The sequence below is a fragment of the Rhinatrema bivittatum genome, chromosome 2 (genome assembly GCF_901001135.1).
Source record: "Rhinatrema bivittatum chromosome 2, aRhiBiv1.1, whole genome shotgun sequence".
Classification (NCBI taxonomy): domain Eukaryota; kingdom Metazoa; phylum Chordata; class Amphibia; order Gymnophiona; family Rhinatrematidae; genus Rhinatrema; species Rhinatrema bivittatum.
Genome location: NC_042616.1, coordinates 737,264,784 through 737,408,962, shown reverse-complemented (window position 1 = coordinate 737,408,962; position 144,179 = coordinate 737,264,784). Strand labels below are relative to the sequence as shown.

The following is a 144,179-nucleotide window of genomic DNA, read 5'->3' as shown; positions in this document are numbered from 1 at the left end:
AGCTGAAGTATTCGTTTAATATTTCTGCCATTTCTTCGTCTCTCTCCACACATTGATCATTTCCACCTTTCAATTTCACTATACCACTTTGGACTTTTCTCTTTTCGCTGATGTATCTGAAAAATGTTTTGTCACCATCTCAGGTGTAACCACCTCCTCTCACCTATTTATAATTAACCCCACCCTTGTCCTATGCCAACATATTTGTAAGAAAACCGTCAGGCCATTATTTGAAAGAAGATCTTTATTGGATGGATATGGCCGCAGCATAGGTCCTTGCATACAACAATTATATTACAAAACAATTACTAACATTTGTGCAATTTACAAAACATCAATTACTAAAATATTCTCAATCCCCAGGGGTGACTACAACTTCACTTGCTGAATTTCAATTCACTAAATGCTCCATTAGGATCCTGCTACTGCAATGTAGCTCCGTTGTGGATGTAGGGCCGTCAAAGCCGTGCTCCAATTTCACAAAGGCTCTATAGTATCCTACTTCAGCAATGTAGCACCATTGGGGGCAGTTGGAGCCTTGCACTCAGGTTATCCGGCATTTGATCCTGATTACTGACTAAGTTCTCAGCAGTACGCTGAAGTTCTGCTCCGTAAAAGATCTGGTGTCACTCATTAAGCATGTCAATACAATTTTGGGTGATGCACAGGCAAATCCCGGCCGTCAAAGCTGAAGACTTGACAGTCAACTCAACCCGCTGTCACCCACCAATGCAACTTAAGAGCTGGAATACTATGCTGCTTGATTTCTCTAGCCAGCCAGCTTTCAAGAATTTCATGTGCCAGGCACTCTGGGTCATGATCAACCCCTGCCACAAGCCCACTTGGTGGGCTTGTGGCAGGGGCTTGGTGGGATGCCCACAAGCCCCTGCCACAAGCCCACTTGTTGTGGGCATCCCACCAACCCAACTGTGGCCATATCTTGCAACCACTGCTGCTGCCTAGTACTTTAACAACTCTTAATGCTCTTGTTCAATATCTTACACGAAATACATACTACTCCAGGGATAGCACCATCCCTCCAAAATCCACAGCAGGATACTGCATATTGTCACCCACACCATATCTTACAACTTACTGATGCTGCCTAGAGCTTTAATAACTCTTGATGCTCTTGTTCAATATCTTACCAGAAATACATGCTGCTCTGGAGATAGCCACAGCAATTAAGAAAAACTCTCAATAGGTTAGGGCGGTGGTAACAGCCGTATCAATGAGCACAAAAATAAAACTGTTAAACCACACAGAATTTAAAGTAAATATGAACACCAAAGGTGAAAATAATTTTTTATCTCTCATTTAGCAGACCTCATACTTTGGCATGCTATAATGCTAGATAGCATGAGAATAAATGCACCAAATAGTATAATCATAGGTCATGAATGAGTGTTTTTTTTAACTTGCTTAGTGAGACAGTCCAATGCACAACAGGAGTTCCCAAAATGTCAAAGCATCAGAATTCTTTAAGGAAAGTATCCAAATTCCAAATTCCAATAGAATTTTACTTAGCTTCATTAAGCACGAAGAAACGCCATTTGTAAATCTTGTGAGAGGCATTCCTCTGTTGCAGCCCTATAAAAGGGCTGGTTTTGCAATTGCTCATGGCCTTGCATTGGAGTGTCTTCAGTCCTGGAGGCTCCTGCCTGCCAGAGCTCCGTCAGGTCTTCTGTCTTCTTCGTGGAGCTCCTTGTCTTGTCACGTCTGTGTCATGCCATGTCTTCATTGCCTGAGGTCCCCGTCCAGGTGTCCTGGTGTCTCATCTCTTGATGTCTCGCTTCCTGGTGTTCTAGCCCTTTTTGGTGTTCATTCTTGCTCCGGAGCCTTCTGTTCTGCTGGCCGTGGATCTCCGGGTGACGCAGCTTCGTCATGGGAGATGCCGGCAGTGGACTGGTGTCCTGTACTCCTGAGCCGTCTCATCCTGCCAGCCTTTGTGGTGCTTCGGATGACATCTGGCTCTGTCATCAAAGTTCTGCCTCGGCTGGATTCTTCCCTGCACTTGTCCCACTCTCCTCGTGGTCCGTGACCAGCCTCCTTGGGCTGTGTAGGGTGCGTAGTGGGACAGGGTGGGCCGTGACCAGCCCATTGGGTCCGCCCATGAAGGTGGGCTGAGTAGGGCGTCCTGAGAGACAGTGCCAATGTCTACCTGCCCAGCTTCTCGTCTCATCTGGACTTCGTCAAGTTCCTCGACTCGTCTCTGATGCCGTTGCATCAGCCTTGGTGTCATGTCTTTAATAGCCTTGGTGTCATGTCTTCAACAGCCCTGGTGTCATGTCTTCGCTTCAACCCTCGTATGTGATGCCGTCGCATCAAACTTGGTGTCATGTCTTTGTGTCAAGGCCTCCGTCTGCCCTCATCCTCAGGCTGGCCTGCTGCTCCATGCCAATCCAAGCGGCAGGTCCGAAAGGGCTTGGAACGGTCAGAGGATTGTTCTCTAACCAACATCATCATGTTGTTGGCGCTGGGAGCTTGCAGGCTTGGCAGAGGGTAAGACCATGTTCTGCCATGCTGGGACACATCGCCAACCCTCGGTTCAGTCCTGGATCCATCTGGGGTCGGGCTGAGGCCCAAGGGCACACTAAAACACCTCCATTGTAACAGCTACCCTAAACTCAGAAGTGCTCAGCTTCTTGAAACAGTATTTGGCAATTGGGTCTTTTCCCCATTCTTCCTCGAAATATTGTAACAAAACATCATAGTTTTGAACTATAGCTTGCACAGCAAAATGCCTTAACAGCCATCGCACTTCATTTAAAGGTCGGAATGCCTCTGAATCATGCTCTGAGGTGTCAACGATTTCTTGAAATTTAACTGTTTTCGAAATAGATCTACTAAACATTGAGTACACAGTTCTGATAAGAGTTTCAATGTCTTGCATCAGTTTGACTTCTTTCCATGAATCAGTTATTCCTAAATCTTCATGATGTGGTACATAGTGTTGCTGAGTTAGGTGTGGGATTTCTTTTTCAATTGTGCTGCTACTCCATTTTTTCTTCCTAACATAACAGAGGCTCTGTCCGAAGTAAACATAACCATCTTCCTTAAATCAAGCTTGTTTGCTGTATAAAAGAGTTTGATGGCAGATACAATTAAAGCAGCATTGCAATGTTCTAATCGCAAAATGCCACCAAACGATACTTTGTAATCCAAAGCATTGCTAGGCCGATACTTAAAGTAAAGTATTATGCATTTGGTCAAAGATATGTCAGTGCTTTCATCAACGGTTAAAGTGTGGAACAATGCCGAAGAAATTTCTTGCATTATCATTTTGAACAACGCTGTGTGATGACTTCAAGAAATTCAAATGCATAATTTTTACTTCTCCAACTATCTGGCAGCTTTACAAATTTGGCCATGTGTTCATTTATATCTGTAACAGCCAGCACAGAGGAGTTCAATTTGATGGCTAGCAAGATGCTGTCAATCAGGACCTTTATCTCATCTGGATTTGAATGCTTCCCTTCTACAATGATTTGCCTCCTTTGCTTTTCTTCTGGAGTCTCTAGTAACAGGTTCTTCAACCCACCGCAAAATAGTGGATTCATATTTTTCAATTTTGTTACACTGGCAATGTGAGATTTACTTACTAGATCTAGTTTCCAGACCTCGTTCCAACTTTTACCCATAGAAAACACTCCTACAGCTTTCACTTCAGGCAGATCAGACAAATGACTCCTTTATCTTCATCATGCAAAGAAATTTCGCACAGGGCTACACGAGTTTGGCCGTGCGACTTCGTGTTATTAGTTTCAATAGTCTCATCTAGCCATTCGGATTTAAATGATGTAGCTGTTCTCTTGCGTTTAACACCTTTACTCATTTCGGTTTTTATGCGTTCAAATCTGACCCACTACGGCCATTTATTGCGTCCTGTTCATGGAGCGGGTAGAGATCGGCAGGGGCTGCGGGGGATCATCGCGGGCCTAGGAGACTATCTGGGGAATGGAAAAGGAAGAGCCGGGGGTGGTGACGCATGTGTGCGTATGCCCAAGAGAACGGATTGGCGCCGGGTTTTCGTGCTCGTGCCGGACCGGTCGGGCTACGGAGTGGGACCCGGGACCGGGCGGGGTACGCATATGTATTGTGTAGCCTAGCAATGCTAGCATCCCATCCACTTTGGAGCAAGTGTTTAAACCAATACTATGGACTGTATAGAGATGAGTCAGAGATCTCTTAACCCACAGAGTGACACAGACACTGTATAGCGCACGTTAGGTGTCTCCCATCATTGCTGTGTAAGTATAATGATTTTATGCCTAATAATTTGCCTAGTTTTTGGAAAAACTCTAGGATTAAAAACTCTGTGTGCTAAACTTTGTACCATGTGCGCAGCCTTCACGGGCGGGCTCTGTATGCGTGCACAGCTTAGAGGGAACATTGAACCTATGTGATTGTCTCCATTTTGGAATGTGTTGAATATCGCCATGTGCTTGTCGAGTCCTCTATCCTGAAAATAATGGAGTTTATTATGTGGGATGTTCTGTTTGCCATAATAATTGAATTGGGAATATGATAGTCCTGCATCACCCCACTGCCAGGGGTCCACTAAGCTCATTTCACAGCATAGATGAATAGCGCTAAATTGCCCAGTATTTGGCCTGGAGACCTTTCCGTAAGAGATGTAAACTATTGTAAGAGGCTGGGGATGGACCAGTTCACCTTTAAATTAATTAATTATTTATTTATTTCTGTGTGCTGGCCCAACCCACCAACACCCCAGCCCCTGCCCCTCCCTTGCTCCAAAGGCAGGGCACCTCATCGGTTGTGGCCTCCCTACCTTAGTTGGGGGCAGGTTAACCCCTATATGCATCACCTTGCTCTTGTCCACATTATATTTCATCTGCCATATAGACACAAATATTCCAGTCTCACAGGGTCCTCCTACAATTTATCACAATCCACTTGTGATTTAACTATTCTGAATAATTTTTTGTCATCTGCAAATTTGATCACCTCTCTCATGATAGCTCTTTCCAGATCATTTATAAATATATTAAAAAGCACCGGTCCAAGTATAGATCCCTGAGGCACTCCACTGTACCTTTTTTTCACTGTGAAACAAGACCATTTAATCCTACTCTCTGTTTCCTGTCTTTTAGCCAGTTTGCAATCCACAAAAGGACATCGCCTCCTATCGCATGATTTTTTTTAGTTTTCTTAGAAGCCTGTCATGAGGGACTTTGTCAAACACCTTCTGAAAATCCAAATACACCACATCTACCAGTTCACCTTTATCCACATACTTATTCACCCCTTCAAAAAATATAGCAGATTTGTGAGGCAAGACTTCTCTTGGATATATCCATGCTGGCTGTGTTCCATTAAATCATGTCTATCTATATGTTCTGTGATTTTATTCTTTAAAATATTTTCCACAATATTTCCCAGCACTGAAGTCAGGCTCACTGGTCTATAGTTTCCCGGATCACTTCTGGTTCCCTTTTTATATATCATGGTTACATTAGCCACCTTCTAGTCTTCAAGTACAACAGATGATTTAAATGATAGGTTACAAATTACTTGCAATAGGTCTGAAATTTCATTTTTGAGTTCTTTCAGAACTCTGGGATCTATACAATCCAGACCAGGTACTCTCTTCAATTTGTCAATTTGGACTACTATATCTTCCAGGTTCACCATGATTTGGGTCAGTTCATTTGAATCATCATCCTTGAAAACTGTCTCTGCAACAGGTATCTCCCCAACATCCTCCTCAGTAAACACAAAAGCAAAGAATTCATTTACAGGGTCATTCATCAAAATGTGTTATGGCATTATTGCAGGTGCTAGGGCCCTAACATTCGCAATAATGCCATAATGCATGTGTTATTTTTCGCATCATGAGATGCATGTGCAAATTTTGAAAATATAGTCAAAGGGGAGGAGTTTGGATGGTGTTTATGAAAATGAGGTGTGGTTAACATTGCGTGCAATAGAGTAACATGTTTTAACATTGGAAATAACTACACCTTTTTTCCTAGCATTAAGCTGTGCGATATGCTTGAACTGGGATTTGTGATAAATATAGCAAATCCCATTTTGGGCAGGAGAAGGGTAGATTAGCGAGAGGGAGAGCAAGAACACCTCTTTATAAGGCTCTTATATTAGTCAATTATTTATATCACTGTAGGAGGGTCAACTAGTAACTCGAGGTGAGGTTTTGGTGGTGGTCTAAAGTTTGGAGGCCAGTTTTACAAGTAGAGCCAGAGGTATGAACAGCATAGTACACATCAGTGAACATTTGATGGGGTTTGGAATGAGGAAAGGAATGAGGACCTAGGTGCTATCAAGCTAGGATGAGAGTACATTGTAGAAATCTCATCTTTGAGTACCTTTCCTCATTCCAAATCCCATCAAATGTTCACTGATGTGTACTGTGCTGTTCGTACCTCTGACTATGCATGTAAAACGGGCCCCCAAACCCTAGATCACCACCAAAACCTCACCTTGAGTTACTAGTTGACCCTCCTACAGTGATATAAATAGTTGACTAATATGAGAGCCTTATAAAGAGGTTCTCTCTCTCTCATCCCCCCCCCCATTTGGGCACTTCTGCAAAGCACTAAAAATAGTTCACAATGTGGTAACTCAAAAATTACCCTAACCATGCCCCCCCCTTTTTTTTTATCGCAGGCACCATTTATGCGAAAATTATAGCAAAATGATGAATCTAGGTCTTAGTCTTTTTGCAATGGCCTTATCCTCCCTAAGATCCCCTTTAACCACTTGATCAACTAATGGTCCAACCGACTCCCTTGCAGGCTTCCTGCTTCAGATATTTTTTAAAATGTTTTTCTTATGTGTTTTTGACTCTACGGCCAATTCTTTTCAAATTCTGTATTAGCCTGTCTTATCAATGTTTTACATGTAATTTGCCAAAGCTTATGCTTTTTCCTGTTTTCTAACTATTTTTGAACAAAGATCTTTTGGTTAAAATAGCCTCTTTTACTTCCCCTATTAACCATACCGACAATCATTTGGCCTGCCTTCCACCTTTCTTAATGCGTTTAATACATCTGGACTGTGCTTCTAAGATGTTATTTTTTAACAAGGTCCACACCTGTTGTACACTCTTAACCTTTGTAGCTGATTTAGCAAAATCAGAGAATGGATTTTTTTACATTGCCATAGAAGGTTTGGACCTCGAGATGCAGAAAAAGTGTCATGCTTGACAGTGATTCTTTTTTTAATTTTAGCTTCTTTTGTTTTATTGCTGTGTTAGGCACGGTATCCCCACAGTAAGAATAACCCTGTTTGTGTGCATATGTTTATTTACTGTGTACACACATCACATTGTATGTTGTTTCTTGTAGCGTGAGTAGTATAGCTCTGTTTCCTTGATGTAACACAATGCTAGAAACACAGCAATGTATATTCAATAATTTACAACAGACAAAAAAAGAAAATCTTTTTAGGGTACTTGGGATTCGGTCACCTTCATTGCAGGCACTGTGCATTCACAACTATTTTCCCATTTAAACATCCTACTTACACAGAAACATTCCCAAATCCATTTAAATTGTGTGCCCTTCTTGATCAAAAGGATTCAGGCTGAAAAACAAAAACCACATTCACGAACAGCTGTATATATGCTCCATAAGTGAATCTCTCTCAGAGACACCTGCATGTTTCTGAGCATGGGTGACTGGAGTAGATGGGTGAATGAAGGCTCATCCACAACAGTATGAAATAAATGCTGCTTTTATTACAGTTTCCAAGCTTTCTTCTTCCTCAGTGCAAAGACAAACAGGCAAAAAGAAAGAGAATATTTTCCCTTTCCCGGGAACAGGTGTCTAGGGAGAATGGTAGCAGTGAAACTGTCCTCATCGGTGTTTCTCTATTGGGGTCCCTCCCAGACAGCAAGCAGAGGTGGATCCTTCCTAATTAGGGAATTGTCTATTCCTGTGCACAGCTAGAGACAGTTGAGAACTGGCTCTCAAGTATATGCCATCTCTGTATAGACAAGGGGAAAGTTCTAATCCCTTCTTACCCTGAGCTTCTTTTCTTTTATAATGCTTGGAAATTTTGTATATCAGTCAGGAACTATATATATATATATATATATATACACACACACAATGAGGTCAATATTCAAAGCACGTTCAGCGCTATTTAGCTGGATAGATGTAACTGATGTGAATAAGTAGCGGCCGCTGAATTTGCACCTACATTAAGGGGCTGCCATTTAGCCATATAACTAATTTATGCCCATTGAATATACTTTGTAACTTAGCTGGATAAGTTATTATAATTCTACAATGCTGCTGACTTTTCTTTTTGTAGTAAGCATAATACATCCATTTAATTTGATGTCTTCCATTCGGTTTTGCCGTTATGTTTGCCTTTCCTTTCTATATGCTTTATTTTCTACATATTTTCTGCACATATTCTTTTCAATTTTTTTTTTTTTTTTTTTTAAATAAAATGAATTAAATGTCTCACAGTGAGGAATCTTAAGAACAGATCAGGTTTAAATTCTTCTAACTCCATGTTACCATGGTGTGTGTTGCAATATCATTGGTATTCATACTATGGAAGACGTAGGATCTTCAGTCATTAAAAGTAAATCTCAGTTTCCAGAGAAATTGCATTTCATATTTTACATAATACTAGACTTTTTTTTTTTTTCCCTGAGAATGAACATCTCTTATAAACATATCAGGAAATGTTCCAAATAGGTCAGTAGATGATCCTTTCATAATGTGATGTGGAAAAAGAAAAATGATATCCAACCATTATACACACAATAAAGATAAAACAATGTAAGGCTCACTTGCAGATTTTTCTTTTTCTGGTATAATCTTATTCATAGCCTGTAAGAAACTTGTTATATATAATTTCTCTTCAGCATTTTGCATGTATATATTTTTAATGATTCACTTGAAACCAAAAAGACTCGCGTTTATGTTTCTGAGAATTTAACAGCACCATGATTTCTCTGTAATTGATGTTCATTTAGGTAAAACTTTATAACTTAGAATAAAATGTATAGAGAAAAGGAATAATGGTTGCTCAATAGGCAAGGATTGTATTCTCACGGCTCCTGATTCAAGAGAAGCATTTTGATAACTCACGAGAGGCAACTGCTTAAGATGGTGTGGATTTGTTGTCTGGCATGTCGGCCCTCATCGTTGCTCCTGCTGATCTGGAAAGTATTGAGTGCCTTTTATTCAAATTAACTGAGCAGCCCTGGGTTTTCTGCAGGTGCCTGAGGCAAGCTGCCTAATTTCCCAAGGCTGTCCACATAGGATTGCCAACTTTCAACTGTGAAAATTCCAAACACTTGGACGTGCGGAGTAAAATTTTCACCTTGTTCTTCCACATGAATATTTATTAAAAAAAAACAACCAACTTTTATTACTTGCCTTATTACTAGAAGACTATGCACAAAGCAAAGTACACTCAAAATATCCCAAATATAAAAATACCAACAACATCCCATTAGAACAGTTAGGAAAATTATTATTACTTAATAAGTGCCACCCCTCCACCATTAGGAAAACTTGACTTTTTTTTTTTTTACCTTATTTCACACCCTTTTACCCACCACCCCCATCCCAGGACTGGTGCAGGAATATTAGATGCCCAAACACTTAGCCAATGAGACCTCATTTTACCACTTGAAAATCTATATGACCCCAGAGGATGACCCTAAAAAAATCAGCAAAAGTACACAAGTACAAACTTCCTTAAAAAGTACTTTGGGACTTTTGCCCAATAGTTAAAAATTTAAGAATTGGGCAAAAGTCCCACTGAACCTTATGTATGAGTTTTGGTTTGCAGATAGTTTCCTATTCCTCAATTACCAATAAATTAAATTCTTGGACAAAAGATGCACTATTTCAGAACAGCACAGGCAAATGAACTTGCAGGTTTTAATGTACCTTTGCCCTGCATTTAATGGGAACTTTAGTCTGATCTTTGACTCCGATTTAACTGCAAAGCTTAATTTTAAGGGTAAAGTTTGCTAACAAAAATAGTCAAAAAACAGATCATGTGCCCTGGGGAAAATGTCAGCTCAAGAATTTGAGTAATATCTAAAATGTTTTAATCTCTTTCTTAGATTTCAGAAATGTGTGTTTACAGTGTCACAAAATATCTTCCTGGGATTTCAAATGATGTATTTTCTCTACAATGTCCCACTTTATAGAGGTCAGTGGTTGGCATCATTATCACTGTATTAATGGCCTAAAGTACTGGCCTACAATAGTTAAGCAGAAGATGTATTTTTGCATTCAGAAGAATCCAGCATAAATGAATGGGAAAGCAATGTTTTCTTAGAATAACATTATTTAAAGTGCAATTCAAAAGGAAATATCAAATCATTCATATAGCAAAAAGAATGCAAGGATGGGAATCTGTAAGTACACAGCTAAATCAAGAAGAAACATCTAATGTCGTTTTACTATAAAAGTAATGCAATGCTTAAAAATGAAGGCAAAATGTTTACTAAGAAAAGCACTGCCATTTGTCTCAGTAGCATTTTGGTAATGATGCAATATATTTTACTGGATATTAGGTAAACAAGTCAATCAACATTGCCATACCTTTAGGGGAGGCATTAATCACTGTAAGTGAATGCCCCTAGTAAAAGCATAACATGCTGTGCACAGATTCTCCATCTATATGTGTTATGTCACTAATAAGAGTCCGATTCAGAGCTGAACAATTTAGACTGCTGTACTCTTACAGTTGAGTAATCTTGCATTGTAGGTTAATTTACACTACCTAAAGAGTAAAGTTCCTGTCACAGATGTGATTAGGAACAGAGAAATATAATGGCAGAAAAAGACTATATGGTCTTACTAGTCTGCTCATCCACATCAACTATACATCTTTACAATTCCTACCACTCCCTCAGAGATCCTTTGTGTTTATCCCATACTTTTTTTGAATTCAGATATTGTCGTTTTCTTCTCTTCTTCCACTGGGAGGCTGTTCCACGCATCTTCTACCTTCTCTGTAAAGAAATATTTCTGTGGATTACTCCTGAGTTTATCCCCTTTCATTCTCATCCTTCATTCTAAAACCTTTTTGTTGAAAGAGGTCTGCGTCCTCTGCATAGAGAACTTGGAGGTATTTAAATGTCTCTTTCATATATCTCCTATCCTGCCTTTCCTCTAAGATATACGTGTTTTATATCATTAAGTCTGTTCCCATATGCTTTAGAAAAAAGACCATAGGCTATTTTAGTAGCCACCCTCTGGACGGACTCTAGCTGGTTTATATCCAATTGAAGGTGCAGACTCTAAACCTGAACACAGCATTCCAAATGAGGGCTCATCAGGAACCTATATATTGGCCATAACATTTCCATTTTCTCTTTGCCATTCCTCTCCCTATGCACTCAAGTTTCTTTCTGGCTTCTGGCTTTTGCCATTGCCTTTTCCACCTGTTTAGATGCTTTACGATTAGTCTTGGTGCTGTCCCAAAAATGCCCATGCCCTGCCCCTTTTCTTCCTCCTTAATCTCGATGCGCGCACAGGTATGTATGCGGGTACTACCCGGCTTCTTAAAATTTGCGTTGCTCGGGTACGTGAGTATATGGGTGTTGCTCGGCATACGTGAGTATATGGGTGTTTTTATGAAAGCAACGCTTTTAAAATCGACCTGTATGTGTGTGTGTGAGAGGGAGGCCTGTCTGAGTGAATGAGGGCCTTTCTATGTGTGGGAGAGAGGGTGTGAGCGAGAGAGCATATGTATGAGTGTGTGTTTGTGTTTGGAAGAGTGTGCATGTGTGGGAGATTCTATACGTGTTTATGAGTGAAAGAGGACAAACGTGTATAATTAAGTGTGTGTATATGAGAGAGAAAGTAGAAAGTTTGTATGCAACAACCCCCACTTCCCACTCCCCACCACATCAGCTAATCCATGATAATCTCAAGACCTCCGGAAATCCAAAATTCCCAGGTATGGTGAGTGGTTTATTGTATATCTTTGTTAATTTTAATCATTGGGTGTTAATATTTGATGTGTATGCTGTTTTTCAATTTTTGTTTTGGAATTGGAACTTTATTTTTCAAATTTTTAATTATCGTATGCCATTTGCTATTTTGAAATATTCCTTTTACTAGTATGGTTTTACTATTATTGATATTTTATATTACTTCATTTTATTTTTTGATATTTTATGAAGAATGGCAGTGTTTCTATTTCTGAACAAGGAAACTCCATGGATATCCAAGTTTGTCATAAGGAATAAGGTCACAAATCAATATAAAATGAAATAAACCACCTTACCTCAAAAATATCATGGAAAATTGAAGACATCATTTTAAAACGACCATCATACTAGGCAACATAGATAGTGAAAAACACTTTACTGCTCTGCCTTATTTATAATCTTGGGTCATTTTAGAATGTCTTCACCAAAATCATACAGGGGTAGATTTTAAAAAAACGCGAATAGGCGTACTTTTGCTGGCGCATCAGGCGCCAGCAAAAGTACGCTGGATTTTAGTAGATACGCGCGGAGCCGCGCGTATCCACTAAAATCCTGGATCGGCGCGCGCAAGGCTATGAATTCTGTATAGCCGGCGCGCGCCGAGCCGCGCTGCCTACCCCCGTTCCCTCCAAGGCCGCTCCGAAATCAGAGCGGCCTTGGAGGGAATCCTCTAACGCCCTCCCCTCATCTTCCCCTCCCTTCCTCTATCTAACTCACCCGCCTGGCCCTGTCTACACCCCCCCCTTACCTTTCTCCGGGGATTTACGCCTCCCGGAGGGAGAAGTAAATCCCCGCGCGCCAGCGGGCCTCCTGCGCGCCAGGCCGCGACCTGGGGGCGGGTTCGGAGGGCGTGGCCACGCCCCCGGACCGCCCCGGGCCGTAGCCACGCCCCCGTAGCCACCCCCAAAACGCTGCCGACACGCCCCCGAAACGCCACGACGACCGGGCCCGCCCCCAACACGCCCCCGACACACCCCCCTCGGAGTACCCCGGGACTTACGCGAGTCCCGGGGCTCTGCGCGCGCAGGTAGGCCTATGTAAAATAGGCTCACCGGCGAGCAGGGCTCTGAAAATCCGCCCCACAGTGAATATGTTCCTCCAAAACCAATGTACTCAAGTACAGATATTTTTTGAAATTTTTCTATGCAAGTAAAAACAGAAGTTTTTCTTAATTGCAGAATTAATGTGTTGCATCAATAATAGTAGAGAATCAACTTATCCTATCGCTTGGAACTTGTCTGGAAATGCACAAAAATGTAGCAGATTCTCTTCTGCGAAATAGGTACTCTTTAAGTCAGAGCAATTGGATGTTGCAAATATCGCCGCCGCAGTCCATTAATACCGCCGATAGTGATGCCTGATATGGGTCAGTGTTTCAGACATAAATCCTTCTTCATAGGGCTCAAAAGATGCATCTGAAAGATAACATGATAGATGAAACTAATATAAAAAATATATATCAATAAAAATAAAGGAGTAAGGAGCCATACTTCAATGTGTCAGCCTGATCTTGTGTCAACGGCGTTTATTTCCGTCAATGCAAACCAGAACTAAGCGGAACCCACTCAGCTTTTAAACTGACCCATATGTCAATCAAAAATGAAGAAGGACTTCTGTCCAAAACATGGACCCGTGTGGGGCATCACTATTGGCAGTATTAATGGACAGCGGCGGGGATATTTGCAACAGTTTTGGCATGGGAGGTTTACTATATTGTAATTGCAATTCACTTTACTCATGGTTTTGAGTACCAAGCCTACACCCAACATGCATTACAATAGGTCTGACACCATAAGGGATCCTAGTGTTTTTTGTGCCTAATAGGGTTTTCTGGTTGATATACAATACATATATTATATTTACATGCACTGCTGTAAGTGATACTTTTATCACAGAATGTCCATTTTTATGTAAAACCTATTATTATAAATGCATAATTTTTACTTGTGTTTTTGGGCTGGGACTGGATCTGGGAGCAGGGTAGGTGCAAGGTGGAAACTTCTCCTAGGCCACCTAATATTCTTGCACTGGCCCTGCTTTGACCAGTTCTTTTGAACATTTTTGTAAGCAAAATTGCAGACAGATTGTCAGAAAAGTTTGTCTTTTTGCTAATGATACCAAAATCTGCAACAGATTAGACACCCAAGAATGTGTGAAAACCATGAAGTGAGGTCTAGCAAAGCTCAAGGAATGGCTTAAAGCAGTGTTCCCTCTAAGGATTGGGTTAATGTGTGCAAAATGTTTTGGCTCTCACCCTGTGAGTACTACTTTCTTTGATGCAAAAAGTCTATCAATTTTATGCTCACAGCAACCCAATCTTTAGAGGAGACATTGGCTAAATCCATCCCTTAAAATAATCTCCTAATCTCACAACAGTTGCAATAAAATATGTGAATGAAAAAGTATTGTCTGCAAGAACATTCAAAACTGCTTTCAGCATGCAAGTGAAATTAATAAATAGCCAACTTCTGTTTAAAATAAAAATGCTATAAAAGCCAGCGATAAGTACCATCTTTTTCACAGCAAGAATTAAAGTTACATAAGAACTGGACCTTTAAAATACAGACATTTCTTCACTAAATACAGAATAGAAAGACCATAAAGTATAAATAGAAATATGCCAACAAAAACTGTCCTGGGAAACCACAAGCCCGATGACATTATGCAGTATAAAATGGAAAAACAGAATCATCATCATTCCTCACAAAACATCAAGCAATAAAACAAGAGATATAAAACATCATTCATAATATTTATTTAGCATTTTTATATACCGCAATTCATGTAGCAGAGTTACATATCATTTCGGTTTACATTAGAACATTGAACAGGCATGTAAGAATGCAATTACATAGAACAAGCGAGATAAACTAGGATCAAAGTAACTGGGGAATAACGTGCAACGAATAAATAGACAAGTAATAGAAGTCTGTTGTAGAGATTAAATTAATCTGGTTAAAGATTAATTTAATATTAAAAACATACTAATAAAAAAATGTCAAAACAGTTGATGACCATCCAATAATTGAAAAAACTTGCATAAATTTGTTCTCTTTCCCAAATACCAATAAAATATTTCAAAACATCTGTTGAGTAAAACATCCAATATTAAAAAATGCTCTAAATTTCCCCCCCCAAAAATAAAATATTTCAAAACAGTAGCATCAACTTACACACAATAATTAAACAAAATAAGGATGAAAAAGCTCCTGCTCTCCATACCTGGGATCTTTTGATTTGCAGTCATGCTGAGATTGTCACAAACTTTATCTTCTGTCTCTCTCTCACACACACAATAACACATTCATTCTCTCACACACTCCTGCTCTTATATACATGCCAATGCTCTCTCACATACTCTCTCCCTCTTACAAACACTGGCCCGGATTTTAAGTGGTACGCGCGGGTGTAGATTTGTCCGCGCAACCCGGCGCGCACAAATCTATGCCGATTTTATAACATGTGCACGCAGCCGTGCGCATGTTATAAAATCCGGGGTCAGCGTGCGCAAGGGGGTGCACACTTGTGCACCTTGCACGCGTCGAGCCCTAGGGGAGCCCCAATGGCTTTCCCTGTTCCTTCCAAAAGTTCCCTCCTTCGCTCCAAAATTGGAGCGGCCTCGGAGGGAACTTTCCTTCTGCCCCTCCCACCTTCCCCTCCCTTCCCCTACCTAAACCCCCCCCCCCGACCTTTGTTTTTAAAGTTGCACAATCCCCCGGCCTAGAGGCCCTACGGAGGCCTCTGGCCAAGTCCTGCCCCACCCATACCCCGCCCCTTTTTTCAAGCCCCGGGACATACGAGTGTCCCAGGGCTTGTACGCGTTGCTGGACCTATGCAAAATAGGCTCGACACGCATAACCCCCCTGCGCGCGTAAATCCAGCTGGATTTACGCACGCAGGGCTTTTAAAATCTGCCCCATTATGAGTGTGTGCATGCCTCTGAGAGCCTATATGTGACACATAGCTTCTCACAGGTATGCTTACATACAAGCTTTTATAGTCACACAACACACTCAGGCTCACACACACACACACACACACACATTCACACATATACACACAGGCTGTCATGCAGACATATACACAGATATGCATACAGGCTCTCACTTGAAGCATGCACACAAACAGACTGACATACACATATGAGCACAGGCACTCACACACAGGCACACAAACTCTCACACATATGCACACAGGCACTCACACAGATATAGTCAAAGAAGCTCTCACACAGGCTCTCATACAGACATCTATACAAGCTTTCACATAGACACATAGACTCTTACACATACACGTCTTGCTCTTTTCTTCGAGCCACAATGGGACGAGCTCCACCACAGCTCCAATGACCTCTTTTTTTGTTTTGCGCTATGGTGGGATGAGTTCCAACATGGCCCCACTGGACTTCTTGCCCTGGGAAGGAAAAGCTGTGCACACCCACAGGAAAAATTGTGTGCACACTTGCAGGTTAGTGGAAACACTGGTATAGAGTTTGGCAGCTAAAATTTAATGATAAAAAATGCAGAGACATGAATTTGGGCTGAAACCCCCCAGGGATCAATATAGTATAGGGGGTGAAATTCTTCTAAGCACAAAAGAAAAGTGAGATCTACCAGACACACACACACACACACACACACACATATGCTCTCTCGCTCACACCCTCTCTCCCTAACAAACACAGGCCCTCATTCATTCAGACAGGCCCCCCTCTCACACACATACATACAGGTCAATTTTAAAAGTGTTGCTCGCGTAAAAATGGCCACATACACACGTATGCAGGCAGTGCTTGAGTAATGCGCATTTTAAGAAGCTGAGGAAGTACACATGAATATACCTGGGCGTGTGTCAAGAATAAAGAGGCAGAAAAGGGGCAGGCCATGCACGTAACCCTGAAGTTTGCAAAGGCTGATCATGGCACGTTAGCATCTTACCTGCATAACTTTACTGCTTGTCCTCATGAGGCGCAAGTCTGGAGATTTTGCGTTTTGAGACCGGGGGTGGGAAGAGAGAGGCTGTTATGATCCTGCCCGCGGACCCTATCCCACGGACAGGACCTCACCTTCTCCCATGCTGGCCTGACGCTGCTGCCTCTCCTCCATGGCCTGGGCCGACCTTGAGCTGTGCTGCCTCCTTCCTCTGTGATGCTTCGCCGCTGGAGTCCCTCCATGCGACCTTGGAGCAGCCGCCGACGTTCCTCCATCTTCGCGGCCTTTGCCGCTCCGGACTGCTGCCACTCCTACGTGGCCCTCAGCCGCCGCTGACGTGCCTCCATCCTGCGGCCCGGGAGTCGCCACTACCAGAACCTCCTTCATGGCTGTGAGCCACGCTGCTGACTCCGCCTCTTCCTCCCATTTAAAGGGCCAGCAGCAGGAATCACTCCATGGCCCCTCCGGATGATGTCATCTCAGTACTTCCTGGGTTAGTCCTATATAAAGGCCCTGCTTCAGTTTCTCGGGGCATTCGAATCGGATTCCATGGTCATCCATGTCTCCTCTTCTCTGGTCAAAGTCCTTTGAGGTCTGCTCCTGTCCAGATGGCTTCATGTTCCATGTTCTTCTTATTCCTGATGTTCTCCATCTGATGTTCCGGGTCTCATCCCTCGTTGGACCTTCTTCGCGGTATGTTCCAGTCCTTGACTCCCTCTTCCTGAAGCCCTGGTGTTCCTTGTCTGTGTCCAGATGTCCAGATGTCCTTGTGTCCAGAGGTACCAGTCTATTTGCCTGAGTCACTCCATGGGCCAAGGGCTCACTCTCTCCCAGGAGCAGGCGATCGTGCCTTTGCGTCCCTCCTCAGGACCCGCTGGGTGAGTTCGCAACAGAGACACACAGAATATGATGCTCTATATATCTCCCACTGTAAGAGGGACACTTTTTTTGGGGGGTGAGGGGGGGGGGGGGGTGGTGGCGGCAGTGTAACATCGGTCTGCCTAGGGCGCAAGAGTCTATAGACCCTTGTATCACCACCCCCCCAAAACTCACCCTTAGTTTAAGTGCTTCTCTTACAATGGGATTATATATAAAGTTCAAAATCTTGGTAAACCCAGTGTTTTTATGTAAACTATAAGGGAATAGCTACGCACTATGTTTGTAGGACCATGCCTCACGGGGTCTAGGTATTTTAACCTGACTCTTTCTTGTGGGTTTTGGTCCGTTTTACTTTAAATTTTTTCACATTTTTTTCTTTTTTCTTTTTGCAATTTCAATTATCACGCTCACTTTCAGCACATTTTTTCAATCTTTTGTTGGATTAGTGTCAAGCTGATAGAAACTCCAAACATAGTCACATATCAAAGTACTTCAAACGTCACTTTTTTTCTTAGCCAGAAAACAATTCATTTAACAACAGTACTTATCCTGTATAACCCCGACACGATCGCGTTTCGGACCCACGCTCTAACGGTCCTGCTTCAGGGGGACAACAATTTTCATTTTCTTCTGTGACAAACAGGCTGAGAGGAAGTCTTCAATAGCTGTCTCCAATCATTTATTTATAGCTGCGATCCCCGCTTGGAATCGCCTCACCTTTGAAACATGGCTCATACCGGATGGCTTTTAAAGAACAAGAAGCGGAAATCCCTCCCCTTTCTTCATTCCCTGATTGTTTACATCTCAACACCAACTAAAGTGAATACACCCATCCATTTTGACGAGACAGACTCGTTTTGGAAAATGCCGACGTGATAGAGAACTGTGAGTTTCAAAATGTCCAAGGGTTGTGGTTGCAGAACCTGTGGATATTTCCTTAAGAGATGTATGGCGTATAGTGGCTCATACAGAATCTACTTGGGCCCTCACAGTTTCTTAACAGTGCAATTTCTCTGCTGGTGTTTCCTTATAATCGTTGGACTATGAGGATAGAATTTAGTCTCTTGAAACTCAAGTGATATGTGATTTCTCCACTCTTTAATCAACTACCACTGCTAATATTAAAGACATTCTGGATTTGCATTATAAATGTGAATTATGGAAAAATAGGGTGAGAACTAAAAATCTTAGATTTCTGAATTTCCCACAAACTAGGTTATTATCTGTTCTTGAGCTTTTTAAAAAGTATGTAATAGAAATCCTGCAGTTTTTTAAAGATACATTTTTCTTATTATCTAATTGTTACTATATACCAGCTAAGATGAAAGTTCCTAGTCAAGGAGATGATGTTTCTGATATAATGGCTCCTATAAATAGTTCTGATTTCTCTTTATGGTTGCAGAATTCTCAGGATTCTATACCTACTAGATCTACACTTATTGTTACATTTGCCTTAGAATCAGATAAAACCTTGTATTTTGTCAGTATAAGAATATTTTTGTGGGTAGAAAGTTTAAATTTTTCCTGATGTGTTCCAACAAACCCATGCACATAGTAAGTGTTTTCTTGTTTTAAAACCTCATGTTCTTTCCTTGGGGGCCTCATTTTTCTTAAAATGTACTTGTAAGTGTGACGTTATCCACCAAGGAACACATTCATTTTTGTAGACCCTCTCCACTTAGAAAATTTCTGTTGCGACCGTTGCTGCCCGACGTCTCCACTCCTCCCTCCTTACCTCCTTGTTAACTTCCTCTTGCTCAAGTGGAAGGTTGGCTGCCGCAGTGTCTTTCTGCCGACTCTCTCTGGCATCCCTGGAACAGCTTGACACTGCAATCTGCCATGATTTACATGAGCTTAAGGGCACACGCACTGCGTGGCCCCGACTGATGTACCAGCAGTGGCGTGAACCTCAGGGACGTCCGCCTGAGATGACGTCATCCGTACCGGATATATAAGGTCTCTGGAACCGCTATCTAATCGAATTAGCAAGGGTTACGCTACCTAAGCTACTCTGCCTCCTCTGACTTACCAGGGGTACCCGCTCCACGGGGGCCTCGCTTTCTCTTTGTTTTTCAGGTCAGTCAGGAACAGGTACTCGCTCCTCGAGGGCCCATGTTCCCGGACTGGTTACTGAATACCTCTTCTGCCTGGAAGTCATTGCTGCCTACAACACCAGTGAGTCACCATCTCTCTCTCTCAGAGCTTTCCCTGGAACCAGGTACTCGCTCCTCGAGGGCCTACTTCATTCCAGCTCCTGGGCTGCTTCATGAGACTACTGTGTGAGTGTTACCATCAAGGTTCTGATCCTGAACTCTGCATACCCTGCCTACTCACTATATTCAGTTTCTCTACAGCTCAGTATCCAGGATCACGGTTCCATTATCTGAGGGACTACTGCCCAGCCGGGCACTTCCAGCTCACTACTGCCACCTCTGGTGGTTCAATATACTGTTTAATAAAAGAACTAGTGTGTGTCTGTCTCTATACTCTGAGCCTGACTGGTGGTCCCTCTCGGGGTATCCTCCTGGGGGCATGGTCATCTGCCACTGGCCCAAGGATCCACCCACAATTACACCAACAGAGTGCTGACTCCCACCACAGATACTACACTTTCCTGATGGATAAATCAACAAACCAGTAGAATATGGGTGCCAGACTTTTTTTATATGGTCAGGAACAGAACATTAATATTCCATTTGTTTCTTCTGAGTTTCCCCTTTTTTCGATTCCTAATAAATGTGGACTTTTTGAGAATTTAATGTGATTAATTTTTCTTATATGTCCTGGATATTCTTCTTTTGCCTGGTATTATTTCATGTTTGCTATATGATTTAAAATGTAATAAAGAAAAATTGCATGTCTCAGTAAATAGGGTTCATTGGCACATGGCGAACCCCTCCCCCCCGTTTTTTTTATACATCTTGTAGAGGCAGAAGGGGTAGCTAATGAGGTCTTTGTAGATTCAGGAAGTTGCCAGATCCTGATTCACCCCAGGCGATCCGCCTTAATTACTGAGAATGGAATAACCATAATCTGGAGACAATAAAGTGTATCCATGGAGACCCGAGAACACCCTATCACTTGTGGCTATGAAGGAGGGTGAAAAATATACAAAATGTAAGCAAGAGCTCCCCTTCCCCTAGGAACCCTCTTTAAAATTTATTTGAGAGTGCTAAACTCAACATAAATTAGCCCAGCTGTCGAACAACAAGGGAAGGCCTGGCTCAGGATGACACTGGCAGACCTGAGAATCTCCATTCACTTCCTTGAAGGGCTTTATGACCTGGGCCACCTATGCTATGCATTCAGGTCAGATGAGTGGTGCCTGCACCTCTATGTCACAGATATTGGCTACTTCATGGAATATATGAAGCTGCTGTACCAACATGTATTATATTCATGTTGTGGAATATAAGACTTTCAAATAAATAAATAAATGCATAAATACATAAACCTGGCCAGCAACTGGTTAATGGAGGTTTACCTTGTGCCCATGTCCTGCAGTGGCAAGCCCATCTCTGCTTGTTACTACATCTACCATATAAATGGGCTTGGACCGATGTGCCGCAAATGCGCAGTAGAGAGCATGCGCAAGAGCACGTCGGTCAGAGGGCAGCAGCATGGTGCTGGGCAGGAATGAAACGGCGGGGAGGAGCAGCGGCGACGGCGGCAGCACAGAAGGTCTCCGGGGGGGGGGGGGGGGGGTGTGTGTCTCTCTCTCGCGCGGGGAGAAGCGGCGGCACAGACATAGAAATGGGAGGTCTCCAGGGGTCTCTCTCTCACGTGCACGCCTCATCACCAAGCGTCGGGCGGGCCAGCAACGAGCCCGGGGGAGAGGCGCGCAAGAGAGAGAGACCCCTGGAGACCTCCCATGGAGCAGCGGCGGTATCTAAGCGTCAGGCGCGCGTTCTGGATAAGAGAAGAGGGAGTGGAGGAGGGCTGAGGGAGAGGGATGGGGTTGTGGAGGAGGTGGGAGGGGAAGGAAGAGGATGTGAGTAAGTGGGGAGGGTAAAGTTGTGGAGTACAGAAAAAGGGAGTGGAGGAGGACTGAGGGAGAGGGAAGGGGTTGAGGAGGTGGGAGGGGAAGGAAAGGGAAAATGAGAAGGGATGGAAGGAAGAGGATGTAAGTGGGAAGGATAAAGTGGAGTAGAGAAAAAGAGGGAGTGGAGGAGGGCTGAGGGAGAGGGGAGAAGGGGAAGGAAAGGGAAGGTGAGAGGGAAAGGAAAAGGGAAGAGGATATGACTGAACAAGTGGGAAGGGTAAGAAGTTCTGGAGAAGAGAAAAAAGAGTGGAGGAGGGCTGGGAGAGGGAAGGGGTTGTAGATGAGGTGAGAGGGGAAGGAAAGGAAAGATGAGAGGGGATGGCAGGAAAAGGGAAGTTGTGGAGAACAGAGCGGCTCTAACCGGGCCGGTCTGACCGATGGAATCTTGTCCATTTTAACGGGCTTAACGGCTAGTAACAGCATAAAAAATGCCTGCTGAAGGTGCAGGATTACCCCACCCCCATCTCCAGCACAGTATGCTGGCACAGAGCAGAGAAGATACCAATCAACAGGGCTGTCATGGACAGGTTGATATCGTTGGCTGGGATCTGGGCCATAATATCAGAGGAGGATACCCTTCCCCTCCCGCCTGCTTTGCTCAGAGTTGATCCTGCAAATCAAGATAGTTTCCTCCTATTCCTAATGGCAACTGAAATCTCCATTGGACTGCTAGGGATATCCATCCTTTTTCATACTCTTCTCCTTCACTCTGCTGAACTTTGCAACTTTCAGCCAGACATTCTGGTACGTTTTATTTTTCCCCTCAGACAAGCAGCTCCAATTGATTTCCACTAATGGAACATTATCTTAAAAAAATTAACTAAAAAATGTGCATTTGTAGTTAATTCCATTTGGTTAATTAATGCAATTAATGAGTAACTAAAGGAGTATTTTAGTTTATGTTTCTCATTAACTGCTCAACTAATACACATCTGTTAATCATTGCCTTATCCCTGATAATGTTCTAACTTTAGGTTGTATGTTATTGTCCTGTTCTTTGTTTGTAATATATTTAGAGGGCAATTAAAAAAACTATTTACCCAGATAAATTGGCCTATTTGCACATCACCCTCCTCTGCTCACAGAGGCTTCCACAGCTTGTGTACTTATAACCAGATTGAGGAAAAGTTTTCCCAGGGGTAGGGAGAAGGCAGGCTAGGGAAACAATATACATAGATCTAATTGTCAAATCTACCCAGAGATGGTAATTTTAAAATGAATATGCATGTCCCCATACATGCATGTATTGGCATGTATGCTAAAATTTTAAATTGTGCACATACTTTCACACATGTCTTAAAATACACCAACCGTGTGTAGGTAAGCTCCTAATTTTAAGAGGTTACTCAAAGCTAGCGCGAGTGTTTTCCATAGGACTTTTCTGGCTTTTATACGCATATGTAAGCAGATTTTAAAACATGCTCACGTGAGGCACATACATTCCCAGTTTCCCAATTAGTCCACTAATTTGTCCAGTTAATATTGAGATCTTTCAGACCCTTCTGGTTCTTCATCTTGCATGGCCCCTTGTTGATCCAGACCACTCTCCTAGTTGATCTAGCTCTAAACAGTGATTTCTATAGACTTAATCTCATCAGCAGCAACAGTAAATATACATGGCTAACAGGCGGCTGGTTTTAAAATACAGATTTACAGACATAACTGTTGGCCCACCCGGAACGCTCATGTCCTGCTTGTTTTCCACCCCCTTTTCTTAGCTTGTACATGCACCTATACACATGTAATTAGTGGCTTTTAAAATCTATATTGCTCACAAATGGTCCACATAAATGGGCCTTTTATTGTGAGCAGTATACCCAGCTATCCCTGGCTAGCTGTTGCAGAAGTGGACCCTTGGACCGAGGTGAGATTGGCGCAACCCACAGGGAGGAGCCCTGCAGGTCCTCACCATTGGCAGGCGGAGCTGGCTGGAGCAGAGGCCCAACAGGAACTTCACCACTACCAGGCCATGTTCCCCTTAGGTTGATCCCTCATGTGCCAGAGCCAGCTGGACGTAGGTGGGGGCCTCTGAGCTGAGATGAATTCATGGGTGAAGAGACAGTGACCAGTGGGCAGAGAAATGATTCAGTCCAAGCAGAGTCAGGGCCGGCAGCAGACAGCAAAATGAGAAGGAGGCTGAGGTTGGGGCAGGTAGCGTTCCAGAAGAAGAGAAGCAAGCAAATGGTCACAAGGCAGACAGCGGTCATGATGGTCAAGAAGAGGTCCAAAGTCAAGCCAGGAATTCATGAGAAGACGAAGCCAAGGTATGATCCGAAGTCAAGCAGAAGGAAGAAGGTCTGGAACAACAGCAGGAAGGCATGGAAGATGGATATAGGGACTCTGAAGACACAGGAACATGCAGGCAAGGTACAGGAGCAGAGACAGGAACAGGAACCAAGAATGTCATGGCAAACAACAATTCAGCAGAGTCCGACCTATTGCAGAGGCACCTGATGCAGGGCACAGCAGGCCTGTGACATCATCTCAGGATGCCATGGAGGATTTCGCACCATAGGCCCTTTAAAAGTGCATCAGTTGCAAGTTTGAGCGCCTAGGGACACCCTGCTCAGTTGAGCAGTAGCCCTAGCACAGTACATTGGGCCTTTGTGGCGGTCAGCTATATCTTCGTCCCACTAGCATGTGGCCTGGGGCCTGGGAAGGGAGGTAAGAGTGCTAGTCATGGGATGGGCCCACAACCGGCCAAATGCAACGGTACTCCCTCCTCTAAATCCCCTCCCCAAGGGGCTTGGGCTTCTTAGGGTATGATACATGGAATGTCCTCAGGAGGTTGTCTAGGATATTCAAGGCAGGTTCTCATGAATTTTCTTCTGAGCTAAACCTCTCACAGGAGAGCAGATATTCCCATCTCTTGTTCCTCCGTCATACGTCCAGTACTTCATTCACCTGGTTTTCTTCAGCAGAGATGTCTCGAGGTTTTGGCACCCTCCGGGACAGCCATGTGAGGACCAAGGGCTTAAGGAGGGAGATGTGGAAAATGTCGCGGATTCCGAGAGAGGTGGGTAGGGGTAGTTGGTAGGTTATGTGCCCTACCTGGTGTGTAACTGGGAAAGACCCAAAATAGCGAGGTGCAAATCTCATGGAAGGCATTCGGAGCCAGATATGGCAGGTGCTCAACCACGTCTTTTCTCCAGGTCTGAATTGTGGTGCAGATTATTAATGTGCATCTGTTGCTCTCTTGGTCCTTTGTGCAGCCTTCCTAATCATCCAGAGATCCTGGAGTTCTTGCATGGTTAATTGGGCTGCTGGAGAGGGTATGGACAATGGTACTGGCAGTGAAGGGGAGGGCTGCCTCCCATACACAGTCTGGAAGGGCAAGGCTCCTGTGGCAGCATAAACATGGGAATTATTTGAAAACTCTGCCCATAGGAAGAGGGCAGCCCAATCATCTTGGTGGTCATTGGTATAGGCCCTCAAGAAGGTCTTCAAGGTCCGATTAGTTCGTTACGATTGACCATTCACTTGAGGGTGGTAGGCAATGGTATAATTCAGCAAAGGGAGTGCCAATATCTGGCAGTAAACAGAGAGAGAGAGACTGGCCATAATGTCATGGCCCATAGGTAGGTATTTGTATCCCTATGGTAGGCCCACCTAGTAACTCGAGGTGGGGATTAGGTAAGAGTGTAGGGGGTTAGGGGCCACTTTGACATTCTACATGACACCTCCGAACAGAACAGTGGTCTCTTGTGAAGATTTGATGGCCTTCGGAGTGAGGGCCATCAAATCTTCATGAGACCACTGTTCTGTTCGTAAGTGTCATGTACAATGTCAAAGTGGCCCCTAACCCCCTACACTCTTACCTAATCCCCACCTCGAGTTACTAGGTGGGCCTACCATAGGGATACAAATACCTACCTATGGGAATGACATTATGGCCAGGCTCTCTCTCTCACTCTCTCGCTCTCTCTCTCTCTCCCCCCCCTCTGGACCCTTCAATTCACCTGAAATAGGCCTTACAGGAGACATCACAAAGGGCAATGAAACCTTACCGCACAGTCACAGCAGCTATCACACAGCGTAACGCAATTCAAAGAAGTGTTGTTAAAATCAGCATTACAGCTGTGCAATAGCTCTTCGCAGACAGGCTAACCCAGCCCACTCTCCGCCCCTAACTCCTATTTTCTGAATTTGCATCACACCATACGATATGGTGCGATCGCATGCGTTAAACATGTTTTCGCATGCGGTAAGGGCCTATCGCATGCGTTAACGGGGCTTTTCGCATGCAATAAGCCCTTAACGCATGCGAAAACACCTTATCGCATTTTGATAAATGACCCCCTCAGTTTCATGTCCCTGGGCTAGAGAAGGATAGGACAGTTTAAAGAGCAAATCAGATGAAGGAATTTAGTGGATTTACTTATCTAAAATGTATTATAGTTGAATGATTAGCTGGTAACAAGTACATACAAGAAAAACTAGTAAATAATACAATCAATGACAACAAATTAATAAAATATTTTTCTTTTTTTTTTTAGAACCAGTTCTCTTGAAAGAATTAGTGTATTATCAGATAAGTATTTTTCTTTTCTTTTCTATCTCTATAGATATATTTCTGGATTGATCAAATTGTATTAAGAATTGATTCTTTTTGTGTCCTTCTCGCAGGAGTTCCTAATTTCCAGATGGGTTGTCAGAGTTAAGTATTTATCTCTTCATTGTTTTATTTTAGTAATGTTGTTTTTGTATGTTTCTTTTCTGTATTTGAGTGTTTTTGTCCTTTGTCACAGTACTTTTGTTTAATTATCTTTAAAATTTTTGGTGTGCACACTTAGGGCCTGATTTTAAAGAGCATTTACATGTTTAAAAGTGGGTTTTACACAATTGCTACAATATATGCCATTCAGTTGTCCATAGGATATTCATGTGTAAGTTTACTTTATGAGCATAAATGGCTTTTTAAAATTGCTCCAAAAATGTTACATTTGTGCATGTAACTCCTTTTAAAATTACTTCCTATGGGGCGGATTTTAAGAGCCCTGCTCGCCTAAATCCGCCCAAATCCGGGCGGATATAGGCGAGCAGGGCCCTGCGCGCCGGTGAGCCTATTTTACATAGGCTCACCGGCGCGCGCAGACCCCGGGACTCTCGTAAGTCCCGGGGTTCTCCGAGGGGGGCGTGTCAGGGGGGCGGGCCCGGTCGTTCCGGCGTTTAGGGGGCATGCCGGGAGCGTTTCGGGGGCGGGCCCGGGGGCGTGGTTACGGCCCGGGGCGGTCCGCACAAGCCTGCGATAGCCTTGGAAAATAAGGCCCTAATTTTGCAGTTTTAAACAACCACCTGAGGTCCATGTCTAGAACTTTTGATTATAAAATATTACAAATCTTATACTATCAAAGACCCTCTTGACAAGCTAAATGAAGAAAAATAAGGGAAAGATAAGTAATAGATAGAAATGTACACAAACTAGAAATACTCTTTTTTGCCCTTGGCTGCCACACCTCCAACCAGAAATAAAAAAAAAATAAAAGAAAATGCTACTTACTCTTTAGCAGTATTTTTAAGTGTATAAAGCTTAATGTAACAGACACATGGTTCTGTTACCATTAAGACTTGGAAAAAACCTTTCAGGTAAATTTTAAAAGCCCGTTGTATGCGTGAACTGGGAGATATGTGCACAAGTATGGCTGGTGCGGGCCAACCAAATTTTGAAAGCTGCACAGATATGTGCGTATCTCTTGCTCCTCGCACATCTCTAAACTTTTCAGACAAGGGCAGGATGTAGCCTGGGCAGGGCATGGCCAAGAGATGTGCGCGTGTCGAGGTCCAGTGAAGCGTAAGTTTACTTTTGCTATGAAGGAGATGTAAGTTAAAATAAAATATAAAAACTAGCCATAACTGTGGTGATTTAAGGGACTGGAGTAACTAACTGGAGGAAATGCAGGCAATTAAACCAAAGGAGTTTGGAGGACCTAGCTGTTAACTGGGTGAACTGGAGGATGAACTGGTTAAATTGGCAATGACCTGGATGTGCGCCCCTTATAAAATTCCCTGACTTAAGCAGAGGAAAGGGATTTACGCATCTATGCACGTGTCCACTTTAAATTTTGTGCATATGTGGCCAGGCTATCGGGTAGATTTTAAAACCCCTGCGTGTGTAAATCCTGGGGTTTATGCGCGTGGCCGGGCCTTAGAGGCGCCGGGCGAATTTTCAAACAGGCCCGGCCATGCGCGTAAACCCCGGTACCCAAATAAGTTCCAGGGCCTGAAAAGGGGGCAGGCCGGGAGGGGTGTGTTCTGGGCAGGGCGGGACGGAGGCTGGCAGAGACAGCGGCCATTAGCGCTGTCCCGGGGAAGCCGGCGGGCGTATTACTTGTACGCCGGAGGAGCAGCAAGTGACAAAATAAAAAAACAGAGGTAAGGTAGGATAGGTTTAGGGGGTGGGGAGGAGAGAGGAAGGGGAAGGAAGGTTAGGCAGGGGGTTAAGCACGGGGTTAGGGAAGTTCCCTCCCAGTTCACTCCTTAATTGGAGCGGACAGGGAGGGAACTTGGGAAGTGCCGATTGTGTCGCCGTGTGGACTTCGCAAAAGAAACCCCCCCACCCCTTGCGCATGTGCACGCGGCCACCCGATTTTATAACATACGTGCCGGAGTGCGCATGTTATAAAATAGTCGCATCCTTATTAAAATCTACCCCAATGTGCACATTTCAGGATATGCTGGCATGCGTGCATATATATGTGCCCCCGCGCTGATTTGAAAGCTACCATTCCTGTCTAGTGATAAGGGTGCATTTTAGTTAATGGGAGAGGGTTACCATTCAAATGCAGCCCTTCTCTTTGAGGGGTGAGGAATGGCTGTCTCCCTTGAGAAGTGTTTTTTTAAGCAGTCCTGAATAGTTTGCTAACAGATAGGAGGTAGTAAGGAGTTTTTTTGCAATGATTTTTTTCAGGTCCAGTCAGAAGAGCTGGGCAAACCTTGGCTGGAGAGCAGAGATGGATTTTGTATTTTGGCACTCCTAGGCACTGTTGGTGCTGTCACCCTCTCCCAGTCTTCCCTCTCCCCCCAAAATTGGACAACAGGGAGCAGAAGGTCTAAGTTACTGTCTCCTCTTTTCCCTTGGCAGCTCAGGGATAAATTCTGTGGCATTTTTTTTTCTTTTTATTTATTAGGATTTTCAAATATTCAAAGAGGAGAGCTTTGTACAGCAACATTTAGATAGATAAAATAAAGAAAAACATAAAAAGGAAAGATAAACTAGTAACAAAATATATATACTGTCTCGATAATAATCATCAATAATGGGGGGGGGGAATCAGAAACCAAGAAGAAGAGAAAAAAAAGGAAAAATCTAATAACAGGCAGTGTAAATATAATCTCCAACTATAATAAACCGATATATACCCCCTATGATGAGTCAGGGTTGATAGCGGAATTGACCCAATCTAGTACGCAAACATTTTTTCAGTTGGTCAGGATAAAAAAAAAATGAAGGTGTTTGCACCTAGTTTAACCACACATTTTGATGGATATCTTAACAAAAAAGAAGTTCCTATAACTAAAACCTGGGAGTGCATAGAAAGAAACCCCTTACATCGATCCTAGGTCATCTTGGCTAGGTCAGGAAAACGTCTGACTAAGCATCCCAAAAAGAGAAGATTAAAATTCTGGAAATAGGACTTCATAAGAAGTTAAATTCAAAGGGGCAGATTTTCAAAGGGGTACGCGTGTAACCCCCGAAAAGCTGCCCCTTCCACCCCCTGCGCGCGCCGAGCCTATGTTTCATAGGCTCGGCGGCGCGCGCAAGCCCCGGGACGCACATGCATCCCGGGGCTTTCCTGGGGGGCATGTCGGGGGCGTGTCGGGGGCATGTCACGGCTGCTCGTCATAAGGAGTGTTCTGGGGCGGGGCCACGGGCGTGGTTCCGGGCCCAGGGGTGTTCCGGGGCCATGGACGTAGCCTCAGGACCAGCCTCCGGACTGGAACATGGCACGCCGGCGCGCGCAAGTTACGCCTGCCTCGGGCAGGTGTAACTTTTGAAATAAAGGGAGGGGGGAAATTAGTTAGGGCTGGGGGGCGGGTTAGTTAGGGGAAGGAAAGGGAAGGTGGGGGGCACCAGAAAGAAAGTTCCCTCCGAGGCCACTCCGAAATCGGAGGGAACGGAGCCAGGCTGCGCGGCTCTGCGCACGCAGGCTGCCGATTTTGCGCATCCTTCCGCACGCCAACCCTGGATTTTAAAAGATACATGTGGCTACGCGTGTATCTTTTAAAATCTGGCGTACTTTTGTTTGCGCCGGTTGCGCAAACAAAAGTACGTGTGTACGTAGAGATGTGAATCGGAACCGGAATCGGTTCAGATTCCGGTTCCGATTCACATGTGGGTTTTTTTCCATCGGGCCCGATCGCGTTTTGTTTATCGGCTGCGCCCCAGCCGATAAACAAAAAACCCACCCCGACCCTTTAAAAATAACCCCTTAGCTTCCCCCACCCTCCCGACCCCCCCAAAACCTTTTTACAGGTACCTGGTGTTCCAGTGGGGGTCCTGAGAGCGATCTCTCGCTCCGGGCCGTCCTCCGGCTCCCGGGCCGTTGGCTGCCACTAATCAAAATGGCGCCGATGGCCCTTTGCCCTTACCATGTGACAGGGTATCCGTGCCATTGGCCGGATCCTGTCACATGGTAGGAGCACTGGATGGCCGGCACCATCTTGTGCTCCTACCATGTGAGCATGCCTGTGAGAACCTATATTTATTTATTTATTTTATTTAGCATTTTTATATACCGACTTTCCAATAACAGAATTACTGATCAATTCGGTTTACATTTTAACAGAACAATAACATTGACAAGTAAATGTCTTACAAAGAACATTATATTATATTATATGTGACACATAGGCTCTCACAGGCACATAGACACACACACATGCACCCAGGTTCTCACACAGACACATACACGTGAACACAAGTTCTGACAGACTCACACAGATATACACATGCACACAAGCTCTGACTCAGACACACACACATACACATGAACACAAACTCTGACACATATATAAACTCAAGCTCTGACACAAACACATACAAATAAGCACAAGCTCTGACACAGACACACACACAAGCTCTTACACAGACACATGCACACAGGTTCTCGCACACACCCATGGCTTCCTTTCTCCAGGCCATGGTGGGATGAACATAGGCTCCACCATGGCCACCTCTTTACTTCGGGCCATGGTGGGATGAGCTCCACCATGGCCCTGCGGGCTACTCTTTCCTTCGGTTCAGCCATACTGGTCTTTCTGTGAAGGGGTAGGGGAGGAAAGCTGTGAGTGCATGTGAGCAGCTAAAAGGGAAAACTGCCATGGTCTTTCTGCTCTTCTTCTTCCCGCCTTTTTCTGTTTTTGGCCATCAGTGACTTGAGCTCCTCTGGTGGCCCCGTGTCCTCTCCTGCTGCCGTTGCCACCCTCCCAGGTGTGCCTGCCCCTTGCAAATGCACAGTGTGGACACCCAGTCATGCTGAGCCTGGAAACTTTGGGGTTAACTGCTTCTGAAAGGAAAAGGACTTAAGTTTGATGCTTCTTCCGTCTTGCATTTGGAGTGGGTGAACTGCCTGTTTCCAGGGGATCCCTCTCATCAGGGATCCAGCAAGGGTTTGAGAAACCAGAGAAATATCAGAGAGATAACTAACCATGAGTAAGAAGAAAGAAAAGATCTCTGAGGACATCTACCTGATGTCTTCACCCCATGTGGAGAGAGAGGATTTGACTCTCTGTTAACATTTTTACCAGAGTTGGAAGGGGTTTTTCTGCCCACCTGGGAGCTCCACTGGAGGGTGGAAGTTTCCCTGGGCCTTTTTCAGAGATTCCTGCACAGACAGAGGGGAAAAGTATAAGGACAAAGAGAGACCTTGAAGTGCAGAGGATTTATATTATTGCTGTCATTATTTGGACTTGAAAACAGTGACACCAGTGTGGTTATTGGGCTCAATCCTCTCACACAGACGTGCATCAGAGACAACAATCCCCAGGGGCAACTCGTGAGAAGTCCATTCCAGTCCCCCCCAACACCCAGGGTCCTGAAAGAACTCTTTCCTCCCCCCCCCATAGGAAAAATAATCTACACCCTGAGGAAAGAGGCTGAAGGAACAGCTAGCCAGGGTTCCAGCCCCAAAGAGACAATAAACATGTTTATGGCCCCCATCGGAGCGCAGCCTGCCTCCCGGGATAGGGATACAGTAATGTGCTTTCTCCTTCCATAAAGTAGCTAGCCAGCCTGTGCAGTGTATTCTCCACTTCCTTATCTGGTGAGTCAAACTGGGGCAAGTGATGTAAACTGGAACAGGCTGCTACAATTCAGATTTCCAGACGAGCTGGTTTGTCCAGTGCCATTTCGGATACTTTGGTATTAAAGATGTAATATAAGCTGTAAATTAGCCTTAGGGTTTTCAATTTATGTAGTATCCTTTAAAGTCTGAGGACAGTAACTTTCAAACAGCCGTGCGGGCGTAAATGTACGTGCGTATGCTGCTCATGCCCAGAGATGTGGCCATTTTATATCATACGCACGTATACGTGCGTATGATGTAAAATTAGCTGTGTGCGTGTACATGGGTGCACAGTTTTATATGGACACGTGCATGTGTGTGCAAATACCAGCTCTACCGTGTAAGTAGTAGAGCCACAGGGATCAGCTTTATTGGCCACACTATTCAACATATACCTGCTGCCACTATGTCACCTGCTAGCTGGTCTGGGCATCTCACATTACATATACGCTGGCAATATTCAATTAATTTTACCCATTGATGACACAATAGAAAAAACATTAAATATAGCTAACATGTATCTTGATATCATCAAATAGCTACTAAACCAAATGGAACTAGTTATTAATATAGAGAAAACAGAATTCCTACATGTAGAACGTAAAAACATTGAAATCATTCAAAACTCAATCACACTCAAAAACAACCAAAAAATAGAATTAGCAGAGAAAGTAAGAAACCTCGAAGTGATAATTGACACAGAGCTAAGCCTGAAACAACACATATCTTTAAAAGTGAGGGAAGGATACGCCAAACCCATGACTCTTAGAAGGCTAAAACCACTACTAACAACTAATAACTTCCGATCAGTGTTACAAGCTCTGATTTTCGCTAGCACTGACTACTGTAATGCCCTTCTACTGGGTTTACCATACACTACGTTAAGACCACTCCAGATACTACAAAACACAGGCGCTAGAATTCTGACTGGTAAAAGCAAAAGAGACCATATCACCGAAACCCTAGCTGAACTACACTGGTTACCCATTGAGCAAAGAATACAGTACAAAACCCTATGTACCATACATAAATAAATACATAACGAAAAAGCTGAATGGCTGAACACAGCCCTTCGCGTACACGTCCCTCACAGTGCAAATAAAGCACTACTAACTATTCCCTCGGTCAAAACAGCAAGACTAACCCAAGTGAGGGAAAGGGCTCTTTCCTTAGCAGGACCTATACTATGGAACACCATGCCGGTAGAAATCCGTTTACAAAGAGACATTAAAACCTTCAGAAAAAATTTAAAAACATGGCTATTTAAACAAGCGACTCACAGAGAGAATGGAGAGTAGAACCCGAGGAGTATAGGATGCGGTCTGTAGAACACCCACACACATTACCCTAATCTATACGTGTGTGTATTGTAATTTTTTAATTTTTTCGTTCAACAAAAAACCCCCCTGCGCGCGCCGAGCCTATTTTGCATAGGCTCGGCGGCGCGCACAAGCCCTGGGACGTGCGTAAGTCCCGGGGCTTCGCTAGGGGGGCATGTCAGGGCCGACGCGTCATTCGGGGCGTTCCAGGGGCCGTGTCGGAGGCGTGGTGCCAGCCTGGGGGTGTGGCTGAGGCCTCTGAAATGGGTCCCAGGCCGGGGAATCGCGTGCCAGCAGCCTGCTTCTGGCAGGCGTAACTTTTAAAACACAGGTAGGGGGGGTTTAGATAGTGGAAGGGAGGGCAAGGTGCAGGAGGGTGGAGGGAACGGGCAGCGCGCGCAGGGCTCGGCGTGCGCAAGGTGCACAAATGTGCACCCCCTTGCGTGCGCCGACCCCGGATTTTATAAGATATGCGTGGCTACGCGCGTATCTTATAAAATCCTGCGTACTTTTGTTCGCGCCTCGTACGCAAACAAAAGTACGCGCGGGCATAGATTTATAAAATCCACCCCATTATGATTAATCTATTTTAAAGCTGTCACAGATATGAATGGACATGATGTATCACACCCACCAATTAGTATTTATGATGAAACTATGTTACCGTAACTTGATGGCACTTGTTTAATGGATATAAAGACATATATCAACATTAATATTTGTGCCTTGTTGTAAACCATTGTGATGGTACCTAGCTTAACGATGGTATAGAAAAGATTTTAAAATACAAATTTTTTAAAATTAATAAAAAATAGACATTCACACCAATGCAATAGCCTTTTCCCAGTTCGCTCCCAGTTCACTCAGGTAATGGATCGAATTTCCTACCCCACCCCCACCCCCCCGTTAGAGCCTCCCTTTTACCCTTTTAACCCAAATCCTTAAAAGCCTGCTGACTCACCTACTTTTTTTAAATTTTAATACTTACATGACGTTCATAGTAGAAGTAAAAGTTATGCAGTAGGGGATCCCGGCACGCACTCGTGCACGTAAATGCACACACGCACATATCAAGGTAACTTCCTGGAATACCAATTAGGGATGTGAATCGTTTTTTGACGATTTAAAATATCGTCTGATATATTTTAAATCGTCAAAAAATCGTTAGGGCCACGATACAATACCAATTCCCCCGATTTATCGTTAAAAAATCGTAAATCGGGGGAAGGGGGAGGGCAGGAAAACCGGCACACTAAAACCCCCTAAAACCCACCCCCGACCCTTTAAATTAAATCCCCCACCCTCCCGAACCCCCCCCCCCAATGCTTTAAATTACCTGGGGATCCGGCGGTGGTCCAGAACGGCGGCGGTCCGGAACGGCCCCCTCAATAGAATCGTGTTGTCTTCAGCCGGCGCCATTTTTCAAAATGGCCGCCGCAAAATGGCGGCGGCCATAGACAAAAATGATTCGACGGAGGAGGTCGTTCCGGACCCCCGCTGGACTTTTGGCAAGTCTTGTGGGGGTCAGGAGGCCCCCCCAAGCTGGCCAAAAGTTTCCTGGAAGTCCAGCGGGGTTCCGGGAGCGAGTTCTTGCCGTGAATCGTTTTCGTACGGAAAATGGCGCCGGCTATACGCGTATGGCCGGCGCCATTTTCCGTACGGAAAATGGCGCCGGCAGGAGATCGACTGCAGGAGGTCGTTCAGCGGGGGTTTCGGACCGCCGCTGAACGACCTCCTGCACTCGATCTCCTGCCGGCGCCATTTTCCGTACGAAAACGATTCGCGGCAAGAAATCGCTCCCGGAACCCCGCTGGACTCCCAGGAAACTTTTGGCCAGCTTGGGGGGGCCTCCTGACCCCCACAAGACTTGCCAAAAGTCCAGCGGGGGTCCGGAACGACCTCCTCCGTCGAATCATTTTTGTCTATGGCCGCCGCCATTTTGCGGCGGCCATTTTGAAAAATGGCGCCGGCTGAAGACAACACGATTCTATTGAGGGGGCTGTTCCGGACCGCCGCCGTTCTGGACCACCGCCGGATCCCCAGGTAATTTAAAGCATTTGGGAGGGGGTTCGGGAGGGTGGGGGATTTAATTTAAAGGGTCGGGGTGGGTTTTAGGGGGGGTTTAGTGTGCCGGCTCACGATTTTAACGATTTTTCACGATAGTTTACACACCCAAACGGCAACAATACGATTCCCTCCCCCTCCCAGCCGAAATCGATCGTTAAGACGATCGAGGACACGATTCACATCTCTAATACCAATGTCCCGCCCATGCTCCGCCAAGACCATGCCCCTTTTAAAACTTTTCAATTCGTGTGTGTATCAGCGGATATGCGTGTACTCGCACGCTTTTCAAAATCCACGCGGCATGCACTGGCCCGAGACATGCGCGTATCTCCCAGCTATGGCGCGCATACAGCTTTTAAAATCGGTCTATAAATTAGCAGAAAAGAGCAGTGGACAATCTTAAAAAGAAACCACATATTGTTTTAAGTGTTTTTTAAATATCTGCTCGTAAAAGCCAAAATTCAATTCCTTCTTGATTTTGTTTTAATCTGTATTATAGCTATTGCCTGTTTATCACTTTAAAAATGGTTTATTTTATAAAAGGGACATTCTGTCCACCTGATCCATTAGGGAACATAAAAAAAAAGCCTTATTAAATTGTGTTGAGCTGGAAGTAGCCTGGAACATTAAAGTTGTGTTCTTAATTTATCAGACAGTAACAACAACAGAGAGAGAACACAGATTGCAGATAAAAGTAGATCCCACTACAGCAACTTAATGTCTGTTTAAATTATTCTGCTGTATTATTGCAGGCCTCTAATTGCTGGGGCTGGTAGAGATGAGAATGAAACTTCTCTGCTATGGTGGAAGGGCAGACTGGAATATTTTGATCTTTGGCAAAGCAGCGGGCAGTCAGTCGCATCAAAAGCCTGGAAAGATCAGTTAAAAAAAAAAAAATCTGATGATGTTATCTTCAAATAGACCGTATTTTCTGGCGTATAAGATGACCCCCAACTTTTCCAGTTAAAATATAGAGTTTGGGATATACTCGCCGTTTAAGACTACCCCTCTTCCAACGCATTCCAACATTTACAGCAGGAGGGAGTGACTCGAGGAGTGAGGGCGCGCTGCCCGATTGGCCGGTGCTGGGCAAAAGGGGCTTGCCACAGCAAGCCCCTTTTGCCCAGCACCGGCCAATCAGGGAGCAAGGGAGCGGAGAATGAACTTTTTTGTTTTTTTTTTGTAGAAAATGAAATTGCATCTTACTGATTGTTTTCAATTTCATATCTTCAACTACCGGTACATATCTTATACACTCATGTAAGTAGCAAGCATCTTTCTTTTCATACCACTCTTAAAAATGTGAAGCCAGATTACATGAACCAGATGAACTGTTCATTTCACCTTCTTGTCCCATAGTTGTCACACCACTGGTATTGCCAAGTTACTGTGTCTTAAAGCTCTGAAACCGAAGCAAATTTTTTCTTCTAAGGTGCTAAATCCTGAACTTTGCTGCAGTGTAGACTTTTCTTTAGCTTTAATCGCTGGAATGATTGAAAATAAATGCTGGACTATTCACACAAAAAAAAACCAAAACAAAACATTTTTACAGCTTCCGGTGAGGGGAGGGAGTGACTCGAGGAGCGAAGGTGTACTGCCTGATTGGTCGGTGCTGGGCAAAAGGGCTTGCTTTTACAGCATCTGGGGGAGTGACTCGAGGAGCGAGGGCGCGGGGAATGCACAAGACGCTGTAACTTTGGATTACCGGCGACGACTACGGTATACGCCCTATAAGACAATACCCGGCATATAAAACAACCCCCGACTTTTGAGAAGATTTTCAGGGGTTAAAAACTCATCTTATACGCCGGAAAATACGGTATATTACAATTTTATCATTAACATGAAACATATATTAGTAAATCATTTGCTCATAAAATTCAATGGCGGAAAGTTAATAAATTTGTCTCATTCTTCAATGAAAATATTTGCTAATTCAAGCTTCCCAGGTAGGTGGGTTTCAGGCCTTATTAAGGATGTTTTCCTGAAGAAAATCAAACAAGTTCTATTTATTAGAGGATGTGCAGCTGAAATATTTCCATTTCCTTCATTTACAGCACATCACTAATATCTAGTTATGACAGAATGGCAGACTCTAGGGCACATTAATGTGATATATGAGAAGGAACGGATAAGTACGTTTCGCTGAAGAGCTGACTGGTGAAACACAGTCTCTGTAGGAATCCGGTTCTGGTCCATGAAAGCTGACACTGGTTTATATCTAAGATACAAACATATCACTTTTTTATGTTTGAAAGTCCTTTGGGGCATACTTTTCAGAGCCAATTGTGCGCCAATTTGCCATTTTAATATTGACCCGGGCTTTCACATGCAGTGAGGAAAGACATTCCAGGAGGAGAAGGGGGGGGGGAGGGGGTGGAATGTATGTGTTGAAATGTGGTGGAGTTGGGCGCAGAGTTGTGAATTATGTGCACACTTTTTTATTTTATAAAGTGAGCATGCATGTCACTTAGCCCGCACAAATTATTAGTCCTGCTTGGAGCAGATGTAATTCTGTGTGAGGTCATTTGCGTGCATTCACTGCCAATTACCTGAGGATTTTCAAAGCAAACATGCACACACATAAGTTCACTTTGAAAATATTCAATAAAGTCTTATGTATACAATGTGTACCTGGACTTTACCGCTGCCTATAAAATTACTCTCCTTCCATAATTAGAAATCCAAAACTCTCTGCGACATGATTAAATCTCGTCTGGAGCTTCATAGAAACATGACAGCAGAAAAAGACTGCATGGCCCATCTAGTCTGCCCATCCACCCAATTAATTTAGCATTGTAATTCCCATCATTTCCTTAGAGATCCCCTGTATTGATCCCATGCTTTCTTGAATTCAGACACAGTTTTTGTCTCTACCACCTCCACTGGGAGGCTATTCCAAATCTCCACCAACCTCTCTGAAGAGAAATATTTCCTAAGATTACTCTTGAGTCTACCTCATTGCATGATCCCTCATTCTAAAGCCTTCTTTCCATTGAAAGAGGCTCTCCTCTTGTGCATTGAAACCTTTGAGATATTTGAATATGTCTATCATATCTCTGCTAGCAATCCTTTCCTCCAGGATATACAAGTTTAGATATTTAAGTCTATTCTCATATGCTTTAGAACAAAGACCACTGACCATTTTAGTAGCCACCCTCTGGTCTGACTCCATCCTGTTTATATCCTTTTGAAGGTGCAATCTCCAGAATTGTACACAGTATTCCAAGTGACGTGTCACCAGAGACCTATACTGGAGCAATATCACCTCCCTTTTTCTGCTGAGCATTTCTTGCCCTATGCAGCCTTCTCCTGTCACTTTAACCATCTGTTTGACCATCTTAAGATCATCAGACACAATCACCCACAGATCCCGCTCTTCCTTTGTGCTTAAAAAAAATGTTGCCTTCAATACTCCAGCTTTCCCTTGAATTTTTGCACCCTAAATTTTTTATTCTGCATTTTTAGCATTAAGTCATAGCTTCGCTAGATCCCTCCTTATGTTTTCAACATCTTTCTGGCTGTACACCCTGTTATAAATTATAGTATCATCTGCAAAAAGACAAACCTTTCCTAACAATCCTTCTGCTATTTCGCTCACAAAAATGTTGAAAAGAACCTGTCCAAGAACCGATCCTGAGGCATACTGCTAGTAATAGAGAAAACTCCATTTATCACTAAGATTTGTCACCTCCCACTCAGCCAGTTTCTAACCTGCTCAGTCACTCTAGGTTCCATACCAAGAGCATTCAATTTATTTATGTCTTATATGCAGAACTGTGTCAAAGTCCTTTCTGAAATCCAAATACACTATGGGGCAGATTTTAAATACTTGCGCGAGCGCGTACTTTTGTTCGTGCAGCAGGCGCGAACAAAAGTACGCTGGATTTTATAAGATACGCGCGTAGCCGCACGTATCTTATAAAATCTGGGGTTGGCGCGCGCAAGGGGGTGCACATTTGTGCAACCTGCGCGCGCCAAGCCCAGCGTGTGCTGCCTGTTCCCTCCGAGGCCGCTCCGATTTCGGAGCGGCCTCGGAGGGAACAGGCCACCCCCCCGGCCCTATCTAAACCCCTCCCTTATCTTTGTCGGATGCCCCGCTCCATGGTCCGGTCCCGGGGGCTGTTCCGGAGGCCGCGGCCATGCCCCCGGAACGCCCCCGGGCTGAAACCACGCCCCCGAAACGCCGCGCCCCGCCCCCTAAATGCCGCGTCATCCCGCCACGCCCCCCCGCCACGCCCCTCGACAGGAAGCCCCAGGACTTACGCGCGTCCCGGGACTCTGCGCGCGCCAGCGGCTTATGCAAAATAGGTGCGCGTAAATCAGGAAGGATTTACGCGTGCAGGGGTTTTAAAATCCGCCCCTATGTCTAGTACTTTTCCTTGATCTAACTCACTGGTTACCCAATCAAAGAAATAGATCAGATTCATCTGACAAGAATTACCTCCATTAAAACCATGATGCTTTGGATCTTGCAAACCACTGGATTCTAAAAATTGCACTATCCTCTGGTTTAGCAGCAATTCCATTAATTTGCTTACTATAGAGATTAGACTAACCATGTTGTTATTCCAAGCCTTCTCCTTTCTAACAATTTTATTAATAGGAATCATATACACCTGTTTCCAGTCCTCTGGGACTACTCCAGACTCTAAAGAAGCATTGAAAACATTAGCCAGCGGAGCTGCCAGGACATCTTTAAGTTCCCTTAGTACCCTCGAAAGTATCCCATCCGGCCCCATCGCTTTATCTACTTTAAGTTTAGTTAGTGCCTCACAAACACACTTTTCTGAAAATTGAGTTTTACCTCAATTCCAGTCTTATTTATGTTCATTTAAAAACTGGGTGCATGCCAAAATCAAGAGATGTGCTTGCATGTAGGACATTTGCATGTCCACCCAATTTTAAAAGCCCCCTACATGTGCGCGCATCTCCCGATATGTGAACATCTCACTTGGAATAAAAAAAGAGGCGTGGTGTGGGCAGGGCATGGACGTTCTGTGGTGGGACCAAGAGAAGTATGCACAAGTACTTAGGTGCCTGGGTGCCTAAGCCCAGTGTTGCATAACTTTACTTCTGCTATGAAGGAGGTGTAAGTGTAAAAAAATCACAGGCATCTCTGAATGGTTTAAGGAGTCTGGGGTAACTGGAGACAGTGCAGGCGAAAGAACTAAGGGGGTTTCAAGGACCTCTCTCTAGACTGGGTGAACTGGTAGTCATGGCGTTGACACGCACCGGGTACAAAATTCTCCCATTTGCATGGCTCTTACCCAGATGTGCGCAGCTGTGCGTGCCCAGTTGCAAAATATGTGCATGTATGTTGTAAAATTGCCATGCCCCTGGGCGCATAGTGATGCACACACGTCAATGTGTATTCACGCACCCTTTTGAAAGTTATTACCTCCAATGTGGTCCTGCTCAAGGCTCTTCCACAGTGACCAAACAAAAATATTTGTTAAACAATTTTGATTTTTTTCTCATCATCCTCTACATATTCCTCCCTTTCACCTTTAAGTCTCACAATGCCACTTTTACACTTCCTTCTATCACTAACATATCTATAAAAAAAACTCTTGTTTCCCCATTTTACCATATTGCGATTTTTTCTTCTATTAGAATTTTTGCATTCCTGACTACTTTCTCAGCTTTTCTTAATTTTTCCAGATATTGTCGCCTGTCTTCCTCTTTCTACAATCTCTTGTAGTTTATGAATGCTAACCTTTTCTCCCTTACTTTTTCAGCTACTTATTTAGAAAACCATAGTGGCCTCTTTTTCCTCTTCCCTTTATTTACTTTCCAAACAAAAAGATTAGTTGCCTTTATCCTATCTCCTTTTAGTTTTGCCCGTTGTCCTTCCAGTTCCCCTAGATATTCCCAACCAGCAAATGACTCCTTGAGATGCTCTCCCGTTTCAAGAAAGAACACACTTTCCAGTGATCACTAGATCCCAGATGATCATCTACTACAACATCAGAAATACTGTCCCCGTTGTTAAGCATTATCGCCTCCTCCGGTGTGGGTTCTGTTGGCTTTACAGAGAATCCAGGATCGCCCTACATATCTTTTAAGCACCAATTCCAGGCTTGCCCTTCATGTCTTTTAAGTACTACATAAATAAAGTATAAAACATGAGAGTGCCCAGGATATATGAACACACCATAATCAAATGTTTGTGTGTTGATGCTGAGAAGAAAAGAAAAAAAAACCCCGTAAAATAGGGATATTCTAAAAATATGTTTAAGAATTTTCTTGATTTGCAAAAATAATTTCCCAAGATTTTTGGGGTGATTGGCTCATCATTGTTATGTAGTTTGGATTGTTTAGCCAAACCATTTGCCATTTTTTAAATGGGTTTATAACCATAATGAGATATGGTTTCAACAGCTTTGAACATTTGATTTGCATCATATGGGATCAATTCACACAAATTCTTTTTTTTTTCTTTTTAAAAATGTATAATGAAAAAATGCAAATAGTAACTGTCATTAAAACAGAGACTGTATTTGGGACATGTTAGTCACAAAAAGAATATATTTCAATTTTCAAAAAAGCACCAATTAGCAAAGATAACTGGTTAATCTATCTATAGACAATTTTTATTTATTTTATTTTATCTAATCAATTTCTAGACTGTTTACCTGACATAGCCATCAAAACTGTACAAACTGCAAAGAAATACACTAAAAAGTACAAATATCAAATACAAAATTAAAATTAAAAAAATGGGAAAATCTCAAATCTTGGGACAGGCTATCCCATGCACACATGACCACAGAAATCTGCTCCAAGGTCCTTTTCCTGGCTGGTGACTCCTAATATTTGAGATTATTTTTCCCTATGTATATCATTTTGCAATTTTCCACATTCACTTTCATCTGTAATTCAAGTGGCAGTCTCACAAAATCATTCAGTTCCTCAAAATCCACTACGCTTTTAATAATTTTGAATAAATTTATGTCATCTGCCAATTTGATCACTTCACTCATTGTTCCTATTCCCAGATCATTTATGAATGATAAACAGCACAGATCTAGGTACAGACCCCTGTGGTATTCCGCTAATGACCTTTCTCCATTTACAAAACTGACAAATGAGTCCTACCACCCTTTTCCTACCTTTCAACCAGATCCCAGTCCACAATAGGCACTATCTCCTATCCCATGACTTTATAATTTCCCAAGGAATTTTTCATGGAGCATGTTCTAAAATGCCTTCTGAAAATCCAAATAATGGGCTTAAATTTATCTTCATGTTTGTTTATTCCTTCAAAAAAGTCTAATAATTAGTAAGAAAAGACTTCAATTAGCTAAAACTATGTTGACTCTTTCCTATTAAGTCATAGCTATATGACCAGTAATTTTGTTTTTAAGATGACTTCTACCATTTTGCCTGTAACTGACATGAGGCTCACCGGTCTATAATTTGGTCTATAATTTCCTAGATCAACCCGGATCCCTTTTTAAAAACTCAGTGTTACATTGTCCACCCTCCAATCTTCAGGGGTTATGGTTATTTTAAATTATAGGTTACAGGTTAATAGTTATAAGTTTACAATTTCATCTTTAAGTTCCTTCTGGCCTCTGGGGTGGATACTATCCTGTACTCTTGTTATTTTACTCTTAGTGTAACAGTTTGATCTATGACATCCTCCATTATCAAAGAGATTTGTTTTAATTGCTCAGAGTCACCACCATTCCCTCAAATGTTTTTTTTTGCTTTAAATGTACTTGAAACAGTTTTTATTACTAGTTAGAACATAAGAACAAATAGATATGCCATATTGGATCAGACCAAGGGCCCATCAAGCCCAGTATCCTGTCTCTAACAGTGGCCAATATATGATAATACCTAGTTAGTATACACAGAAAAACAAAAACAATGTGTATGATACAAATATAGAAAATAAATATTCTTCACTTACCCATAGTTTGTCTCTCTGGCAATCTTCTCAAATTCTCTTGTTGACCTGTCTTATTACTCTTTTATATCTAACTTGCCAGTACCTATCCTCTTTTATACTTTCTTCATTTGGGACTGTTTTCCATTTTTTTGAAAGATGCCCTTTTGACTTTGACTGCCCCTTTTCAACACCCTTAACCATGCTGGCAGTTGTTTGGTTTTCCTTCAACCTTTTTTTCATGTATGGGATACATTTTATATGGGCTTCTAAGATAGTATTTTTAAACAATGGTCATGCCTTTGCAAACTTTAAACCTTTTCAACCACTTCTTACAGCTTTTTTTCCTATCTAATCTCCTCCTGTTATCATAGTCTCCCTTTTTAAAGTTATATGCTACTGTAGTAGTTTTAATTAATGTCGTCCCTCTGGAGATTGTCATGTTTATTGCATCATGATTGCTATTGCTAAGCAGCCCCGCCACAGTAATCCTTTCACCAGGTTATGCATTCCACTGAAGGCTTGATCTAAAGTAGTTGCCTCTCTTGTCAGTTCTTGCACAAACTGCTCTTTGAAGTATTCATTTATGGCATTTTGAAACTTAATCCCTCTAGCATGTTCTGATTAGATATAGACCCATTCAATACTGGAATAATTGAAATCTCTCATTATTATTGTGTTCCTAAATTTATTTGCCTTTCTAATTTCAGATAGCATTTCACAGTCTGTTTCTTCATTTTGGCAAGGATGATGGTGAATATCTGCACTTTTATACTCTTAAAAGTGAATTTTAAAAGCCGGTCGTGTGCCAAAACCAGGAGATATGCACACAAACTGGGCCGTCGTGTGCCGAGCGGATTTTAAAAGCCACCTGGATACATGCATAATTGCTGCTACATGAACAAATGAAAACTTTCAATAAAGAGATGGGGCTTGGTCTGGGCAGAGCATGGGCATTCCTGGATTTTAACTTGACATCATTGCATAAATACTTATGCACACAGGCGCAGGCTGGGGTCCTGCTATGGATGGCATGCAAGATATAAAATAAAGATAAATAGACAAAACAGCAGGTTTTAAGGGTCGGAGCCAACAGGGAAAAGGGGGGCTATATGGGATATGATAGAGGGCTTTAAGATCATGAGAGGTCGTGAACAAGTAGATGTGAATCAGTAATTTACACTTTCGGATGATAGAAGAACTAGGGGGCATTCCATAAAGTTAGCAAATAGCACATTTAAGACTAATTGGAGAAAATTCATTTTCACTCAAAGCACAATTAAGCTCTGGGATTTGTTCCCTGAGGATGTGGTTAGTGAAGTTAGGGTAGCTGGGTTAAAAAAAAATTTGGATAAGTTCTTGGAGGAGAAGTCCATTAACTGCTATTAATCAAGTTGACTTAGGGAATAGCCACTGCTTTTTAGGGATGTGCAGCAGGGATGGATTTGTCCCATTCAGAATTTGTATTCGTGGGGAGCCAAATCCATTGCATCCATTCTCGGGGGACCCCGATCCGTTCATTAGTTATGTATGTATTTGTTTCCCCCCCAAAAAACCCCCATCCCAACCCTTTAAATTGAATTAACTACAACCCTTCACCGTCCTGATCCCCCAAGACTTACCAAAAGTCCCTGGTAGTCCAGCGGGGGTCCTGGCACGATCTCCTGCACTCGGGCCATCGGCTGCCGGTATTTAAAATGGCACTGATAGCCTTTGCCCTCACTATGACACAGGGGCTACCGGTGCCATTGGTCGGACCCTGTCACATGGAAGCACAAGATGGCGCCGGCCATCCATTGCTCCTACCATGTGACAGGGGCCGACCAATGGCACCGGTAGCACCTGTGACATAGTAAGGTCAAAGGCTATCAGCGTCATTTTGAATACTGGCAGCCGACGGTGTGAGTGCAGGAGATGGCTTCCGGACCCTCCGCTGGACTACCAGGGAGTTTTGGTAAGTCGGGGGGGGGGGGGGGGCAGGAGGGGGGGGGTTGTAGTTAATGAAATTTTAGCCAGGAAACAAATAAGAATGAACGTATCGGGGCCCCCCTTGCTGAATTCAATCTATCTTTCCCTCAACGAATACAAATACCGAATGCAACGTATGTGGTCCTTCTGCACATCCCTAGCCTCCTATAGTAGCATAAATAGCTGCTTACTATGGCACCATCCCCAGAGTCTTTCTCTCTCTCTCTTTCTCTTCCTCCCCTCATCTCAGGCCCTTCCTCAGCCTAAAAATACCCAAAATGGAATTTGCAAAAAAAATCACACAGCTTAATACAATTGAAAAAGGTGTATTTATTTTCAGCAATAACATGCATTATGGCTTCACAAAGCCAGCCCACTTTTACAGAAATCCTACCCCCAACTCCTCCCCTTTTAAAAATTTGCATCACTCCATGCATTATGGTGCTTATTTCATGCTTTATGGCGATTTTGGCATGCGAAAATGCCATAATGCATGTGAAAAAGCCTTTCTGCAATTTGATAAATGACCCTGTATATTTCTATATGATACACCTTTATATTCAGCAGGAGAGACTGGAGGAATTTTATTAGATAGGTGAGATCCCTAATGTGGTTGTGGCTATAAATTATATTGTACTTATGTGATCTTGCTTCCCCTCAGGTCCCAGGAAACTATCTAGGCAACTAGGAAACTTACCACTGTCTGAGCAAGCAGATATGCTGTGATCATTGTGCAGGTGATGCGATGATCATGTTTCTTGGATGCTGTCAAGGTGCCCATATGTGAAGGCCGATTCCCCTTGAATGAGTTATGTGCTTGGGATGCATTTATCCTATGTAGGTGCAGGACTGAATAAGCTGTGGTACAAGTTGATGTGAATTGAGCACTGCTGTGTCCTAATTATGTATTTGAAGATAATGGATATGCTTTTTAGCTCTTGCTGTTAATTCTGTTCCTGAGCATATTGATAAGTGGCTCTGAAGAGCACTACTGTACTGGCCTCCCTCAACACAGTTACTGAGCACATATTCAGCCTCCTGGAATCTTTATTCACTGTTTGAATCACATGGGAGGCTTCCTGTGACTGACTCCTACCAAAGTAAGTATTTGTGATGGTATGTATTTGTGATGGTATGTATTTGTGATGGTATGAATGCTGTGCATTATCGGCCAAGAGGATCTCAGGGAAGCTGAGATGAAGAATCTACAGGCATCAGAAGAGGTTTCTGAACATTTCACTGTTGCTGTGGCCTCACAGAGACTATAGTCAGTAACTCAGTACTTCAGCTGAGACCTTAAAAGTAGATTTAAAGTAATTGTGCATGTCTTTCACATGATCTATATAACAATTTGAATACTGTATTGAAATTTTCCATTGGATTATGTAATTGTTTGGTTGGAAATGAATACAAAGTTTAATTTAAAGTCATTGTGCAACTGTGGTTTAGGTTGTCTGCTTAGTGAGCTGCAGAATTATCCTTGCCAGAGGCAAATTAGCTTATCTCTCCCCGTCCCTCTCCCCTTTCCATGCTAACTTGTTCTATTTAGTTCTGTGTAGAAATGCCAGGGCAAAGATTCTCGGGAGGTGAACAATGAAAAAAGCATGGTATTTGTGAAAGAAATGGTCACGTTTTTTTGAGCTGTTATCTTGAGATGTACATAAAGACAAGGCAAAGTGCTTATTAGGATGAGAAGGTAATTTAATGTTTTTTGCTTCCAAAAATAAAACATTCCAAAACCTAACTAGAGCCTGCTCTGTAAATTGACTTGTAAGCATAGTAGTACTGTGGTAAGCTGATGCCTGTTTTTAACTTTTATTTCCTTTTCTTCCTTTCATGGGCAAAATAGCATTTAAAAAGGCAAAAAAACATTTTTTTTTCCCAAACTGGATTATAAGCAAGCCTTTTCTACTTCTTGTCTTTCTTCTGCGCAAACAGCATATGAGCGTACTCGATGGTGTTTATCTACTGTATTCCAGATGTTGCTTATATCATCAGCGAAAGACTCCTATTGTACAAGAGATACTGAAGTCCATACTTTGTGGAATAAGATGGAGAAGCTACTATCTGCACTATGTAGTATTGTGCTATTCAGGCTTCACTTATGACACACAAAGGGGATTTGTATGACTTTTCCAAGACCAGTGTCAGTTTTACAGTGTTTTGTTTTGTTTCCATTCACTGAAGCTGGTGATTATGTTTCTGGAATGTTGGATGGTTCAAGCCCATTGTGAAAAAAACAAAACAAAACAGCCAAGTTCAGGATAATATTAAGTACAATTAGCATGACTGAACAATCGTTTCTCAAGAAGCAAGGCATTTTGTTCGCTACAGAGATTTTACTCATTTAAAATGCACTTGAAGAAACTGGGATCTTAAGGAACTTTCACAATATCAAAAATGTAATATAATGGATCTCACTAGAGGACACCTGGGTTTCACTCTGTTCTATTGTTTCCTTCATTTTCTGTGTATTCACAAATACAAGTATTCACAAATATCAAGGCAATATAATTAAATTGAACATTTTAAATACATTAAAGCATCTCAGTTGACCTTTTCTATTTTACACTTTATTGCTCACTGTACAAATATTTTAATACAGACAAAAGAGTTCTATGGCAAATAACCTTACCAAATTGCACTTACTGCGCAAAGGTGTTTTCTTCTACTGGAAAGCAATATCTAAATTAGCATATATTTCTAAAATAACAAAAAGAATTCTAGATTTTATTCATAGCTTTCACAAATATTTAGAAGTGACACACTGTAGCAGAATGAGGTAAGAACTATTCTTGGAGAGAGAGTGATATAAACCAAGAAACCGGGTCCGTTTTTGTTTTAGTTATCACAGACATGGCCATGATTAGAAACTCAGATGTTGTTACTTTCTGTGAGTTTTTAATGTAGATATTTTGTCATTGTATCATCAGCATTTCTTTACAATTTTCATTTTTGTAACTAAAAGAAAATAAATACTTTTATCCAGTTTTGGAATTATTTCTCAGATTTTTGGAAAAAAAAAAGTCAATGAGTTGCACTGACTTGACAAAAAGAGCATATCTCTTGAAAACTAGCAAAAAATGTATTCGCTTCATCCAATAAAAGGTATTGCTGGCAATACCTTTTATTGGATGCTGGCAATACGTTTTATTTGGTTCTGTGGGCAAAGATTCTCAGGAGGTGAACAATGAAAAAAGCATAGTATTTGTGAAAGAAATGGTCACGTTTTTTTTTGAGCTGTTATCTTGAGATGTACATAAAGGCAAGACAAAGTGCTTATTAGGATGAGAAGGACTACTTGATTTCTGTGTATCTAAGTGGATTAACATGGCAACCACTCTATATTATTCTCTAGTTTTGGGAGATAAACCCCCCCCCCAATATTTTAGCTTTCAAATAAATAAAATCATAACAAGGTAATTCTATATTCTGATTTCTGGAAGATTTTACAGGGAAACAATTTAAAATTGGGATTAAAACTGAAGTTCTGTATATCCCCCCTGAAAAAAGGTTTGTCCACATGGTTTTTGGAATTTGTATAGAACAATAGCAGTTTGTGTGCAAAATGAAACAGTGATATCATTGTCATAAACAGCCTCAAGAAAGAAAAACAGCACATTTAGAACCAGGATGTTGGGAATCATTACCTGGTCATTTGGGGTTCTCTCCAAAAATAGGTAAAAATCCTTGAAGTAAAAATAATAAAATACAATTTATTAAATCCATTCTTAAGTGCTGTGTTATTTTTAACACATGAGAGTAAAAACCTACTTTCCACTACATCACAGTATAAGCACTAAATTGCACACTTATTTACATATCAAAGAGCAGAATACATTTATATTGGGATACAAGCTCACATGGTTTAAAATGCATGTCAAAATCATTGCCTTTACACACTTCTAAAATAATTTTGTAAAATAATACAAGTTTTACTTATTTATTTTTTCAAACATAGGAATTTTTCTGCTTGTGAATGGTATGAGATTAGTAGCTTAGCACATAGTGTTGATATTTTAGTGGCACCTGGAATTGCTGTGCCATGAAGGTGAATCATCATTCCTGCTTTGCAAGAACCATGGGTATTCTATCTTGAGTGTCTTTAATAAATGCCAACTAAAATTTGTGTCTGGTTTCATGATTAAAATTTTGCAGTGAGTCAGAATTATCAACTTCAACTTAACCTTAGATTGAGTTTACAAATATAAAATGGAGAAATAGACATTTATTTCATTATGGCCATACAGTCCCATTAACCTGCCATCAAAATTTTTTTAAATATATTTTCTATTATAGTTATATCACTTCAGATTCTAGAAATAGTACTATGCAATATGTTTGAATACAAACATAAGAAAAAATCTTTTCCTACATCTTAAGGGTCTTAATTGAAAAAGTGTGCATTACATCACTAAAAATACAAGCATATGTCACAAAACACATGATAATATAAGAAACTAATAACATTTTTCTATACACATCAAAACTGATAATTACAAACAGTAGCCAAGTAAACATACTATGAAAAGAAAGTTCATTGTTAGTAAATACAGGTAGCATACTCCAGTAGTTCATGACTGCCTCATCTCTGGACATGTTGGTAAAAGATTTCAGTAAATCAACATATTAGATGATTACATTCTTAGTAATCAAGAGGCTTTGCCAAGTGTCGGACAACATCATGTGCCTTAGGTTTGTACTCTACATCTATAAGAGAGAAAGTGGACAATTTGGCCTAATTACACAGTCAATGCAGAAAAGAAGCACAAGCACAGAACCAATTCAATAAGTTATTACATTTACCGCTATTAAAGATGACACTTTCTCAAGAGTAAATTTATTAGCACTAACTTGAAAATAAGAACCAATGCATGAGATGAACCTATAAACTTAATTATCTGCTCATTCCTTTGGAATTCCATTTTGTAAAGAATGGGGTAGATTTTAAAAGGTTGTGCGCAGGCGTACATGTGCGAGTACTACCCAGCGCACATGTTATCAAATCCGGGGTTGGCGCGCACAAGGGGGAGCACAATTGTGCGCTTTGCGCGTGCCTAGCCCGCTCCGAGGCGCGCTGTCTTCTCCCATTCCCTCCCAGGCCGCTCTGAAATCGGAGCAGCCTCAGAGGGAACTTCCCTACCCCCCCACCCCACCTTCCCTTCCCTTCCCCTACCTCCCCTGCCCTTTTCCCCCTACCTTTTCCTTTTTTTCTTTCTTGTTTCCAAACTTACTTCAGCCCTGGGGCTGAAGTAAGTTGTGCGCACCAGCTGACTGCCGGCGCGCGATCCCAAGCACATGTGCCTGGAGCTTCTGGCCCCGCCCCCTCCCCTTTTTGCAAGCCCCAGGACTTACACGCGTCCCGGGGCTTTACGCACGTCGCTGGGCCTTTTTAAAATAGGCCCGGCGCGCGTAAAACCAGTTACGTGCATAAATCCTCTGGATTTAAACACATAACTTTTTAAAAATCCGGCCCAATAGGTTTACCTCAATCCTTTTCAAAGACCAGCATGAGGTTTCATTCAGATTATTTTTTTTTTCACTTAAAAAATGTTAAAAAAAATTGATGGTTTTACTCTTTACTGCTTATCATGGGAAGCTAAAAATCACAAAGAAATGCCAACAGATACTCCTTTCATTCACAAAGTAGACAAATGTATCATATCAAAATAACTGTTGCAAAGGAGATTAAAAAAGCATATGGAATTTATGTCAAAATTCAGTTGATAAAATACACTGAAATAAGGAACAGCTTAGAGATGGTTTACAAAATATTCCCTAGACTCAAGCCTCGACCTATGTTTTGCTCCCGTTTCTTGCTTTTGGATGAAATGGAAATGTTACAGTGTGAGAGTGCTGAGGATATTGCTGCTCCTATGGTACTTTTATCAATGTTCATCCAGCCTAATAACCTCCAAGATATCTTATTTTATTTTCATATGTCAAACTTAAATAAAAAGAAAAAAGAGTTACCTGTGATTATACCTCATAACCTCCAATCTGAACACATCTCGGAAGCATATCTGATTTGGCAAACTGTAGTTCATATATATGATGGTCACTTGTCATTTAGACATTCATTTTTTAATTCAATTTGTTACATGTTTAAACCTTCTTGGGTGATCTCATTATTGTGATTGATAGTTTTTCACTTTGAACTTTTGCCTTATCTAATATTGCTAGAAATAGAAGCAAAATATAACATCAGGGCTTGATGTTTTGAACTGGTTTCCTGAATTTAAATACATTGCTCTTAACAGATTTTTATCAACTGAATTCTGAAAATAAGTTCCTTATGCTCTTTTATCCTTCATTGAAATCTTTATTGAGTGCACTTCTAGGTCTCATGGGAAACTAGCCAGGTATTCAATAATTACAAGGAACATGTGGCCCAAACCTCTGCTACTTAACAGTTTAGTTAATGGTACAATTATCTTTAGTCCTGCTTTCCATATCTTAGAAAGTTGGTATTTTTAACCCTTCTTTTCCCATATAGCACAAAAAATCATTTACTCTATTGTATTGGAGAAAAATGTGAGTATTTCCATACCTGCTGATCACAGAGCTCGAAAATACTGAGCAAATTTTCAAAGGGATTAAGCGCAGAAAATTAGCATACACCCATATAAGTAGCCTGTATTCCCATGCATGCTATTTTATATAAACATTGAAAGAATGCATGTATTTTTGGTTTCATGCGCACATTTACCAGTGAAAAAAGGGGTGGAAATTTCTATTTTACAAGAAAAATTTGCGTATAAATTATCTAACCTATTGAGACAATTTTACCTGTTAATTAACTAGCACAATTGATATTGGGCTTCTGTTGTCTAAGATTTTTGGGTGGGAATTCTGGGTGAACTGGAGATGCACTGTGTAAAGAGCTAGTGGGTCTAGATGAACTGGAGATGGACTAGGTGAGCTGACGCAGGGAATTTCAAATACGCAAAAATGTATTTGCATACATGTATGCTATAGAAAACTTGGTTTTACAAATACATGTTCTATTTTTTATAGGAATGAAAAGTAAGTGCTTTCATTGCAGTGGAAATATGTGCACTTTTGAAAAATATGCATATACTTTTGGAGCATAAATGCCCAGTATTTTAGAAACTGCACAGCTTCTGCTACTCAGTTTATGAAATACTAAGATCAATTTCCTTGCACACATGCAGTAATATGAATAAATTTGAAAGTTATTCCCCCTGTTAGAACACGTCAGACCTGATTCCAAAGGATCTGATTGAAATTGAATTGTGGTATTGTAAAAATAATTATTAATCAAATTTAGGAACATTACCTGTGATTTTGTTTCTGTAGAATATGACGATATATGCCAGGCTTTTAAATTACTTTGGCAAAAATTGGCTATGTTTAAAAGAAGCAAGTAATTTCAGGATTCCTCTGGTTTGGATTTTTAAAAAGATATAATTTGTAGATTACAGGCCTGTGAATATAAAGGAGTGGATTTTCAAAGGAGTTAATGTGTGTAAAAGTAGCGGTTATCAAAAGCCCAATTGCTTGCACAAATTCCAGTTTTATGTGCGTAAATCCTTTAGAAAATAATCTTTATGTTTATTTAAAATTTATATACCATCATATATCTAGGCCCAAGGCAGTTTACTGCAAACAAATCACCTCAAAGGTCTTTCCTATTTCTGGCTTTGGGAAAAGTGATTAATATTCCTGGGCTTTAGTGTGTGTGTGTGTGTGTGTTTAAAAATTAAGTGCCATAAACAGGTCTGTTTGTCAGGGGAGTCAAAAAATGCAAAAAACTAATCGAAAAAATTATTTTTCATTCAACGAACAGTTAAACTCTGGAATTTGTTGCCAGGGGATGTGGTTAGTGCAGTTAGTGTAGCTGGGTTCAAAAAAGGTTTGGATAAGTTCTTGGAGAAGTCCATTACCTGCTATTAATCAAGTTAACTTAGAAAACAGCCACTGCTGCTACTAGCATCAGTAGCATGGGATAGACTTAGTTTTTGGGTACTTGCCAGGTTCTTGTAGCCTGGATTGGCCTCTGTTAGGGACAGGATGCTGGGCTTGATGGACCCTTAGACTGACCCAGTATGACAATTTCTTATGTTCTTAAGTTTTTGGATCAAATGTATGCAATACATCTCAAGAATATTCTTAATGGAAATACTGAAAAACAGATTTTTCTGTGACAGTTGACGACCGGAATTCACCATTGCTGCTCTAGGGGAGCTGATTGGAGATCCCCTGCTTATTTATTTCCCTTTGCTCAGTACTTGACCCCATCTAAACTTATTTATAGCACAGACATGAGAAAACAATTACATTCTGTACTTACCAGAGGTACATATAAATCTGCTGTATGTCAGCATGGGCATTTTTTGATATAGCAACTCATAGGTTTGAATCACAAATAAAATATATTATGCTAGATGATTGAGGATGGTGTTTGATTCACCAAAGCTTTTCTTCATGCTGTGCCTATGGGGAAATAAGCTTAGCAAATCAGGCCCCAGGCCTTATTAAAGTTAATAGTGTAATATTTTGAACAGCTATGGCTTTCAAATTACCAAATGCAGCCTGAAGTATATGCTAAGGGGGTAATTTTCAAAAGGATTTACATTTGTAAATGCACTTTATACATAAAAGTAAGCCTTTGAAAATTGGTATGATACATGCATTGAATTGTCAATCGGTTTTATGTATATAGCAAGCTAATTTTAAAGCAAACACTCATGCGAGCAAAGATATGCTGGAATTTTAAATCGTGTCCACACTTGCACACATATGTTTTAAAATACTGTACACAACCATGGATAAGTATGCTCTATTTTTAAGAGGTTACTCGAGCACAGCTAGCACACGTGTCTTCCATAGGACTTTGTCAGCTTTTATGTGCATATGTAGGCATATTTTAAAACAGACTCGCGCTATGGACAACCAAACTTTTCAAATTAGTTCACCAGTTTGCCCAGTTAATATTAAGGTCTTCCATACCCCTTTGATTCTTGATCCTGAACACTACCCAGTTGACCCAAACCCCTTACCCTGTCCTGTAAGCCCTAAAACTCGAGATCAGACTTGCCCCTCATTTGGAGCAGCAGTAAAGTTATGCGGATAACAAGCTGACACGTGCCATGGTTTCTGGTTTTAAAATATGGAGCAATACATGTAACTGTTGACCTTGCCCCGGAATGTCTATGCTATGCTCACGCCCTGCCCCTTTTCTGCCCTATAATTTTTGATGCACGCACTGGTATTTGCACATGTACTTCTTAGCTTTTTTAAATCCGTGTTGCTCCACGCGGCCCACATACGCATGTATGTGAGGCAACGCTTTTAAAATCAACCTCTAAGTGTAGGTTTTGAAAATTGCTACAATATATGCTATGTTTACATGCGTAAATCCTTTTGAAAATTGCCCCTTATGTATTTTATTGGCACTCAGTGACACCTTGTTAATTAACCCCCCCCCCCCAAAAAAAAAAACAAAAACCAACACAAGTAACCAGCATTAGTATCTATATTCAATAGCATATTGTACTACTCTACATCAGAAGTTCCCAAACCTATCCTGGGGAACTCCCAGCTAGTCAGGTTTTCAAGATATCCGGAATGAAATTGCATGAGATAAATTTGCAAGCCCTTAGCTCCATGGCATGCATATTTTATCTCATGCATATGCATAGTGAATATCCTGAAAACCTGGCTAGCTAGGAGCCCACTAGGACAGGTTTGGGAACTTCTTCTCCTCTGCTCTACATCATGTTTCTAAAGCATATGAATAGTTAGAGGATGGTTTTAATGGAGATGCTGATAACGCAGGTCATGTACTAAACTGCACCATTTTGCAGGCATTGTTATTTTAATATACTATTTTTCTACATAGGCAGACAAGCAGGTAAATAGCAAGTGAAATTTAGCAATGCAAAATCTCATAAAATAAACTCTCTTTATTCTTCATAGGGGTGTAGTTTATTTTTTTTGCAACATTTGTTCTGCAAAGCAATTCTGTGCATAGTTTAACTACATAGTAATATGGTAGTTAATGAGATGTTTAATTGTGCATTACAGTTCTTAAAATATTGATTTGAATTAAATTCCACCCATAGAAAATATGCGCAAAAATGTATTCCTTGAGAAGGCAAAATAACTCTGCAAATGGCAATTTGGGTGTTAAAAATCTCAATAGTGCACATAATCACAAATAGTATTCATTATGTCAGTTTTTAGCAGGTGAACCATTGGTTGCTGAGTTTTCCATGATTTGGTAAACCACCCTAACATACGAGAATCCTGCTGTTATTTGGCATATAAAGAAGAGGATGATAAGGTTAACTCAAACTAAGAGAAAAAGTAGACAAGGCTTCATTTTACTCACAAATATTATTACATTTTATGATATGGTATGCTTCTGATTCACATTTTCTTGTTTGTGAGAGTTTTCTGATGTCATTTTAATGTCATCAGGGTACAAGCATTGCTGAATGATAGCTAAAATTGATGCTACAGCTCAACATTTCCTGATGTGTGTGTGTTTTTGTCGTAAACATAAAAATATCAAAATACAAGGGGGAGCCCTATAAAATGAATAAAACTCAAAAATTTTTTTCATATGAATACTATAGAACTGAGCATCAGAAAAATGGTGTTTTCTTAGTTTACATCCATTGCCTCATGTTGCGTCCGACGGTCGCAGGTGGCTGTGCCCTCTATTGCTCACCTTTTCTCTACCTGACTCAGTTCATTTTGCAAAGATGGCTGCCTCCGCTTCTCCTCACCGGATCCTCCAGCGTCCCCAGTCAGGCATGGGCGATTGCATTCGCCATCTTTCTCCAGGAGTTACCTAGGGTACGCGCGCAGCCCCATCCTTTACGTGCGTCATGGTGGGAACCTCGGGGGCGTCCCCACCACATGACATCACTAGCTCTGGTATTTAATCTCCGCTGACAATTCCTTTTACGAGTTAGCAAGGAATCCTCCATGCTGATCTCTCCATGTTACCAGACGCTCCCGCTCTGTGTACTCTCGCTCCAGGATGAATTAGGTACCCGCTCCACGGGGGCCTTGCCGTGCTCCTACCTTCCCTTCGGGGTTGCCTACCCATTACCTGGACGCCTACGGTACCCGCTCCTCGGGGGTCTTGTTCGTCCGGGACCTCTGCTCCTTGGGGGTTCCCTTCTACTACAACTACCAGCATCAGAGTGAGTACTGCCGCCCCAGTTCTGTCTTTGCATTGTCTCATAGGGGTGTGCATCCGTTTTCCACGTATTTGTAATCCGCAACTTATTTTGTCCTATCTGTTAAATACATGGGGAGGCGAAACACATCGCGACTCCCCACGTATTTAACAGATTTCTGTTTTATTCGGCCTCCTAAATAAAAATTTAAACCCCCCACCCTCCTGACCCCCCCAAGACTTACCAAAACTCCCTGGTGGTCCAGCGGGGAGTCCAGAAGCCATCCCTGCATTCTCACACCCTCGTTTGCCGGTTTCATCATGGCGCCGATAGCCTGTGTCACAGGGGCTACCGGTGCCATTGGTCAGCCCCTGTCACATGGTCACCGGCGCCATCTTGTGCTCCTACCATGTGACAGGGGCTGACCAATGGCACCGGTAGCCCCTGTGACATAGTATGGGCAAAGGCTATCGGCGCCATTTTGAGTCCTGGTATCAGACGGCCGGCGTGCAGGAGGTCGCTCTGGGACCCCCAGGGACTTTTGGCCAGCTTGGGGGGCCTCCTGACCCCCACAAGACTTGCCAAAAGTCCAGCAATCGGCGCCATTTTGAGACACAAAGGCGATAGTGAGGGCAAAGGCGATCGGCGCCATTTTAAGTCTCAGGGCAAAGGCGATCGGCGCCATTTTGAGTATTGGCATCGGACGGCCGGCGTGCAGGAGGTCGCTCCTGGACCCCCGCTGGACTTTTGGCAAGTCTTGTGGGGGTCAGGAGGCCCCCCCAAGCTGGCCAAAAGTCCCTGTGGGTCCAACGGGGGTCCGGGAGCGACCTCCTGCACGCCGGCCGTCCGATGCCAGGACTCAAAATGGCGCCGATAGCCTTTGCCCATACTATGTCACAGGGGCTACCGGTGCCATTGGTCAGCCCCTGTCACATGGTAGGAGCACAAGATGGTGCCGGTGACCATGTGACAGGGGCTGACCAATGGCACCGGTAGCCCCTGTGTCACAGGCTATCGGCGCCATGATGAAACCGGCAAACGAGGGTGTGAGAATGCAGGGATGGCTTCTGGACTCCTCGCTGGACCACCAGGGAGTTTTGGTAAGTCTTGGGGGGGTCAGGAAGGTGGGGGGTTGTAGTTAATTTTAATTTTAGCTGGGACACGAATTTAACTCGCCGTATTAACGCATCGGGGTGCCATACGGCCGAATGTAACACATTTGCGCCCCGACGAATCCGAATCACGAATGCAACGAAAACGTTTTGGCTGCACATCAATATTGTCTCATCTCTCTCTCCATAGATCCTTGGCCTACGGACCACTACCAGATCTAATGTCTTCTCCATCTAAGCTTGGGTTCTCGGCCTACCCCGCTTTGCGGACCACTACCAGACCCATCTCCCTCTTGGGACCTGGTGATACTGTGGAACTGCCTTTTCCACCCTACAACCTACAGACGGAACATTGCCATCTGGTTCCTCATCTCCTGGCTGGAATCATCACCCATTCCTTGGGTCACCATCTACGTTGCAGTACAATAAAGCTAATTCTCTGTGTCCATCTCTGCCTTGAGCTAGTCTATCGCTGCAAGTCCCCAAACGGCCCCGCCCTGTGGGAGGTGCCATCTTTTACAGCGACCAAGGGCCCATGCTTCAATGTCCAAAGTAGAACACTTCGCTTATTGGTTAAGGGTAGAAACCACCACACCAGCAAGTTACCCCCATGCTTTCTTTTCTTCATTTCCATCATCTAGCCTTTAGGGATCCACATTATTTATCCCATGCCCCTTTGAATTCTTTCACAGTTTTCGACTTCAACACCAGAAGAGCATTCCAGGCATCCACCACCCTCTCCATGAAGGAATATTTCTGACGTTGGTTCTGAGTCATCCTCCCTGGAGTTTCATATCGTAACCCCCTAGTTTTACTGATTTCTTTCCAATGGAAAAGGTTTATCGAATGTGCATCACTAAAATCTTTCTGGTATCTGAAATTTGAAGGATGATCTGCCCATGTGTGAGATTTTTCTGGAGAAGTTTAATAGCTGCACTTTGTGGCAGGAGGAGCCAGTGTCTAATGCTGATTTGTAATTGTTTACGGATGCTGCTAGGGGCATGGGATTTGGTGGTTCCTTTAATAGAGCTTGTTGTGCTGTTTCTTCACCTGATTCTTGGGTAGAGATGGGCACTAGTTTAGAAGCAAAGAAGTGATTTTTTCTTTTGGTGTGATAACATAAGTGTAGTGGAAGTAATTAACTGGCAGTCTGCCAAGTGCTTGTGAATTATGGATTTGTTCTGAGAGTTTGATCTGTGGTGTTTGCTGTTTAACATGACTGCATGGGCCTGGCATGTTCCGGGTTCAAAGAATTTAATTGCTGATGATTTGTCTTCTTTTAAGAGGCAGATGATATGGTATGTAGCACCAGAAGTGGAACAACGGGAGACCTCTGTTCCAGATTACCTATGGCAGTTTGAAACCCTCAAGCATGAGAGCTGCTGAGATCATTTGTTGCCACTGGCACGTGGACTGGTTATGTTTGGGGTTTTAATAGAGTAGCTGGATATTTGGAGGTGAGGGATTTGGTTGGTGGAAGCATTGGTGAGGAGGAGTTGTTAGGGTTCATAGCAGAGCAGAAACGTTTGAGTGTTTTGCATTCATTGGTGGCTGTCTCAGTTTCTGGGTTTACAGTCTTCAAGAAAGTGCATAGATGGGGAAACCCATTGATTGTGTTTGCCTTGAAAGGGTGGGTGGTTGACAGGGTAGATATAATCCTAGACAGGCTCTGGTTGATTATGCATGATGTTTTATGACATATCTAGCGGGCTTTGCCAGGAATTTATACTTCTGCATTTGAAGTACACTTTTTCCAGTTGGCCTTTTCATTAGCCTTCTTTTGGCATTGTGGGTGTGGATGTTGGTTTCCAACTTGCAACGTCCTGAGAGTGCGCTGGGCCTCTTTAGAGATCATGTCTGGATGATTCGGCAGTTCATCTTAAGATTCAGCCTTCTAAAGTAGACCAGAGTGAAAAGGGTGAATTCTTGGCTTTAAGAAAAGCAGGGGATGGAAGTCACTTGGCCTGGCCTTGATGAAGTGTAATTTTTACAATTATGAGCAGATAATAAGTGTCAGTTTTTCAAAAGTGATGAAACCTGCTTTATGCAAGATTGGATAGGACCCACTTTTCTATGGAACTCATTCATTTAGAATTGGGGCTATGACATGTTCTGTGGAATCTGATTTGCTGCCAGAAGTTATTGAAAAGATCAAGCATGAATGCATGGGGTTTCCACCTATACATGTGCCCCAGATTCTGATTTGTAGGGTGCAGAGAATAATTATCTTTTCTTTTTTGTAGATCCAGCATCGCAACAGAAGATGGTCTTGGCCATGGGCCATTCTTTTGTGCACTGGGTTCATCGTTGAGTAGAGATTGCAGCAGTTTGGAATGGAGGAGATTTGGGTAGGATGCGGTGACATGCGCTGAGATCATCTGCTGCCATTGGTTTAAGTTCAACTAGATATTAGTCTTCTACTGAGAATTATAGTGGTGTGCTTGTAGGTCAATTGTTTAGGGGTTTTATTGGGGTGGCATTTCATAGACGTTGTTAGAAAGGATGCTGCCACTCTGATGACATGGGATCTGGGTGTAGTGATTTTTTGGTCAAACATTATTTATAGGCTGAAGTTCAGAGATGAGCCTTTAAGGGAGTCAATAGGCAAATAGGGAACTGGATTATTTTGCATTGGGGAAGGTGGATACATCATAGCTGGTTAGATGGAAAGGATGCAGATTTGTTGCACGCCAATGTAGTGCACATATTGGACATCAGTTTGGATCTATTTAATAATGATGCCCAGGAGGTTTTAGAGATGGTTTTCAGTTATTGGAAAGGTCAAACTTTATTTATGGGTGAATGCGATCTCATTTTTCACCCACATTTGTAGAGGTTACCAAGCCGGTATGCATTATGTTGGGCAAGCCTGCTCTGGTTGGGTGGGTTACCCCAATTTGGGGATGCATTGGTGCAGGATCAGGAGATCCTACGCTGGGAGGCAACAGCCAATTTGGGTTTTGGACCACAATGCTGGCTAAAGGTTACCCTGCTGGACTGGGTTGAGGGGCTGATTTGGTTCATGTTGGGATGATTTGCTCAGTGTGCTGGGGGTGGTGGCCATGTACTTTGCAATTCAGTTGAAGCTGCTGTCTTTTGTTTCCCTATTCAGTGTTTGATTCATTGTGCAACATGGCTGTGGGGATTGGTGGGTGAGAGCTCCATGTAAACATATTTTGGTAGATTTTAAATGCCCTGTACATGCCAAAGCTGGGAGATACGTTCGTGTCACAGGCTGGTGCGCACCACGTGGATTTTAAGAAGCGCATGTGTACGTGCAAATCTCTCAATATGCACGCAAATAAAAAAGTTCTAAAAAGTGGTGGGGAACGGGTGGAGATATGGGCGTGGCATGGGCATATCGGGGGAAGACCAAAAGTTATGAGCATAAATGCTTATGTGCACAAGTGCATGCCAGTGATCCCCACCGGGTAACATTACTTCTGCTAATGCTGGCATGTAAGTCAAAAAAATAGAAAATTCAGACCTATTTAGCGAGGTTTTAAAGTTTGGGTATAACAAGGGAGAAGGGAGTCATCAAAAGTAGGGAGGTAAGGAAGTCCTATACCTACACAAGTTACACTAGGAATGAACTGGGAAAAGGATAAGTAGCTTTGTCATGCACCCCTTATAAAATTCCTTCCACTTATCTAGTAGACTCGGCATTTGCGGCACATGCATGCATCTATATAAAATTGAGTGCACATGTACGCGCATACAGCCGATTTTATAACATACATGCATATGTGCGTATGTTATAAAATGGCTGTGTCCATTGGCATGAGCCGGCATACACATGTGCATGCACATGGGTCTTAAAATTCACCTCTCTGACTTTTGCATTGATATTACTGCAACAATTGTATTATATCCCAAAGAACTGCATGGTCTGGGATTGTTGAAGTAAAAAAATGTAATTAACATCTACATTATTTTTATAGCAAAATATTACTTCTCATTATGATAATCTCAATAATCCTGAGGAATTATTTCAAGCCATCCAAAGCATACAACTGTTAGCTTATTTTTGGAATGGGGTAGAATTGCATGCATTTCTTTTTTATGTTATTGATTAGAATAACTTTGCATTTTTTTTAAACACTTCAATTAATGTACATTTCCCTTTTTATGCTATTACATAGAAAGTAATTTAGACAGTAAAATTTCATGCAGTTGCATCTTTAAAGCATGCCAATTTCTTTTTCAGAGTTTTAAAGCAGAAATTAATGTCTATAGCACTAGTGATTGCTATTATAATGATCTGCATGGTTTGGAGGAACTGAAAAGCTAGGGTTTGGATTTGTATCATTCCTTGGGGAGGAGAATACCCATGATTAGTCCATCCTTCTGACCAATACCATACTACATAAATCACTTTCTGTATTGATTCTGAGATCATTTTCCCATTGTACAGGTATATTATATTGCTTAGGTATTATTAAACTTGCTGGTAGCATAGCAATTTGCTACTAAAATGCCACCATTTTTTGCTGCAGCCCTATGGATTCCTGGCAGCTGAAAGTGTTTGCCACTGTAGTTTGTTATTAATAGCACTCCTCTCTTTACAAGAAAAGCAATGCCTCTTATTAGAAATGTGGCTCAAATTCAAGTTACAAATGCATTAAGTGATACTAAACATTAAAGGGAAAACAGTATGGTTCTGCTTGTTTTAAAATTGTACTATGGATAAATTCTTTAAACAATAATGCTTTCCAAGGTTTGTACACAGGGAGGGTAATTTTCAACAGTGGGTACACATCAGTACATATGCATGTAATAGTGTGCATAAAGTTATGCTTGCGTATTATAAACAGTATGGTGGTATCCACATATAGTACTGCATATCTCTACCCCAAAGGTAAGTGTGTATGTTTCAGTACATGTACAGTATTTTAAGGCAGGAAGCCAAATGCTTTCCGTACATATTTTACAAGAGTATACACATATATTTTACATGCAAAATAATTATTACATATGCATGTAATTACTGCAGGTTATGCATGGAGGCAGGTATTTTATTAAGTGTATGCATAATCCATTTATGAAAATACTTGTGTGCCTACTTTCAAAATTGTGTGCCAACACCTTCAACAGTTCACCTACACCCTGCAGTACTTCACCCCATCCCCTGACCACCCACAAACTGTAGACAGTTCCGTGGCTCAATTAGCAAGTGTGAAAGCATACATACAAGCTCAGAAATGTATGCACATATATTGTTATCAAAATACTATCTTGTGTGTGAACTTCTGAACCCTCCCCCGAACCGCCTTTTTTTCCCCTTTAAAAATTTACACTTGACACTACTAGCATCCAGATACTTAAGGCTTTTGAAAATACTCCTTACATGCGTACAGGCTACTTAGACATATGACTTTAATCTTACACTATGAAACCTTTTGAAAACCTTTGAAGCAGCAGGTGATGGTGATTGTATGTCATCAAAGTAAAATGTGAACCCTGGCAAATTTTTGCAATGGCAATTTCTTTATAAAAAGAATGCATGTTTAAAAAATTCGGCCTAATCCTGAAATCAGATTCAGAACAGAGGCTCAGGATGTCTTTTTAAACACTCCTCAGCAATATTTTGTAAATGACTTAACTGGAGAGCCTGCAACCAACAAAAGCAGTGAACCTAAAGCTTGCATCTGCTTGGGAGCTGCTGCTGCCTTTCCGGGGCTTGTCTTCTGCCTACCAGCGCCTCTTGGACTTCTGGCACAAAGACATACACAAAAAGCCTGCTGCTACAGAAACTTGTCAGAAGTGAGACAGTTTGACCAGCCTTACAGTGATGGGTATTAATTTGAAATGAATGGGTAATCTGGGATGAAACGGGACATTTTTATTTTGTTTAAAATGAAAAAATGGACAGTGAACCTGAAAATAACAAAGATTGTCATTTGCATCCATTGTCCGATCTGAGTAAGTTCTAGTGGGCAAGCAAAAGTGTACTTTTGTTTTCTACTCAAGACAAACCAGTGGAGCCAGATTAGCAAGGGATAAGTAAGGAGCAGGAGCACCAACCAAGATCAAGCAGATTTTCAACCAGCCTATCCCAGGTAAAATGGATTGGCAATGAGATTCTTTCTCTCTCTCTCTCTCTCTCTATTTTCTTTTTGTTTTTACCTGAAACTGAAAGCAAGATGCAACTTTGAGCAGTCACCATTTTGCATTCAGTCATTTCTCTGCTAGATTTCAGACAAGTTGTGCTTTTGAAGCTCTTTCTCAAAGCCAAAACAAGTTTAAAAAATAGATTTAGAAAGTAAAGGAAATAGAAATTTAAAGCAAAGTGGGCTGTGCTGTTTCCTGTTGTCACAGTGTCTTGTGTGAGGTAATAGTACAATTTAATCTATTCATTGGTACAGAGATACTGTATGGCTGAACTGGCAGGTGTAAGAATGTGTCGCTGTGTGCACTTGCAGAGCAGAGGGAAATCTGTTTCTGTTTTAAAAGCAGCAGTGTCTCTGACCAGTGACCACTGCACTGACTAGGTAGAACACCGGCCTTTCTTTACTTTGCTCTCTCTGACTTTCTGTGTGTTGAGAAATGAGTCACTATGCACTGACTACAGTATTGTGTGATTCTTTAATAACAACCTGTGTCATTTTCTAATGGAAATCTGCATAGTCTGATAGTGTGTGCCATACTTTATAATAAAAGAGACCGTGTACTATATATTCTGCTGTCTTTGTCTCTATACCACTCTTGTACTGGTATACAACAATACAGTGCACTACATTTATTATAAAAATTAAAAGCCATAGCCACTACTAATGACTGAGTGACTGTGTCAAATACCATCATACCACAAAACACAAAAGGTAGAGGTGGCACTAGTAGCAACAACAATGGTAAAGGAAGAAGGAAGACTCTTCCTCCAAAGAGCCCTAGGGCAAGCACAAGCAATGAGAGGACCAGGATTCCCCTGCCCAAGGTAAAGAGAGATTTTTTTTTTACAAGGGAAAACCAGAGTCAGGGTCAGTCTTGAAGAAGCTCAAGCTGGAAGAGCATCTGCTACCTGCTCCTACTCACATATCTGATCCTGTGGTGCAGGGCCAAGAAAAGGCAGACTCAGTGGAGAGTGGCATCAGTAGTAGAGGGGCAGGTATATTAAGGGTGGAGCACCCAAAAGCAGCACCCTGCTTCCCTCCCTCATTCCTTCTGAGCAGTGTCTGCAGCAGATGCTTGGAGAAAAGCATTGATTCAGATGAATCATGAAAGGGATTCTCAGACTTAGAGGACATAGAACTCCTAGTAGCTCAGGAGGATTTGGGAAATCTATCCTCTTGTATGCAATTGCTGGAGGCAGAAATTGATACTGCCAGGGAAAAGAACACACCCATCAAGATCAATTCATGGAGCACATGAAAGATGCCCCCTGTTCTTTTTTTAATCCAGGTTTGTTTATTTATTTGCAACAATTTATATTCTACCCAATTTTCAGCACATCTGTTCTAAGCTCAGCAGCAGCACCCAAGGATCCAGAGAGGAAGAGATGATTCTGTAAGGTATCAGAGGCATAGAGGTATTTTAGAATTAGAGAGGTAGAATACTTTGCAGAATGCATTCAGTATTGTAAGCTTATTAGTAGAGGAAAGATACTGAACCATTTTAAAAACAGCAACATACAACATCATTTAAAAAAGATCTGTCAGTATTGGTTTTAGGAGAAGCCATCAGTGGCCATGTCTGCCACTCAAAGAGGCAGCAGCAGGAAAGCCAGAGAAAAGGGGAAGACTGTCACCAAAGCTGATTCCCAGCCTCTTCCTCCAGTGAGGTGATAGGCAAGCAGCCCCCAAGTTCCTGTTACTGGCAAGCCACTATTCAGCAGATGGGATTTTTTACCATATCGCTGTCCCATAGTAAGAAGCAGACATCATCAAAGGTGGCGACACAGTGCATCAGGGAAATGATTGCCCTGGATGATCAGCCCCTACAGATCATGAAAAATGTAGGATTTAAGTGGCTGCAGCACCTTGTAGCCCCAGTTGCAAAGTGCTCCTTCAGACAACATTCAATAGACAGGTTATCCTCATACTGTATACTCATTATACTCATTGAGTTGCTTGCATTCACATTGCTGCGGAGGTAGATCCTTGGCCCGAGGTGGTATTGGTGCCACCCGTGGGGGAAACCCCCACAGATCCCCACTGTCAGGAGGCGGAGCCGAACAGGAAGCGGAGGCTGACTGAAGCTTCGCCAATACCAGCCCTGGTTCCCCGCAGGTTGAGCCCTTGGGTACTGGGGCCAGCTGATCTTAGGCGGGCCTCCGCATGGTTGATCCCGGAGAGAGTGTCCAAGGCAGCGTTCCAGGAAGCAGAGTAGGCACAGGGTCCAAAGGAGCAAAGTCAAAGACTAGGCCAGGTTCCAGAAGCCTGGACAGACAGGAGCTGGTGAGCAGTTAGGAACAAGTTAAGTCTGGGCTTGCGAGTAGGCAGGTGCCTAAGAAAGGCCAAGTCCAAGGCAGTCAGCTGGAGATAAGATCAGGTTCAAGCTGAAGTCAGGGCAGGCAGCTGGAGACAAGGTCAGGTTTAAGCAAGGATCAAAAGCCAAGGAATCCATCCAGAGCATAGTCAGGAACAAGCAAGGGTCAAAGCTGAGGAATCCATCCAAAGGGTTGTCAGGAAACAGAAAGCTGGAACTGGAACACAAGGACTGGAACAAGAACACGAACACTGGAACAGGATCAGATACTAGAAAAAGAACACGAACGAGCAGCAACTAAGCACACGACAGGAAGCATGGCGACCTGTTGCCAAGGCAAGCTCTGACTGTCAGAGCTTGCCATAAATAGGCCACGATCAATGACATCATCTCCGAGGACTGGCAGCCCTTGCCTGCCGTGGGCCCTTTAAATAAAGTAAAGGGGCTCGCACGCAAGCCTAAGGAGAGGAGACATGAGGAACAGTCTGTGGCAGCATCTCCGCCATGTTCCCGAGCACACCGGTGGCCGGCAAGGCCACGAAGAAGAGAGCTGCGCCAGGAGCACCCCATCCCCATCCCCGGGAAGCTGGGGCCTGCCCCAACCATGGTGGTGCGGCAGGTGAGGAAGGCCTGTTGCGAGCTCCTCGGCCGGTTGACGAAACACACGTGAAGAAGATCAAGTAAGAGAGAGGTAGTATCTATTTCACCAGTGACATCTGGATCAGCCAGAATACTACACAAGCCTATCTCTGCTTGATGGCACAGTGTTGGCAGCTGGACGGGCAGAAGCTCTAGTGGGGATGGATCAGCAGGATATGGGTGGGTTGTGCTACCTCCTCAGGTGATAGATATCCACAATACCTTTTTCAATATCTTAGAAACAATAAAGAAGTTGACAGTGAGCTGGCAGCTAGACCAAAGAGACAATACTATTGTTCCTATTTTTTTTGTTTAAGAGAGTGCAGCCCTGGGGGCCAAGGAGGAATGCAGTACCGTAGTCCTGGAAGAACTGATAGGTGCAAGAAAATAGTAGGGCATTTTCATCAGAGCATGAAGGGTGGACAGCAGCTCTGTGAGAAGACAAAAGCAATGGGAGCACATCTTCAGTGGTTCTTTCAGGATGTAGGCACCAGGTGGAATTCCACATATCTAATGCTGCAAGCTCTTCGTCACTTGTCTCTAGAAAGCATAATAGTTGTGGATTACCTCTTGGGACATCATGATTAGCTATACACAGTACAGATTATATGAATCTTGAAGCCCTACAAGAATGCTACAGAAGATCTCAATTCCACAAGAGCCACTCTAGGAATGGCCATCTCTATTGTCAATAATCTGGTGGAGAAGTCAGAGGGTTTCTGACAGGAACAGGGACAAACACAACATTGTTGCTTTTCATAGTCTCCTTGCAGCAGAATGTGCAAGATAGGCTTAAACCCCTTTCCGAGGATATTTAAATGATAGTCGTGCTATGTGGCCCATTGGTGTAAGGAAGTATTGCCCTTTGGTCCCACAGTCTAATTTGCTGGGGGCTAAGTGTGGGAATAGGAGTGCTAAAGGCAGCAGGACAGTGGGGATGCAGCACAGAAAAGTGTGGGCAATCTATACAATACTATAAGCATCAACAAGCACCTGTCAGCTACTATTTATTTATTTAAAACATTTTATGGTGGGGAACTATATAACATGCATAAAAACATAAAAACAACACAAAAAGCACCATGAATATACAATACTGAGTGCTGGAGAAAAAAAGGAAAGTATCTCTTATAAGCGAGATATGTAAATAGGAAAGCAAATTCTCCAATTTAGGAGGGTACAGGACAAACCCACTATTCAGGTAGACTAAACACACACATGAATAGAAGTATTTAATGCTTTTTAAAGTCTGCACTTTTTAAAAAGTCTGTGCATCAGTTAATGACCTAATAATAGTTGGAAGAGTATTCCAAAGTTTAGGGCCAGCAACAGAAAAGGTTTGGTCTCGTATCTCTGCCAGATACACATGCCTGATGGATGCATTTCAAGTTACCCTTGCTGTGAAGATCTTAAGGCTTGAGCTGAAGCATAAATTTAAAAAATGGAGTTGATCCAAGATAAGTCAGTGGTGTTCCATAGCTTATAAATGAACAAGGAGATGTTAAAGTCAATCTGAATAGGGAATCAGTGCTCCCTCTCCCCTATGGCCATCACAGAAAAGGCTCTCCTATCACAGGCCCTAACTACAGCAGTTATTGTAAAGGAGATTATCCTTCCTTGGCAAAGGAGACCCCAGAATATATTTGGGTCAATGCTATTTCACAGTTCTCATCAAGGACATGGCCACAGATATATTGGCATACTCAGCACCCAAGGCCATGGCCTGGGCAGACCTGACCAAGGTGGCCTGGCATTTCCTCTCTTCCCCACCAACCAGTGAGCCTAATGAATGTGTATTCTCAATGCAAGGGGACATTGTGAGTCCACATTGTTCACGGGTGGCATCAGAGTTCGTAGAAAAGTTGGTATTCATTAAAGTAACAAACTCCAATTAAATGACAATTTATTAACCGATGTGATTTCTTCATTCACTTGTTTCATTGTGCATTTCATTGTGTGTGTGTAAAGATAAAACTTCTTATTTTGTTTTGTTTTTCATTAAAATAAACCTCTCTCTGTTGAGTGTTCTTGAGTTTCCATGTAAATGGCAGGAGGACTATATGCACAGCTACAGTGAACCATTGCCCACTCTTTTTGCTCTTAACACATTGCTGTGTTGTTGCTAGTTTCCACTCTTGCTGTTTTTGTCCAGCCCACTCCTTGTGCCCTGGCTCTCTGGTTCAGCTCCTTGCTGTGTTGTTCTTCAACTGTTACTGCCAGCCTGCTCCTGGCTTTCTCATGGTGCCATTGAGAACTACTTCTGGTACCATTTTGCCCCTCTCATGGTGCCATTGATAAATTCTTCTACTGCGGGTACCATTTTGTGCTTCTCATGATGCCTTGGATATTCCTGCTAGTTTTGGTGCTGCTTTTCTCTTCACTATGGTTTCCTTGAACTGTTTACTCAACTGTTATTGATACCCTTTTCTCCTTTTCTGGATCCCTGGGCTGTTCTTGCCATTACTGGTGCTGCTTTGCTCCCCTCATGGTGCCTGTTGGTGTTGATGCCTCTGTTTTGACTACTTTGGTGCACTTTTCCCCACTCTTGGTGACTTGGAGTGCTCTTCCTTCTGCTGCTTGCTTGCCTGTAAGTTTTACTAAACTTGGATAGCAAATTCCATTTTTGAGCCCATAATACTATGCATTGCTTCCCTCATTGAGTCTAAAGGAAAACAAATCACCAAATGATGACACAAAAAGTAAATATATATTTTTGGTCCCAAACCAAACCAATCAAATCACTGAGCCAAATGAACTGAATGAACTGAAAACTATTTTCATGTACATCCCTAATAAATAAGCTTCAGACAAAAAATTATAAAGTATGCAGGATGACTTTGATTTGAGCCAGAAGAGTTCTCTATATTTGTTTTATGCTGCTGTGGTTACTAGTTACTACATGTTATGATAAGACAGGGAGTTCACACATACAAAAGGAGCCTGAAGCGACAGGCTAGTTGGATTATCCAGAAGACAGAGGGAGCTCTAAAGGGAGTTCAGTTGGAACACTGCCGTAAGACAGAAAGAAATGATGTATGAGAGTTGACTGGGGGAATGTAAAACCAGAAGGAACAGGAAGGACAGGGCTGCTGAGAAATGTAGTTTGGGAATCTTTGGCAGACAACTAATTAGGATGAAAGTAGCAGCCAGAGAAAGAAGAGATAATAATTGGCAAACAGCTGAGGCTAATTACACATGGCTACTGCAGAGAATCAGTGTACTTTTTTTTAAGAGAGAGAGAGAGAGCATTGACTTAAAGAGAGAAGGAGATCCAGGTGGAGGAGCCAGGAGAGAGAGTTTACTCAGACCAAGAAGCAGAGATACCCATGGCCTTTGGTTAAGGATAGTGAGTTTGTAAAGGCTCAGTTTGGAAGGAGATTTTATATGGCCCCGGGGAATTGGGAGGGCCTGTGAGTAACTACCAATTTGTCTTATTGGGGTGCTTCTGCTAGTTTCTTAGGAAAAGAACTGAAAGTTATAACCGTGAAACCTAATGTATGGAATAAAGTTGCTTTTTACTGCAAGTGGCTGGCTCTAAGCATTGTTTTCCGATGGCCAGTAGATCATGCAGGGCCAAGGCAGCAAAGTGTGACAATGAATTTTATTTATTTATGTAGACATTTTATATACTGTCGTTTCATGTATAAATCACAATGGTTTACAAGGTGACATTCATAATTATAACTCAACAAAAAAGCAATGATTTATTAAAGAGGTAGTATTCATAGATAAGCATTAATATTTTTCAAGTGAAATTTCTAGTAGATAATAATAGATCTGCTTTTTAAGGCAAAGAGTATTGAAAAATAAATCATAAGAACCTAAGATATGCCCTACTAGGTCCATCAAGCCCAGTATCCTGTTTCCAACAGTGGTCAATCCAAGTCACAAGTATCTGGCAAGTACCTAAACATTAGATAAATCACAAGCTACTATTGTTTATTTATTACCGTGATAGCAGTTTATGGATTTTTCCTCTAGGAAATTTCCAAAACTTTTTAAAACCCAATTAAATAACTGCTTTAACCACATCCTCTGGCAATGAATTCCAGAGCTTAACTATGTACTGAGTGAAAAAGAATTTTCTATGATTTGTTTTAAATGAGCTACTTACTAACTTCTTGGAGTGCCCCCTTGTCCTTCTATTATCTGAGGGGCCGATGCAATACAGTGCACTCAGCCGAGCATTAGGGGGCGCTAATCCACCCCCTAATGCAATAGGGGAATTAGCGCCTATTTAACCCGTGTCGGATGTCGAGTGAATGTAATAGCACTCATCACATGCAAATGTATGTGAATGAGGCTATTACTCATTCACTCCACATGCAAAAAAATAAATGTGCATCTCAGATGCACATTTATCGCTCACCTACTAACTCCTGCCTGGAGCAAAACTGTGTTTCTGTACTCCTTTTCTTAAATAAAAAAATAAATAAATAAATAACTCGGCAGACCGCCGAGTTATGAAGATCGACGCCGGTAAACTCAGCTTCGGTTTTCATAATTGGCCGTCTGCCAGTAATGAAAACGGACGCCAAGTTTCATGATTTGATTATTATCCTTCTTGACTTTGTGGCTCTATATATTCCAAAGTTTTTAAGTTAATTTATATGCATTTTTGAATAGCCATGTTTTTAGCTTACTCTTAAATCTCTTTCTGTCTGATAAAGTACATAATGTTTCAGGCATAGAATTCCATTAACCCAACACAGATCTACTGTAAAAAAAAAAAAGAAAAAGGTGGAGTTAGGGCATGTCAGGGGCTTGAACTCGATCATTTCAGACTTGCTCTATTCAGCTGGCTTAATTAATACTTACTTACAGACCTCAGGCAAACAAGATAGGCCATTTGGAGACTGATCTTAGCCAGATAAGTAGGGACGTATCTGGCTTAATGGTGGCAGCTGAATATCTGGTAACTGGATAAGTTAGATCTGCTCAATAGCAGGTCTAAAGTTATCCAGGTAAATTATCTGGCTAACTTACCTCTTATTCAGATATATTCAGTGTCATTTAGGTACATTCTGTGTGAGTTAGCCAGATAAGTCTTATCATGCGAATTCAGTTAGCCAGATTTGTTTGAATATCTAACCCATGATATTTTTATGCCATCACATTTCTATGTTTCTATTTTGTGAAGAAAAAGAGGCATATAAGGAGATATTTCAAAAACTAGCAAAAATATACTCCTTATTCATGCCCAAGAATGTAAGATATCCCATGATAAAATACAATATAACACATTAACAGCTAGATTCATCAAAATGCTATAAAAATAGCAAAAATATCACCTGAGTTAAAAAATGGGCATGGTTAGGCTAATTTCCTGTCTACCACATTGTCAATTTATGCATTGGTTTATGTTTATACCAACTGCCTCTTTGGGGAGGGAGAGTGAGAGAGAGAGAGAAAGAGAGAGACTATATATCTAACAATGTAGATGGGCACATTCAACTCATGGTGGGTTTGGGGGGTGGTGTTAAATACACAATGAGAGGAATTAACTGCAAATTTGCAATCACTGAAGAATTTATATCATTTGAATCGATGAAAGGTGCAACAAGAGGAGTTGATTTGTATAATGCAGTCTCTTGCCAACATCAGCGTTTTGTAAATTGCTGGAAACGGAGATCAGAACTGGTTGTGTGACAAGGATCAGGCTATAAAAGATAAGTCAAAGTGAAATGAAAACTATCAAGTAACTGAACTGTTTTTTAAGCAAGTGTTCAAGTACTATAAGGAATGCAGGTGAAAAATAATGGAATCGACTAGATAATGGTAAAAATTGAGTTGCAATACTGGACATACGTCTCCTTTTTAAAGTAAATCATAAATGCCAAAAAAATAAATTGGAAATAAAAATATAATTGTTGTTTAAAATATTATAAAAAAAAAAAAAAAGAGAGTTTTTTAGACTGGTAACTGCACCTACTGGAATTAAATTCAGTCCATGGTGTTTTCCACCAGTCCTGAGGTCTTTTCCTCTCAATTAAAAATTATAATAATTGTATAAATATTAAATATTAGCAATATTTATATGAATCAGGAGTAGGCAATAACATATGCACTGGCTATTTGTGTTTGAATTGTTTCAATTATACCAGTGGCTCCCCAATTACGATTTATAATTTTGAAAGGATAAATAACCATTCCCTATTTATCTGTTCAACCCCACTGCTTGGCATGCTTGAAGCTCTGAACTGCAGAATGAGTGCCTTCAACCACAGATAAGTGGCATCATCCCATAACAATGCCCTCCTGCAACCATACTGCAACCAAACATTTTTTAAAAAGGGTCATTTGATAATGTTTATATACAACCAAGGAATCAAGGTACTCTGGGTAGAGCACCATATAAAAACTATAGGTAATTATGTAAATCCTCACCATTATGCTTATCTATTGGTAGATGGCATAACTGTAGCAGTCAATCATGCAACAAGGATCATTTTGAGCCTTTATAAAATCAGATGTATTTTTGTGAATAGAAATAGTAAATAGAATTAGACCATCCGCTATTTAGAAATGAGACATTGAATTATCCTCCCCACCCTGCACAGCATGAATTTTAGGTAACTATTTCAAAGTAGTTATTCACTTTCTGAAACATATAGGTAAAAATACCCATAAAAGGAGGATCTTTTTCTTTTACTATGATTCTATGCAAAATAAATAGATCCTGCGCTTGCACATATCTACAATATTCCCCACAAATACTTCAGCTCAGTTCCTTGTAGGTCTTTCTTTCATTAGGTTCTGCCAAATGTTACCTTAGAAGAAAAACAGGTATCATCAAAAGATACCTTAGTAGTGGACAAATAGGTGTCTGTGACTGTAATATCTTCCAGCTCGGTGCTGAAGTGTTCTGGGCTTCCTCCATTTGATGATTCTTTGATGACACTGTAATTAAGGGCCACACTGTAGTTAGCGGGCTTTTCTGATCTTTTCTGCTTGCATTTGCAGAGTTTCCTGAAAGCTGCTCTAAATTTCTGGGACATTAGATTGTAAATTACAGGGTTGATGGCACTATTTAGGTAAATGCAAATTCTGCAAAATAACAGGAACCAATTTTCATGGTAAGGGTTAGACAAGAATGAGTTTACTACAACTAATGTCCTGTAAGGCATCCATAAAAATGCAAACAGAATTACGACCACAGCCAACATCTTGGTGACCTGTAGGAGAAAACACAAAGATAATAAATTTAGAAAAGTTGCATTACATATTTAAAGGACAGAGTTAAAATTATAGTATCAAGCTCATTCATGTATTTTAATAATATATTGTATTTAGAAACTTACAGGTACTATTGTCATACTTCAAAAGATTATATGCATACTAGACAATATGAGGTCCATATTAAAATACTTTTAGCCAGATAACTCAAAAGTTAACCAGTTAAATGACAACTTTTTGAATATTGGACCATTTAGCCGGATAGATTTGAGCCAGAAAAGTAATTATCCGACTAAACTCTAGCTGGCTAAAATAGAAACAGTTTGGGAGAAGTCCAGGGCAAGCCTTACCTTTGCTGATTTTTGTTTGTATCTGGCTAAGGGGGTCATTTTTCAAAGCGATCGCATGTGAAAAGGGACTTACTTCAATATCGAAAGTTTTTGTAGTACGTAAATAAAATACCATGTGCTTTAGATCTGGAATTCTGTTTTTTTAATGATGCTTATTTTGGATTACTTGTAATACTTGTGGTGAACTTATCAAATTGTTGATTTTTGGTAGCATACAATTATAAAAAAGACTTTCATCGCTAAGTTCCATGATTCACCAATATTTATGTCAATCATTCTGAAGAAAAACATGAAAATATTTAAAATTGTGTAACAATTATATATAAATAATAAGGTCTATATTCAGTTTCACTTAGCCAGATAAGTTTCAACTTATTTGACTAAGTGGTAGTGGCTGAACATCTGCCCAGCATCTCTTTACTCTTGTAACCAGAAATGTAAAAATGTTCAAGTTAGTGCAGACTTTCTATAGCTATTGTATTTCAATTAGAATGATAAGTATTGGAAATTGTCAAACAAGAAAGTTATCTAGGGTTAATAATTTCCCATGACCTGAATGTAGCCAGTCAATATATGAAAATAATTGGGAAAACTAAAATTATGCTGGATTCAAAAAAGTAGAGGCATAATCAGCAAGAAAAAAATGGTATAAGATACAAATGAGGCCCTGTGTTGAATGTCATGTTCAGTTCTTGAATCCATGCATTCTTAAAGATACGGAAAGGATAGAAGCCATTCAGAAAAGAACTACTAAATAGATGCAAGGTTTGGAAAACAAATTCTACAAAGAGCAGTTTGAGATATTTGTGTAACCCCATTCAGGCATGCATGAACTGTATGGGTGGGGCCATAAACTCAGTTGTAAGTTCTTTGGGGAAGGAACACTGACTAGCTCATTTTGGTGCCCCTTTCTCCAGGATGTGGATCCTTTGGCTTGGGGGTGAAATGTTCCTTTCAGGACCCAGTGCAGGGGTGGCTGGTATCCTTCTAGATATCCCTGGGAGAGGGGTAATCTCTGTTCACTGTAGGGATGTGAATCGTGTCCTCGATCGTCTTAACGATCGATTTCGGCTGGGAGGGGGAGGGAATCGTATTGTTGCCGTTTGGGGGGGTAAAATATCGTGAAAAATCGTTAAAAATCGTTAAAAATCGAAAAATCGAAAAACCGGCACATTAAAACCCCCTAAAACCCACCCCCGACCCTTTAAATTAAATCCCCCCCCCTCCCGAACCCCCCCCCCCAAATAACTTAAATAACCTGCGGGTCCAGCGGCGGTCCGGAACGGCAGCGGTCCGGAACGGGCTCCTGCTCCTGCATCTTGTCGTCTTCAGCCGGCGCCATTTTCCAAAATGGCGCCGAAAAATGGCGGCGGCCATAGACGAAAAAGATTGGACGGCAGGAGGTCCTTCCGGACCCCTGCTGGACTTTTGGCAAGTCTCGTGGGGGTCAGGAGGCCCCCCACAAGCTGGCCAAAAGTTCCTGGAGGTCCAGCGGGGGTCAGGGAGCGATTTCCCGCCGCGAATCGTTTTCGTACGGAAAATGGCGCCGGCCATACGCGTATGGCCGGCGCCATTTTCCGTACGGAAAATGGCGCCGGCAGGAGATCGACTGCAGGAGGTCGTTCAGCGAGGCGCCGGAACCCTCGCTGAACGACCTCCTGCAGTCGATCTCCTGCCGGCGCCATTTTCCGTACGAAAACGATTCGCGGCGGGAAATCGCTCCCTGACCCCCGCTGGACCTCCAGGAACTTTTGGCCAGCTTGTGGGGGGCCTCCTGACCCCCACGAGACTTGCCAAAAGTCCAGCGGGGGTCCGGAAGGACCTCCTGCCGTCCAATCTTTTTCGTCTATGGCCGCCGCCATTTTTCGGCGCCATTTTGGAAAATGGCGCCGGCTGAAGACGACAAGATGCAGGAGCAGGAGCCCGTTCCGGACCGCTGCCGTTCCGGACCGCCGCTGGACCCGCAGGTTATTTAAGTTATTTGGGGGGGGGGTTCGGGAGGGTGGGGGATTTAATTTAAAGGGTCGGGGGTGGGTTTTAGGGGGTTTTAGTGTGCCGGCTCACGATTCTAACGATTTATAACGATAAATCGTTAGAATCTGTATTGTATTGTGTTCCATAACGGTTTAAGACGATATTAAAATTATCGGACGATAATTTTAATCGTCCTAAAACGATTCACATCCCTAGTTCACTGTGTGCTGAGTGCCCAAATAAAATGCTCATACTGCTATATTAGTGTCCAAATCTAAAGTCTTTATTGTAAAGACTGAGTAGATTTTAAAAAGCCTACACGCATAAATCCAAGGGGTTACACGTGCCGGGCCTATTTTAGAAAGGCCCGGCGACGTGTGTAAATTCCCGGGACACACGTATGTCCCAGGGCTTCGAAAAAGGGGTGGGGAGGGGGCGGGGCCAGAGGCAGGCACAACAGGTAAAATAAAGGTCGGGGGGTTTAGGATAGGGATAGGGAGCGGGAGGGGAAGGGAGGTTAGGTTGTTGGTAGGGAATGGAGGAAGGCTGTGGGTGTCGGGGGGTACAAGTTGCACAATTGTGCACTCCTAGTGCATGACAACCCCCGATTTTATAACATGTGTGCACCTGCGCGTGCATGTTATAAAATCAGGCGTCCATGTGTGCGCGCCGGGTAGCGTGCGCACATGGATGCCCACTCGCAACTGTATAAAATCTGCCCCTGAGTGAATACGTTTCCAGCATCACAGCCTTCCTGACTTTTTTTTTTAATCCCTTGTCCTCTATCTGCAGTACAATGTAAACCAGCCTTTCGGTGGAGCCCCCTCCTGCTATGGTGTCTAAGGCCGGTGATGATGAAAATAAGTGGGCTCTCGATGTTACCTGTAAGGGGTCACTGCGGGAAGCCCTCTCCCCTATTGTTTATTGTACTGGGGTCATGACCCACCCAATCTAGTCTCCCAGCAGTAGGAAGGGAGAACAGGGGAAAGAGGAAAGGGAAGTTAGGAGATGACAAGTAGTTTTAAAAATAATGTATTGCAAAGGAGATTAATCAATAATTAAATGTGCTGACAAGTATAATAAGTAGGTATTATGTCAAAATGGAATGAGCAAAATCTAATTCTTATCCTTTTCTTTTCTGCAGAACCGGTTCTGAAAACACTACAATTGTACTTTTATCAGATATGTATTAATTCTAAACTTAACTAAAACTTATTATTTTAATTAAGTTGTTATACTTAAATAAGAATTTGATTCTTTGTGTATTCTTTTTCCTGCAGGGTTTTGGATCTATACAGAAGACTATTTCAGGTAAGTATGGAATTGTTAACTTTCCCTTTATGTTCTGTTCTTTGTTTTTTTCTTTGTCTCTTTTGTTCTTTAGTTCTATTAATATTAACTGTCTCATAATGGTTTTCAAAAGGCCTTTATATTTCTGTGTATTCTTTTCTATTTATATTTGTAACTTAACTCTTTCCTGGGCTGTCTGTGAAGTGAAATTGTTGGTGTGTACACTAATACTTTTAATACTATTCAGTTGCTAGGGTCTTGTTAGCTAGTGCTTCTAGATTTCAAAATTGTTCTTATTGGTTGCACCATCTCCATGTTTTCTCAGGTGTGTCGCTGTTTGCCTTGCCTTCTCTAGGCCCTACTACACTATGCTTTAAATAACTCAAAGAATAGAAAACTAACTATTAACACATCAGACAACTTTAATGCACTTGTTAACTGGTCATCATTTGACACAGTTTTGAAGCTGGAGATAAGCAAAATCATAACTAAACTAAAACCAGCTACTCAGCTTCTTGACCTAATACCTGCCTCTTCGCTGAAACAAGTAAACCAAACCATAGTCCCTACAATCACAAAAATAGTTAACCTTGCCCTTGCAGAAGGACATATGCCCCATGCTCTAAAACAAGCAGTTATAAAACCAATCTTAAAGAATAAATTAGGAAGATCTGACAATTGGGACAACTACTGACCAATCTCCAGCTTAACCTTCATTGAAAAAAATTATAGAAAAAGCAGTGCTTACCCAATTAGAGTCTCATCTAGAAGACAATAAAACCTTGTATCCTAACCAATTTGGATTTTGGAAAAATCGCTCAATGGAAACTCTTCTACAATCCTTAACTGACCCCATTCTTTGAGGTTTTGACTCTAATAAATCATACTGCCTAGTGCTGATTGATCTCACATCAGCCTTTGATACTGATGACCATAATCTACTTTGCCAGCAGTTGACAAACATTGGGATCAAAGGAAATGTATTTAATTGTTTCACCTCATTCCTGGCAAACAGATCTTTCCAAATTAAACTCATCAATCATTTATCCAAACACATTCTAATGCTCAACAGGCATTCCACAAGGATCAGCACTTTCTGCAACCCTATTTCACATATACATGCTGCCCTTGTGCATATTACTAAGAGACCTAGGAATAAAATTCTTTCTATATGCTGATGATCTGTAATTCTATATCCCACTTACAAAATCATTTGAAAAAACAGTAACACTTATCTCTGAATATATGGTCACAATAAAAGAAAACCTTGCACAAATGAAACTATCGATGAATTAAAAAAAAACCCCCAGAAATAATTTGGCTGAGCAGAAACCCACCAAAATCTATTCCAACAGGTATAGATCTCGGAAATTGCCAATTAATCCAGGCAACTCAAGTGAGAGATCTAGGAGTTCAAATTGATGAAAACTTAACGATGAAAGCCCACAATAGCAAACTGATCAAATCAGGTATCTACAAGTTGTGAATCCTGAGAGATTGAAATGCTCTATTAAACACAGAAGATTTCAGCATGGTATTACAATCACTAATATTCTCAAATCTTGCTTACTTGTAATTCCCTACTTCTGGGACTTCTGACTAGTCACCTAAAACCTCTGCAACCAATGCAAAATGCTGCAGTTAGACTACTGTCCAGAAGAAGGGAATACGACTACAACACCCCAATTCTGATCGCTCTACATTGGCTCCCTGTATAATCAAGAATAATCTACAAAGTACTTACAATAATATTCAATAACATTTATCTGAAGAATGATCTGATGGGAATAACATTTAAACCATATATTCCACCATGAACGCTCAGATCACAAAACAAAGGCCTCCTAGAAATCCTGACCATAAGAAACTCTCATCTAACGCAAACAAGAGAAAGAGCAATATCCGTCACTGGCCCAAAACTATGGAACTCTTTGCCAGAGGATCTGCAAACAATAACAGACATTAAAATTTTAAGAGCAAGTTAAAAACAAGGCTATTCACAAATGCCTACGGTCTAACAGAAAACTCCAGTTCGTCATGAGTCTGATAACCAGAAATGTCCTGACCAATTCCCTCTAACCTAACCAGTTATGTCTTACCTTAATTGTACCTGTGTTTGATACACACCCTCTGTCTCTAAATGTTTCCCTAGTTTATTACCTCTGGGGCAGATTTTAAAAGATATGTGCGCGGCGTATATTTGTGTGCACGACCCAGCGCACGCAAATGTACGCCCAATTTTATAACATGCATGCGCAGCCGCACGCATGTTATAAAATCATGGGTTGGCGTGAGCAAGGGGGTGCACACTAGTGCACCTTGTGTGCGCCGAGCCCTCGGGGAGACCAGCTGGTTGAAAGTCTATGCACTGACATGAACTGCTCTGTCTTAAGCGCAGCTCATTATTGGTGAGCAAGGACTTTTCCTTGGCAATTTTTCATATTAGCCTCTTTCCAGGCCTTAGGCTGTATATCATCTAGGGATGTGCAGCCAAAAAGTTTTCGTTGCATTCGTGATACGTATTCGTGGGGGGTCAATTCCGTTTCATGCGGAAGTATGGAGAATTCCATAAGTTGTCAATCTGTCAATACGTTACTATGGCGAGTTAAATTCCTGTCCCAGCTAAAATTAAAATTAACTACAACCCCCCACCCGCCTGACCCCCGCAAGACTTACCAAAACTCACTGGTGGTCCAGCAGGGGGTCCGGGAACTCACTCACACCCTCGGTGCTGGTTTTTCATCATGGCGCCGATAGCCTTTGTCACAGGGGCTACTGGTGCCATTGGTCAGCCCCTGTCACATGGTCACCGGTGCCATCTTGTGCTCCTACCATGTGACAGGGGCTGACCAATGGCACCGGTAGCCCCTGTGACATAGTATGGGCAAAGGCTATCGGCGCCATTTTGAGTCCTGGCATCAGACGGCAGGTCGCTCCAGGACCCTCGTTGGACCCACAGGGACTTTTGGCCAGCTTTGGGGGGCCTCATGACCCCCACAAGACTTGCCAAAAGTCCAGCAGGGGTCCAGGAGCGACCTCCTACACGCCAGCCGTCAGATGCCAATACTCAAAATGGCGCCGATCGCCTTTGCCCTCACTATGTCACACATAGTGAGGGCATCGGCCGGCCGGCATGCACGAGGTCGCTCCCGGACCCCCGCTGGACTTTTGGCAAGTCTTGGACCTCTCTGGGGTATTAGAAAGATCAATGGTGGATACATCCCATAGAGCAACACTTCTTGTTATATTTATATTTCCTCAAGACAAGGACTTGATTCTATGGCTTTTCCCCAAAATTGTCAGGCTTTATTTATGTCTTCTAAAGTATGGATATTTCCTGACTTATGTAGGAAAACTCAAGAAAAGAAGAAACAGAAAATTTTGGCTATGCACCTGGAGGCAGTTGCTCTTAGCGCTTCTTTTTTTTTTCTTCGTTATCCATGTACATGTTTATTAGTGATTTCTAATGTTAAGTACATTTTCTTTCAGCCCTCTCAATTGATGTTTTTCCATTTACTCTAGGAAATCTAGCATGCAATACTACCTTCTCTAAGATATGATGAGGATTGGGACTTTTAGTAATGTTAAGTGATATCCAGGTGTTTCCTCTGTTTTTTTATTTTTTTTTAAGGTTTCTTTTTCCTAATGCTGATCCCAGGCATTTCCCTTAGTTCCCCAATATGTTTTAGCCTCTTATAAGTTCACTAATATATTTGTTTCCTTGTTATTTGGTTTACCTGGTTTTGTTAGCTTTAGTTTACTCTTTTGTAATGTGTACATTTTTTCCAAGTCAATTTATACTGGTATGTAATTGTTAAACACATTAACTTAAAAGTAAAAAAAAAAAACATGCTTGAGTCAAACAGTGGTAAGGACAGGTAGAGGGGTGCAGGTAGGAGAAATGAAAACAGGAACTTTAGTGTTTGTTCAGTCATATGGAACTTTACAGAGTCAAAGAAAGGAGAATAAATTTAGACAATGGGCTAAGAACCAGGGAAATCAGGGTTCAATTCACTTTAACCTCCATTGCTATTACATGTGCCGTCTGAGGCAGACCCACGGTATGGCCCCCTCACCTCTCTGCAGTAACTCCAGTGCCTGGTTCCTCGTCCCTGGTGGCAGTAGGCCGCCAGCTCCATCCTCGGGCCACCCCTGGTGCCTCCATCTCAGCTTCAGACCCTTGTGCTCCCGGTCCAGCTACCACTTCCACTGCTCCACGTCGGGCCTCTCTGCTTGGCCCGCAGAGAGATGCTGCTACTCGGCGCCGTGCCCCTCCCTAGGTGCACACGCATCATTGAAGCTTAAGTAGAGCCCGCGGTGGGAACCGAGCCGTGGCCCCAGATGATGATGTCAGCGGAGCATCGGTACTTAAGGCCGGGCTCCGCTCCCTAGCTTTGCCTTTGCAACAGGTCTCCTTGCTGGTTGAGTACTCGTTGCCTCCTGAGAGATTCATCTCGCTCCTGTGTTCCTGTTCCTCGCTGATCCTGGTTCCTGAATCCTTTGCTCCTACATTCCTGCTCTTCAGCTTTCCTTGGATTGCCTACACAGACTTTGACTGCTTTACCTGACCACGCTGTTGACTCTCTCCAAGACCGGACTTCTGCTTTGCCTGACTACGTCGTTTCCTCTTTCCAGACCCAGACCTCTGCGATGCCTGACTACGTTGTTGCCTCTTTCCAGACTCAGACCTCTGCATTGCCTGACTAATCCATTGCCTTTCTCCATGACCAGACCTCAGCCTTGCTTGCCACTGCTTCCAGATAGCCACCAGCCCTGACTCAAGCTTGTTCCCCAACACCTCTTCAGCCTAAGTTCCTGGGCTTGGCATATTCAGGCTTCGGCCTGCTTTTGCTCGCGCGCCCCCTGTCTGACTTTGTTTCTTTGGTGCCCAGGTCTCCGGGACTGTACCTTCTCTCTCCTGCTGTCTCTGGACTGACCTCAATCTCTTAATTGACGATGAAATATGGAGGCCCACTTAAGTCCAGCCGGCCCCGGCACCCAAAAGGCTCAACCCGTGGGCAATGAGGGCTGGTACTGGTGAAGCGCCAGCTGGCCTCCGTTCATCAGCCCACTATGCCTGCCGATGATGGGGACCTGTAGGTCCCTACCTACGGGTTGCATCAACCCCACCTCGGCCCAAGGGTCCACCTCCATCGCAACAATTGCCTCAGGTACAAAACAGATTGTAATCCTCTGGGGGATAGGGAAATACCCACTGTACCTAAATGTAATCCATCAAAAAGCAGAATAAATCATATAAATAAATAAAAATAAATATGAATACATTCATATGGACATAAAGTGGTGGTATGGATACATCAAGCTTCTATGAATGCAGGGGTAACCTCCATGAAGTATCCTTTGCTACAATCCTAAGTGGTATGGTTGCATTAGGCTTCAAAGAATATTGGGGTAATCTGAATGGAGTGGCTGTGGTTAGAAACTTATCATCAATGAGTATGGGGCAATCAGATGTTTAGGACAACAGCCTTGCTAGTTTTAGTGGCTGCTTAGCTTGTTAGGAAGCTGGTGCTAAAACATGGGAGGGGACCCAGGTATTGAATTTGTTATGGTACTTGTAAGAACCATAAAGGAAGGTGACAATGTCTAACATGGCCTATTAGTAGAAGGAGTGGTGGCCAGCACTGTAATGGAATTTGAACATGCTTGGAACAAATATAGAAGTCAAATTTAAGAAAAGGGTTGAGAGCTTGGGTAAAAGAGATGGAAGAGGGTGGAGATAGTATTGGTTTAAATTTAGGAATCTATATGCTCATCTATGCAAAGTGATAGAGAGCCAGTGAGGAAGACAACTGGGCAGGCTGGATGAAAATATTGGTCCTTATCTGATATTATACATCTACTTTGTTATACTCACTAATAATATAAATGAAACACCTAATATTTCTCAAATGGTAATAAAACTCACATGGGTATTTAGTTAGCATATTTTATGGGTGAAAAAGCCAGCTCATAAAAGCAGGCGGGACAGCTTCAAGAGATTACCATAGATTTCAAACACAGTTGGCAGAAAAACACCCATATTAATAACCTCAATAATCAATAGCATAAGGTCATATGACATTCCAATGATTTATAAATTCAGCATTATCCAAAAAAAATAAAGGTTCTTTGTAAATCCTTAACCCACATGGTATTCTTTTCACTCAACAATATTTATGGAGAGTGGCTGAGTATAATTCTATGTGTATTAATATCTTTTGACTCAAGGAAATGGATGTCCAATCAATACTGTCATCAAAATTTGAATCAAACAATAGCGGGCGGATTTTAAAAGCCCTGCTCGCGTAAATCCGCCCGGATTTATGCGAGCAGGGCCTTGTGCGCCGGCGCGCCTATTTTGCATAGGCCGCCGGCGCGCGCAGAGCCCCGGGACGCGCGTAGGTCCCGGGGTTTTTCGAAGGGGGCGTGTCGGGGCGTGTCGGGGGCGGGACCAGATGACGCGGCGTTTCGGGACGGGATGCGGCATTTCGGGGCGGGACCGGGGGCGTGGCACTGGCCCGGGGGCGTGGTCCAGGCCTCCGGACCAGCCCTCGGGTCAGAAGACGGCACGCCAGCAGTCCGCTGGCGCGCGTAGATTTACATCTGCTTCTCGCAGGCGTAAATCTAGGGACAAAGGTAAGGGGGGGGGGTTTAGATACAGCCGGGGGGATGGGTTAGATAGGGAAAGGGAGGGGAAGGTGAGGAGAGGGCGAAAGGAAGTTCCCTCCGAGGCCGCTCCGATTTTGGAGCGGCCTCGGAGGGAACAGAGGCAGGCTGCGCGGCTCGGCGCGCGCAGGCTGCCCAAAATCGGCAGCCTTGCGCGCGCCGATCCAGGATTTTAGAGGATACGTGCGGCTATGCGCGTATCTTATAAAATCCAGCATACTTTTGTTTGCGCCTGCTGCGCAAACAAAAGTACGCGATCGCGCTTTTTAAAAAAAATCTACCCCTAGATGTGGAAGCTTTGAATGAAATAACAGATGTAGCAGCTTGCTCTGAATAACCAAAACATTTTTGGCCATTAGAAGTATCATTCTTGGCCAAAAACTAAAACAAAAGTGAACTATATGTGGGTTAAAAAGCGTCCCAAATGGTGGTTTAGGAAATATTTTGTAAATAATAGGTGGTTTATTTACCGTATATTATTAATGAGTGTTGTATAATTTTTGAACCTCCATTTGAGATGCTTTATAGCCTATATACTATATTGTTCATGTACCATGTTATGTCATGTTACTATATTATAAGCTCATTTTTACCCATTGCCTTGGAGCATCACTGTTTAGTTTATCTATAGCTGTGGTTTGTTATCCTGATTTATTCATATGAACTATGTTATAAGCAAAGCAGCATACTTGTTTTAACATATAGAACTATAACTACAAAACAGTTCTATCAATGGTATCCTTGTGAGATGTCAAAACAATTGAAACTAATTTCAGCACACTAATTTCACTGCAGGTCTACAGAGATCCCATTATAGTGTCAAAATGGAACCGGTATTCCATTTTAAAACTCTAGAAGCCTTGTTTGGATATCAAGGTAATGACAAAACAATGTCAATGTAATTTAAGAATTTCAGATATGTTGTTAATAGGAAATTAAGCACAGGAAAGAATATATTCAAATACTGAGAATAAAGTACATCGTAACATGTAAAGTTTAATCACTACACTACTCTGAAATATGTTTGATTAAATTTTATAGACAAAATAAGTGAATATTATAACTGATATTTATTGGGCTTCCTAGTCAAGGCACTCTACAAAAAAGGAGATAAAATACATTTAGGCTGGAATATACTAAACTGTAAGTACCTTGTTAAAGTGAAATGGACTAAGGGAATAATGAGCAGAAAACAGTAGGCTTAGGAAAAAGCTAGTTTTAAAAATTGGGGCTTGTTTGGACTGGAAAATTAGGAGAGAGAGAAACTTTTGGATGTCAGATAATCACTTATTCTACAGAGTGGGTGCAAAAAGGAAAAAGCTAGGGAAACAGAATGCAGCTTGGTGGGTGCTTGAGAAGGTGAGGAGGGAATGGGAAGACAAATATGCATGGAATATGCATATTGCTTTGCTAAGTTTAAAAAGTCTAATTTAATATAATGTTATTCTTTATTTTCCTACTATATATTGCTTTTATCTCTGCTGCTTTGATTCTGTTCCTGTATGTTTTTCAGGATTATTGTTTTACCAATAGATATTGATTATTTCTGCTTTTTTGCTTTCTGTCTTGTGTGGCAGATTAATAAAAAAAACATTCTCCAACAAATATTGATTTTATCTCTTTCTTATTCGGTCATATGTGTTGCTGGCGTCTTGAACATCTTGTTTTCTAGGGGGTATTATCTTTGCTAGTTATTATTTTAAATTCCCTGTGTGTTTTTAAGAGAGAAATACAGGGCTCTGGGTGGTGGTGTGTAACAATTGTTCAGCAAGGGGTATCCAAGGCACTACTAGAATCTAGTTAGAGATAGAATTCAAAAGATGGGCTGTTAATTCTCTCCCTCTCTCTCCCACCCCTAGAGTGTTTCCTTCTTAAATAGTTCTTCCTTCTAAAGATTTAGGTTAAGTGAATAATATAGGGCTGAAGTACCAATCTCACAACTTGTTTATGAGTCACTATTAGCAAAATGTCCTTTATTCAGTGCAACAATTGTGGTGCTTATGTCCCAAGACCTATCATTTGGAGAATTAAGGATTGTCCAAATTGCCTTCAGCTATCTGCCATGAATAAGGAGCTAATTCATCTGAAAGAGAAATTGTTCAAATTTCAAATAACCTCCCCTTCCTTTCAGCATCCAGAATACCTCTCCCAGCTTCCACAGTGCATTCAGAAAACACAGGCATGAATAGTTTACTGTGGGCTCTTGTAGAACAAGATCTGGGATTCTGAGACACCTGATTTCCTCAACTTTGAAGCATTCTATGTATCTGCCCTCACTTCCACAGAGACGCCAGACATCCAAGATTCAGAAACCCAGGAATACTTGGATAACAGTGGGCCCTGGTAGAATAAGGCCTGTGATGAAAAGACACTCACTCTTCTCACTGTTATCCTTATATAATACATTTTTTGTATTGGAAAATGAAGAAGCCCCATCAATAGAATATGATGTGATGTCTGAAAGGGAAGTAGTCACTCATTGCATCCAGAAACTCTTCAACATGATCAAATATCATAAAAGAAGAACCAATTTGGGAACTCATTTTGATGCGGACACAACAGTTAAATTCCTTCCAGGATCCTCAGCTAATATAAATGCATGCCAGGTGGTCAAAGCAGTTACAGAAGAAAGTAAGGACTCTGATATCAATGTTATCATCCATCTGGGGACCAATAACCTCACTGGAATATGTGTCCATAAAGTACAGAAAGATTTCCAAAATCTAGGGAAGAAGATTAAACAAATGGCAAAGACAACTGCTTTTTCAGAAGTATTACCTGTCATAGAAAGTGAAAGGAAAGGCTATGCCATAAAGATAATTTCAATTCCTGGTTCAAAACCTGGTGTAAGGAAAGTGATTTTGGATACATTGGAGGCTGGGGCCATGTATGGAGCAATAAAAGATTATATAGACTATGGCAGGAAAGAGGATGCTAAGTGAAAAATTCAGATCATACATTATCGGGCATTTAAATTAGGGAGCAGGGGTGGAAAGAGGTGGCTAGTGAAATTGGCATGTCACCCTCAAGTAATACAGGAAATGTGAAGAGAAAGTAACAATATCAATCAGTTCAAAAAAGAGGATGATTAGGAAAAGCAGCTGGAAAGCTATGACAACAAATGCTCGTAGTCTGGGCAATAAAAATGCAAATCTGTAGGCCCTAAGGGTGGAGGTGGACTTGGATATTGTTGCTGTTATGGAGACATGGTTCACTGATTCTCATGATTAGCGTATGGCTATCCCAGGCTATAACTTGTTAAGGAAGGACAGAGAGGACAGGAAAAGGGAAGGAATAGATCTGTGCTGGCTCAATAAGAAATACATGAATTTACCTCCTCCAGACAGCTAACTTTTCTTCTTCTTAATCAATCTTCAGGCAAAGATCTTTGAAGTTTGAAATTATTTATTGTACAGATAATGTTCTATATTTCTTACAATTGTCACATTCCAAACACATATGATTCTAGCAGAAATCTTTGTAGCTAGAGATAGGCAGGAGAAGGGAGATTGTTTTCATGGGGTGACTAGAGAATTGGATTGAGGAAGAGTGCTCAATGTGAGCTACTTAGATTTCAGAAAAGGTTTTGATATGGTCCTGCGTAGGAGACTTGTGAATACAATGAGAAGCTTGGGAGTGAGCGCCAAGAGGGTGGTGTGGATTACAAACTTCTTGATTGATAGGAGACAGTTTGAAATGGTAAAATTACTCTGAAGAGAGAACCATGTTAAGTGGAGTTCCTCAGGGATAGGTTTTGGGACAGGTTCTGTTCAATATCTTTGTGAGTGACATTGCAGAAGTGATTGAAGGTAAAGTTTGTCTATTTATGGATCATACTAAGATTTGCAACAGAGTGGATGTACCTGAAGGAAAAGTGAGAATGAAAAGTGATTTAAGAAAGTTTGAAGAGTGGTTGAAGATAGAGATGAGCTTCGTTTTTTTCTACCGGGTTGTTTTTTTGAGTCGGACGCTTCGGGGTAAAGTTTGTTTATCCTTAGTTCGTTTTTTGGAAAAACGAACAAAAAGCTAAACGGGGAAAAACAAAACAGGCCCAAAAAACGACACGGGAAAACGAAGCTAAAAAAAAACCCACCCCAAGCATTAAAATTTACTATAATATATTAAATACAACCCCCCCCCCCCACCATCCCAATCCCTCCCCAAGACTTACTAACATTCCTGGTGGTCCAGTGGGGTCCCGCGAGCAATTTCTCTCTCCGAGCTGTCAGGCTGTCTGGCCTGCCTCGCATTAAAATGGCTCCGATAGCCTTTGACCTACTATGTCACAGGGGCTACCAGTGCCATTGGTCAGCCCCATCACATGGTAGGAGCAATGGATGGCTGGTGCCATCTTGTGCTCCTACCATGTGACAGGGGCTGACCAATGGCACCAGTAGCCCCTGTCACATAGTGAAGGCAAAGGCTAACGGCGCCATTTTGAATACTGGCAGCTGACAGCCCGAGTGCAGGAGGTCGCTCCCGGACCCCCGCTGGACTTTTGGCAAGTCTTGTGGGGGTCATGGGGGTCTCCCAAGACTTTCCAAAAGTCCCTGGTGGTCCAGCAGGGGTCGAGGAGCGATCTCCTGCACTTGGGCCGTCGGCTGCCAGTAATCAAAATGATGCCAATAGTCTTTGCCCTTACTATGTCACAGGGGCTACCGGTGCCATTGGTCAGCCCCTGTCACATGGTAGGAGCACAAGATGGCACCGATGGCCACGTGACAGGGGCTGACCAATGGCACCGGTAGCCCCTGTGACAGTAGTTCAAAGGCTATCGGAGCCATTTTGATGCGAGGCAGGCCCAAAAGCCCAACGGCATGGAGGGAGAAATCCCTTGTGGGACCCGCTGGACCACCAGGGTTGTTAGTAAGTCTTGGGGAGGGATAGGGATGGTGGTGGGGGGGTTGTATTACAGTAAATCTTAATGCTTGGGGGTGGTTTTTTTATTTAAAAAAATAAAATATGCCCCTCCCCCCGTACAAACCCAAAAAACTAATTTTCCTTGTAATTCGGTGAAAATCAGTTTCAGGGTTCGGGGCCCCCGACCAACGACGAATTAGGCAATTTCATTGAAATTGCCTAATTCGTGATAAACGAAGCACATCTCTAGTTGAAAATTTGGTAAATGGGATTCAATGCCAAGAAGTACAGAGTCAAGTATCTTGGATAATATAATCCAGAATTGCTGTATGTGATAGGGTGTGAAAGACTTATGTACATGGACTAAGGGGTGATAGTATCTGGTGATCTGAGGTGAAGCAATGTGACAAGGTGATAGCTAAAGCCAGGAGAATGCTGAGTTGCATAGACAGAGGAATAACCAGTAAGAAAAAGGAAGTGATAATGCCCTTGTACAGGTCCTTGGTTAGGCTCACCTGGAGTACTGTGTTCAGTTCTGGAGCCTGTATCTCAAAAAGGATAAAGAGGGGATGGAGGCAGTCCATATAAGGGTGACCAAAATGGTGTGAGGTCTCAATCATAAAACATATGAGGAGAAGACTTAGGATATAAATTTTTATTCCAAAGAAGAGTAGAGGAGCAGGGGAGATATGATACAGACCTTCAGGTACCTGAAACATTTTAATGATGCACGAACTTCAAACCTTTTCCATTGAAAACAGTAGAACTAGAGGTCATGAAATGAAACTCCAGGGGGGACAACTCAGTACAAATATCAGGAAATATTTCTTCATGGCGAAGGTGGTGGATGCCTGGAATGCCCTTCCAGTGGACATAGTGAAGACAAAAACAGTCAAAGAATTCAAAGGTGTATGGGATAAACACCGTGAATCCGTAAAGGCTAGAGGATGGAAATGAAGAAAAGGGTGCATGGAGGTAACGTGCTCAGTGGCAGCTACTACCCTTAACAGAAGGCATTACTACCCTTAACCAATAAGGCTTGATGTTTCTTATGCAACATAAGAACATAAAAACATGCCATACTGGGTCAGACCAAGGGTCCATCAAGCCCAGCATCCTATTTCCAACAGTGGCCAATCCAGGCCATAAGAACCTGGCAAGTACCCAAAAACTAAGTCTATTTCATGTTACCGTTGCTAGTAAAAGCAGTGGCTATTTTCTAAGTCAACTTAATTAATAGCAGATAATGGACTTCTCCAAGAACTTATCCAATCCTTTTTTAAACACAGCTATACTAACTGCACTAACCACATCCTCTGGCAACAAATTCCAGAGTTTAATTGTGCGTTGAGTAAAAAAGAACTTTCTCCGATTAGTTTTAAATGTGCCACATGCAACTTCATGGAGTGCCCCCTAGTCTTTCTATTATCCGAAAGAGTAAATAACCGATTCACATCTACCTGTTCTAGACCTCTCATGATTTTAAACACCTCTATCATATCCCCCCTTAGCCATCTCTTCTCCAGGCTGAAAAGTCCTAACCTCTTTAGTTTATCTCATAGGGGAGCTGTTCCATTCCCCTTATCATTTTGGTAGCCCTTCTCTGTACCTTCTCCATCGCAACTATATCTTTTTTGAGATGCGGCGACCAGAATTATTCACAGTATTCAAGGTGCGGTCTCACCATGGAGCGATACAGAGGCATTATGACATTTTCCATTTTATTCACCATTCCCTTTCTAATAATTCCCAACATTCTGTTTGCTTTTTTGACTGCCACAGCACACTGAACCGACGATTTCAATGTGTTATCCACTATGACGCCCAGATCTCATTCTTGGGTTGTAGCACCTAATATGGATCCTAACATTGTGTAACTATAGCATGGGTTATTTTTCCCTATATGCATCACCTTGCACTTATCCACATTAAATTTCATCTGACATTTTGATGCCCAATTTTCCAGTCTAATATTGCAGCGACTGTGGGGGGGGAGGGGGAGGGAGGGCATGGTGAATTGGATTCAGACAACAACCACTGAGGGTCTTGAATTTTATGGTCTGCGATACTGATAAGCATAAAGGTAACATTCACAGTGCAGTGGTTATTAGCTTTAACAGACGGTATGCTTTTGATGCTTTTGATGAAACTGCAGCATCACTCTCTGCTTTGACAGTGAGGGAAAAAAGGAGAATTAGATTCAGATGACAACCAATACAAGCCCCAAATGTTTATGGTATGGATATAAGGGCAAAAAAAGCATAGGACTGTTTTTTTTGCCAAGTCCAAAAGCAAAGCACATCAAGCAGCACTGTCTGAATTTTCAAGAAGGCTGCTTACCCAGTAAAAATGTTGCTATCAGTAAGTTTTTATGGGCTTGACAGTTGCTTGGCTTTGATTGTAAATATTTCTACCCTTATCATAAGGCTTGGGGATAACTGCAATGAGCGGCAGTTACTACTCTTAAGAGAAACATTGGGGTAACCTGCATGGCGTGGCAGATACTACCATAAGAAGCTTGCAGAGCAAACTGGATGGACCATTTGGTCTTTTCTGCCATCGTTACTATGTTACTATATAGTGAGGGATGAGAACAGAAAGCTTTTAATTTTGAATAGCACATGGTGATGCCAAAAAGCATGGGCACTTTCAGCACATGAACTATCCAGATAGCATCCCTTTAAAAACTGCCTATAAGGTCTGTACACTAAAAAGATCTTCATACATTTGTACCTCATATCTGTGCAAGTGGCTGATTGAAAGTAAAATGGCATGTGTGCATTCGGAAATCAAATGTATGCAGGCTGTTTAATTCTCACAACCTTAACACCCCTATCCCCCTATAAATGCCTCTTATTACCATGGCTAAAGCTATGCATGATGTAAAAACCTGAACATATTTTTAGCTTCTCTAATGGGAGCAGTTTTTAGCCAAGGTATTCTACCAAGGTAAATATGAGGAGGATATTTATAAAAAATTAAGGTCAATTTGGTCAAATTTTGGCCCTGACTTTTGTTATTTATTAGGAAAATAAATTTAGGCCTGATTATGCAACTGTAAAAAGACAATCTCCCATGCTCTAATACAATGTCAAAGCTGGAGCCACACATATTTCTATGAAACAAATAGAATACATTTTTCCCAAAGCTGCTCTTCTTTCCATAAAAACATCATTTACAGTCCAGTTACCCCTACTCTGCCAAAGTAGCCAGATGATCAAAATCGTATGAAACTTACATTTTAGGAATGTGCATTCATTTGAAATGAATGTGTAAAACATGACCAATGAGCATATTTTTTTATAACTTGTGACTCCCCAAAATGATTATAAGGCATCCAAAAACTGAGATGAAAATGTTTGTCTCATTTGTTTGCTGCCCATTCAATTTTATGGTCCATTGAAGTCTATGACTGTGTACTGCTGAGCAATAAAACAACAGATAACTACAGGAACCAACTCTTGCCTATGTGACTTCACAGCCTTGTCAAATCACAAGCAGGAAAAGTTGGCAAGGAAACCACACAAATCACACTACAACATCTTCTAAAGTAGCCTATAGCTGCTACCTAGATCAAGTTACACTGACCTACTCCCAATGTAAAATGTGACCATGTGCAAGAAGCCAAAAAGGGAGCAGCAATGCAAGGCATGGACACCTCAGAGGAGCCCAAATCCTGAACACAAACCCTGGGAGAAAACCCTGAGAATGAGAATCGTGCTGAGGTGTCCCTGGAAGTAAAAGGAGGTTCCAAGACTGACCAGATCACCCTGATATCCCAAAGGATGAGAATCAGCCCTGCCCGCTCTGCCAGCCAAGCCAGGATTCGAACCTCTCCCTTGCCAAGCTCTCCAGCACTCCAGGTGGAACATGCATCAGAGGTAAACAGAGGAATCGCCTGAACATTGAAATCAGGGGTAAAGTAAGTTAGCCACAAGTATTCATATCAGAAGAAAGCTAAGGTTTATGGCATGTTTTGTTACCAACAAACAAAGAAGCAGAACACCTCTCTAATATAATCAAGAACAAAAAGAGAGGGAAAAGGATCAACAGTCCAATCCACAGACCTTCAACTAATTAAAGGCAAATGACGATATCATAAACGATCTTTGCTTTGAAATTTCAATCCGCGGCCTCTCGCCTCGCAATGGGCCGCAAGCCTTAATCAGCTTACAAAGCAGAGTAATATGTAATCATCTATCGTCATTTGCTCATATTGATATTAAACTTTATTACAATTTCTTACTTTTTACCACAATATCTTACCCAAACTTCCCTAAAAAAGGTTTAAATGTGAAACAAAGAATATACTTCCCACCAAGTTTAAAAATTGAAAAACTTTTTGAAAAAAATTTTTGAGAGAGGAATACTTAGCCCATGCTTTGTCAGATATCAATTAATAGAATCCCGACATGAATCATGTTTCGATTGTAGAAAACAATCTTCTTCAGGGGATGTTTCTCTACAATTCTTTGCATCAAGCGGCCAACATTCTTCAATCACTTCTAAAAACAAACAGAACATATTAAAAGTGCACCTATCTTAAGCTATACGAAACCCACAACCGTCTAACACTATATCCAGTCACAGAATAATTCACACTACTTCATATCGCTGAAGAAAACTTACCCGGACAAACTCTGTCTCAACCTATAATCTCAAAAATGGCGCCACAGCGTCTATAACCTACTCTTGATATCTCAACCTTTTTAAAGCTCACCTACGTCGTTGACGTCACCAGAAGCCATAACCACAAAACGTTGAAAAAAACTACAAATCCCACATTGCACATGTCCAACGAAATAACCACTTCCTATGAACTTCTCTTACATGGCTCCATTGGGTCAATCTTACTTAAAACACAAACACAAACCAATGGTTCAGAATATAATTAAGAAGTATTGGCATGTACTTAGTTTGCATGCGGAATTACAGCAAGTTCCTCGTTTTGCATTCAAGCGTAACAAAAACTTAAGAGACTTGATGGTCTGTTCTGATCTCTCTGATGAATTTTTAAGAGTTGATGTGGACGATGCAGAGCCTAAGGGTCACTTTCCTTGTAAAAAGTGTAGTGTTTGTAGTCAATCTTTCTCGGGAGAGGTTCTTCCTTTTTTTGCTAAAGGAAAATTTAAATTTAAATCGTATACAGATTGTCAATCTAAAGGAGTAGTTTATGGTTTGTGGTGTCCTTGCCCTCTATTATATATTGGCAAAACCAAACGCAATTTAAAAACTCGTATAATTGAACATAAGAGTGCCATTGCGAGACAACGTGTGGAAGCACCTGTGGTGCAACATTGTCTACAGCATTGCCATTCTTTTTACACATTGCGATTTGCGGTTATTGAACAGCTGGTACCTAGTAATAGAGGGGGTGACTTTGATAACTACCTTTTACGGAGGGAGCAGAAATGGATATATTACTTTAATACCGTAGCCCCTAAGGGATCAAACCGAGAAATTGATTGGTTTGTGTTTTAAGTAAGATTGACCAGATGGAGCCATGTAAGAGAAGTTCATAGGAAGTGGTTATTTCGTTGGACATGTGCAATGTGGGATTTGTAGTTTTTTCAACGTTTTGTGGTTATGGCTTCCGGTGACGTCAACGACATAGGTGAGCTTTAAAAAGGTTGAGATATCAAGAGTAGGTTATAGACGCTGTGGCACCATTTTTGAGATTATAGGTTGAGACAGAGTTTGTCCGGGTAAGTTTTCTTCAGCGATATGAAGTAGTGTGAATTATTCTGTGACTGGATATAGTGTTAGACGGTTGTGGGTTTCGTATAGCTTAAGATAGGTGCACTTTTAATATGTTCTGTTTGTTTTTAGAAGTGATTGAAGAATGTTGGCCGCTTGATGCAAAGAATTGTAGAGAAACATCCCCTGAAGAAGATTGTTTTCTACAATCGAAACATGATTCATGTCGGGATTCTATTAATTGATATCTGACAAAGCATGGGCTAAGTATTCCTCTCTCAAAAAATGTTTTCAAAAAGTTTTTCAATTTTTAAACTTGGTGGGAAGTATATTCTTTGTTTCACATTTAAACCTTTTTTAGGGAAGTTTGGGTAAGATATTGTGGTAAAAAGTAAGAAATTGTAATAAAGTTTAATATCAACATGAGCAAATGACGATAGATGATTACATATTACTCTGCTTTGTAAGCTGATTAAGGCTTGCGGCCCATTGCGAGGCGAGAGGCCGCGGATTGAAATTTCAAAGCAAAGATCGTTTATGATATCGTCATTTGCCTTTAATTAGTTGAAGGTCTGTGGATTGGACTGTTGATGTTTTGTTACCACCCATGATACAGAACTTTTTTTTAAAGAAAGCCAGTGTTTTGTAGCCAGAATATTAAAGATAGGAATTCTTATTTTCTAAATGCTATGTCCTGCCAAATCTGATAAATAAAGGTCTATTTTTGAGGAGCATATACATTAGAGATGTATATTCATTTATGACGAATTAGGCAATTTCAATAAAATTGCCTAATTCATTGTGGTTCGGGGGCCCCGCCCCCCAAAACAGATTTTCCACGAACTCTGAGAAAAATTTGTTTTTCAGGTTTTTACGGGGGGAGGGGCACATTTTATTTTTTTAAATAAAAAAACCACACCAAGCATTAAAATTTAGTATAATTCAATCCCCCCCACCATCCCGATCCCTCCCCATACTTACTAACATCCCTGGTGGTCCAGCGGGGTCCCACAAGGGATTCCTCCCTCCCTGCTGTTGGGCTGTCTAGCCTGCCTCGCTCAAAATGGTGCCAATAGCCTCTGACCTATTATGTCACAGGGGCTACTGGTGCCATTGGTCAGCCCCTGTCACATGGCCATTGGCACCATCTTGTGTTCCTAACATGTGACAGGGGCTGACCAATGGCACCGGTAGTCCCTGTGACATAGTATGGGCAAAGGCTATCGGTGCCATTTTGATTACTGGCAGTCAATGGATAGATCGCTCCCGGACCCCTGCTGGACCCCCAGGGACTTTTGGCAAGTCTTGGAGGGGTCAGGAGGCCCCCCAAGCTGGCCAAAAGTCCATGGGGGTCCAGCGGGGGTCCCGGAGTGATCTCCTGCCCTCGGGCCGTCAGCTGCCAGTAATAAAAATGACGCCATTAGCCTTTGCCCATACTATGTCACAGGGGGTACCGGTGCCATTGGTCAGACCCTGTCACATGGTAGGAGCACAAGTTGGTGCCGCCAAAAGTCCCTGGGGATCCAGCAGGGGTACAGGAGCGATCTATCTGTCAGCTGCCAGTAATCAAAATGGCGCTGATAGCCTTTGCCCATACTATGTCACAAGGGCTACCGGTGCCATTGGTCAGCCCCTGTCACATGGTAAAAGCACAAGATGGTGCCAATGGCCATGTGACAGGGGCTGACCAATGGCACTGGTAGCCCCTCTGACACAGTAGGTCAGAGGCTAACGGCACCATTTTGAGCGAGGCAGACCAGACTGCCTGACAGCAGGGAGGGAGAACTCCCTCGCGGGACCCCGCTGGACCACCAGGGATGTTAGTAAGTCTTGGGGAGGGATCAGGATGGTGGTGGGGGGGTTGTATTTAATGTATTAAGGTGAATTTTAATGCTTGGGTTGGGGTTTTTTTTAGCTTTGTTTTCCCGCACTGTTTTTTGGGCCGGTTTCGTTTTTCCCCATTTAGTTTTTGTTAGTTTTTCAAAAAAACTAACCGAGGAAAAACAAACTTTACCCCGAAGTGTCCTTCTCAAAAAATGACCCGGTAGTAAAAAACGAAGCTCATCTCTAACATACATTGTCTTTTACCTGACTTAGGATTGTAAGGAAGGTGGGAGGGCAGCTTGCAGTGTCATGTAGCAGACAGATCCCTGCACCCCCTAACCAGTCTACAAAGTAGAGGTTCCACTGAGATAGGATAGACAATCTGGTGCTTCCCCGAGACAGGATAGACTATGCCCATCCACAGTTATAATGTCAGATGCACAGGTAGATTTAGAAAACTAGAAAATGAAGCACTAATGAAGGTCACACAAGTTTTCACTAAAAAAGAGGATGTACAGTTTCAAATCTCTAGAGTAAGAGAGGATTTAAAACAAACATATCTGCAGCTAGATAATGGTACAAATTTTTATCTAACGACCTTGCAATTCTTAATCAGTGAATCTAAATTAACCCTTAAAACATTAGCTGAATATGCCACCACTTTGCACTTAGTAAGAGAATTATAGCAAAGTGATAACTCACATTTACAGCCAGCAAATCAGGTCTTGGAGAAATACATTAGCCAGTTTAGGGTAGAGATGGAGAATATATTGAAAAATGCTCCTTACAAGAAACAGACCATAAACTAATAGCAAAACAAAATTTGAATTTAACAGAAAAAATAAAAGATTTAGAGAAAAAGATTGCTGAAGTCCAGCCTACAGACCCTCAGAGAAATTACCACTATACCTGGAACAGCTCCAGGCATTGCAAGAAAGGGTTAAAGATCAATAAGAAACAGACACAGACTCTGAGGGGTTTCCTATGATGAAACAAATAGGATTCAGGAGTTAGAAAGGGCTTTTAAAATGCAGGGAGAACAGTCAGACCAAAAGATTAAGTCCTTGGAAAACCAATTGACAGAACTACAAATCCAATTAGCGAGGATTAATAATCAAGAAAGAGAAAAGGATCATATAATTCAACAGCTTGAATTTCAGAACTTGTCTCTTCAGGAGACACATCTTAATGATACTGAGTTGTTAAAAGCTGAAAGTAAACAATATATAGCTCATTTTACTCAGCTGCAGAAAGACAATTTAAAGTTGTGAGAAGATAATTTAAAAGTAGAGCAAGAAAATCAAGAGTTGATCTCTATTTTAAAATAATCTAGTTATAAATTGCAACTGTCACAAAGTATGGTTCAATTATTGAAAGAGAAAACAGATAATGTAATCTCAAATCCTGTTTTTCCAAAGCAGCGCATACAGGCAGGTAAATATCCCCGCACAGCTCAGGAAATGCCCCTTTCCCCACGCCTCTCTAAAGAGCAGTAGGGGTGGAACGAGGAAGGCAGAACCCAGAGCTACAGACAGCCTTGTTTCCAAGATCAGGAAAAATTAGTAGAACCACAGGAAAAGCTTAAGGCAAGGGACAAAGCAGAAGTGTTAGCTTCTAAATACAGCCATAGTCTTCAGCAAAAACACACACATAGCCACGCCTTCCTCTACAGTCTGGGATAGAGAGAAAGAACTGTCCCTCCCTTCTTCCCAGAAGGGGGGCTGGGATCAAAGACCAATACCTGGACAAGCTTACCACCAGCCAACACCAGAGAGAGCCTCAAATCTCACTAAACAAATAATATTTCTTAGTACTTTGATTCCCCTGTTTAAAGAGAATTCTGGCTTAGATATCTTGCAGTATTTACCTAGATTGCATGACATTTTTTAGGTAATAGGTACACATTCTGAAAAAGACCAGGTGGTCCTACTCCCATGGAGTTTCAGTGAAGAAGCTAGACAATACATAGCCAGCATCCCTGCTGAGGTAAAACAATGCTTAGACATATTTGAATTTGCCCTGAAAGAGCACATTTGAACTTATGCTAACAGTGTTTTGGCACAGCAGGCTGCCTACAATTTAAAATGTGGCCCTGAAGAAAGTTTCAGAGCTTTTAGCTACTACTTAAAGCAAACTTTCTTCTATGGGGAGCCCTATGCCACAGAAGCAGACACCAAAGGTTGCTCTCAGAAACCTCTTTTTTTGAGGCATTTCCCCCTACTCTGCAAACTCCATTATATCTCCACAGGGAGGCACCCTTAAGTTTCCTCACAGAGGAAACAGAAAAGCTAAATGCCATTTGTCATAAAAGAAAGTCTGCCCCTCAGGAGCAAAAGACACATAAGAAGAAGGAGAGAAGCCAAGTATCCACCATGGGTCAGAGTCCAGAGATACACTTTGAAACTAATCCCCTGTCTTCTTATCCTAAGTCTCATAGGCCCTGGATGCCTCCTCCCCAGAAATAATATGATGGCACAGCAGCTAATCCAGGAAAGGGTGCAGGAGATTCGCAGCCACCCAAAAGAAATCGCAACTGGGGGCGGCGGCAAAAATATAGCCATAAATCTCCTATGGAGAATCAGCTGGCCAAGATGACAGCCATCATCCAGAAGCTCGTTGACCAAAGCCACAGTATGCCTGCTCCGCCAGAAAAATTTCTTCTTAAAAAAGGGGACAAGTCTGAGGAATCTAAGAGTGGCACCAGACCCAGCACAACAAAAGAAGGTTCCAGTACTTCTGGGTCCTCCCCTAGCACACAATGGCTAACCAATTCTGTTTTTCTTTCCCAGATCTCTACCATAAGTGCCCAGGAGCCTTCCCAGTTCAAACTCAGAGATGCCCAAACCTCTACAGTACCAGGTGACATCCAGCTGCAGGAAAGTCCTGCGCCCCTTCTGGATGTGGACTCTGTCAGGAAGCATAAGCATTTTTTAGGGAAATTGAAGCCTCGGGGACTCCACTACATGATCCCCATCAGAATACAAAATGTGTTCAATTGGGAGGGTCTTCTAGATATGGGGTCCAAGGGTACCCTAATCATACAGAGCTTGTTTGACAGGCTCTCTGCTTGCTCAGAGAGTAAGTCCACTCCAAGAGTAGTCCCATGCGAAGTGGTCTTGAGGGCATATGGGGGAGTGCCTGTGGAGGTCAGAGGTAAGGCATGGCTCACCCTTCAGATAGGGAAGATGAAAGTGAAGCACCCAGTTCTAAACTCCAAGACCCCTGGTGAGGAATTCCTGGTTGGGAATGAACTGCTCATGAGATTGTCCCCTATCCTTGATTATGTAAATGAGGTCATCTGGACTCAGGTCAGGTACCCTCTCCCATATGGAAGAGTGGCTTAAAGTGGGAAAGAGACCCATAGTTCCTGCTCCGTAGAACAGAAAGAGACTCCTCTCAGAATAAATTTCCAGAGATCAGCAGACCCCTCCCTGCTGGTACTTCGGTACATCAATAACCCACCATTAAAGGAACTCCTTAATATGTGGTCGAATGTGCGGTGGCTTTTATCCAGGACAACCCTTTGTGTGGTTGTCCTGTTATTCAGCCACCGTAATTTATTCTTCAATAATTTTATTTCAAACTGCTATATTTATATTTTTCACATTTTTTAATTTTTGTAAATTTTCTGTACTTCTGTGCTTCCTTATTCACTCTCCCCCCCGGCGTTTTATCCGGCCCAACTAGTATTCTGTTGTTTCTTTTTCGATATTTGTTTGAATGCTTAAAAGCTATTAGTCACTTAATATCACTCACATAGGTCTGGATACCGCCCGCCCGACATTGGCCATGTTTCAGCAGCATACTGCCTGCTTCAGGGGTCGCGAGGGCAGATTGTAATAGGTCCGATACTCGGGTCCGCTTAATGAAGCACATTAATTTTCTTAAAAACACAACATTAATTAAAACGAAATGTGTAAATCATGCTCTCAAAACAACTTATTATGTCAAGTTATTAAAATCCTATTGTCGCCACTGTTTAGGTTTATAAATATACTCACTGTTTGTGTTCTACAACGACGTTTATGTGAGCGGCGCCTTCATCCTGTATTCTGGCGTCTCTCTCTATTCAGCGGTATTTAACCTTACTCCTGGCCAATCCCCATTGTTTTATCCAAGTCGAGACTGGGAGCACCTAGGGTGCTTACTGATCACATTGGTACTCACTGTCACCAGATAAATCAGCTTTCTTCTCACCAAAAACCTGATTTTTAGTATCTGTATTGTCTATGGGAGCCACACCTTGTATGGAGGTGTTAGACACAGTACTGTACCTGTTAGTGACAAATACCAGCCCCAGCTGAATTGCACTGAGAGACGCAGAGCCCCTAGGTTCCTTAATTGGTGAATCCTTCCCTGATTTTGAGTTAAACCTGCCGGTTATAGGTAAATTTCCTGGGAACTCCAAGGTAGGCCCTGGAGAAGACCCCCCTGAGTGGGGCAAAACACTGCCTAAAGGCCTTATCAACTTACAGTTTGGCCATATGATGATCAAACTTCTAAAGTTCAGCTGGAAAACGACTGTCTCCTTCTGTCAAGGGAACTTGATGAGAGTGAAACAGGCGAAGTCCAGGCTGAAGGAGTCCGAACAGTTAGCTCAGTTCAGATGCACTCCATCTTGGAGGAAATAGAAGAGCAAGTAGAGATAGCTCAGAATGAACCCTTCCCTGGATTCTAGGAGACAGTGAACAATCAGCTCATGGAAGCAGATGCTTGTAGGAGCCCAGCAGAAAGAGATCAGTTAAAGGAACTGCTATATAAATATATAGATATCTTTGCCATTGATGCCTATGACTGTGGCCTGACTGACTTACATGTTACTCAAGTGCTGACGGACCCCAAAAGCAAGCCAGTTTTCGTATGCCAATACAAAATACTACTAGCTTACTATGAGTCAGTGCAAGAAAAAGAAATTACAGTCTACTGGAAAAAGGTAAAAGGTCATTCTAAAGTCACAGGTACAAACAAGGCAGGCAACGACCTTGCAGACCAACTTGCCAAGGAGGGTTCCACATCAGATAGGCTCTGGCAAATGAAGGAATCTCCCGCAGTAGAAGTGAAAATAGTCACCAGGAATCAAACTCAACAGGCCGCTAGTCCCACACCCCAATCGTGTAGGGAAATGCCTGCCTTTGGCCTAGTGAATGCCCAGAAAGGAGATCCTACCCTAGGAAAGTTCTATGCTTTCATTCAGGATCCTGATGCAAATCCCCTCACTGAAGAAGTTTGTCAGACAGATGAGGAGTTACGATTTCTCTATGCTTCCAGAAATCAGTTTCAGATAGTAAAAGACAATGATAAGAATCAGTAAGAGGGGAATCACACAATGGGTAGTCCTGCATTCCTATAGGGGGATCATGCTACAGCATGTCCATGATGAGCCATGTGCTGGACACTGGGGTGATCAAATCACTTATGACACCCTGAAACTGCAGGGAGGACCACTCAGAACCAATGTCAGGAAATATTTCTTCATGGAGAAAGTGGTGAATGTCTGGAATGCCCTTCTACAGAAAGTGATGAAGATGAAAATAGTGAAAGAATTCAAAGAGGCATGGAATAAACACTGTGGATCCCTAAAGGCTAGAGGATGGAATTAAAGAAAAGAGTGCATGGAGATAACTGGGGGTAACTTGCTGGTGTGGCAGTTGCTACCCTTAACAAATAACAGTATGAAGGCTTAATGCAACTCCATCACTGCTCTCTGATTCAATGGCAGTGGAAAAAGGGAATTGGATTCAGACAGCAACCAACAAGGGCTCCAACTTTTATGGTTTGGGGAACAAATAAACATGGGGGTAACTTAAGGGGTAGATTTTCAAAGGGTTGTGCGTGTAAAATACACACGCAACCCCCAAATCCTCCCCCTGGATGCGTCAAGCCTATCTTGCATAGGCTTGGTGGCACATGCAAGCCCCGGGATGCGCGTAAGTCCCGGGGCTTGAAAAAATGGGCATTCTGGGGTGGGGCCATGGGCAGGGCGCCAGCACGGGGGCGTTCCGGGAGCGGCACCGAGGCCTCCGGAACAGCCACCGGGCCGGGGGATGGAGAGCTGGCGTGCACTAGTTATGCCTGCCCGGAGGCGTAACTTCTCCAACAAAGGTCGGGGAGGGGGGTTAGTTAGGGCTGGGGGCCGGGTTAGATAGGGGAAGGGGCTGGAGGGGGTGGAGGGAACGGAGGAAGGCTGCTTGACTCGGCGCGCGCAAGTTGCACAATTGTGCACCCCCTTGTGCGCGCCGACCCTGGATTTTATAACATGCGCACGCGTGCGTGCGCATGTTATAAAATCGGGCGTAGATTTGTTCACGCCGGGTTGCACGAACAAATATACGCCCGTGCGCATGTTATAAAATCTGGCCCTAAGCCTGATACTTTTGATGTAGCTCCATGGCAAGGATTGGGAAAATTTGGATTTGGATGACATCCGAGGGCTCTAAATTTTACAGTCTGGGAAACTGATAAGCTTGCTTTTCTACCGTCCTTTTCTACCGTCATTTCTATGTTTCTATGTTTCATTCATACAAACTGAAAATGGCTTTATTTGTTGCATTTTATTCTTTTGTTTAAAATAAATGCATATTTCTGCTGCTGCATTTGTTAGCCCTAGATTACAAAATCCCCTCCAGCATTAAATTTAGTAGGCAGGTTATCCCCGCCTTTTACAACTAGTGCCATAGTCGCATTTGAGTGCAAGTGGCTAAGGCAGAGGGAATTAGCGCGCATTTCAACAGTGATATTTGGACCAGTTCAAATGCTACAAATGCTTACCTCTCCCTGATGGCACACTGGTGGGTCCTGGCTGAGGTAGGGGCAGGCAGCAGCTCTAATGGGCACTGAGCATCAGGGTGCAGGCTTCCCCATGCCTATGGATTTCTACCAATTTGGTTGGTGCCTTTTGCCCCTTATTTGGAGCCTTGGGGTGTTCCTGCCACTATGAGTGGCTGCTTTGCACCTTTCACAATGCTTTGGGGTCTTCATGCTACTCTTTCAGTTGCTTTAATGCTCTGGCACTGCCTTGGGGAGGTTGTCTGCCTCTTTTGGTGCATTGTTCCCTATTCATTTTGCCTTGAGCTCTTCATGCCATACTTGGTGTCCCTCTCATACAACCTTGGAGGGTTCAAGTCACTGTTGTTGGTACCCTTTGCTCCATTTTTGCAATCTTGAGGTGATCTGGCCACTCTTACTGCTGCTATGGTCCTCTGATAAGGCCTTGGAGAACTCTTGCTACTGCTGGTACCACTTTGCACCACTGCAGATCCTTGGGCTCTTCATGCAACATTCGGTGCCATGTTGGCATAGTCTTGATGTGTTGGCATGTCTTCACTCTTCTGATGATGTCTACCCAACAGTTTTATTAGAAGTGATTAGAAAATTGCAATTTGGAAGCCTAAAATACCCTGCATTGGTTCTCCCATTGACTATAATGGTAAACAAATGAATAAAATAAACAATTTTTTTGTTTGAATTTTATAAGAACATAAGAATATAAGCAATTGCCATGCTGGGTCAGACCAAGGGTCCATCAAGCCCAGCGTCCTGTTTCCAACAGAGGCCAAACCAGGCCACAAGAACCTCACAATTACCCAAACACTAAGAAGATCCCATGCTACTGATCGAATAAGAAAAGGGAAGTGATTATCCCTTTGTACAGGCCTTGGTGAGGCCTCACCTGGAGTACTCTGTTCAGTTCTGCAGATCGTATCTTCAAAGAGACAGAGACAAGATGGAGGCGGTCCAGAGAAGGGCGACCAAAAAGGTGGAGGGTCTTCATCGAATGACTTTTGAAGAGAGATTGAAGAATCTAAATATGTACACCCTGGAGGAAAGGAGGAGCAGAGGTGATATGATACAGACTTTCAGATACTTGAAAGGTTTTAATGATCCAAAGACAATGACAAACCTTTTCCGTCGGAAAAAAATCAACAGAACCAGGAGTTACGATTTGAAGCTCCAGGGAGGAAGACTCAGAACCAATGTCAGGAAGTATTTCTTCACGGAGAGGGTGGTGGATGTCTAGACTGCCCTTCCGGAGAAAGTGGTGAAGACCAGAACTGTGAAGGACTTCAAAGGGGTGTGGGATAAACACTGTGCATCCATAAAGTCTAGAGGACATGAATGAAGAGTGGGTTTCTCGCGGGAATGATGGCTACTACCTGAAGATAATACCCTTATTCAATAAACATTTACACGGTTAATGCGACTCCAACATTGCTCTAAGCTTCAACGGCAAGAGGAAATGTGGAAAAAAGGATTTGCATTCACAAAAAAGCGGGGAGTAGCTTGCTTGTTATGGCAGTTACTACCCTAAACCAAATAAGCCTGATACTTCACTTTCAATGCACATCCAGCATAGCTCTATGCTTCAATGGCAGGGGAGAAAGACTGATATTTCACGCATATCCAGCATAGCTCTCTGCTTCAATGGCAGGGGAGAAAGTCTGATACTTCATGCATATCCAGCTTAGCTCTCTGCTTCAACAGCAAGGGAGAAAGTCTGATACTTCATTTTCAATGCATATCCAGCATAACTCTTTGCTTCAACGGCAGGGGGAATGAAGAAAAGTGGATCTATATACAGACAACAACCAACAAGGACTGAATTACATAGTCTGGGTAAACAAATAAGCATGGGTGTAGCTTGCTTATTGCGGCGATTACTACCCCTAACTAAGTAAGCTAGATATTTCACTTAGATGCAGTTCCAACACTGCTCTCTACATTAATGGTGGGGGTGGAAGGGAAATAGAACCCAAAGGTTACTAAGAGCCAAGAGTAACAGATAAGTATGAGATAAAAAAAAGTGTGAAACGTGCTGGGCAAACTGGATGGGTCGTTTGGTCTTCTTCTGCCGTCATTTCTATGTTTCTATATTTCCATGATGCAATTAATAGCAGTGTCTATTCCCTAAGTAACTTGATTAATAGCAGTTAATGGACTTCTCCACCAAGAACTTATTAAAACCTTTTCGAACCCAGCTACACTAACTGCACTAACCACATCCTCTGGCAACAAATTCCAGAGATTTATTTTGCGTTGAGTGAAAAAGAATTTTTTCCGATTAGTCTTAAATGTGCTACTTGCTAACCTCATGGAATGTCCCCTAGTCCTTCTATTATCTGAAAGTGTAAATAACCGATTCACATCTACTCATTCGAGACCTTTCATGATCTTAAAGACCTCTATCATATCCCATCTCAGCTGTCTCTTCTCCAAGCTGAACAGCTCTAACCTCTTCAATTTTTCCTCATAGGGGAGCTGTTCCATCCACTTTATCATTTTGGTTGCCCTTCTCTGTACCTTCTCCACCGCAACTATATCTTTTTTGAGATGCGGCGACCAGAAATGTACTCAGAATTCAAGGTGCGGTCTCAATATGGAGCGATATAGAGGCATTATGACATTTTCCATTTTATTAACCATTCCCTTCCTAATAATTCCTAATTCTGTTTGCTTTTTTGACTACTGCAGCACACTGAGCTGACAATTTTAAAGTATTATCCACTATGATGCCTTGATCTTATTCCTGGGTGGTAGCTCCTAATATGGAACCTAACATCGTGTAACTACAGCAAGGATTATTTTTCCCTATATGCAACACCTTGCACTTGTCCACATTAAATTTCATCTGCCATTTGGATGCCAAATCTTCCAGTCTTGCAAGGTCCTCCTGTAATGTATCACAATCCGCTTGTGATTTAACTACTCTGAATAATTTTGTATCATCTGCAAATTTGATAACCTCACTCATCGTATTCCTTTCCAGATCATTTATATATATATTAAAAAGCACCGGTCCAAGTACAGATCCCTGAGGCACTCCACTGTTTACCCTTTTCAACTGAGAAAATTGACCATTTAATCCTACTCGCTGTTTCCTGTCTTTTAACCAGTTTGTAATCCACAAAAGGACATCGCCTGCTATCCCATGACTTTTTAGTTTTCTAAGAAGCCTCTCATGAGGGACTTTGTCAAACACCTTCTGAAAATCCAAATACACTACATCTACCGGTTCACCTTTATCCACATGTTTATTATCCCCTTCAAAAAAAATGAAGCAGATTTGTTAGGCAAGACTTCCCTTGGGTAAATCCATGTTGACTGTGTTCCATTAAACCATGTCTTTCTATATGCTCTACAATTTTGATCTTGAGAATAGTTTCCACTATTTTCCCTGGCACCCAAGTCAGGCTCACTGGTCTATAGTTATTTGGATCGCACTTGGAGCCTTTTTTAAATATTGGGGTTATATTGGCCATCTTCCAGTCTTCAGGTACAATAGATGATTTTAATGATAGGTTACAAAATTTAACTAATAGATTAGAAATTTCATTTTTGAGTTCCTTCAGTCCATACCATCCAGTCCAGGTGATTTGCTACTCTTTAGTTTGTCAATCTGGCCTACTACATCTTCCAGGTTCATCTTCCAGATTTCTTTCAGTTTGTCTGATTCATTACCTCTGAAAACCATCTCCGGAACTGGTATCTCCCCAACATCCTCATTAGTAAACACGAAAGCAAAGAGTTCATTTAATCTTTCTGCAATGGCCTTATCTTCCCTAAGAGCCCCTTTAACCCCTCGGTCATCTAATGATCCAACCGACTCTCTCACAGGTTTCTTCCTTCAGATATATTTTAAAAAGTTTTTATTATGAGTTTTTGCCTCTATGGCCAACTTCATTTCAAATTCTCTCTTCGCCTGTCTTATCAATATTTTACACTTAACTTGACAATGTTTATGTTTTATCCTATTTTCTTCAGATGGATCCTTCTTAAAATTTTTGAAGGATTTTTTTTGGCTAAAATAGCCTTTCTCCTCACCTTTTAACATGACGGTAATCATTTTGCCTTCCTTCTACCTTTCTCAATGTATGGAATACATATAGAATGCGCCTCTAGGATTGTATTTTTAAACAATGTCCATTCCTGTTGAACACTTTTTTTTTAATGCAAATTTTACAATTATTTCAAGAACATCTTGTACAGAAATCAGAGAAAACATTGTAATTAACACGATATTGTTTTTCTACACAGTATCGTCTATTATATTCAACAAAGGAAACATTTTCTATTTTTGTTTCTCTGACGAGATCCACATAAAGAGGGGAGCGGATCTTACCAAACCTTAAGAAACAGATACAAACTTAACAATTACAGGAAATTCCGGAATAAACAGCACTTCTAATTACTTATGAGGTACTAGGGATCCTTTCTCAGGGTACTCCATCTGTTGTTACTGGTATCTTACCCACCAAGAATTGTGTTAACTGGGGTGGATCAAATTAAACATAGGTATTTTACATATATTTTACCACATACTTGCATGGAAATTTAAGGAAATATCTTGCCCCAATTAATAAGACCTGATGTCTCAAAAGCAAAAAAGCCTTCCTTCTCCTCTGTGTCTCACGAGACAGATCAGGGAAGGCTCTAACCAATAAAGCAAGAAATCTCTCAGTTCTATGTTTTATACTCAATCTTAAAAGTCTATCCCTGTCTGCCTCTGAGGCAAAAGTCACAATCATTGTTGCCGGGGTGGCCATTTCAGTATCCGATGTTTCCAGCAATGCTGTTATATTGAGAGGTTGGTCAATCACTGGTACCTCCATCTCTGATCCTGCTCCTTGATTTTCTGCCTCTACTCTGGGCTTCAATAAATAAAATGATTTCAAAGTCATTGGACATTGATCAGCAGGAATTTTCAATATTTCAGACATATATTTATTAAAAACTTCCCTTGAAGATCTCAATGGTAATTGTGGAAAGTTTATATATCTTACATTCCGGTTCTTTGCACAGTTCTCTAAACTTTCAATCTTTTGCACCATAGTTTTATTATCTTTTATAAGCATTGCTTGCGTTTGCTGAATCATTTTTATCTCAGTCCGAGTAGCTGCAGACTGTTGCTCTAATTCCATATTTGACTTTTCAAACACCTCTAACTTCTTTTCATATCTTCTCAATTGTTCCATTGCTGGAGTTAGTTGTTGTAAAATATTAGTCCTCATTTAATTTATGGCGTCCCACAAAGTCTCAAAGGAAAAAAACCAAAGGCCTTACCATAAGTGGTATTTCCCTCATGGAGAAAGAGATAGCAGCTATAGAACTTTCCCCAGGTAAGGTTCCTCCTCCTTCACCGCCCTGCCGCAGGTCTTCTATAGGGCTAGAAGCCGCCATCGGCAACACTTCTGCCCCCGTCAGGAGGATATCTTGACCACTTCGGTTCAGGGTGTCCTCCCCAGGTAATGGTGCCTCTCTCCCGGCGGCTGGATCGAGTGGTGGAGTCCTCACGGCGGGACTCAAAGGCGACATGGAGCCAGGCAGAGAGGGGAGCTCCAATTCCCCTCCCCCACTCTGTAGCGGCAGGTCTCCCGCCACTCTAGCGCTGCGTGTGACATGGGCATCCATCGGGCCGAATGGAACACTCACTGAGGATTCAGCGGGGTAAGGAGTCCTTGGTTTGTGCTTCCTTCCCATACCAGGCAAAATTTTTGCAAGAAACAGTTTTTTTTTTTGAGAATTACTCGAGGACGCTCTAAGCACAGCTACTCATCCGGTGGCCATCTTGGATCCGCCCCTCGCTCCAGGGCAGGCTGTTCCGGGGCCTTGCCGTGGTGTCCTCCCCATGAGAGAGACGCCACTGACATCTTCAGGGGCTCTGTTGCTTAGGCGCGCGCCCAAGCCCGGGATTTAAAGGGGCCGCGGCGGGAAACCTCAGCCCGGCCCCAAACCTGACGTCAACAGCAGAGGCCTATTTAAGGCCATTTTGGACTTCTCTTCTTCGCCTTGGCAACAGGTCAGCTCTTCTGAGAATTTGATAGTTCCTGGTGTTCCTGCTTGTTCCAGTCTCCATTCCTATGTTCCTGCCTGTTCCAGCTCTATTCTGGCTCCTGTGGTTCCATACCTGCTCCTGCTCCTGCCTTCAGTTGTCTCTTCGGATCTGACTTCAGCCTGGTATCTGGATTCTCCTGTCTTCTGCCCGTCCTGACCTTTGGCGTGTTCTTCGGCTTCCGCTTGTCTTCTGCTTGCCCCGACCTCTGGCCTGGTTCATTGTGCTGCACCTCTGCTGCCCACCATGACTCCTGGATCGTCACCGTCTCTCCGGACTTCTGCCCCCCTCAACTCGGATTGCCCACTGGACTTCCTCCGCCAGGAGATCTCCGCCTAAGTCCTGCTGGCCCTGGCACCCAAGGGCTCAACCTGCAGGGAATGAGGGCTGGGATAGGTGAAGTTCCTGTCAGGTCTCCTGGTCCTGTTTCACCTACCGGCTACAAGTGCCACTGAAGGTCTCCCTTCAGTGAATCCTCCAACTCTTGAGCCAGTTCAAGGGTCCACGTCTCCAACAGAAACATTTGAAGCAAGAATTTCAATGTTTCTTCCACAGCATCATCTAAACTATGAAAGGTCCAACAACTGCCAGACAGAATTTGATTTGTCCTAATTTTTTTTTTTTTTTACTAACACCATCCCCTGAATGTATTGCATCAACTATGGTTAAACCATTTCCTTCTCCAACAAGAAAGCACTATTATACCTGCAGTACCTGCATATAATCTGCTCTGAAATATTAAAAAGTGGAATATAAGTAAAATTTACTAAATTAAATAAAATAAATATATCTTAAAATCCAGAAAATTGACTCCTTACATTTTTTTTTTAGAGAATTTCAGCTTTTTAGGAGATACTGTGCATGAGGAGATTTTCCTTTCTATAAAAACTGACCCAATAATCTATCCATGGTTTTAAAAGCTGAAATTGGAAATCTGATTGGCAACATTCCCAACATACACAAAATTCTTGATATATTTTAATCTTACCCACCATGCAAGAAATAGCTTTGACAGAAGTATGGCTATATTATATACCTGAATATTGTGAAGATATTAATCAAGGATTTTTTTGTGTGGTCTTTTTCAGAATTACCATAAATGATGAATGGATGATATAGACTGATACTGCATTTTTTTCAATATTCTCCCAAAGCAGAATTTATATTCAAAACATTGGAATGGAAGGGATAATGAAGCGGTAAGTATTGTTTAAATTATTTTATTTGCAAGATAAACATATATAACAAAAACAGACATTATGAGGTAGATATTGAAAACTGAACATCTAAATTGCTGGATAAGACTTAATCCGGCTAATTTACATGGGATATTTAGTAGCACAGCTATGGTGCTGAATAACCCTATAGAAATTGCCATTTAGCTGGATGAGTGATATCTGGCTTTTGAGCAGGTCTAACATATCCATTTAACTTAACTAGGTAAGTCCAAATATTGGCACTTATCTGGCTAAGTTAACCAGATAAGTAGTCTCTTCCTGGTCTTCCCATTGTCCACCCACAAAATACCCAGCTAACTACTTTTTGGCTAAGTGACGACTGCTGAACATAGTCAGATAAGTCACAACTTATCCGGCTATTTGATTTGGACTGTATATTTTGCACCTATGATTATATATAGGGCTTAACTGTACAATTTTGAAACATATGATCTAGTGTGCCCAAAATGAAGGTCCTTTTATAATTATTCCATTTTGATTAGTAGCAAAAAAATGTCAGCACTTTTTTGAGGGGTTGATTTGTTTTGATACACTTTTATATTCATCTTTCCTGAATTTGCACGGAATTGCAACTTCAATTTTTTGAAGTTATATTAGTAATAAATTATTTAAAGATGAAAATTGAAATTGTTCCATGTGTCATTTCTCTTTTTCTAATTATAGTAAGTCCTGATTTCTTTCTCTGTTCTTCCATACTGTATAACTAATTGTAAATCCCTTGCATGATGACTTTAAATGCATCTCATTTCAGAACAATTGGTATATCACAGGAATCATTAAATAAAAAAGATTTCCTCATTAACTTGAGTAAATTATTTTCTAAATTACTGATCTTTCAACAGAGACAACCATTAAAATGCCATCTTGAAGAGCCCCTCACATCCTCTGTAATCTCTATAGAAAAGGAAATTCCAGAGTGATCGGACATTTCTGTATTACTTATTTCTGCATGAAAGATGTCGTTAGTGAGTTAAAGATAAAAAAAAAAATCTACTTTCTGTGATGTTTGCCAGTTGCGGGGCTGTCCTGTGACTGAGAGCGCTCACCATGAAGCAGCCGAATGGCCCCAGCACACTATCCAAGTTTTTCGTGGCACACATCGCAATCTCCTAGCTATCACTGCCAAGCCTCTTAGATGCACACATACTACACATTTTCTAGGCCCTGTAGCTGGAACTCTTTGTGCCTCCTGAGGATGTCAATCCTGCTGGGCTATTTAAGCAGAGCCTCTGCAGTAGCACATTGCCTTAGGAACAGGTCCCTCTGCTTATTGCAGTAGGTGTTGCTCCAGCATTCCTGTTCCTGTCTTGTTCCAGTGTCCAGCCTGCCTTGCCTCATCAAGCCAGCTTTTCTTTGTCTAGCCTATCTTGCCTTGTCAAGTCAGCCTTGCCTTTTCCAGCCTGCCTTGCTTTGCCTAGAATGCCTTGCCTCAGCCAGCCTGCATTGCCTTGTCCAGTCTTTCATCATCCTGGTCTCTTGTCTGTCTTCCTTGGACCCGGTCTACCCTTTCATCTGCTGCTTGCCACTGAACCCAGCTTCAGACCTTGACTATGCCTTGCTCACTGCCAGCCCTGACCTTTGACCTGATTGGTATCTGCCTCACTGCTGTCTTCCTTGACCTTGGCCCTGCTACGGATTCTCTCCTGCCAGGCCCTGGAACCCAAGGGCTCAAACTGCGGTGAACAGGACTGGTATAGGTAAAGGTCCAGCCTTCTTCCAGCCTAAGGCATGTTCATCAGCTGTTGGCATGGGCCTAGGAGATTCGCCTTCTAGACTGTGTCAACCATGCCACAGCACAAGGGTCCATTACCATTATATCTTAGAGTAAGTTTGGTGGATAGGTTAACCAACCTTACTTCCTTTATCATTGCTTTATTCATTAATTTTAGTGAATCTAAATTTATTGAGATTATGTAAGACCATATAAAGCCTCCCCCCCATTCACCACTGGTATCACCCTCAGCCAAAATATTTTGAAAAATAGTTTGTGAAAACTCTGGTGAGTCTATAGTGGAAGCATAGGTATCAACATAGGTATCATTCCAATTTCCAATATAACTTTTATCCCTTTTTCTTTAGAATCATACATTTGAGATATCAATTTAATGTGTGCTGTCTTTCTGACCAAACTTGCCACCCTAATGTACTTACTGTTGGCAGGAGAAAACATTCTTTCCTGAATTCATTTATCTTGAACCTCATACTTTCCTTAAAGGAAAGTTGAGTCTCTTGAAACATCATCACTTCAGTATTTACCTATTTAGAGTAATCTCTCTCTTTTTTTTTAATAGGATGGCTAAGACCTTTGACATTATGGGAAAAATACCTTAAACTTATACTGAGACATCTCTACTATAAATAATACTCAGTGAGACATCTGATACATACCTAAATCTGCAAACCCCTGAAAACTACAGACTCCACACACTTCAAAACTCCTATTTCCAAAAGTGCCAACAAAATAAAACAAAGGCCAACCAATGGCCAGTTAACTAGAAGAAATAGCTAGGATTCACTATCAATCTACAAGAGCCACAAGGATTTCAATTAGATATTCTCTCCCATCTTTAGCTCCCCACTATCCTATTTGTAATATGAATGTCAGACCATATACCTTCATTCCCTTCTGGGCAAGAAAACAAAACAGACAAGAGTTTCTCATGACGGCAATATACTGTAATAGTTATAATTAATTTAGTGGCTCTGTGCCCTAAAAATACCATTTTGCATTTATTCTCCAAAACTAATGGGACACAAATGAAAAATCAAGTTTGAATCTGAATTTTAGCCAAAATATGCAGACAATCATATCTGGCTATCGCTGTTCCAGAGTTTGTAGAATTTAATCCTACTGTGATCAATTTCTATTGTAAAGGCTTTTGATAGCATTAACATTTTGTTGGATCTGAAACAATACAGAAACTCCTGCAGGATCTTCTTCCTTCTATATATTAATGGGGGGAGGGGGGGGAAGACAGAAAATAAAATCTGAATCTGAACTTTATATGGAACAAAGAAGATCTTTTTAATCGTGTCGGGTTGCTATTGTTCCGTAGTTGAAAAAATAGAGTCCTACAGAAATATACCACAGATGTAAAATCTTTTCATTGTTTGACAATTTTGTAGGATCAAAAAGTCCAGAAACTCCTGCAGGTCCTATGGTGTAGTAAAATTTTTAGTTGTAATATTAAGCGTCACATGAATTCTAGCCAAATAAAACCAACAGAATCAAGCCTCCAATTCCTTAAGCTGGTGTCTCATGGCAAGGAATCATTTTGTTTTCTGGGCTATAGTCTTGGCCAGATCTGTCATGAACAGGATCTTGTTACCCTGCCAGTGTTTGGAGCCTTGGCTTTGGTCAGTATTTCCAGGATGTACTGATAATATAAAGTCTTAACCACAAAGGGTCTAGGAAAGTTTTGTCCTTGTAGTGCCTGGTTGGAATCCTATGCGCCCTTTTGATTTCAAAAGGTTTAACAAAAGTCATTCCCAATATCTTTAGCACAAAATTTTCCATTAAGTTGACTGGATCAGAACCTTCCATTCCTTCTGGAACACCCGACAACCAAATACTATTCCATCTGCTATGATTATTGACATATTCATGTTTTATCTGTCAATCAGCAATCATTTTGGCATTTTTTTTTTACCTGCATCATGACTTCCTCCAGTGCTGCTACTCTTCCCTTCCCGTTCTCCCTCCTTGCCTAGAATGTGGTCAGCTGTGTCGGGATTGAAATTATTTCCATCTGTATTTCCTTAGTAGTATTGATACGTAGTTGCAGAGGTTCCTTCAGTCCTTGTAACTCCTGCAATAATGGGTCAGGAGTAATTTGCTTGCTCCTGCCAGAGGCCATCTAAACTGGAGACGGTGGATCCTGTTTAGTATGTTTACGCCCACAGTCATGGCTTTTAATATTCCCCAGGTTTACCCATTTTGTGGGAATGGTATAATCTGCCAGTAAACTCAGTCTTTAGTTATTGGTGGGTCCCTTTTCTTAATCAGAGAACATTGTTTATGTTGGCCATCTTTCAAGAGATCACAAGCACACCCTGCTCAGGCGGGCAATTTTCTAAAAGCTTATTTCCAGGAAACAGAGAGTAGGATTAAATGGGCAATTTTCTCAGTGGAAGGGAGTGGACAGTGGAGTGCCTCAGGGATCTGTATTGAAACCCTTACTGTTCAATATATTTATAAATGATCTGGAAAGAAATACGACGAGTGAGATAATCAAATTTGCAGATGACACAAAATTGTTCAGAGTAGTTAAATCACAAGCAGATTGTGATAAATTGCAGGAAGACCTTGTGAGACTGGAAAATTGGGCATCCAAATGGCAGATGAAATTTAATGTGGATAAGTGCAAGGTGATGCATAAAGGAAAAAATAACCCATGCTATAATTACACAATGTTGGGTTCCATATTAGGTGCTACAACCCAAGAAAGAGATCTAGGTGTCATAGTGGATAACACATTGAAATCGTCGGTTCAGTGTGCTGCGGCCAGTCAAAAAAGCAAACAGAATGTTGGGAATTATTAGAAAAGGAATGATGAATAAAACGGAAAATGTCATAATGCCTCTGTATCGCTCCATGGTGAGACCGCACCTTGAATACTGTGTACAATTCTGGTCGCCGCATCTCAAAAAAGATATAATTGTGATGGAGAAGGTACAGAGAAGGGCTACCAAAATGATAAGGGGAATGGAACAACTCCCCTATGAGGAAAGACTAAAGAGGTTAGGACTTTTCAGCTTGGAGAAGAGACGACTGAGGGGGGATATGATAGAGGTGTTTAAAATCATGAGAGGTCTAGAATGGGTAGATGTGAATCGGTTATTTACTCTTTCGGATAGTAGAAAGACTAGGGGGCACTCCATGAAGTTAGCATGGGGCACATTTAAAACTAATCAGAGAAAGTTCTTTTTTACTCAACGCACAATTAAACTCTGGAATTTGTTGCCAGAGAATGTGGTTCGTGCAGTTAGTATAGCTGTGTTTAAAAAAGGATTGGATAAGTTCTTGGAGGAGAAGTCCATTACCTGCTATTAAGTTCACTTAGAGAATAGCCACTGCCATTAGCAATGGTTACATGGAATAGACTTAGTTTTTGGGTACTTGCCAGGTTCTTGTGGCCTGGATTGGCCACTGTTGGAGGCAGGATGCTGGGCTTGATGGACCCTTGGTCTGACCCAGTATGGCATTTTCTTATGTTCTTATGTAACTTTTACTGGAGACATTGGGATGCTAACATGCATTCCAATAGTCTTCGGGATGCTTCTTAAAAAGCCAGCATCGGCCCTGATGCCCTCCCCTCCCACTATATCAAAGCCCCTCTACACCCCTGCCACCTCTAGAGGTGGCCCAGCTAGTACAAAATTAAAAAATAGAAATTTTCAAGTTGTATGGTAATCTCCTGCTCTCTACCCAAACTCTTCTCTTTTCAAAAGTCAAATCCTTTGATCCAATAGCTACCTGATCCAAAGCCCCCCACAGCCACCAGTTCATGGCAGCCAACCCCCTTATAGTCCTTATAAGTGATGAAAAGTCTAACAGGAGGAATTGATTTGTAAACTGCAGAGATAGCTGCAGTGTACAAATCTATTCCTTTTCATCACTTATAAGGGCTTTAATTCTTTACTAATGACAATTTTATTATGAATACCTCTGAATGTGTCTGTAACAACATCTCCCCTAACCCCAACCCACCTCCTGAAAACCCACCCTGATTCAAAGTGCCCCTCTAGAGTGGTACCTAGATATAGAGTATCAGACTGTCCCCCATCCAGAGTCAGTCTTGCTCTCTTTCTCTCTCTCTCTCTTACATGTGCAAATTCTGTAGAAGTACACACAGCAACGTACTTTATAAAATGAGGCATATTTTTGCTCGCACTGCAATACGCGTGTTTATGGGTGCATGTGCTTTCTTTTTAAAAGACTTAGTGCTTCACTTAGGTGGTTACATTTTGCTACTTAAACTTAGGGAAATTTTAGCCAAAAGGAGTTACCTAAGTTTTCAACTGGAAATGTTTTTAAATTTTGATGGTATGTACAGCTTAAGCTTGGCTTCATTTAGAATGGTAACATAACAAGAATATCTTGGTTTACAGATAGCAGGTTTCAACATAAACATAGGAAGGATAACTTTCAAACAACTGTGTGGCAGCATATATGCACTTATTGTTGCGCTGAGGATGGAAGGGAGTGCTAGGGGGCACTCCCCAGCATGGGACAAGATGTGTGCCCCTAAGACGAGATGGTCCAAGTCTGGGAACTGGAGAACCAGGGCCTCTTACCGAACCTGTACGCCCAGGTGAGACCATCAACACAATGATGGTCTCTGAACAGTCCTCCGACCATTCCAAGCCCTTTTGGACTGCCGCTGGTAATGGCAAGGGCGGCAGGCTGGACAGAGGTCAAGGGTGGATGGAGACATCTGGCACAGGACAAGACTCAGACGTAGGAAGACGAAGACTCAGGTGATGAGATAGAACTTGGAAGGAGTGCTGCCATGCCATGCACCCTACACACCCCAGCCGGGATGGTCGTGGACCACATTGGAGGTGAAGCAGCAAGCTAACATCGACTCAAATACATTAGAGTTCAAGATGGCAAAGAGTTCTGAAATCCAAGATGAAGGATGTCAGGACAGACGGATGAAGGTAGAAGCAGGCAAATTACTCTGAAGACCAGGGCAGGATAAGAGAAGAAGGATGAAGCTCGGAGACGAAACTCGGAGCCAGGGACACCAAGATGAAACCCAGTGTAGGAACACTGAGGTGAAACCCAGTGCAGGGACAATAGGAATCGGGGTTCTCAGGAACTTGAACTGCCGAGGAGAAGGAGATCAGGCAGATGGACGATGAGGATCTTCGGTCCGTGAGATGGAGGAATCCCACCAGTGCCCTACACACCCCAGCAGGGGTGATCGCATACTACTGGGCCACTACGCACCCTACCAGCCCAGCCGAGCTGGTCGCAGACCACGAGGGATGGGATGACAGAACCTCAGGAACCTCTGGAGGCAGAACTTCAAGATGAAACATGAGGGCAAGACAACATCAGAACGTGGAGGCATTGGAACATGAAGACATCAGGGCGAAGACATCTGGAGCATGGATTGGAGAACAAGACGAGATGAGAGACCAGGAACAATGAACATTTAGATGACAAGGGATCCCTCATGGAACAAGGTGCCTTGGAGAAGCTGGAAGATGTAGAGTCCTAAGGAAGACTTGCTCCTTGCAAAGGCGATGAAGGAATGACCTGAAGAGCCTTTTGTAGATGAAGCTGGAAACACCCAGGGAGGAGCTTGAAGGTGGGGCCAGAGGGACCATTCCCTCCTGGGCCTTTAATTCAGGTTGGAAGATGCGGGCCCGCCTCTAGAAGGCAGGAAGAGGAAACAGGACCCTGGACAGCGGTGTCCTGCTGCTGTGAGTGCAGGAATAGGAGCTGGGCCTCAGCGCAGGCCCCGACGTGGAAGGCGACTCCCTGCCACTGAATATGAGGCTGATGGTGGCTCCATACCACAGGAAGATCCTGGGACTGCGGCCTCCAGGCCGCAGGATGGCTGGCGGTGGCAGCGGCCTCCATACCATGAAGAAGTGACTGAAGTCCATGGCTCCCAGCCACGGTGAACACCGGGGGCGGCTCCATGCCACAAAGAACTCAGGCATCGGCAGGGACAGCCTCCCTGCCATCCAAAGACCCTGGCAGCGGCGTCTGCGGCTCCTGCCACGAGGGAGAGCCCTGGCGTGGCTCCTGCCTCGCCGGTACGATGACAGCCTCCAGCTACTACAAGGAACCCCGGTGATGACGTTGTGGGCTGGGCCAGCCAAGGAAGCAGGATCAGAACATGTATATAGACTCATGTAGTTTTAAGTTTTACTATAGTATTTTATAGCTGTGTATATGATCTATGTGTTTAAAAAATGCATTTATGTAGGCTTATACGCATATACATGCAATGCACTGAAACATATACATGCAATGCACTGAAACATGTATATCAATGCACTGAAAGTGCGTATTTTCCATACCTATTTTAAAAATATAGACGAGTATATCTTATGTGTGAAAGTAAAGTAGAATTTACTGGTGTAAGTTCTGATTTATGTACATAAGTTAGCCAGTTTTAAAACATGCGCGTGCCAAGGAAATTTCTAGTTTTACTGAATAGTCCACCAGTTCGCCCAGTCCTTCTCCAGGTCATTGAGTACTTCCTGGTTCTTCAGCCTGAACTCTCCCCAGTTTACCCAGGCCTCCTATCCAGTCTGCACTACACAATAAACAGTTTTAGTATCACATATATCACATAATTAGCAGGTGTAAAAATATGCAAGTAGTGTGGAAAATGTATGCATGTGTCTTTTAAAATAGCATCTTACATGCGTGTTGGCCTTACCCTGGAACGCCCTTAGACCGCCCCTTTTATACATGTGTATGTGTGTGTGCGAAAGTGAATTTACGTGCATATTTTCAACTTCAACACAATACGGAGTATGTGAGTAGAAGCTACTTATGCATACATATGCTAATTTGTATGCATGCAACATGTAAAAATTCACCTTAATACGCCTAAGGACATTTGCACCACAAGTGTTTCAATTCCAAGTAGCAATATTTAAAAGTATAATTTGTGGAAGTCATATCGGGTTCAGTCCAGGGTCAAATCTTTAGATAATTAATCCAAACACATAGATAAACTATTTAACTATCAAGCAATAATGGATCTCCCTCCGAATTCTCCTCCATATAGCTCATTAGCCATTAAATTGCTGGGAACAAAGCATTATTTCCAGTGAGCCTGAGGAACAATTTGGTTCCCTAAGGGGTACAGTTGCAGATCTTACCTAAGAACAATGCAAACCCCTTCTAATTGGCTCAGCTTGAATTTAGCAGAGCCTCCCAGTTGTTCAAGGGCAGAGCTCCAACCTTCTCTTCCAGCAAAATGTTGGTCTAAGGCCAGCCAGAGCAGTTTTGCCCTCACAGGATATATCAAATATTAACTGATGTAGATACTAGATACTGTACCTGCAAAACAGTTGGCTGAAACCAGAATATATTAATCTCAGCCTGACCCAAGATATTTGATGTGCACAAGGAGAGGAACCATCACAGACATTCTTATGTTCTTATTCCTTTAACATTCCCTACTCTGCCCACAGGCATGTCTAAAATAATTTTCACTGAAACATAAATGCATCTTTTATTTGCCTTCAAGAGCCCTTAGATCCAAATCTATTTACTCCTGTTTAAAACCAAAAGTAATTCCTGGCCCTGGTGCTGCTACATTGACAGCTACTTCTCTCTATATTTCCTATGGGGTTAATTTTGACATGTTTAAAACTTTTTTTTTTTTGAGTTGGAAATATAGTGGAAAATATCCATTTCTTTACTCTCAGATAACAGACTTCTCCTATTTTGAAACGTTATCTAAAGCTTAACATACAAAAATAACTTTTAAAGGGCCAGTGTCATTTTTCCTGCTGGGGATGGCAGTACTCACTTTTCAAAACTACTTGAGCTTACCATTTATACCTACATAAATCCATACAGCATTCAGAACATCATTTCTTACCCTAGTCTTCATCTTTTTCCATTTGTTCATAACTTTATACCCTCCGTCTTTTACGTCTTTATCTCATGACCCATACTTTCTACATGCATGCAATAAACATTTCACCAATTAATATTTCATCTTCTCTATCACACAGGACACATCCTTGGTAAAGTGGGTCCCACTGCTATGGGGTGATCCAAAGACATGGACACTATTCACATATAGCAATGTTACATTAGCAAGTATGAATCACTAACACTGACTACTGATATTATCAATTGTCTATCATACAAGGTAAACATAGAAATGACAGCAGAAAAGGTTCAAACGGTCCAGCCAGTCTGCCCAGCAAGCCCATGGTAGCATTAGCTGTGACATTCGGTCCCCACTATAATGGTAGCATCAGAGGGTGGCATTTGCCGTGCCATACAAGTTACCCCCATACTTAGTTTCCCAAACCATTAAAGTCAGGGCCCTTGTTGGTTACTGTCTGAGTCCAATTCCCTGTTATCTCTTATTTATTGCTGTTGAAACAGAGAGCAATGTTGAAGCAGAGAGCAATGTTGGAGTTACATCACAAGTTTAAGGATTATTGGTTAAGTGTAGTAACAGTCGAATAAGCAAGTTACCCCCATGCTTATTTGTTTTCCCAGTCCATAAAATTCATTGTCCTTGTTGGTTGCTGTCTAAAACTAATTCCCATTTTCCTTTTTTCCCCCTGCTATTAAAGCAGAGAGCAATAATGAGTTGCATCAACAGAATGAAGGCTTTTTGGTTAACCGTCACACCAGCAAGTTACCCCCATGCACACTTTTCCTTATTTCCATCCTCTAGCCTTTAGGGATTCATAGTGTTTATCCCATGTTTCTTTGAAATCTTTCAGTTAATACACGACAAGCGCAGACAAATTCTCTTGTTGGTCCAAAGTTCTTTGCATTAATAATTTTTTAATATGGCAACTCCACTGTTTAGACACAAAATATTTCAATACAATTCCACGGGTCCCTTGACACGGACCCCGTGTTTCGCCAAGCTGGCTGCGTCGGGAGGGACAGCACAGTTAGGAAAATATTCTGTAAAAACAATTGTAAATTATCATGATTCAGGAGGACCACACCAACAAAATAAGGGATACAGTTGAAACTAAAATACAAGATATATCAAAATAATGAAGATTTAAATATTTAAACTCATATAAATATAGCCGGGTGTTACAAGACATACCTTTCTCTATACAGTATAACTGCAAATAGACAAACTTTACCTTCTAGCCCTTCTGCGATGTCAATCACAAAGATGTTGAACAGGACTGGTTCCAACACCGATCCCTGTGGCACTTCACTTAACACCGCTCTCTTTTCAGAGTAGGTTTCATTTACCATCACATGCTGTCTTTTATCCATTAACCAATTTGTAATCCACGCAACCACCTTGATGCTCACTCCCAAGCTTCTCATTTTATTCACAAGCTTTCCATATGGGATTGTATCAAAAGCTATGCTGAAATCCAAGTAGATCACATTGAGCGCTCTTCCTCAATCCAATTCTTTAGTCACCCAATCAAAAAAATCAATCAGATTTGTCTGACAGGACCTTCCCCTGGTGAGTCCATTCTGCCTTGGGTCCAACAATCCTTCTGAGTGTAGATAGTTCACTATCCATGCCTTCAGCAGAGTCTTCATTACTTTTTCCACCACCGATGTGAGGTTAACCAGCCTGTAGTTTCCAGTCTCCTCTCTGCTCCCATTCTTGTGAAGCGGGACCACCATCGTTCTTCTCCAATCACTCGGCACCACTCCCATTTCCAGGGATCTATTGAACAGGTCATGCAGCAGACCCGCCAGCACATCTCTGAGCTTCCTCAGTATCCTGGGATGAACCTTGTCAGGCCCCATGGCTTTGTACACTTTCAGTTTTCCTAGCTCCTCCCATACATTCTCTTCTGTAAACAGTGTTTTGTCTACTCCACCCCCTTCCAATGTCTTGTTAACTAGTGACAGTCCTGGTCCAGGATCTTCTTTAGTGAACACCTTTTCACCTTTCAATTTCACTATACCACTTCGGACCTTTCTCCTTTCTCTGATGTATCTGAAAAATGTTTTGTCACTTTGTTTTACCTCTTTGGCAATTCTTTCCTCCACCTGACATTTTGCTTTCTTGATTGCTTTCTTCTTCTCCCTCAGTTTCACCAGATATTCTTCCTTGTGTTCCTCTTTTTGGGATTCTTTATATTTCTTGAATGCTGTTATTTTTGCTTTTATTTTATCAGCCATCTCCTTTAAGAACCTTTCCTTTACTTTACTAACATATAGATTAGTTGCCTTTTTAATTGCACTTATTAGTTTGGCCCACTGATATTTCACCTCTGTTGTTTTCTCCCAGTCTTCTAATTCTCCCTCTAGGTACTTCCCCATTTCAACAAAGTCCATATTTTTGAAATTCAAACCTCAGGTCTTTGTGTGACTTCTCCGTATGCTATTTGCGATATCAAACCATATAGTTTGATGGTCACTGGTGTTGAGGTGGACACCCACCTGGTTTGAACAGAGCTCCTTGCAGGTCATCTACTATCTCTCTCTTCTTCTGTTAGATTCCACAGAAGAGATTCTCCAGTCTATGTCCAGCAGATTAAAATATCCAACAATCAACATTTCTCCCTTCTTTCTCACCTTTTGAATGTCTTCAACCTGATCTGTCTAGTTCTTCCATTTGAGTTGGAGGTCTGTAAACCACTCCAGTAAAAATGGATGCACTATCATCTTGAATTAGGATGGCTCATAATGCTTCTTCTATACCCCATCTTCCTTGCAGTTCAGTTGCTTGGATATTGTTTTTGACATAAAGAGCTACTACTTCCCCTTTTCTGTCCTCTCTGTCTTTCCTTAACAAGTTATAGCCCAGTATGGCTGTATCCCAGTCATTAGAATCCGTGAACCATGTCTCCATAACAGCAACAATGTCCAAGTCCGCCTCCACCATTAGGGCTTGCAGGTCTGGGATTTTATTGGCCAGAATAAAAGCATTAGTGCTCATAGATTTCCAGCTTCTTTCCTTCAGATTACTGCTCTTCTTGGACTTTTGTGGCTTATGCAGCTAACGTTTGTTATCCCCTTCACCCATTTGCTTTACTTTTCGGGGGGTTAATTTCCAATTTCATTCTGCCACTCCCATTGTCTAGTTTAAATGTCATATGGCATAGGAATTGAATATATCTCTTAGGTTCCTTTTTCTGCCACAGACAGATGTAATGAACTTCAAAGTTCATTTGAATTTTGACAGATAAATTAATTGAATAAGGCTGAATATAGGCACGTATCCAGTTAAGATAACCGGATAAGTTGTCCTGTCTCAATTTGCCCATTGCCCACTCCCAGAATATCTAGCTGGATAAATACTTATCTGGCAAAGTGGTGGCCTCCAAACACAGCCAGATATTCAATGGCAGCTACTTAGTACGTCTTGTTACAGGACGTTTATGACAGAAAGGTCGGGCACTTATTCCATTATATGATCAATGTGCCCTTGTGGTAAAATCCTAAGTGGAAAATAGGATGGTAGGCAATGTTTGCCTACTACGGGGCAGCAACATTCACTCTGGCACTTTTTACATTCTCTGGCACAAATTCAAAGACTCTGATATAATGTATAAAATATAATTTATTGCTGATTTGTATAGGTAAATATGGATTTTATTATATGTTCAATTCCCCATCAGTTTCTCCCCTTTTCTTACCACTCTTGAAAAGTGTCTTGTAACATGGCTAGGAGTCCATGATGCCTCTTCATGTCTGATCTGTTTCCTTCTGGTCACATCTGTACTGGGTTGATTGGTTGCCCATATGCCAAAGTTCTGGTCACATTTGCTTTATCGTGGAGCTTTGTTGGGTTTGTCTTCTTCTGGTCATGTTCACGTTAGGGCCTGGCTAGATGGATGCCCTGGTTATGTGCATTGGGGCTGATTGGATGCTAAAGTTTTGGTTTCCACCTTAGTTCTTTTATGGTGTTTTTCTCAAGCAATGAATCTCATTGGTTGTATCTGACAATGAATCCACACCACTTAAATTTCAGAGCATCCAGTTTGTTTCTAGGTCATGGTGGCTTTTACAGCATTACATGCTTTATTGACTTCTTCTCCCATGTGGTAGATGGATGATAGAAGGCCCTGGATATGAGACCTTTCCTGACTGGATGTTCCTCTATAGAAATCATATATGATGCTACACAGGTCTGCAGCTTTCATCAGGCTCTTTTCCAATTCAGTTCTAATCCTGTAAAGTTCCAAGAAGCTTGTCAGTAACAGAGTCCATTTATTGCAACTGAAACTGATTTTCCAGCGGAAGGCCCCCAATTGCTGGAAAAGCCACCATGACCTAGAAACTTAATCTGTTTTGTGTTTTAAATGTCTATAATTCCATGAGAGGCTTATGTGGTAGGCCAAAATAGAAATATCCATATGAGAGGCTTATAGTAGACAAATAGGACATTCTTCCAGAGCTTATCCTAACTTTCTATCTACTAATCTATATGTAATTTCTCCACCCCAGTCTGTAATCATAATAGTCTGATTTATCTGGCTAAATAGCATTTGAATATCTACCTTATTAATTTCTATGGAATAGGACCGGGGCTTTTATTCAGATACTATATGCCAGTATGAATTACCAACACTTTTTTTTCCACCTGCAAAAATTATCTTGTGGTCCCCCAAGATAAACATGCATCCAGGGCTGCCTCCATCCCCACCTCCGTGTCTTCATTCTGAATAGGCCTGCAAAACAATGTGGCCATCTCTAGCCAATCTCCAGGAGAATAGAGAAAGCACTTGCTATAGCAGCCAAGTCTTCCAGCACCAGCGGAATGTGAGAGGATCTGTGAGAGGAATGTGAGAGGATCTGTGCCTTTACTCTGTCCCCATCGCCATAAATGAAGTATCCTTTCGTTGCCTGAAAAGCCTCTGTAGCTGCCACTGAAACAACTGGAGTTGGGTTGCTGCCACAGAGGAAGAGTGAAGATCTTGTATCAGAAAAATGTGTTAGAGAGATGTGTTAGCTATCAATTCCTCCTCCACCTTTATTCACCATCCCCCCACGGCCATCACAGAACAAGCTTTCTTGATGCAGGCCATAACTGCAGGAGTTGGCTGTATGGATTATACTGCCCAGCAAAGGAGACCCCAGAAGAAATTTTAGTCATGTGTTGTCTTGTAAAGACCATTGAGGATATAGCCATAAATATGTTGGCATATTGGGCACACATGGCTGTGGTCTGGCTATCCTACCTATCAACCAGCATGCTTAGTAAATGGGGTATTCTCAATGGCAGCGCACATTGTGAGTTCACATTTTTCATAGTTGATGCCAGAGTTGGTGGAAAGGTTTGTCTACATTAAAATATAAACCTTTATCTGTTGGGTTTCCCTGAATTTCTGTGTGAATGGCAGGAGGATTGAGTGCCCAGATACAGTGAGCCAATGCACATGGTTTTTGCCCTCAGCACCTGTGTTGTTGCCATTTTCCATGCTTGTCACTACTTTCCAGCCTTTCATCTCACGATTTGCCTTTTTCTTGGTTCACGTTCTTGTTTTTCTGTTGCACTTGCAGCCCAGTCTGTCCTCCCACACTGTCTCTCTCTTGGTTATACTGAAGTGTTTTGATGACAAAAAAAAGAAAGAAAGAAAAAAAACCCCTCTCTCCTCCCAATCTGCCTATCTCCAGGCAGTGTTCTTCTACTACTGCTGCTATCCAGCCTGCTTCTGGTCCTTTCATGATGCCTTTGAGAGTGCCTACTAGTACTTAGAACACAGCAAACTTATGAAAACCTTCAAAAAAGAACTAAAAACCTGGATGTTTACCAAAGCCTACCAACCCACCCTATGATTCTCAAACACCACTTCCCTCCTACTGACCCTATGCAAACGAGGAGCCAATGCAAGCACGTAATATAACACATAACCAAAACTGTATAGTTTGACATCCGAACTACGCTTATAAAACCTACAATATCTATGTTAACAATCACAGGAACCTTTTGGAAACTCTGTTAAACATCAAAACTTTGTAAACCTTTGTGATGGCGAAACCGAACGACGGTATATAAAACTCAATAAATAAATAAATAAATAGTCCCATTTTGCCTCTCACATTGCCTTGGGGTATACATGCCACTTTTGGAGCTGCTTTGTTGCTCATTTGGTATCTTGAGCTGTTCATTCTACTGTTGGTGGTGTCTTTTTAACCCTGTTTTTGTGCTTTGGGGGTCTTAATGTCACTGTTGGTACTGCTTTGCCCTCTCACATTGCTTTGCGGTATTCATGTAATTTTTGGTGCAGCTTTCCCCTGTCATGGTACCTTTGGGGTGTTTATACTACTGGCTGTTGGAGCTCTTTGCCTCTCCTTATGGTGCCTTGGGATCTTCATGCTAGTGTGTTAGTGCCTTTGTCCCTCTTTTGGGCCCTTGTTATGTTATTGCCAGTCTTGGTGTGCTTAACTCCTCTTATAGAGCAGTTGGCTATTGATGCCTCTGTTTGGGTTCCTTTAACCTGCCATGGTGCCATGGGCTATTGATCCCACTCTTGGTGTCTTGTAGTGCTTTTCCCTCCGTGGCTGTTGCTTACCATAAATTTCACTTAAACTTGAATATAAAATCTCAGTTTTCTAAAACAAATATTATACTTTTCTTCCCCATTTGAATTTTATAAGAAACAAATGAATGAGCAACTTGGAAAAAGAAATGCATTTTTGTCCCTAAAATAAATGAAATGAACCACTAAGCCAAATGAATTGAACTAAAATGTGTTTACATGCACATCCCCAGTAAACATCATGCATTTTTTTTCTTTTAGTTCAAATTAACATGACAGCACAGGGGTGTGCAGGGAAAAAAATTGTTTTTGTTTTTCCTACGAATCTCAATTCATGGAATGCTTGATTCATGAAAAAAAAAAAAATCAAACATTTAACTCCCTCCCCCCCAAAAAAAGAACCCAAAAACAAAAATGGGCCTCTGAAGATCTTCCGTTCCATCCCCACCACCTGGAAAAATGCTGGGGCCAGGATCCCTCCTAACCCCTAATTACCTGATCTGGTGGGGATCTGTGACTGGTGAGGCCTAGGTCCAAGCTGAAGCCTCAGCCTTGTGTGGGCCAAGGACATGGCAGGCCCCTGTGACCTCAGCCTCAGCCGGAGTCCGAGCCAGGCCCAATGTTGTGGCTAATTCTGGAGGCCGGATTCCAATGCTGGTGCCTTGACCTGGACCCAAACCCAATGTCAGGGCCTTGACCTGGACTCAGACCTGACATTGGGGCCTGGCCATAACCCTAGGCTGGAGCCCAAGCCCAGGCCTGATGCTGCAGCCCAGCCAGGAGCCTGGGTCCTGATGCTAGGGCCTTGACCCAGACCCAGGCCCATCACCAGAGCCAGAATATCATTGCCTGGGCCTCAGACTAGGCCAGAGCCAGGGCCCAGGTCCAATGTTGCAGCCTGGCCTGGAGGCTGGGTCCCAGTGCCCAGACCTCAGCCCAGAACCAGGCCCAATGCTGAGGCCCAGTCTGGAAGCCGAGTCCTGATGCCTGGGCCCAGGACTGATGCTGCGGCCTGGCTTGGAGACTGGATCCTGACACTGGGGCTTCGGCCCAGAACCAGTCTGGATGCGAGAGCCTGGCCCAGAGGCCATGTCCTGATGCTTGGACCTCAGCTAGCATCAGGACTAGGCCAGGAGCCCAGGCCTCAAGCTCCAACAATGTGGTCTGCTTCTGTGTACTTTCTTCATTATCTGATACTGTGTCCTGGGGTCGCGTAGGAGTTAATTAAATCCTGCGCATTCACCCCAGCCAATGGCAATATTTTATGTATGGCAATACTGTAGAATGCCATACATCTAAATGGTACCATCCACTGGGAGGAATACACTGGAAATAATTAACTCCGGCACAACCCTAGAGAACAATTTTAGTTTACAAAGAAAGAAGACATCTGAGGCCTGGGCCTGACCCTAGGCTGAGGCACAGGCATCAGGACCTGGCCTCCAGGCCAGGCCACAGCATCAGGCTCTGGCCTAAGTCAAGACCCAGGCATTGGGACTTGGCCTCTGGGCCAAGCCCTTTCATTGGGAGTGCATCCAGGTCAAGGCCTCGGCATTGAGACCCAGCCTCTGGGTCGGGCTCTGGTATTGGTCCTGGGCTGAGGTCCTGGTCTAGGTCAAGGACCAGGTACCAGGACCTTGTACCTGGGCTGAGCCCTGTCGTGGCCCTGGGTCCGGGTCGAGGCTCTGGCTTCAGGACCTGTCCTCTGGCCTGGGTCCAGGCTCCAGTCTAGAATGAGTTCCAGGCATTGGGACCTGGCCTAGCCATCAGATACTCTGTGGATCAGGTAAATGATTATTCCCTGGTGGGGGCTCGGGTCTTGTCTGAGACCCAGACATTGCTCTCAGGCCTAAGCCATGGCTCCTGATTTGTCTCAGCCTGTGCCCTAGGCAAGGCCCTGGTTTTAGGCCTAGGCCTAGGCTGAGGCATTGGCATCGTACTCTGGCATAGGCTGCAGGTCTATGCCCTGGTTGAGGCTTCGTCCTCAGGCCTAGGCCTGGTCCCAATGCATTTCAAATGAAAGCAATGAATAAGGTTTGTTTCATTCGGGGGCCTTGATTAATTTTGGGACCCCCCCCTGAATGAAACAAATTGCCCTTATTTGTCACATTTGTTACATTCATTTGAAACAAATGCACATCCCTAGAGCATATAAGAAGGGCAATTTTAAAAATCATTTTTACTGGTAAAACACTGCTTTACAAGTGGAATTATACTTTTATAAAATTACACACCCAGTATGTGTGTAAAAATATGCATGTACAGCCTATGTGCATGTATTCTGGAGAGCTATTTCTGAGAACGGTATTAAGGAGGGGTTTGGAGTTACATGCCTATTTTTTTCATTTGAAAAAGTATCAGGTAAATTTTAAAGGTGTGCACATACACCCATAAATAATGTGTGTATTGGGTACATGAGCAAAAATACACTTAATTTTATATTGTGCATGCAAGTATACATATATCATTTAAAATATCCCTACTGCGTGTATGTGTGGAGTCTTTATGCGTGTACTCACAAGTGCGGGGGGAGGGGAGAGAGAGAAAGAGAGCCTTTGTTAGAGGGGCAGTTTCAACTCAGGGTGGGTTTTGGTGGGGCAGTGTTCAAAGGATGCACAGACCCATGTGCCCTAGGCAGACCCCTCCCCTGAAACCCACCCTGAATTTAAAGTGCCCCTCTTACAGTGGGAGATATATAGAGTGCCAGATTGGCTCTCCAACAGAATTTCTCTCTCTCTCAGCCTTGCAGAATTCAGGGGTTATGTGTATAAGTCTTGGCTCCACCCAGAATGCCCATGCCCTACCCCTTTTCTCCCTCCTTATTCTTGATGTGTGCCCAGGTATGAACATGTGCACTTCCTGGCTTCTTAAAATTTGCATTCCTCGTGTGCAGCCCACATTTGTGTGCATAGGGCTGTTTTTGCGCAAGCAATGCTTTAAAAATCTTCCTGTATGTGCTTAAATTATCTTTACTGGTGTAAAGGTGTATGAGTAGTTTTTCCAATTTAATTTTTCAAAATGAAAGTATGTGTGTACTTTCACTTATAAAATTGGAGGCTGATAGTCAAATGGGACTTAGCAGGATAAGTAAGAGTTATCTAGTTAAGTAGCAGCTGCTGAATATCTGGCTATGTTCAATGGGCAACACTGAGGCAGATAAGTCACTTACCCAGCTAAGTTGTTAGCTGGACAAGTCAGGAGTGAGGAATGGGTGTAACAGGGCAAAGCTACATATCCATCTAAATTAGAAGGATACGTGTGAATATTTGGTCTTATCCATCTAATATAGATACATAAGTTAGATGTGCCTCATAGCAGGTCTAAAGTTAGCCAGATAAATGTATCTAACTAACTTTAATACTTATCTGGGTATATTTAGTGACATTGCTGTGCCGCAAAATATCCCATCTAATAGGATCATTTATCAAAATGCATTATGGTGGTAATGCGTTATCACATGTGAAAAATATAGTAACACATGGTATGAATGCAAATTTTTGAGGTGGGTGGGATTGGGGAGGCGTTTCGGTGGGTTTTAGTTAAATTAGGGCCATATTTCTTGATAGCATAATGTGTGCTGAAATGGCTGAATGCAATTTGCGATAAATTTTTGGAATTGCATTATGGCCATTTCTGGGCTTGGGGGGGGGGGGGGGGGGGGGGAGAGGTAGAAAGCCTCTGGGGAGGGCTTCCCTCTGTGTACCTATTTATATCTCTATAGGAGGGCCACCTGATAGGTCGAGGTGAGGTGTTAGTAGTGGTATAGGGTTTAGGGGCCAGTTTCGTATGTAGAGTGAGACGTAAGAACAGCACGGTACACCTTGGTGAAGATTTGACATAATTTGGAATGAGGAAAGTCTCACATTGATGAAATTTGTACTATGTATATATATACCAACACACATACAATGTAGCTTTCATGTCCTTAGCATAGTTATTATTGTATCTACATACAGAGTAACTTTAAGATAAATATGCAGAACTGATATTTGTTATTCATGATTGCCTCATATAAAAATCTTATTGGTTCATTGTGTACTAAGTGTTAACTTTTTATGGCATAGGGTGAGTAAACTTGGATGAAATTAGATGACTAATTGCATCATTTACAGATGCAATTAGTCATCTACTTTCAGTAATATTTCTTCATCTGTTTGTTGAGAGACAGTAAAGATATCATCCATCCTTGTCATTTCTAGAACATAAACTCATACAAAAAGTGCATAACCATTATTATATATGCTCATTGTCTAAATTATCAAACAAAAATTGCGGTATATTTTAAACTACATTTATTATTCTAGACAAAATAACTTTTTAGATTTGATACATTTCCAGCATAGTAGTTACGCTTTTAAAAATATGATGGCTGAAATGGTTTTATTAGATATAATCTATTCTTGTTAGTATTAAGTATATTTTAAGTCTTTGGTATAATTTTCCTTTGATATCTATTTTCACAGTTATGGTAAAATTATTTTATCACATTTTTAGATTATACTTAAATTTACTGAGTTTATGGAAAATATTCTTTCTTCTAAATCATTCCTTTAATTTTAGTTTTTTTCACTATGTAGTTTGACAGTGTGTATGTGTTCTGAATATGAATTGCTTGCTATATGTTTGCTGTCTATACTATGTGACCAAATTTCAGACACAAAGGGGCAGATTTTCAAAGGGTTACATGCGTAACCTACGCGCATAACCCCGAGAAAGTGCCCCTGCGCGCACCGAGCCTATTTTGCATAGGCTCGGCAACACACAAAAGCCCCGGGACATGAGTATGACCTGGGGCTTTGAAAAAGGGGTGGGAAGGGGGCAGGGGACGTGGGTGGGGTGCTGGTCCAGGACGCTCCTGGGGCTGAGGCCTCCGGCATGGCAGCCGTGCCGGGGGATCTTGTGCCGGCAGCTGGCCCGCACGAGGCAGGCGTAAAAAGGACAACAAAGGTGGGGGGGGGGGGATTTAGGTAGGGCTGGGGGGCGGGTTAGATAGGGGAAGGGAGGGGAAGGTGGGGGGGAGTGGAAGCGGCCTCGGAGGGAATGGGAAAAGCCATCGGGGCTCCCCTAGGGCTCAGCGCGTGCAAGGTGCACAAGTGTGCACCCCCTTGCGCGCGCCGACCCCGGATTTTATAACATGCGTGCAGCTGAATATCTGGCTATGTTCAATGGGCAACACTGAGGCAGATAAGTCACTTACCCAGCTAAGTTGTTAGCTGGACAAGTGTTAGCTGGACAAGTGTGCACCCCCTTGCGCGCGCCGACCCCGGATTTTATAACATGCGTGCAGCTGAATATCTGGCTATGTTCAATGGGCAACACTGAGGCAGATAAGTCACTTACCCAGCTAAGTTGTTAGCTGGACAAGTCAGGAGTGAGGAATGGGTGTAACAGGGCAAAGCTACATATCCATCTAAATTAGAAGGATAAATATCTGAGATAGCAGATTAACTTTTGTGGCTAACTTCTTTCCTCTCCATCATGCCTCCTGCCCATGCCTGGAACATCCCCGTCTTATCCAGCTAAATTCTAACCGGCTATATTCAGCCCTTATCCGGCTAGAATTTAACTGGATAAGGGCCGAATATAGCCAGGTAAGCCATTTAGTCAGATAACTGTTATGCTGTCTAAATGGCTTTTGAATATGGACCTCAATGTTTTAAAAGAATGGTACATTTATGATATTTAGAATACTTTGTAGTTTTCTATATAAAAACACAAGATTGTACACATATGATTTCATGATTTAAATGATTCATAAATTACTTAACATTCCTACCTGTCTTCTTGAAGAAACAGTACTGTTAGAACACCTGCTGGACATCTTGGAGTTGTAAGCTTTGCTCTGATGAGCTGAGTCATTTTTCCAAGTCTTGGAACTTTCTTTAGGATCTGAAGGGATGGGATTCAAGAATAATATTCTGGCAATGAGCCCATAGAGGACGGTAGCCAATGTCATTGGTACAACATAAAATACAACAAAGTCTAACAAATAAATAGGAGAATAGTAGCTCCTGGGTACCTTGTAGCCACAGTACACAACTATGGCATCTTTGTAAATTCTTGTATTAAGATCAAGCAAGAAAAACCACATCAGACAGTAAATAGATGTGAAAGCCCAAACAAAAATAATGATTTTCTTGGCTCTGGAAATGGTACATAGAAATTGGGCTTTGATTGGATGACAAATTGCTAAATATCTCTCGATGGTGAATGCAGTGATTGAGCAAGAAGAAGCATTGATGCCTAAGTACTGAAGATAAGTAATGCAGAGGCATCCAATGTAACCATATACCCATGAGCCATACACACTGTCCGTGATGTTAGGTAGACCTGCAGCCACCAAAACCATTAAATCAGCTATGGCAAGGCTCACCAGGTAGCAGTTGGTTGGTGTTCTCATATGTTTTGTCCTGAGAACAACCAAAACTACCATAATGTTGCCCACAATGCCCAGTCCACAGATCAGGATGACCAAGACAATAGAGACCACTTGGTACTCCAGACTTTTTTTGTCCTGCAGCAGTGTCTGGTTGTTGAATTCCATGGCAGTTTCGTTGCCCATCTTCACTGGTTTGGAACTGTCTCAGAAAATGGACTTTATCAGTAAGACATTTTTCTCTGTGTAGTCCTGTACTTTTATGCAAAAAGAATTATTCTTCCTGGGGGAAAAGTGATACAGTAGAAAGTGTCAAGAATAAGGTACAACCTCTAGCAAAATGTAGCATTGGCATGATACTATTATAGATTCTTTATTAATAATCACTGTTATGTCAGAACGTTATCCTCTTTGTGTCCCGAGGTACATCTTTTTCTTAGATCTCTGATAATGAGTGCAATGAGTAAACAGAACATTGTAAATCAACTGAAAGCTAACTGTATAGCTACAAAATGAATCCTGAAATGGAATAATTAGTTTTCTATATTTTATGGGGAATAGTGCTCTTATAAACAAGTCTTTTTAATAAAGGCACTGACCTGTTCCAACTTAGATAACATACCATTTCTAAACCTGTGCTATTGGTCTGGCTTGGCTATTGTAATGTTGCATTGTCTTCCGTTTATATAGGAGGGCACTTCAGACTCTAAATTGTGCTAGAGAAACTTCTAGGATCAGCATAACAAATGCACATGCACAATTTGTGAATCTCAAACTCTACTAAAAGTCAACAGAAAATCTAGGAACAAAATAAAACAATCTGCTATCCGAGTTCAGTAAAATACTACCTTCTGCATGTTCTCAATTACCCCAAGAAACAGATCAACTTTTTGAGATCTGCTGGGTACTTGCGACCCAGAATGGCCACAGTTTTAGACAGGATGCTAGGCTCAATGGACCTTGGTCTGACCCAGCATGACACTTTTTATGTTCTGAATGTCAAACTAACTAGAATTGAATCCCACTGCATTTAAATGCTATAAAATGAACATATTTAATATATAGCAAGGTAAGAATAGCTTAACGAACCATTCAATAATAAATTCAGGAACGTACATGGGCTGAAAATTGATCCTGAGCAAACAAATATACCCTTATATCCAGGCAGTTTGCAAAGTCTTAAAAGCACCTGTGCCCCTTCTTCAATAGCATTATAGCACACAGATATTAAAACAATAATAAATAAAAGGCACACTTCTAAAGCTCAGATCTTACAGTCCACACTACCAGCTAGAGGTCGTTTTTTTCCTTTTAAACCAATGCATATATAATTCATTACAAACTCAGAGCTCACTCAACAACTTTCAGCTACTTCATAGATTCATCCTTTTGAAAAATGTTTTTCTATGGAAACTGCTGCCCATTTTAATCTCAGCAGAATTTACACTTCTGCCTGCCTTACTGGATAAGTGGCAAGAATCTTTAATCCCTTTGACCATACTGCATTCTGCGAAAAAAAAAATTGTTATGGCTGGAAATGTAACAAACCCCCTCTTCTGTGACATAGAAGATGAAGAATTGGTTATAAAATGTTGAAAAATAATTTTGTAGTTATCAGATTAGACCCTTCACTCTTGGAGAAACAAATTCTCATAGGAGACAGAATCTTTTTCCAATGATTCAGAATAAGCATAAAATGAACCCAGGGCTGTATAAATGCTGCTGTCCTGTCACACCATTGCTTCTGAGAAGCTAGTGAAGCTGGTCAGTTGGTTCAACATTTATAAAGACCTTCATTTTCTGTTGCCTGGAAAATTCAATGTTAGAACAAAGTCTGTAAAAAAAATGACTTTAGTATAACAAACAGAAGAAAAATCAGTGTTTAAGATAATTTTCCATTGATTTCTCTTTTGTTCTAGCATTGACATTCCAGGCAAAATAAAATAAAAACTGAAAAAGAAGGTACCTTAAGCTTTTAGCATTGAATAAACCCATATTAAAAGGAAAGGGAAGTTACACTTATTAAATAAGTATAATTGTATTTGTATCAATGGGAGCTGGATTCCTTACAGGTTGATATTTCTCCTGTTGCTCCAATAAAAGGTATCAGAACTGCCAAAAAAAGAGAAAAATCTTTAAGATGTTTCTCTCTCTCTCTTTTTTTTTTTTTTTTATATTTTAACCAGCTTTGTCCTTTGTTCCAGTTTGAAATGCTGTGTCACCCCACAAGAGAGAGAGAGAGAGATTTCTTCTTACCTTGTTCCTGGGACGTACTCTCTTTCTTCAGGGTTACTGGAAGAAAATAAAAAAAAGCCCAATTTTGGCAGAAAAATCTTGCCTGCCTTTGACTGCTGTTCCAAAATCAGGTTGCTTCACACAAATTCAGTCCACAAGATGGCACAGCACAGCACCTTTGCACTCTCTGGACGTGAGAAACCATGCAGCAGTATTACAACTGTCAAGTCAGGGACGTGCTCCTGATAAGAAGAACTGCCAGAGGTTTGATTTGCTTTTTCTTAGTTCAGTTCTTCAGTTCGATTGCTCTCAGGTGGGGGAGTCTTAGTAAAGACTGAAAAAAAAAAACAAACAAACCCCACCTCCTCCACAAAAGATACCTTAGCAAAAACAAAGCCCCACTGGGAGCCCATAAAACAGCCTGGCACTGGCACACTCTCCAGCAGCCTAGGAGCACCTGGGATATTTGTGCATGGACGTCTTTTGACTGTGTTGCATTTGAGAACTGGTTTTTTTTTTTCTTTCTGCCTCCTGCAGCATCACTCCTCCCAGACAGAAAGGACGAACAATCCCTCTCTAGTTCTCATTTGAACACCAGTAGTTAACAGATGAAATGTGGGTTTATACCAGATCATAAAAAAAAAGTGACTCTAATGTGTTTGATTGTAACAAAAGCTAAAAGAAGCAAACCCTACTGGCAAATGTCTGAGAGTGAAGTGAAACACTCTTCCTCCTTTTCTGTTGCCTTCATGATATGTGGTTGAAAATATATGAATGAAATTTAAGGAGCTGGTAATGTTATGTAGAAGAAAAGAGAGCAGATTTTAGTTCTCTGGGGGATTGCTGCACTGCAAAGATTATTATATATATTATTTAGTTTATCATGATAGTCCTAAATATCACAACCAGGTCTTTAAAATTAAGGACAGTTCTTTACGATATCTATAAAAACCACTTAATTATGACCTATTTTATCATATTACTGCCAAAAGGTAAAGGAAAGTGATTTTCAGCCAGAAGAAAGGAGTGGGAATTAATTTGATGGTCCCCCTGTTTGATGTAAAGTTCGTAAGCATATGGTGTGCTTGTCACATGTTGTTCAGGTAGTTAGTTTTCAACTGAATAGTTTTATTGAAATCTAAAAATTGAGAAGTAATCCTCTCCAAGGCTAGAAGGCGCAGTTTGTCAATTTTTATTATGAAAATTAATGACAATAGTTTTCTTGTTTTTTATGAAAATTCATTTCTGAGGGCAGAAACAGTTAATGTGCCACAGCCAAACTATTTTTTTTTACAATGCCTTTTTCTGTAATTAATCTTCTCCCGAAGAGGATTACATGTTCTAAAATTAAAGGCTTGCTTCATCCAAGTTGAGGTCAAAAGGGAGGCCAAGGCCAAGACGATTAACTACATACAAAGGCCAGGTGATTAAAAAAAAAATAAAGAAGCTATTTAAATCTTGAGCAAACGCTGCAGCAGGAAGCGAAATAGTTTTGATGTGGATGATAATGAGTATATAATGAGGTATTTTGGGTCTGCTCAGTTCTGAGCAACAGAATACATTATTAGCCTCACATAATCGAAAGATTCAATGAGCAAAAGTACAGCACCTACATACTCTAAAAATATATATTAAAATATAGTAAACCTTACCATCAGTGGCTTTGGAAAATACAAAGCATGTTATGGTGCAGTCTTTACATGACATGTAAACCCCCGTCTCTGCCATCTTCGTATTTAACATGTCCTGTTCCAATGATTAGACAATCATACCCCTATTATTCCAAGGAAACACTACTCCATTTCCCCAGTTCTAGGCTTGGCAGTACATGTAGGTTTAAATCAAGTCAAACTAGAAATGAAAAAGCAGGTTCAAGGGAAAGTGTGTCCTATATGCTCCATAATGCAATGAAAGATGAGTTATTGAAAAAAGGACAACAAATACATTTCACAGCATGTCAACAACACAAATACTCTTCACAACTAAAAGTCTCCTTGGCTACTATGTGATCACACTTACAAACCACACACCTTCCAGACTGCTCAGGTGAGTAATAGCACACTAAGGCCTGGATATAACACCGCCGGGTTCTCTGAATCCCGCGGTACAGGGGGGCGGTCCTATGATAGCCGGTAGCGATCACACCTCCGCAGAACGATCGCTGCCGGCGTCATGCCGAATAACTACACCATAAAAGGTGTAGTTATTCGCCGTATCGCTGCAAAATAGGCAGCGATACGGAAGCTTACCGTTTCGCCGTCCTCGCTGTCTTCGCAGCGTCCGCCCTGACTTCTCCTCTTCCAGGGCAGACGCCGCCACGACTCCGCCCCTTTTTAGCTATTGCCCGCGAAAAGGGAATTTTTGCGTGCAATCACTAAATGTGGTCGGCGTCAAGACGGGAAGAGGAGAAGTCAGAGCGGCACCAGGGCGGACGCCGCAAAGAAGGTTCTGACGGTGAAACGGTAAGCTTCCGTATCGCTGCCTATTTCGCGCCGAATAACTACACCTTTTATGCCGGCAGCGATCGCACCACCCCCCCATTTTGCCCCCCCCCCCCGCCCCCCTGTACCGTGGGATTCAGAGAGCCCGGCTGTGTTAGTAAATCCAGGCCTAGGCAAGCTCTCTATTTTGCTCCTATATTCAATCTTTCCTTATCCTCAACTTCTTCCTCTGTATCTCTCTCTTCTGCCTCAACAGCTAATTCCTTTGGTCAGGGAAGACAGTGATGGACACAAATATTGTGTCTGAATAATAGATAGATAATCAAACAATGATGAAGCAACTAAGGCTAAGTATTCTATTTTTCTGAATTTGATATTTAAAGAACGTTTAGTTCTAAGAAAGGTTGAATATTTAAAAATTTAAAAATTTATATGGTTATGGAATTGGTTTGAATAAAGGTAATTGGTGGGTGGACAAATGACAATAAATGATTATAAAAAGGAAGCTCTGTAAGCTGATAACAGCCTGCGGCCCATTGTGTGGTGAGAGGCTGCAGATTATACTATTTGAGCAATAATCTTTATGATATTGTCATTTGTTGGGTAACTAATTGTGTCACAAATATTGTGTTACATGTGTCATGCAGTTAACATCTTGCTGATGCTCATTGTTGCAAGGGCAAGCCTAGCTTGGCTGGGTCATTATAGGCAGATTATCCAAGTTAAAAAAAATAGATAAATAAAGCCCACTGTTTTGTCTAGTGAGTGAATCCAGCTTTCCTTCACTCAATCAGGGACCTTGAAACCATTTTTAGGCTGGAGAGGGGTCTGGTGTGGTAAAAAAATGTGTGGACCTTTCATAATTATCTGCTGGGTTTTGCATTTGGCAGTTTATGGGCTGCCCCCAGGAACCACCACACTCACCTCCTCGGCCAAGCCTCCTGTCTCCACTCCCAACAAGGCTACCTGACTCAAGCCCCCATGTGGCAGCATGCTGCACTCTGATACAACAGGAAGCTGCCAGACTCACATGCAGCAGGACACCACCGGCCCCATCTTGACATGCACCTCCCTAGGTATACATGTGCCCAGCATTCCCTCATTTAAAGGGCTAATGGTGGGAAATCCCTGACAGAGCCAGATGATGACATCACCCATTTAGGCATATATAAGGCCAATGCCAACACACAATCACTGTCTCTTTGAAGTTAATTGTGTTGATTCTCATATCAGCCTTGTCTTCAGTCCTCTTCTTGGTATAGTCTTCAGTCCTTGTTCCAGTAATGTCCTTGGTCTTGTACAGTTCATCTTTGTTCTTCATCAGTGAGTCTCCTGCCTTGTTCCCGCTGTGCTTGTCCTTGCCTACCTGCCCTGCCTATCCATCCCCTGTTTTCTCCCATGGATGGAGACCTGACACTGACCTCAGACTGCACACTGGATTTGCTTGACCACTGTCTGCCTTGACCACTGCATATACACTGGATACACTTGACCGCTGCCTTCCTTGACCACTGACTGCACACCAGATACACTTGACCAATGCCTGCCTCTACCACTGCCTATTTCAATTCTCAAGGACCATTCTTCTGCCCCAGAAGATACCCACCTCAGTCCAGTTGGCCCTGGCACCCAAAGCTCAACAATGGGAACAAGGGCTGCTATAGGTGAAGGTCTCCTTGGATCTCTGCTTCGCCTGGGTCTGCCTGCCAATGATGGGAATCTCCTTGTAAGTAAAGCCAATCCTACCTCGGTCCAAGGGTCTTCAGATGCAACAGGTTGCTGAGGCCATGGACCTGGAAGACTTGTCTTCACTGCAGGCCATCCCCGGTCTAACCCATAGACTGAAAGAGCAGTAAAGGACCCTAGAGCTTCTGGCCATCTCGATGGATTGAATTTCCACTCACCTGAATGCTCTGACCACTCCTGCGGTACCACCTATGCCCGAACCAGCACTGCTATCTCCCATAACCACCAGTCACCCAGTACCACACTTACTGGCTCCACCCCAGTATTCTGAGGACCCCAAGAGATGTTGGGGATTTTTGAATTAGTGCCATATGCATTTCCAGCTCTAGGCAGCTTTATTCCCTGATGACCAGGCTAAAACAACCTACATTCTCTCCCTGCTTGTCAGAATAGCGCTGGCCTGGGGCTCTCCTCTCTGGGAATGAAGAGATCCCCTTCTGCTTGACTTGCAACAATTTATAGAACAGTTTCAGACTGTTTTAGAAGAGCCTGGCCTTGCAGCAGCAATGGCTTCTGATCTGCTTCGCCTCCATCAAGATGCCAGAACAATTCTCAACCTTAAAGTATGTTCCTTATCAACATCTCCTGGATTGGTATGGAGTTCAGTCCTTGAATCCTTTAGTGCATCTAACACCCACAATGACCCAGTATGCCTCAAGAACTATCGCTTCTTCATATCTGCCGGAAAGCATGGATCACATTATGCACTAAATGCCAGCATCCAACACGTATGACTCCCTTGCTACAGATAACGGGGAACCCATTATTTAACCCAGACTTCACAAAGGACCCTTCTACAAATGGCAAGCTGGCGGCCTGACCTATGTTTACCAACTCTTTGAGGCATCTACCGGATGACTACTAACCTTTTCGAAGCTACAAACTACTTATAAGCTGACAGCTACTGACCATTATGCCTATCAACAAGTGAGTCACGTCATTCGAAGTCTTAGACTTACAGTGCAAGCACTCCAGGCCTCTCAGAAAATCAGGGACATAACTCAGCCTGGCCTAACCAAGAAATCTTCCATATCCAAAATGACCAAGTTCTTAATCGCCATCACACATCCACCATTCCCCGATACACTCTTTGACAAATGGAAACAATGGCCACAATGCACGATCACTCTAGATGAGTTCAAATGAAGTATGGCAGTGACATATGCAATCTCAGAAAATGTGCTGCTTCGGGAAACTAATTACAAATTCCTGTGGCAGATATATATCCCACCCACTCGCGCATACCACATGCGCATTGTCCCCACCAACAAATGCCTCAAGTGCACAACAGAAGAAGGGGACTACTATCATTGTTTCTGGGATTGCAAGAAAATACTGCTCTTCTGGGAACAACTATGTAACTTCTGATCTCAACTCCTACATACAGCTCTACCTCTTATCCCCTCACTCTGGCTTTTCGGAATACTACCGAACACACTACTTACATTGATTAAAACGGAATGACTATTATTGCAAAAAGTAGCCTTACTGGGGAAATAATCTATCCTGCAAAACTGGACAATTAATCAACCACCAAACTACGAACTCTGGTTTGCAGTGGCGAAGAATACGTCGGCAAAACCTTTTGCTTTAGTATCATCGGTATGGTCTCCTTTAACGGCCTACCTGTCACCTACAATCATTGCTCCGAACAATGTACCTTAATGACAATACGACCAACTGAACAAGAAAAAATAGGAACCTTGTGAACACTCTAAGAAGTACTGACCTTTCCTGTCCTATACCCTAACCAGGTACAGAACCTGGTGACGGACAACTATAACCACCACCACCATAATCTTATTTACACTTTTTTGTGCACTTTGTCGTGTCCTTGAATATGTATGTCATGCTTGTTATGTAATACCTCTATCTCAGACAGCAGTCTTGATCATTATCGACTGGTTTCTTCTGAGGTATGCTTTATCCTTATGATCTGGATGGAACTTGGGGGGGGGGGGGGGGAGGGAGGGGGAATCATAAGAAGGGAAATGTTTGACCTACTTGTTCTACTGATGGCATTCATTTTCTGGCTGTCATGTTTATTACCAAAGATTAGTACCAATGTTGATTATATGATATTTCACCTGTTTACTTACTCGCTTATGTATACTATGCCTCTTGTTTTATTAGTATTATCCTTGTCTTCAATGTCATGGCAAATGTTTCTAAAAACTCAATAAAGCACAGTTAAAAAAAAATGTCAGAACACTGGCAGAGTATGTGGTGCAGTTCCGGACAATGGCGTCTGAACTAAACTGGCAGGACAGCTTGCTCGCTATTTTTCTTGAAGACCTCTCTCCAAAAATTAAAGATGAGCTTGTCACCTGTGTTAGAAAGCCTTATAGCTCTAATCGAAAAAATTGTCCGCCATTTGCAACAGAGGGCTCGGGAGACCCGACTAGCACAATGCAGCGTCGCATTAGCACTCTGAGTCCAGCTGCTATGGCATCAACCTCTCTTTCCTCCAAAGAACCAATGAAGCTGGGACATAGTCTCCTGGCACTAGAGGAGAGACTGCATCACTGACAGCAGGGCATCTGTTTGTACTGCACTGCCCAAGGCCACCTCTTGGTTCAATGTCTTCAACGGTCTAGAAACTACAATTCCTAGGATCCTTTAAGGATATAACCTAGGCCTCATAGTCCCAGCTCCCAACTACTCCTGCTGATCTCAGTGGAATTGGGCCCCACTAGTTTCTCCACTAGTTTGTGGATTTAGCTTTGGAGGTAACATCATTCTAAAGAAACTAGTAGACCAGCTTCAGATTCCCATAGTCCAGATGACTTCTCCTTTGGTGATCTCTTCAGTCTATGGAAACCCATTGCCAGGCTAGGTCACCATGACCATGGTACACATGACCTTACACACCAGTCTCCTGCATGTGGAAAGAATCAGCCTTGTCGTAATCTCCAGAGCCATCCATCCAGTAATCCTGGTCCTGTCATGGCTCCAGCAGCACGAGCCATTCTTTGATTGATCTACCTTACACCTGGCCCAATAAGGCCACGGTTGCACCAAGACCTGCTTGGTATCACTACAACCTCCTTGTTCACTGACTGTGGCATCATTATTCCCTCCTCAATATGCAGATTTCAAGGACATCGTCTCGAAGAAGAATGTGGATGTCTTACCTCCTCATCATCCCAGGGGCTAAGCCCTGACATGGACGGGTCTACCCCCTGTCTCTCCCTGAGACCCAGGCTAAGTCTGCTTACATTCAAGAGAATTTAGAACAGGGTTTCATCTGTCCTTCCTCTTCCCCTGCAGGGGCTGGGCTCTTCTTTGTTGCAAAGAAGGATGGATCACTCAGACCAATCATCGATTATAGTGGCATGAGTGCCATCACCAAAAAGGATTGTTACCCCCTACCTTTCATAACAGAACTCTTCAATCACCTACAGGGCACCAAGATCTTTATTATGTTGGATCTCAGGGGTGCCTACAATCTCTTTCGTATCAAGTCTGGTGATGAATGGAAAACCACATTTTACATTTGCAACAGACATTTTGAGCACTTGGTCATACCCTTTGGCCTTTGCAATGCCCCAGCAATCTTCCAGAAAACTGTCAATTAGATCTTCTGCAATCTGCTATACACCTGCATAGTTGTGCATTTAGACAACATTCTGATCTTCTCTCAAGACCTGAACTCTCATTGAAGAAATGTTCGCACTGTTCTGCAATGCCTGTGTGAAAACAAATTCTATGCCAAACTGTAAAAATGCCTCCTTGAACAATAGGAGCTTCCCTTCCTGGGTACATTGTCTTATGAGACAGATTTTGGATTGACCCTGCCAAGGTGAAGGCCATCATGGACTAACCATGTCCCATGGGGCTCCAGACTTTACAGAAGTTCCTGGCGTTTGCTAATTATTACCATAAGTTTATACCAAACTACTCCTCTGTGGTAGCCCCTCAGCCAACACAAGCTAGAAGGAGTACTTTGCTCGTGCTCTTTCATTTCTAAGAAGTTCTCCCCCAGCAGAATGCAATTACAGCATCAAGGATTTGGCCATCTATTTGAAGTGGCTCAACACCATGTCACAATATACACTGACCATAAGAACCTCAAACATTTGCATCAAGCGCAGCAACTTAATGCAAGACAGGCCCAATGGTCTCTGTTCTTTGCCGCTTTGATTTTGAACTATGGTACTAGCCAGCACTCAAGAACCAAACGGCAGATGCCCTTTCTCGCTCTTCCAGCCTGAGGACATACTAGAACCTCCCAGGTACATCTTCGAGCCCATTAAAATACACCTGGCCGCTATGATATCTGTTCCTCCAGGGAAGATGGTAGTACCTTACAGATTGCATGAAAAACTGTTCAAATGGGCCCATGAATCTCATGTCACAGGGCACCCTGGGTGGATATGTACCCTTGAATTGCTTCAATGACACTACTGGTGGCCCTAAATGAAGCAATATGCCCCACTTGCTGTGGGAATGAGCAGTGATTCCCACAGGCCTGGAGACAGAAATTCAGTTTGACTCCAGCCTTTCTTAAAATATAATCTTTATTCATAGCTTCAGTCATATACACAACAGTAGACTGCCTTTAACTTTAGAAAGTGTACTCTCTCAGCTCACAATTTGTACTGCTTCATCTCAGCTCATTGTTTAGACAGTGTTATGTTACAGGACCTGCCTTCCTC

At 42.2% G+C, this 144,179-nt stretch overlaps 1 protein-coding gene across 1 annotated transcript; it reads right to left on the bottom strand.

The window, feature by feature from the left end:
* Nucleotides 1–73,425: 73,425 nt before the first annotated feature.
* TRHR (thyrotropin releasing hormone receptor) lies at nt 73,426–135,476 on the bottom strand. Its single transcript, XM_029592717.1, has 3 exons — nt 135,356–135,476; nt 132,500–133,382; nt 73,426–73,851 (listed from the first exon to the last, which is right to left on the bottom strand). The coding sequence occupies exons 2-3, from the start codon at nt 133,283–133,285 to the stop codon at nt 73,426–73,428; spliced, it is 1,212 nt and encodes a 403-aa protein (XP_029448577.1). The 5' UTR covers nt 133,286–133,382; nt 135,356–135,476.
* Between the last annotated feature and the right edge of the window lie 8,703 nt (nt 135,477–144,179).

Excerpts from the sequence above, each read along its gene's own strand:
- TRHR (XM_029592717.1), bottom strand. The coding sequence starts at position 133,285 with ATGGGCAACGAAACTGCCATGGAATTCAACAACCAGACACTGCTGCAG. Across the intron at positions 73,852-132,499 it reads CTGTTTCTTCAAGAAGACAG|GTCACCAAGATGTTGGCTGT; the intron begins GTAGGAATGTTA and ends TTTCTCCTACAG.